Source organism: Schistocerca gregaria, chromosome X, assembly GCF_023897955.1.
Source record: "Schistocerca gregaria isolate iqSchGreg1 chromosome X, iqSchGreg1.2, whole genome shotgun sequence".
NCBI lineage: Eukaryota > Metazoa > Arthropoda > Insecta > Orthoptera > Acrididae > Schistocerca > Schistocerca gregaria.
Window position 1 is genome coordinate 419,316,668 of NC_064931.1, and position 144,179 is coordinate 419,460,846.

At 40.5% G+C, this 144,179-nt stretch overlaps 1 long non-coding RNA gene across 1 annotated transcript; it reads right to left on the reverse strand.

Moving 5' to 3' along the window:
* Nucleotides 1-1,129: 1,129 nt before the first annotated feature.
* On the reverse strand, nt 1,130-109,140 carry LOC126298621 (uncharacterized). The gene is made up of 3 exons (XR_007552631.1): nt 108,969-109,140; nt 91,172-91,260; nt 1,130-3,999 (listed from the first exon to the last, which is right to left on the reverse strand). It is a non-coding gene; the product is annotated as an uncharacterized LOC126298621 (long non-coding RNA).
* Between the last annotated feature and the right edge of the window lie 35,039 nt (nt 109,141-144,179).

Sequence of the window (144,179 nt, forward strand, 5' to 3'; positions counted from 1 at the left end):
TTGGTTTTATTTAGGATTCCAAAATACCATATTATTCCCCACTCTTTTTTCTACAAAAACATACTGCCTATCAAGGAGTGCATCCTTCACTGGGCCACTGCTGGCTGGATAAGGAAGAACAGTCCAATGAGGTTTTGTGAGCTCCTCTTGGGTGCACAGACTTGTGCAAAGCCTTGCATGCTATCCAAGCATGACTCACGGCCTGCTCTCACAGTTTCCCTTTTGGCAGTACTACTACTTGTACCTTCCAAACTTCACAGAATTTCTCCTGCATACCTTGTGGAACTAGCATTCATGGAGGAAAAGGTATAGTGGAGAAATTGGTTAGCTACAGCCTTGGGAATTGCTTCCAGGATGATATTTCAGTCTGCAATGGAGTGTGTGCCAATTTGGAACTTCCTGGCAGATTAAAACTGGGTTCTACAACAGGACTTGAACAGTGGACTTTTGTATTTCTAACGACTCTCACAGGCAGATAATTAATTTGAAGAACCTGAGAGGCTATGAAAAATATCTAGGGATTCCACCTTTCATGTCTGCCTGGTGCCTGGCAGGCAGAACTCTCTCTTCCACTTCTGCTAGCAAATCTTAAACTTCTGCTTTGACATGTTTTTAACTTTTACAATTTTTTTCCTATCCCTCTTCCTGCAGCTTTGCCCGCATATACATTTGAGACATATATTTAACACATCCCCTCCTACCCCTCTCTGTGTCTTCTTCTTCCGTCTGCCTGCCTGTCTGTCCACCTCATTGTCCCACCTTTATCCATCTGTGTATGCCCCCCCCCCCCTCTCTCTCTCTCTCTCTCTCTCTCTCTCTCTCTCTCTCTCTCTCTCTCTCTCTCCCCCCCCCCTTGTCCCCTCTCTCTAACCATGTTCCTCTCCTTCCCTCTGGCCACATCCTCCTTCCCCTTCCTCTTTCCATCTCTGCCTCCTCCTCTTCCACCTGCCCACCACCTCTCTACATCTCCCACCTGCTTCATTCAATTATTTGCCCCTGATGAATAGGGTGCCATGCAAAGCAGGTCAATAAAGCTGATCAATACTACAATATAACACACCTGTAATGCAGGTTAGATTACATGGCAAGGCTCACAAAACAGTTTCTTGCCCCTGACATGTACACTTACCTGCAAACCAGGTCGATTTGGCAGTCCGGTTCTGTTCCCACACAACAAATCTGTCTTGCAGTGCAGCCTATACATCATAGACAGGAAAAAAAAACACACATTTGAGTCCATATCTCCACTCCTATTTGAGCTAGGAGGTTATAAACCCCACACGTAGGTTAAACACACAACAGCAGCATGACCCAAGCTCAGGCATTTGAAAAATTTAAATATTTAATTATCAGGTCCGCCATATATGTAATTATCAGGTTGAGATATTAAATAAGCATAAGGGTGAACATCATTCTGTCTAGTTAATAATAAATCTTTTTTTACCATTTAAAGAAGCATCTACAGTGTTTTTCAATGGAATTGGGCATTTGCTACGGGAGGGAGGCGAGGGGTCAAACAAATTCACAATACTAATGCTTATTCCAACATCCCGGTCTTCAAGAGAGAGAACTATTGCAACAAATAGAAGATGCTCAAATGTTCTCAAACTTTACAGTAAGAGGGGACTTGTTACACAAAGCAACTTCCAGCACAGGAACCTAGCAATCTCTGTATGAGCTTATGAGCTCCCCATTCAATACAGTCAACAATCATGTGTAATCCAACACTATCCTACCTCTATACAATTCAATTTAGATGTATCTACCATTGCATACACTTCATTCAAAATAACTTACAAGTTAATCTGTTGTTGCTCAATATTGCCACAAGATTAGCAGTTAGCTTGGTATATACAGTGTTTCACTAAATGCCTCCTTAAGTTACGAAGCAATACGCAACGGAAATATTTCTTGTGGTAGGTCACCATAAGAAACGTTACACTGTCTGTGGAACTATGAGCATAGTTTATTGTGTTGTTATCCAAAGAATTACAGCAAAAAGATACAATTCTTTAAATGGAATAATAGTTGTTTCTATCATGCACTGGAACCAGTAACACCAGCAGTGTATAAATCAATTTAAATTGCATTCCTATCACTTTTAGTTTCAGGGGCAGATACCACACGCTGTACATAATACATGGCTGTGTTGTGGGTGATGGATGTTCTGGAGGTGAGAAGTTGATTTAAATGAGATGTTCAAATGTGTGTCCATGTTCCTGAATGCACAATGCAATTTGCCTTCTAAAGGATCTACGGACGAGATGTAACATCGCCAGTGTCACAGAGCAACATGCATCGTGTGCCATTTCAGATCATCTGGGGATGTGGGCTCAGTGACAAACACGATCCTTTAGATATCTGCACAAAAAGAAATCTAATGGTGTTAAATCGGGCAATCTTGCAGGCCATGAATGAGGACCATAGCATCCCAACCACCTTCCCGCAAACCTGCTGTTTAGTTCTTCCACAACAGTGTCCGCAGAATGGGCTGGGTGACCATCATGCTGCATCCACATATTGACTCTCGTGTGTAGACACACACGTTCAAGGAGACCACCCAAACTGTCGACTATAGGCGTGCAATATAATTCACCTGTCAGTGTACCTGGGAAGTAGTCTTGACCGATGATTTCATCCCCACGATTCCACAACATACGTTAATAGACCAACTACATTGACAGTCGACAGGTCGTACCCACCGAGGATTGTCTGTGGCCCAGTAGTGCATGTTACGGGGATTCACTGCACCATAATTTGTGAACGTGGACTCATTTGAGAACTAACACCTTACAAAGACTCCAGCATGAAATTACGCATGGCCCATTCACAGAATGTAACTCTTGTGTAGAAATCATTCCCATGCAGCTACTGGGTCAGTGACAGGCAGTACGGGTGAAACCTGTGGGCGTGTACTATACGACACACAGATGTGAGACTGACACCAGCGACTGCAGCAACGGCTAGTAAGCTGACATGTGGATTGTGGTGTACTGCAGCTAAAACCAACTCCATAAGAACGTAATGGCTGCCAGATCTCTTCACCTAGGATATCCCACAGCGTATGCTATGGCTGCTTCAGTGGCATCGTGTCGACACTCGCTGAGCATCAGCAACATGTAAACGTACTCATTGTTCGTGCATGCCATATTCATCTGATGCCAGTAACTGTGATATATTGATCCCCATTTGTTTGTGTGGCTCGAACTGTCAGGTACAGAGCTGTGTGCAGTGACACTTGGCAGTCTAACAGCACATCGAGGAAGCTTCTTGCTCCGTGACACTGGCGACATTACAACTCGGCCACACCATATCTAGAAGGTGCATTGCATAAGCGCAGTGTGTGTGGTATCTGTGCCTGAAACTTTGAAGGGTTGTAGCTACCAAATTAAAAGTGATAGGAATGTAATTTAAATTGATGTATATACAGCTGGTGTTACTGATTCCAGTGCATGATAGAAACAACTATCGTTCCATTTAAAAAATTGTATATTTTTGCTGTAACTCTTTGGACAATAACACAATAAACTATGTTCACAGCTCTGCAGACAGTGTAACATTTCTTACGGTGACCTACCGCAATAAATATTTCTACTGCCCATTACTTCGTAACATACAGAGGCAAACACATTTAGTGAAACACCCTGTATATATTTACAGCTGTATAGCATGTCAGTTTGCTGAGAGCAAATCATCTGTATTGGACACATCACACTGACTTTAACTTGAACATTCCATTCACATTCTAACTGCAAAGTGTAGCTGTAGCACAAAGATTTTACTAGTTTCAATCACTGTCACTTTCTGAATCACACTGGATCATTATTAAATTACTTATAGATCTCTGACATCCTCATATTCACAGCAGTGTTTCTTTGTGTTTAGTTACTGCATCCATAGTGAAACTGTTTTTACAGGTTATCTAATGCTTTGAGTTGCACTTCCTGTCAACTGTGGTGGATGTTACATAGATGATCATGTTTACTTGTCACCAGGCACCTGTAAGCAACAGAAACACAGACAGCTATAGTAACAATTTTATTAAGATGTTTCCAATATAACAGTGCAGCAAGAGTCAACTCAAGTGTTAGACACCACTTGTTTGCTTTGACCCATGACATATCTGTATTTCGTGATATCCTGTTGGTGTGGCATATTTGAATGTTGTTTGGTCTGCAGAGGGTGTGTTGGAGTGTGCGGTGGCACACACTAGTGTGGGATGTTCGTGTTTCTGAAATATTTGCGGGTGGCATTAGTGCCACTGGAGTCTCTGGCTGCTGTTAGTGATATTAATATTTGAACAGTTTATGGTTGTCTGTTATTGAAATATTTTGATATTGGCAGTTAAGGACAAAATATTCTTTTTCAGGTTTTTATTTATTAGTGTAGTATATTGTTTATGGGCAGAGAGTTAATTTTTTTTTTCCATTATGGATGTGACAACTAAGATCGCAAGCAGGTGTCGATATGGGGGCAATTTGTTAAGCATGATTAAATTTCTGTTTTGCTTCTGAATAATGGTACCACCCCAAACTGCGACTTCAAACTCCATGTGCAACTTTGAATTACAATGCAACAGCTCAGCAAACATTTCAAAATTATGTAGAATGCAAAATAAGTTACTGCAGATGTGTCTTTCTGCACCTACATCAATACCGATATTCCACAAGTCACTGTATGGTGCTTGACTACTAGTCATTTCCTTTGCTGTTCCACTTACAAATAGTGTGTGGGGAAAATGACTGCCTATATGCCTCCATATGAGCCCTCATTTTTTGTATACCTTATCTTCATGGTCTTTACAAGCAATGTTATGTTGGTGGGAGTAGAATAGTTTGGCAGTCAGTGCCAGTTTTCTATATGTTCTCAATAGTGTTTCTCGAAAAGAACATCTTCCCTTGAGGGATTTCTGTTTGAGTTCCTGAAGTCTCTCTATAACACTAGTGTTGTTTGAACCTACTGCTAACAAATCTAGCAGCCTGCCTCTGGATTGCTTTGATGTCTTCCTTCAATCCAATCTAGAATGGATCCCAAACACTCTAGCACTACTCAAGAATCTGTCACACCAGCATCCTATAAGCAGTCTCCTTTACAGGTAAACCACTCTTACCTAAAGTTCTTCCAATAAACTGAAGCTGACCATTTGCCTTCCCTACAACAGTTCTTACACGCTTGTTTCATTTCATATCGCTCTGCTACGTTATGCCCAGATATTTAAAGAAGTTGACCGTGTAAAGCTGGTCACAAGTAATAATGTACCTGACCATTGCAGGTTTGTTCTTTCTCCTCATCCCATTATCCTCGTTTTGCTTTTGTTGATGTTCATCTTATGTCCTCCTTTCAAGACACTGCCCATTCCGTTCAGCTGCTGTTCCAGGTCCTTTGCTCTCTGACAGAATTACAATGTCATCGGTGAACCTCAAAGGTTTCATTTCTTCCCCATGGATTTTAATTCCTATTCCAAATTTTTCTTTTGTTTCCTTTACCTATGAATTAGCAGTTTACAATTCCAGAGGGGTGGAAACTGCATCTTCATTGAAAAAAGGAGTACTGTAAAACTACTTTGTGTCTGTAACTCTTCTTGTGACTGACAGATTGCAGTGCTATGGAAATGGAAGGGGGGGGGGGGGGGGCTCCAATTCAGTTGGAAAGGGTGTCGAAATCGTTTTAGCCTTTCAGAAGGCAAGCTGGCCCATAGTTGTTGGAAATTGTATATGAAATTGCAGCTGTTACTGCGAGACAGAGTTGACATCCAAGCTGGTCGCACACATGCTCTATTGGGGGACAGATTTGGATATCTATCAGGGCAGGGGTGTACCTCACCATTACAGAAGCTTCCTAGGCACATGTGCCATGTGTGGATGAGCACTGTGTGTTGAAAAATGGCACTACCATACTGTTGTACCGGAGGTAACACATGAGGACGCAGGATGTTCATGATATGCTGTTGCACCATTAGCGTTCCTAAATCACTAACAGCTGTGACCTGCAGTCATACCTGATGGCTCCCCACACTATGATGCCTGCAATAATACTGCTGTGCCTCTTCAAAACATTTGAAAAATAGGACCTCTCCAAAGATTGATACTATACTTGCTAACAATAATCATTTGGGGTAGTGCAGAACCACTATTCATTGCTGAATACAATGCAATGCCTCTGTAGTTCATGCTCCCCAGTCATAGCACCACTCCAAATGCAATTGTTTGTGTTGTGATGTTAACAGCAACCTACGCATTGTGTAGCAATTTCCTAGTCCGGCTGTTGCACCAATGGTGCAGCATGGAACAGAAGGTTGCATGGAGTCCAGAGTGATCACTAAACATCTGACGCTGTTCATGCCCCTTATATACCCTACCAGACCTGGTAAAAAGACTGAACACAAACAACATTAATGCAGTTCTACCTGTCATGGAGAATTTACATACCTGACAATCGTGTGCAAGTGTAGGAAAAGTTCTATTGACATCTGACTACTTCTGGGTGCTCCACATTCTTTGTGTCAGCATATGTACATTAAAAAAGAAAAAGGCGACGAAACCTTATTCATTTGTAGGTACTTTAATACAGACTGTAAAAAAACGCAGAGTGCAAGAACTGAGATAATGAATCTGTTCATCTCTTACAATCTAGAAATCAAGTTGCATTACCAAACATGAGAAACTTCTTGCACAGAAGACCAACTTCAATTAAATAATACTTAATGTCCTTCAGCATCAATACAAATCAGAAACACATATACTTAAGGCAGAGGTAGAATACTACTACAGGCAAACCACAAGGTTCCACTTGTAAAGTAATTAGTCACAGAACAGCAAACCAACCACACCCAGAACTAGATCAACTAGATTTTACAGCGAAAAGGGAGTCGAAGCATTTATACACTATTCACAATGCGTATGTCGTACAAGCTTAACACCTCCTGAAGGACATGGCGGTGAAACTCATCTTTCAGCTTATCATCAGAGCAGAACCACCATTAACACAAAGGTTCCTTCAACTTTTGGAATAGGTGGTAGTCACCGAGTGCCATGTCTGGACTGTATGGCGGGTGGATGACAAAAGTTTTTGCATGAGACTGACGGTTTGACAGGCGAACTGTACGTGGGCGTTCTCATGGAGAATGCTTATGGCCTTGGTCAACATTCGTCTTCTCCAATTCTGAATTGCCCTTTTGAGTTTTTTCAGTGTTTCACAGTACCAATCACCATTCACTGTTGTCCCAGCAGACAGAATGTCAGCCAACAGTACCCACTTCTGATCCCTAAACACAGTTGCCATGACTTTACTGGGAGGCACTGTTTGTTTGAATTTTCATGGCTTGAGTGTAGAGGGATGCCACAAACCACATGACTATTGTTTCAGCTCAGGCATGAAGTGGAATGACCGCTTTTATCACATGTGACAATCGAGTCCAAGGAGCTGACCTTTTTGACTGCATTGCGTTGAAGAAATGCGGAGGAAGAATCAACTCACTGACATTGTGGTCTTCTGTCAGGGTATGCAGTATCCACCTTGCACACATCTTCAGATATTGCAATTTATCTGTTAAAAGCCTTTGGATGATGCTTCAGGAAATTCCAGGAACCAAAATTCAGTGAGCATCCAGAGTGATCCTCTGATCTTTGTGCTTGGTTTCTACAACCTTCACAACTGGCGCTTTGGAAACTGACACCCTACCGCTCTTGCAGTAGCTTGTTTTGCATTTTGCATATTGCATGTTTTTAAAATGTTTGTTGAGCTGGTGCACTGTAATTCAAAGCTGCAAATGGATTTTGCAGTGACAGGTGATAAGTTTCAACCAGTTTAATACTTTTTGCATTCAAAAATTGAATAACTGTTAACATCTCATCTGATAGTAGCATTCAATGAGAGCCCCCTTTTGAATGGCTATCAAGCCAAGACTGAGCTTCCAAGTAACATTCAAGTCAAGTGCACGTCTGTTTAGGAGTGAAAGAAACAGGACTCAAGAATGTCACCAACAACCGTATTAACAGTTTCACTATGTCCCCTAAAAATAGGAGACCTCACTTCTGGGGTTGTCCTTGTAGCTTTCCCACTTAAAAATAGAAATTTAAAAATAACCTACATAAGCAACTGAAACACTCTTAGTGTAAAAAGAGGTCATGTGCTTAGAAATGAGAGTCTACAGCATTTCTACAATGAGCAATAATGCCTGTCAACTGATCGATTTTTAGAAAGTATAATACATGACTGTGGAGCATAACAAAAAGTGCCACAATGTTGGAAACTGACAAACTCACAAGAAATTCACACAATAAAATCAAATAGATTTAAACATTATAAAATAAGAAAAAGAAAAAACAAAGAATATTAATAACACTTAGTCGAATGAAAATTCTTGAATTACCAGCAATACAATGGATCTTTTTAGCAATTTTTTAATGTAGCTGAGAAAAATTTAACTCATAAAAGTTATATGCATACAACACCAAATACAGAGTTGGTACATCAAACAACAGTTCTAATGGTGGTGGACATACAGGAAGTACAGCAAGAAATTTGTCTAATGCGCATAAAAGATACCACAAGAGACGGGTCACTGGCTACGCCATCATCGGTATACCATCCTTCATCCCTCGAGGTTCAATCAGCATGATAGCAGAGAATCTACCTAAGATAACTGTCAGAACCAGTTTACGACATAATGGCGGAATGTATTTGGTATTAGGAAATTCTGACAAGAATATGTTAGGGAGTGTAATGGAGTTGAATCAAGAGGCATAGGTTGTAGCTGGTAGATAGGTCTGTGGCATCGTAGTGCTCATGAAGCACAGTACCCTGGACGGGTCTCTTACGGACGAGACGTAGAGTTAGGATGTAAGTGATAGTTCTCTTGATATTAAGATCACAAATATGACTGTACTGGTTTTATCATGGACTTCTTTTTGTAAATAATTAATGTTAATCTCTTCTTACACAACTTATGTGTGTTTCACAATGTAGTGATAATACACTATTATGTAACATTTTTTTTTAGTTTTTTTTTAGTGGAAGAAAAGTTTGTAATACTTAAGGACCAGTACAGCACCTAATGTACAGAAGTACCACCAGTAACATGAAACAAACAAACCAGCAAACAAATTCTCAGGTAGCACTACCAAGAAAAAACAAATATTACAAATGCCATAGCTATCACTTCAATCCAGGTGGAATTTGGCACAATCTCATAGAATTTTATTTCAATTCCCACAACGAATGCAAATAAAATCACAACTTACGCAAATTTACATGCTCACACAGTCTGACAATGAAGTATCAATACCATCTCCTGAGGCTTAGTGGCTCCCACTAGGTCTTTGCCCTTACTGGTTAACTTTTCACTGTCACTTTACATTGCATCTGAAATTTGTACAGAGTACCATTTTCTTTGTATATCACAAAGATATATTTTTATTTGGTTATTATGTGGTACTTCTCAGAGGCCGAAAGCTAACAAGGGGCAGATGGTAGCAACCTTGAAAATCCCTGTTTGAACAAAGGAGAAAAAGAAAGGGCTATCATGGGTACCAACCTTTTAGAAACTATTTCTTTTTTACTTACCAATGAACATTAATTTTCAGATAGGAGAAATCCAACACTGGAAAAATGAAGGGTGGGGTCAAAAAATTCATGAGTAAATGCACAAACCTGGAAAGGGGCACTTGGAAAATTAAGCTCAACACAGAAAATGCTGGCACAGCCTCATGCACTAGGTAGTGGAACAACTGACCATGTATTGCATACCATTACATAAAGACAGCAAAAATACAAGAAATTGGCTGGCAAGTACATACCTTCAGGAAGTGAAATTTTAAATTCTTTAATTTTCGCATTTTAAAGTAGAAAATCTGTCTCCAATTGCCCTCACAACAGGTGGGTTTCCCGCAAGCTGAGGCCTAAGTGAGCTGTATATGAGGAAGGAATTAACATGTTTGAGAGGTGGAACATTTTTTCTGCTTTAAAATATTTTTAAATGTGTTTCTCAGCAGCAATTGGAATGCCACCCACTGAATGTAAGTACTGATAAGCCATCCTGCTTTGAATTTGACAGTTGACTCAAGTGAACTTTCCTTTTGATACTAAAAAATAATTATATAAAGACTGACTAACATATAAATTGCTACCTCACAATAACTACAACTCACTCATAGTGTGTTGGCTATACCACATCCCGTGCACTAGTAAATATTTATGCTGGAAGAACTAGAGCAGTGATATTCAACCTGCATACGCATACCACCAGGGGTACATGACGACTTCATAGGGGGTATGTAAAATTTAAAATATACATACTATGAGTATACTGTAATATGTTTCCTGAATTATCACAAATAATGAAAACTATTACAGCCAGAGGGATCTGAATTGTCTTCTATCCAAGAATCCATTTTACTTACTCTACTTGTATACCTAACAACAATGTTTTACAGCTGCACTAGCTAATGATTTATACTGTTTGTTTCAAAACACTGCCAACAATAAGAGTGGCTCCAAATGTACATTACTGACTGATTTACAATCTTTCCGTACCCGGTGTATTTTCATGACTTATCCTGGTAGAATTTTGCACAGAGCACAACTTAATCATAGGTAACACTTGGTTCAAAAATCATAAAAGAAGGCTGTATACATGGAAGAAGCCTGGAGATACTGGCAGGTTTCAGATAGATTTATATAATGGTACGACAGAGATTTAGGAAGCTGGTTTTAAATTGTAAGACATTTCCAGGGGCAGATGTGGACTCTGACCACAATCTGTTGATTATGACCTGTAGATTAAAACTGAAGAAACTGCAAAAAGGTGGGAATTTAAGGAGATGGAACCTGGATAAACTAAAAGAACCAGAGGTTGTACAGAGTTTCAAGGAGAGCATAAGGGAACATTTGACAGCAATGGGGGAAAGAAACACAGTAGAAGAAGAATGGGTAGCACTGAGGGATGAGGTAGTGAAGGCAGCAGAGGATCAAGTAGGTAAAAAGACGATGGCTAGTAGAAATCCTTGGGTAACAGAAGAAATATTGAATTTAATTGATGAAAGGAGAAAATATAAAAATGCAGTAAATGAAGCAGGCAAAAAGGAATACAAACGTCTCAAAAATGACATCGACAGGAAGTGCAAAATGGCTAAGCAGAGATGGCTAGAGGACAAATGTAAGGATGTAGAGGCTTATCTCACTAGAGGTAAGATAGATACTGCCTACAGGAAAATTAAGGAGACCTTTGGAGAAAAGAGGACCACTTGTATGAATATTAAGAGCTCAGATGGAAACCCAGTTCTAACTAAAGAAGGGAAAGCAGAAAGGTGGAAGGAGTATATAGAGGGTCTATACAAGGGCGATGTACTTGAGGACAATGTTATGGAAATGGAAGAGGATGAAGATGAAGATGAAGATGAAATGGGAGATACGATACTGCGTGAAGAGTTTGACAGAGCACTGAAAGACCTGAGTCGAAACAAGGCCCCTGGAGTAGACAACATTCCATTGGAACTACTGACGGCCTTGGGAGAGCTAGTCCTGACAAAACTCTACCATCTGGTGAGCAAGATGTATGAGACAGGTGAAATACCCTCAGACTTCAAGAAGAATATAATAATTCCAATCCCAAAGAAAGTAGGTGTTGACAGATGTGAAAATTACCGAACTATCAGTTTAATAAGTCACAGATGCAAATTAGTAATGCGAGTTCTTTACAGACGAATGGAAAAACTAGAAGAAGCCGACCTCGGGGAAGATCAGTTTGGATTCCGTAGAAATGTTGGAACACGTGAGGCAATACTGACCCTAAGACTTATCTTAGAAGCTAGATTAAGGAAGGGCAAACCTACGTTTCTAGCATTTGTAGACTTAGAGAAAGCTTTTGACAATGTTGACTGGAATACTCTCTTTCAAATTCTGAAGGTGGCAGGGGTAAAATACAGGGAGCGAAAGGCTATTTACAATTTGTACAGAAACCAGATGGCAGTTATAAGAGTCGAGGGACATGAAAGGGAAGCAGTGGTTGGGAAGGGAGTGAGACAGGGCTATAGTCTATCCCCGATGCTATTCAATCTGTATATTGAGCAAGCAGTGAAGGAAACAAAAGGAAAATTCTGAGTAGGTATTAAAGTCCATGCAGAAGAAATAAAAACTTTGAGGTTCGCCGATGACATCGTAATTCTGTCAGAGACAGCAAAGGACTTGGAAGAGCAGTTGAATGGAATGGACAGTGTCTTGAGAGGAGTGTATAAGATGAACATCAACAAAAGCAAAACGAGGATAATGGAATGTAGTAGAGTTAAGTCGGGTGATGCTGACGGAATTAGACTAGGAAATGAAACACTTAAAGTAGTAAAGGAGTTTTGCTATTTGGGGAGCAAAATAACTGACGATGGTCGAAGCAGAGAGGATATAAAATGTAGACTGGCAATGGCAAGGAAAGTGTATCTGAAGAAGAGAAGTTTGTTAACATCGAGTATAGATTTAAGTGTCAGGAAGTCATTTCTGAAAGTATTTGTATGGAGTGTAGCCATGTAAGGAAGTGAATCATGGACGATAAATAGTTTGGACAAGAAGAGAATAGAAGCTTTCGAAATGTGGTGCTACATGAGAATGCTGAAGATTAGATGGGTAGATCACATAACTAATGAGGAAGTATTGAATCGGATTGGGGAGAAGAGAAGTTTGTGGCATAACTTGACCAGAAGAAGGGATTGGTTGGTAGGACATGTTCTGAGGCATCAAGGGATCACCAATTTAGTATTGGAGGGCAGCGTGGAGGGTAAAAATCTTAGAGGGAGACCAAGAGATGACTACACTAAGCAGATTCAGAAGGATGTAGGCTGCAGTAGGTACTGGGAGATGAAGAAGCTTGCACAGGATAGAGTAGCATGGAGAGCTGCATCAAACCAGTTTCAGGACTGAAGACCACAACAACAACAACAACAACATGTGCAGGTTTGTTTTCTTTACTCACAGGCCTCACTTCTCATTATTTATATTTGTGAACTAACTTTCAGATTATCACTGCTGAATTTATTTTCTGCATTGTGGTATGGAACTATATGTTTTAACTTTCTTTGTAAGATGGATAAATTTGTTACAGGAGGAAAATATAAAATCAATTAAACAAGTAATAGTGGTGTTCAACGACCACCAGTAAAAAAACAATGTGTGTTCCACAAAAGGGCATCACTGAAAACAGTGTTAAAAGTTGAACCACCTATGAGCAAGTCCAAAAACCCAAGAAATGTGACAAACTTATGTTACAGTGAATCTTACATTAAATATGGATTTGTATCAAATATGTGTGTTTCACTACTTCCCCTCTGAATTATTTGCAACCAAACTCTGTCGAATAATTCTATAAACCCATCCCTACGTCACCAACATTTGGTAACCAGTCCCGCCTATCAAAAAATACAAGTCGATAACATTTTTCAGGTGCATAGCAAAAAATTACAATAAAATTTCAAATGTTATAAAAAATGACAAAGCTGGTACTGGAGAAATCTATGAGTTGGTGTTGCTAGTTGCAAAAAATACATCATCTTATATCGCAGTTGAATCTCTTCTTATTCCTGCTTCTTTGATTATAGCAGAAAAAGTTACACAAAAATTCCACTAAAGTAATTAATATAACTCCAAATTCTGACAACAGTAGGGCATAGAATTCATGATATGGCACAAGATATTGTTGATCAAATAGCAGAAAATAATAAACTGAACAAAAGATTTGCCATTCAAATCAATGAACAGGTGGCAGTGTCTGATGAAGCTGAACTACTTACACATGTTCGAAATTCTGGGATTAAAAAGGGTGCTATTGCTAATGAAATTCTAGGATATATACAATTACCAAAATACAACTCTGGAGAGGAAATTTTTAAATCTCTCTACAATCTTATAAGATTAAAATTAAGTTTGTCATGGGACTGGTGAGTAAGTTTGTCATGGGACTGGTGAGTAAGTTTGTCATGGGACTGGTGAGTAAGTTTGTCATGGGAGTGGTGAGTACGTTTGTCATGGGAGTGGTGAGTACGTTTGTCATGGGAGTGGTGAGTACGTTTGTCATGGGAGTGGTGAGTACGTTTGTCATGGGAGTGGTGAGTACGTTTGTCATGGGAGTGGTGAGTACGTTTGTCATGGGAGTGGTGAGTACGTTTGTCATGGGAGTGGTGAGTACGTTTGTCATGGGAGTGGTGAGTACGTTTGTCATGGGAGTGGTGAGTACGTTTGTCATGGGAGTGGTGAGTACGTTTGTCATGGGAGTGGTGAGTACGTTTGTCATGGGAGTGGTGAGTACGTTTGTCATGGGAGTGGTGAGTACGTTTGTCATGGGAGTGGTGAGTACGTTTGTCATGGGAGTGGTGAGTACGTTTGTCATGGGAGTGGTGAGTACGTTTGTCATGGGAGTGGTGAGTACGTTTGTCATGGGACTGGTGAGTACGTTTGTCATGGGACTGGTGAGTACGTTTGTCATGGGACTGGTGAGTACGTTTGTCATGGGACTGGTGAGTACGTTTGTCATGGGACTGGTGAGTACGTTTGTCATGGGACTGGTGAGTACGTTTGTCATGGGACTGGTGAGTACGTTTGTCATGGGACTGGTGAGTACGTTTGTCATGGGACTGGTGAGTACGTTTGTCATGGGACTGGTGAGTACGTTTGTCATGGGACTGGTGAGTACGTTTGTCATGGGACTGGTGAGTACGTTTGTCATGGGACTGGTGAGTACGTTTGTCATGGGACTGGTGAGTACGTTTGTCATGGGACTGGTGAGTACGTTTGTCATGGGACTGGTGAGTACGTTTGTCATGGGACTGGTGAGTACGTTTGTCATGGGACTGGTGAGTACGTTTGTCATGGGACTGGTGAGTACGTTTGTCATGGGACTGGTGAGTACGTTTGTCATGGGACTGGTGAGTACGTTTGTCATGGGACTGGTGAGTACGTTTGTCATGGGACTGGTGAGTACGTTTGTCATGGGACTGGTGAGTACGTTTGTCATGGGACTGGTGAGTACGTTTGTCATGGGACTGGTGAGTACGTTTGTCATGGGACTGGTGAGTACGTTTGTCATGGGACTGGTGAGTACGTTTGTCATGGGACTGGTGAGTACGTTTGTCATGGGACTGGTGAGTACGTTTGTCATGGGACTGGTGAGTACGTTTGTCATGGGACTGGTGAGTACGTTTGTCATGGGACTGGTGAGTACGTTTGTCATGGGACTGGTGAGTACGTTTGTCATGGGACTGGTGAGTACGTTTGTCATGGGACTGGTGAGTACGTTTGTCATGGGACTGGTGAGTACGTTTGTCATGGGACTGGTGAGTACGTTTGTCATGGGACTGGTGAGTACGTTTGTCATGGGACTGGTGAGTACGTTTGTCATGGGACTGGTGAGTACGTTTGTCATGGGACTGGTGAGTACGTTTGTCATGGGACTGGTGAGTACGTTTGTCATGGGACTGGTGAGTACGTTTGTCATGGGACTGGTGAGTACGTTTGTCATGGGACTGGTGAGTACGTTTGTCATGGGACTGGTGAGTACGTTTGTCATGGGACTGGTGAGTACGTTTGTCATGGGACTGGTGAGTACGTTTGTCATGGGACTGGTGAGTACGTTTGTCATGGGACTGGTGAGTACGTTTGTCATGGGACTGGTGAGTACGTTTGTCATGGGACTGGTGAGTACGTTTGTCATGGGACTGGTGAGTACGTTTGTCATGGGACTGGTGAGTACGTTTGTCATGGGACTGGTGAGTACGTTTGTCATGGGACTGGTGAGTACGTTTGTCATGGGACTGGTGAGTACGTTTGTCATGGGACTGGTGAGTACGTTTGTCATGGGACTGGTGAGTACGTTTGTCATGGGACTGGTGAGTACGTTTGTCATGGGACTGGTGAGTACGTTTGTCATGGGACTGGTGAGTACGTTTGTCATGGGACTGGTGAGTACGTTTGTCATGGGACTGGTGAGTACGTTTGTCATGGGACTGGTGAGTACGTTTGTCATGGGACTGGTGAGTACGTTTGTCATGGGACTGGTGAGTACGTTTGTCATGGGACTGGTGAGTACGTTTGTCATGGGACTGGTGAGTACGTTTGTCATGGGACTGGTGAGTACGTTTGTCATGGGACTGGTGAGTACGTTTGTCATGGGACTGGTGAGTACGTTTGTCATGGGACTGGTGAGTACGTTTGTCATGGGACTGGTGAGTACGTTTGTCATGGGACTGGTGAGTACGTTTGTCATGGGACTGGTGAGTACGTTTGTCATGGGACTGGTGAGTACGTTTGTCATGGGACTGGTGAGTACGTTTGTCATGGGACTGGTGAGTACGTTTGTCATGGGACTGGTGAGTACGTTTGTCATGGGACTGGTGAGTACGTTTGTCATGGGACTGGTGAGTACGTTTGTCATGGGACTGGTGAGTACGTTTGTCATGGGACTGGTGAGTAAGTTTGTCATGGGACTGGTGAGTAAGTTTGTCATGGGACTGGTGAGTAAGTTTGTCATGGGACTGGTGAGTAAGTTTGTCATGGGACTGGTGAGTAAGTTTGTCATGGGACTGGTGAGTAAGTTTGTCATGGGACTGGTGAGTAAGTTTGTCATGGGACTGGTGAGTAAGTTTGTCATGGGACTGGTGAGTAAGTTTGTCATGGGACTGGTGAGTAAGTTTGTCATGGGACTGGTGAGTAAGTTTGTCATGGGACTGGTGAGTAAGTTTGTCATGGGACTGGTGAGTAAGTTTGTCATGGGACTGGTGAGTAAGTTTGTCATGGGACTGGTGAGTAAGTTTGTCATGGGACTGGTGAGTAGGTTTGTCATGGGACTGGTGAGTAAGTTTGTCATGGGACTGGTGAGTAAGTTTGTCATGGGACTGGTGAGTAAGTTTGTCATGGGACTGGTGAGTAAGTTTGTCATGGGACTGGTGAGTAAGTTTGTCATGGGACTGGTGAGTAAGTTTGTCATGGGACTGGTGAGTAAGTTTGTCATGGGACTGGTGAGTAAGTTTGTCATGGGACTGGTGAGTAAGTTTGTCATGGGACTGGTGAGTAAGTTTGTCATGGGACTGGTGAGTAAGTTTGTCATGGGACTGGTGAGTAAGTTTGTCATGGGACTGGTGAGTAAGTTTGTCATGGGACTGGTGTTTCTTTTCAAAAGTGTGTGGAGTTAGGAGCTAAACAAAATTGTTTTTGCATGCCAAGGTACACTGTTTATCATGAGGGCACATACTGACTTGTCTTTCTGGACTTAAAAATGAGGTAAAATGATTCCTTACAAAATTGGAATCTGATATGATTAAACATTTTGAAAATGGAAAGCGGATTTCCCAGCGAGCTTATTTGCAGATATACAGGGTGCGTCAAAAAAATGTATACATGCTTTGAACTGTCATAGACAATTTATTTCCCATTCTACAAGGTTAAATGTCTGTGAGAAAGGAATGTTGTTTCTTCAACAGATGGCAGCAGTGGCAAGGAAGTAACTGCAACATGGCGGACATGTGTTTGAGCTTTTTAAGCATGGAAGCAGATAATTAAGTGATACTAGAAGTTTGAGAATGTAGCTGCGGTTCGAAGACAGTGGAGAAATGAGTATGGTACAGAACCACCTTCAAGGTTAACAATTACATGTCTATGAGACAAATTCGAAATTCATGGAATGGTGTGTGATGCGCATAAAGGTCGATCAGGACGACCTCGAACAGCTACAAGTGATGATTCCACAACTGCGGTCTTGGAACTGTTTCTGCATTCGCCTCAAAAATCTTCATGGCAAGCGGCACGTGAGAGTAATATAAGTGCTGGTAGTGTGCTACGCATTCTGAAGAAAGGCAAGTTTCCTGTGTACATTCCAAGGCTGGTGCAACAGCTAAGTGACGACAATCCAGATCGAAGGTTAGAATTTTGTTAATGGGTTCAGGAGATGGTGAGATGCGAACCGAGATTTATGGGTAGCATAATTTGGTCGAATGAAGCCCAATTCAAACTCAATGGAATTGTCGATAGGCAAAATTGTGTGTACTGGGCTCATGATAATCCTCACATATCAGTTTAAAAGGCTGTAAATTTGCCTGGTGTAAATGTGTGGTGTGGTTTGTCTGCAAGGGGACTCATTGGGCCTTTCTGCTTTGAAGGTATTGTTACTGGAGAAATGTACCTAACAATGCTTGCTTGGAGAAACGTACCTAACAATGCTTGCTTGGAGAAACATACCTAACAATGCTTAGTGGTGACTCATACTCAGAAATGTATTGATGCTGAAGGCCACCAGTTTGAACATTAGTCACATTTGCAAAGTACATTTATTTTTCTAATTGGACTTTAAGTTTTCCATTTAGAAATTTAACATAGTAGAACAGGAAATAAATTTTCTGTGACACTTCAAAGTGTGTATACATTTTTTTGGTGCACCCTGTATTCAACAAATTAAAAAAGCTCAACCTTCAACTCCGAGGTTTTGATTATATTTTTGAGGCTTATGAGAAAGTAAAGGGATTTTTATTTTGGATTGATTGTGTTAATAAAGAGGATATTGCAGTTGCTCCAACTGTGTTAGAAAACAGTGGGAAAATGACGTTAGGCTTGCTGATGGACTTTTGGAAACAGTGAAATGCCACCTAAAAAAACCTCATGTGTCAGTTTTTAAAATACTTTGCAGAAATTGAGAAATGCAATAAAACACAAGAATGGATTACAGATTCATTTTGTATCACCACCAATTCCCCCTATCTTCTTACAAAATTAAAAGAAAGTCTTTTGGAAATGTCCATTGACACTTTACTGAAAATAAAAATAGAAAAACATGTCACCATGTGATTTGTTGTCTAGTGCACACAAAAAGTAAACTGAACTCCACAACACTGCAATTAAACACCCACTTTTTACTAATTTTATAATCTATTTTAGATATAAAAAAAAGCACTCCGTCTTGAGGCCACAAGTGGCCCATCGGGACCATCCGACCGCCGTGTCATCCTCAACTGAGGATGCGGATAGAAGGGGTGTGTGGTCAGCACACTGCTCTCCCGGTCGTTATGATGGTTTTCTTTGACCGGAGACGCTACTATTCGGTTGATTAGCTCCTCAGTTGGCATCACGAGGCTGAGTGCACCCCGAAAAATGGCAACAGCGCAAGGCGGCCCGGATGGTCACCCATCCAAGTGCCCAGCATGCCCGACAGCGCTTAACATCTGTGATCTGACGGGAAGCGGTGTATCTACTGCGGCAAGGCCGTTGCCTATTTTAGATATGGTTATGTATAATTTGAAGTAAGGTTCACTCTTTGGACTCTGCCTAGGAGCAAAGACTAAAATGGAAAATTTTTTGGAAGAAATAACAATGGGCTACAGTATCCATCAAAAGCATAAGCACAGACATAGATGGCATCAGATCCGGGAAAAGTAGTAAAAATGGAAAGACTAACTATGTGTCCAGGTACACTTACTGCAGTATAGAATTTAATAACAGACAGGTTCTTGTTAATATGGGCAATTACCTCACCTGACTTGGAGTAGTGCTATAGAATACAGAATGAAAGTCACTACTGGTACTGGTTCTACCAGCCTCAATAACACATGAGTTAGTTAAGAACGGAATTTTTATTACAAAATTTTATGTGAAGTATTCAAAATTGTGTCGACACAACTTGTTATTTCTTTGTTCCATGAGAGAAAAAGCAGTAGCTTAGTGAAGAGCATCTTCAGAGCTGTAAGAATTCAAAACAAAAACCAACAGCACAGTTCCATCTCGTAGTCTGAGGCTACCCGTTTGAGCATTGGATCACCGAGTTCCTTCTGTGGGTTTTATATTTTAACAATAATAATAATAATAACAATGACGACAACAACAACAACAACAATAATAATATACTTTTGACATGTTAGCATTTATACATGAAATGTATATTGTGCACATGAATATGGTGTATGTGTTATGCCAATAAACTGTGATGAGAAAGTGTTTTTGTGAAATCTGGCAGTATCAATAATGTAACAACAAAAATAATCAATTATTGATAATATAAATGGACGTATAAAAAAATCTACTCACCAAGTGGTAGCAGGGGAAAACACACACACACACACACACACACACACACACACACACACACACACACACACACACGGGGGCAACACTTACAAGCTTTCGGAGCCAATGGCTCCTTCTTCTGGTGGAAGAGTTGAAGGGGAAGAGGGATGAAGGAAAAGGACTGGAGAGGTTTAGCGAAAGGAGTACAGATTAGAAAAGAAGCACAGGTCAGGGGAGACTTACGGGACAGGATGAGAAGGAAAGACAGACTGTTGGAGGTTTTCAAATCTCGTCTGGTGCAGTTCCAACAATCAATCTTTCCTTTTCATCCCATCCAGCAAATCTCTCCTGACCCAGAGTTCTGGGTAACTTCTAAACTGTACCCCTTTCCCTCAGCCTCTCCAGACCTTTTCTTTCAGCCCTCTTCCTTCCCCTTCAACTCTTCTGCCAGAAGGAGCCACTGACTCCGAAATCTTGTAAAACTTAAATCCTTTTGTGTGTGAGATTCCCTGCCACCGCTTGGTGAGTAGATTTTTTTATCAGTATCAATATTGTAATTTATAAAGTATTTTGAAAAGATAACATTAGAGGAATTTCTCAACAAATTGAACTATAGTTCAAGTTTAAATCTTGGTGATTGAAAATGTGTAAGATCTTTGGCAAGAGAAAAATCTGCAATCTAGTGACCAAATAGTAAAGGGTTATTTTGGGGAGAAGCAATTAAGTTTGTGGAAGGCAATTTTAAAGTTAAAAAAGGAACGATAAAGTGCAATAAATGTAACTAGATTCTTGGGAAGTAGATTCAGTTATAAATTTGACTTCTCGTTAAATTAACATTTTGGTTACAGAGGTCATAGGTGATAGGATTTAATGGCTATGAAATGGTGGTTATCTCTGATAAATTGGATTTATGGCAGTTCTTTTACGAAGAAGTAATTGCTATAAAGTGACAGTGAGGCGTAGCGCAGTATACCGATCCTGCCTTGGAGGCGGTTAAGTGGTGACGCGAGACTGGACGTGCACATAGTTTATGTATCAGCCAATAGAGGACTATATTGGATAGGGGGACTGTGATTTTAGTTTCGATTGTGCCCACTAGAGTATTTTTCATAACCTGTTCTAGTATTTTCATAAAGTGGTGTTATATCTTTTGTGTATGTAAAATGTTATAAATGTGTTTTAGCAGTATGCATGATGCACGAGTGTGGTTTAAGGTTAATATGAAGATAATTGTTTAATGAGTTATGTAGTGGGACTTAGTGTGGGAACATTTGGAAGCAGTATGGAAATGGGCAAAGGAGATTTTTGTAGAATAGATTTGTAAAGTAAGTTTATGGTAAAGGGAAAGTTCATTCAGGTATAAATAACAATAATAAACAACTTTATACATAAACAAAACTTCATCATATTAGATAATTACGTCGGTAAAAAGTGCAGTCGCTAGGTTTACTATTTTGAGATTGGTAATTGATGAAAAGTGCGGACTGACGCGGGAGAATGTTGTTTTGCTATTGGCTGTTGAGAAAACTGACCAATGGTAAAGTAATATTCTTTGCGTGCCTTTCTCTGCTGGTAGAGAAGACAGAGACTATTCTAGGGAAGAGTGGGAGCCTAGCCATGAAACAGTTCGGACGTGTGTAGTAGTAGCTCTGATGAAAACAATAAGTTACCCGATCTAGCAGTGTTTCATACATCAAAAGTGTGGGAAAGTAACAGCATAATTATTCCAATGTGTGTTTAGAAATTTTGGAATTTTTAAGTGAATTTTGTAACAAGAAAAGACATATATTCTGCATGGCAAATTGAGCAGGACGATGGCTAAAAACTGTGACTGCATTTGGTAACGACAGACTTAATATTCGGCAAGCATTCTCAATCAAAAACAATCAGTATTTTTGTAGCTATTACGTTTTCGGTAAATACAACACCATAAACTTGCTAACGTGAGTGAAATGGATTGTGAGTCACTGTGTTAAGACTAGCACGGGCTTGGCAGTGATACTTTTTCACCTAAGTTTCAGATAATATTAATCGAGGACAAAATTTCCAACCTTTCATTTCGTGTGAAAACTTTCTCCTGAAATGTAGATTAGTGACTTTAATTGCAGCCTGATTCATGTCTAAGTACAGTAGGTTTCACTCTGCTTTCCTACTGAGGATCTGATGAGACAATGTTCAAAGGTAGGTGCAGGTTCGTCGTAAAAGGGACGGAAAGAACTGCCCCACCGCAACAGTACTATCATTTATACAGAAATAGAGACAGTGAAATATGTTCAAAGATGTTGTATGCTGATAAAGTCAATGTGCAACAGAAAAGCACAATTAAAAGATTTTCTAAACTCTAACGAAGGGATAACATTGCATCTGAGAGATTTCAGTTGTTAACGAAGAGGCAAGCTATAACATATCTGTTGAAATGAAATTACATCTGTGAGGAAGCCACTTAGTTTTCATGCATGTTTAATGGACATGTCTCACTCAGTTTCGGTAAAGCAATGAACAAAATAGACTATTTAAAAGGATTTACTATTGAATTAAACATCAAGCAGTAACACATCTGAAGTTAGTGGAGACGAGACCACTGACGGTTGATATACTAACGGAAATCAACGGAGAATAAAGAATTATGAATGCAACAGATTTGAACATACAAGAGTTGTCTGGTAGTGTAATTGAATTTGTTTCCCAAGTTCAGGTCTGTGCAGACAGACATGAAGTTGCTAATATACATAGTAACTTCAGATACAGCAGGTGTATGACCTCATAAATGTATCTTGCAAGCAACAAGAAAAATAAGACAGATCAGCAACAAATTATTAAGTAACTAACAGAGTTACACTAACTGGTCAATGAATGTACCCCTGAATACTTGGTGACTCTCAAGGAGGACAAGCAGTGTGGGAAGGAATGAGATACTGGAATACAGTCATCTCTACAGAAAACTCCATCCAGAAGACTGAAGATATTTTGATGAGACAAGGAGCAAGAAATCTATGACGTCTGAAGAGAAGAAGGTGAAGATTGTGGAATAGGGGATTTTGTTTGTGCAGGTGGTGATCGAGACAGCCGATCAAGTGTGTTGAACCCCCTAACAGCTGCCTACAATGTACATTGGAGCTAGTGCAGTTTCCCCATGCAGCAGTTATGAGCTGTTGCACTCCCTCAAGTTCATGGTAGTTGCATCTAAATGCTGTCTCTCCACCACCATGGGTTCGTGACAGGGAACTCTGCAAGCTGCCTTTACCCACTGCGAGTTGCTGTACCACTTCACTTCACTAGTGCAGTCCTGTTATGTTCGGCATTGGCTAAAGTCGGCAAACTATATTCAGAGTGTTCACTATGGGAGAGTTCGGTTGTTGCTGACAACTGGTGTTTTGGTCTTTGAGGACAACGAAAGTTTTAAGGGAGACTGTAATTGCTATGTAACTAGACTATAGGAAACTGAATAGAATTGTAAGAGTGATATATCACCAGCTTTTGGTTCATAACAATGCAAATAAAATACTTCACATTTAATATATGAAAGAACAAACTAAAAACACAACTGAAAGTACCCTATTGTTACAGGTGATGACCAAAAAATCTGATGTTTGCTTAATAATTAATTGTATATTGTTTTGGAAAATGTGTGTTTCTTGGCAGATAACAATAGACCAGCTAATCTCTCATATTCACCATGGTTATGGCCACACTTTGGCATAAAAAGTGTGAGAGTTATATGAGTAAATATTACCACTGCAAAAACTTAGGAAGGTTAGTGAGGCAGAATTTTACACTGTTTATCATACGAGGGTGGTTTGAAAAGTTCTCAGAATGGAATAGATAAAAGTATTTACATCGCAAACTTTTTTTATTTTTGAATGTACTCACCTTGTAGATTAATGCACTTGGTCCAAAGATGTTACAGAGCCTTTATCCCATCTCAAAAATGAGTTTCCTCCAGGACTGCTAAATAGTTGTGAACTCCAGCTATCAACTCTTCATTTGAAGCGAATCTTTGTCCAGCAAGAAAAATTTTCCAGTTTTGGGAAGAGATAGAAGTCTGACAGAGCCGTATCAGGTGAATAAGGTGGGTGTGGCAAAACTTCGTATCTTAGCTCGTGTAATGTTGCCATGGTGACGGCACGTGTGCGGGCACACATTGTCTTGATGGAAGAGGACTTTCTTCCTTGCTAAACCTGGCCTTTTTTTTGCGAATCTTTTGTTGCAATTTGTCCAGGAGGTTAGCATAGCATTCTCCAGTAACTGTTTGCCCACCGGGGAGATAATCTACATCTACATCTACATCCATACTCCGCAAGCCACCTGACGGTGTGTGGCGGAGGGTACCCTGAGTACCTCTATCGGTTCTCCCTTCTATTCCAGTCTCGTATTGTACGTGGAAAGAAGGATTGTCGGTATGTTTCTGTGTGGGCTCTAATCTCTCTGATTTTATCCTCATGGTCTCTTCGCGAGATATACGTAGGAGGGAGCAATATACTGCTTGACTCTTCGGTGAAGGTATGTTCTCGAAACTTTAAGAAAATCCCGTACCGAGCTACTGAGCGTCTCTCCTGCAGAGTCTTCCACTGGAGTTTATCTATCATCTCCGTAACGCTTTCGCTATTACTAAATGATCCTGTAAGAAGGAGCGCTGCTCTCCGTTGGATCTTCTCTATCTCTTCTACCAACCCTACCTGGTATGGATCCCACACTGCTGAGCAGTATTCAAGCATTGGGCGAACAAGCGTACTGAAAAGAATCCCCTTCAAATCCCAGAAACTGATGCCATGACCTTTCCTGCTGAAGGAATTGTCTTTGCTTTCTCTGGTGGCATAGAATCGGCAAGTTTCCACTGCTTTGACTGTTGGTTTATCTCTGGGATATTGCGATGTGATCACAAACTGGCACAATAAATTTGTTCGTTTCTCCTAAAATGGGCAAAACATTGTTCTGATTCGTCCATTCTCATGTGTTTTTGATTCAGTGTCAAGAGTTGTGGCACCCATCTTGCAGATAATCTTTTCATTTCTAATTCTTCAGTTAAAATGTGATATACCCTTTCAGATGACATCTGGAAAGCATGAGCAATTTCACACACTTTCAATCAGCAATTTTCCGTGACCATTTCGGGCACTTTTGCAGTGATTTCTGGAGTAGTGACACATCTTGGCCGACTGCATGGATCATCATGTAAGCTCTCCTGACTAAATTTAAATTCATTTGTCCACTTGGCAACAGCTGAATAAGAAGGAGCCTAGCACCCCAGTGTATTCTTTAAATCAGCATGAATGTCTTTTGCTTCCATATTAAGTATTTAATCACTGCTCGAATCTTCATTTTTTTTTTCCACCTACACATATCACTATGCAGGAAGAACAACAGAGCCACGTCACCGCCACAGCTCTCTTCCAAGAGCACTGAGATGGTACGTGTTTACAGGCAACAGTCCAATGATTATCATGTGAACAACTCTTTGTGCTAGTGCTGACCTCTCATGGTGATTCTGAAAACTTTTGAAACCACCCTCGTATGGGATATGGGATTTATGTTCCAAGAGGAAAAGGTTGAGTTGAGTGCATGTTTGTGGTCAGTTAGCGCTGATCAAAGTAGGTTCATGACTGTAAGATGGCTACTTAGAGCCGATGACAGCAAACATAAATGTCATGTGAATATAAATATTAAGTAATGTTACACAAAACCAGAACCAAGTTTATAACAAAATTAGAACAGAGAGTACTATTGGCTACCACTAAAGAAATTGTACTGTGATGGATTGTGTTTGCAAATATTGAGAAAACACAAAGGATATTTTGTGTTAGCAGGAGCTGATTTTTTGTTTTTTTGTTTGTTTGGGTGAGAATGTACAGCTATTAGAAAGAGAAATGGTAGTAAGATTATGTTGGCAAAGAGTGTGTGTGTGGGGGTGGGGGGAGTAAGGTGTATGCTGTGTAGCGTATTCTGATTCATCCACAGGAATTTTAGATGAATTAAATGCTGTGTCACTAATAATATTGGTGTGCAATTAAGAAATAGTACTACTAGGCATACACCAAAAAGCTGTAAGTAGCAATCAGATCAAACACAGTGGGACATGCAGCTACACCTTTCAAAATCAGCTTGCTCTAGTTGTGTTCATCCCCCCCCCCCCCCCTCCCCCCATCACTAACACATTATAGATAATGTAGTTAGACATACTAACAACAGAGTTCGCTAATCCATTCAAGACGAGGCATGCTGTATTGTTAAAATTGAAACTGCCAAAGTAGTAGAGTTAAGTTGATTTTAAGTAAAGGTCTATAAAACTCATCAAAGTTAATTACAGATGTAATGACCTCTACTAACAGCCTGTAGTACTCAATGAGTATTTGAGGCCACTTCTAAAAAAAAAAAGGAATGTAATATCACGCAAATTCTCGGATTGGGACTATGGACAACAGAGAATATTCTAGTATGGTAGTTAACTAAAAGGTGGAATGTAACAGTCCTTCTTGTGTAAGTAAAGCAAAAACATAAAAAATCTCAGCTAAGATATAGTTTCTTGGAAGAATAGGTTTTATTTTATTTGATGCAAACTAATTGAAATTCAGTGTCCATAAAATTAATAACAAAGGAAGGATCTGACTGTATTGTAGCCACAATGACTGACAGTATTTCTGTTAATAAACTGGTAAAATCATATTTTCTAAGGACACAAGACCCTTAAAGTATGCTATATAAATGACTGAAGACATTCTTAAATAGTGAAAAAAGAGGAAAGACAATATTTGTACATTTAATAGTTAGTATTAATGTGAATTTACAAGACTGATACGATATTACGGCTAGCATTAGTAATATGAAACAAAAATGAAATGTATGAATGTGGGCTGTAACAAGTGGACGTTTGAACGTTACTTATAATGGTACTTGATGGAAATGAATATATTACAAAACTAGGTTTATGAGAAGGGTGAGAGATCAACTCCATTGAGAAGAGGCTCATGACCTAATAAGAATATAGTATCTGATAGAAAACAAAAACACTGCGCTGGGCAACCATAAGTGTTTCACATAGACTGGCGATTACGTATGGTGGTAGGTAGTTACAACTATTACATGTATCTTTACCAAGTGTGTATAAATGTTTATTGATCCCCCTAATCCACATGAAGTCAAATAACAGATACTATAGAAAAATTAGTGATTATTCTCCATAAAGTAATCGCGTAAAACGCCAGAATGAGGATGACAGTATTATCATTATCCCCACTGCAAGGGAAATGCAACAGCTGTTTTGAATGTGACTATCATAGTAAAATTAAGGACTTATTAGATCCTCATACGTACAGGAAACCGAGTAAAGGCCTCACTGACATTTCTTAGAGCAGTTACACAGTTGATAAAAAAAAGGTCCTCTATGGAACACAGCATTCAGAAGAGTCTGTTGAATTCAGTTGTGTTACCACTTCGACTATATGGGTTGCTGAGGGTGCACAAAGATGATGTTCCTCTAAGACCTCCAGTGAGTGTTTTTCGTTCACCTACCTATTCAATTGCCAAGTTCTTGACAATATTATTATGTCTGTATGTAGACTGTTCGGATTAATATATGAAGAATTCAGCACATTTTATCAGTGAATTAAATGGCATAGGGATTCAGCCAGATATTAGTTTTAATGTGGTATCACTATTTACTATGGTTCCACTCAATAAGGTGTTGCTACAGCTGTATTGGATTTTTCCTCCCGATATTGCTGAAGTGTTTAAATTTTGCCTCACAGCTACATATTTCAAATGGAGCAAAGAGTTCTACGAACAGACGGATGGCGTGGCTAAGGCGAGCCCCTTAGGCCCAGTTACAGTGAATTTTTTTATGGAAAAATTCAAGAAGCAGACACTGAAAACTGCCAACAAGAAACCGAATATTTGGTTCACTGAACATTTGGTTCCAGTATGTGAACGATACGTTTCATTTTGTGGAGGCACGGCAGAAAGGAACTAGATTGTTTTCACAAACATTAACAGGATCAATCCGAAGATTCGGTTTACCTCGAAGTAAGAGGCAGGCAGAAGATTAAAGTTTCTTAATGTGCTAGTTTTCAAGAAAGAGGATGGCAGCTTATGACTACATGGTTTACCATAAACCAATGCACACAGACCGCTATCTACACTGGGATTCAAACCAACACCACACCAGAAATGAGGCATCATAAAAATATTGACAAATAGAGGAAAGAACAGCTGCAAACCACAGCTTCTTGACACAGAATTAAAAATATCATCAATGCATTGCTGAGGAACGGTTATTCATCCACTTAGGTAAAAAGAACATTGAGACCACTGCACAAGTGCATGTGAAATTGAAATTTTTCCTGTCTTTCATTAAGAACATTATTGACTGCATTGGAAAAATCTTTGAAAACCGGAACATCGTAATCTACAAACCCACCTGGAACAAAAAGAATGGTCATAAAAAACTGGAAGAGCCCAAGGGCAATTATAGAAGGGAGACTCATCAATCAGCTGTTGCGGAATGTGCTTTGCAGTCAGGAGACCACCACATTCATTTTAAGGACTCGTGTACTGGCAGCCACAAGCAGACAGCATGACATGCTATACAGAATGGCCATAGAGATTATGAAACATACCATGAATTTCAACAAGGAGGAGAATGTGAAACTGAATGACATCTTCATTCTGGTGCTGAAGATGACGTGTACCAGTCTTCCACCACTGGGTTATAACAACAGCAGATGACGGCAATCAACAAAGACCAATTGCGCTTGGACATTCAAAACACATGACGTCATGCCACTGAGTGGAGGCATGCCAAAATGGAATTTTGCTGCAGTCAGTAGCGAACCAGAGTGTGAATTGGACACTAAAAGAAGCTTGATCCCCAATGAAAATTTCATCTACAGATGGGGACAAAATGTTGGATTTCATTGTGAAATACATTGAACCATGGAATAATAGCCTAGAGCATTTTATTAAATATGACATATCCAACTATCAAAGTTTACATTTTACTATTGTTTGCACGAAAATTGAGATGATCAAACACATTTCAAGATACTGTGTTAGTTAAGGCCAGTGTATAACAGAAAAGGCAATTTAATGATTTTACAAACTTTACTAAAGGAATAACATTTTGTCTCAGAGACAGTAACTGTCAATGAAGAGGCACACTGTAACATATCCTGCGAAGTGAAATTACACCTGCGGTTACGCCAGTCTTCTAGTAAGTTTAATGGACACATATCAGTTAGTTACAGTAAATCAATGGACAAAATAGACTATTTAAAAAGACTTACTGTACCAATTAAATACCAGTAGCATATTGAAAGTTATTTGACAAGAGATCTCTGCTCATTGAAATAGCAATGAGAATTAACGGAGAAAGAAGAATACTGAATTGTGACAGATTTTAACATAAAAGAGTTATCTGGTACTGAAATTGAATTCATTTCCCACAATCAGATTTGGGCAGATTGAAGCTGCTAATAAAACACAATTACTTCAGATACTACAGGAATATGACCTCACGTAAATATAGCTTACAAACAACTCAAAAAATACAAAAGAAAGATCAGCTATAAATTATCACCTGACTAACACCCTCTCATCATGTGGGTCTTCAGTTTCCTTTAAACTCCCTTAAATGATCTGCTATGGACTGTAGTAGGGCTTCATACAGAGGATATGGATGACGTCTCTGGACTTTTGTCTTCTTGATGTGGGGTCATAATCCTCAGCTTCCTATGTTACACCAACCACATAATGAAGGATGTGATATGGCCCAAAACAGTGCTTTAGTAACTATTTCAGTAGTCCCACTTTCTGCACAGGTGTAAAAGTTAATATCAAGTCACCCGGGCTGTATCTCATGGGCTGGTGCTTGGCATTACATTGCTCTCATTCTTTCTCGGGGTGTCCAGGGTCTATATGTGAGCCCACTGCCTTGCTTCCTCAGTCCTTGTGATGAGGTATTTCATGCAGACCCCCTGAGTATAATCTGGCTGGAAGGGGAACAGTGTATTCATTGGTGTTTCTGCCTTGCAACTGCTGAGCAGAAAGAACAGCATGAAGTCCTCATTGTTTTGCATCACCGTGCTGCATGTGAATGTCATGATGGGTAGTATCATAGCCCAACCTCTCTCTTTGACATCAGTATACATCGAGAACATTTCTGTCCAACATCTTATTAAACAGATCGTTGAGGCAATTATCTGAGGATGGTTGGCAGTTTTCATCCTGTGGGTGACGTTGAAAGGTGAAGTTGCAACTGATGCTTTTCTAACTGAAAAATCTTTCCACAAGCAGAGATCGTAACATGGAGTGCTCCATACCTTAAAAATGATGCCTTGTTCATGGCCCAAATAACTGCAAGGCCCTTCTCCTCAATAGTAGAGCAGTTCATCTCTAACTTTGAGAGTACTTTCGATGCATGAGAACCCTCCTGAATTTGCACTAGAATTGTGCTTATTCAAACTCGCTAGAGTGTGTGTGTGTGAAGTTCCATCTCGGCATTCTTGTCATACAATGCTAGGACTGGAGATGATGATAGCAGCTCTTTAAGGATAAGGAAAGATCCTTCTTGCACCTAGCATTTCCCTGCAGTTCTTCTTGCAGAAGATGTGTCTTGCTACCCAAGTCCTTTATGAATTGCTAGTGGTATGAACCCATTCTGAGAAAACTTCTCTTATCACAAGTGCACTGACGAGTTGAAAAATCTGCGACTACTCTTAATTTCTCTTTATGAGGATATAATCCATCGTCATTTGCTAGATGTCCTAAGATATTCCATTTGTTGAGCACTAAAGGGGCACTTTTTTGGATTCGTGCAGAGGCATGCAATTTGAACACACTCCAACACAATTGCCAGGTGCATTAGATATTCTCCACATTACACAGTCGTAAGAGCATAGCTTTTAACTCAGAAAGGCCATTACAAGTTAGGAACGCAGTATTTCCCCAGTCAGCCTTGTCAACCTTGATTTTCCATAGTCTCTCTGCATGTCCATAGTTGGGAAATAACTTGGTCTTTTCAGGCAATTTAGGGTGTCAATCAAAGTGCGGCAATGGACACCTTTCTTTCTTCATGATTTTGTTCAGCCATCGACAGTTGACACAGAAATGTCACGTGCTGTCCTCCTCCTTCACAAGAACCACAGGAGAGAACCAAAGAGAGACTGAACATTCAGTGATGTCATCTTGCAGCACTTTCCCCAATAGCTCCCAGATTATCCATCATTCAGCCAGTGTGAATATAGTGTTTTACCACAGGCTACTTGGTCTGTCTTTTCTCCACTCTAGATTTGAAAACACCCAAAAATTGACACTGATAGCTACTACTCATCAGTGTTGTTTCTGGGTCACGCAAGATCCTGTTGGCGGTTCGATAGCAGTTTCCTCCCCTGCATTGGCTGTATCAACAGTGGAGCACAATTCTTTGTTAGTGACAGAAAACTGTTCTTCCTGAACAGGTCAGCTGTCCCTACGCACCTTCAGCGATGAGTTGTGGCTGTACCGGGTAATTACTGAGCCAAAGTTACTTCACCACCTACAAGGCTTATTACCTTCACTGACGTACATTTCTTTTGTGCTCCTGAGTAGCTTTTTGCAATCAAGGAAAGCTTCACAGGTCAACTGAGCATCTCGACTGATGACTAAGCCAATCTCAATAATGGCAGGGCAACAATTGCAAATAATCACATATAGTAATCTTTGATATGTGTGATCATTGGAACAGCTTCATCAGTCTGTAACTCTGATCTTCCACAGTCTATAACAGCTTCTGATGCCTGCAAGAACTCCCACCTGATAATATCACCATGACTATATTCCGTTAAAATGACAAATTCAAATGACTGTTTTGTTTTTCATAGCTATTCTTGAAATACATGTTCCTGTTAGCTGGAGGTATTTCGCACTTGTGACTTTCAGCACAACTGCTTTCATATCGCAGAAAAGCATTTGACATACTGGAACAGAAAGTATGAGGTGACTAACACTAAGACAGGTTGGCCATCAATGACAACACCAATCAGATTTGATGTCTTGGTGATTGTAGTCCATGGAGGAGGATGAGATCAGTGTTTAACGTCTTGTCGGCAACAAGGTCATTAGAAAAGGAGCACAAGCTCATAGTGCGGAAGTATTGTAAAGGACAGCGGCCGTACCCTTTTGAAGTAACCACCCCAGCATTTGCCTACAGCGATTTAGAGAAACAACAAAAAATCTAAATCAAGAAGGCCTGATGCAGGTTTGAACCATCGTCTTCCAGAATGCAAGTCCAATGCACTACTCTACTTGGTCTGTAGTCCATGGAGGATTTGCATCTACGGTAGCCTCACCTACATAGATGGTTACCTCACTTACTGTACCTGAAGCCATCAGCATGGAGAGTGGCTGGTATTACTGCAGGTCAATTGGGAACAGCTAAAGCATGTTGGGGAGTGACCTCACCCAGGACATAATAATAGGGTTATCATGATGAGCAGTTGACTGGCATGAACAGAACAGCTTTGACTGTTGATGTCTAGCAGCACAGTAGTCATCAGAAACTATTTTGCTTTCTCTGCAGTAGTGTACAATGTGTCTAGGACTTTCATAGTGGAAACATACTGGCATGTTGTCCTTTGTCCTACAAATGTCCATTTTTTTAGGGAGCATAACACTTGACATATGGGCTGGTTGTACCTGTGTGTGTTGGGTGCTAGGTGGTTGGTTGATAGCTGTGGCTTAACTTTGAGTAGGTCGCGAGACCATTCTTCCTGGTGCACTTGGCTGGCAGCAGAGATTGGTGCTAAGCATTGATGTACCTTTCCTTCAACATTCTCTATTGCCTTCTGACGTATCGGCTCAACATTCACGGCTTACTCAATCAGACAGTTCTGGTTGCCAGTAAAGTACTATACCTCTTTTCTCACTATTTGGTGTGTATGAGAGGATGTCATGGTCTTCCACAATTGCCATAGGAACCAATTTTGGGAGTCAGTTACACTTCTTTCATCTGACTTTTTTGTTGTATTACCTCAATGTGCTTACCTCACTTGACGAATTCCTCAGTCGTGATATCCTTTACCAGAAGAGATTGGTAACTGCCTTCAGTAACTCCCTTCTCAAGTGCAAGATTTTGTCAGCTTCTGTGACATTTGGATTCACAATGTGGCACAGAGCCAAAACGTTCTTTATGTAGGACTGTGCTTTATCAGCATGGTGTTGGGCCTGATTCTTCAGTTGTTCTACTGCTAAGTGGAGTGGCTGATGATTCTCAACAAATGTTTTCTTCAGTTCCGTCTGGAATTTGTCCTAGCTATTGAGCTTCTCTTTGTTGTTCTCTAACAACTGCTGGGCTCAGAGTACACATAAGCCCAACATGTTGTCATTCCACCTATTGTATTTGACAACTCATTCAAATCCTTTCTGCCATTTCCTTGGGTCCTGGCCAGCAAACCTGGAGGACACTGATGGATGCCTGAAGTGTAGATGAATGATTGCTAGTTTGCAATCCATTGGTCTCCTGAACATACAGAACTTGGGAGTGGTGAACTGCTTGTATTTCGGTACCTGTCCATATAAGTGACAGTTTTTATGTTGCCAAATTGGAGTCACAATGATGCAAATGTTTTGAAGTACCCCATCTCACAGTGTCACAATACAACCACACTGGAGCCCAAATCCGAAAGCAGGATCATCAATGAAATACAGCACTTAACATTAATGGTCCATTTATTATGGACACCAATATACAGTCAGAATATAACTAACCACATGGACAAGAAGTGCAACTATTTGTACAAATAACAAATATTCCATAATACTTGTATTTATACATGTCAGGTCAGAACTGTAGAACACTAGGACAAAAAAGAAGTCAAGAGCGACTACATGTTAAGCCCAGTCAATGGAAGGAAAGACAGCTAGAAACAGGGACTTGGGGAGAGGTCTATAAAATACACTAGAGAGACAAGGGAGGTCCTGAACTAAAGATTAAAAGTCCTTGGCCATATTGCTGCAACAGATAAAAAGTAAAATGCAGTCAAAAGCCCACCCATTGTTCACTAAAATGACCAATAACTCAGACAGCAAACATAATGAGAATGTAAGTGGTTAAAAAAAAGGGCTTTCCATCAAGAAATGGCGAACTGTCAAAGGCTGAGGTCAAAGATTCATTACATGGGTTGACATTCATTACATGGGTTGACAAAGTGACAAGACCATCAACTGCAGAACGGCACACTCAAAATCCAAATTGTGCAGTGGTTAGTAAATTGCGAGACTCTACCCACCATATGAGCCAGGCATGCATCAAATGTTCCATCACCTTGCAAACACAGCTTGTTTTGTTTTAGGGCACAAAAACAACTGTGGTCGTATGCACCCAAGTCAAAATGATAAAACATGAAGACAGAGAGGACTTGAAAATCAACTACACATCAGTCCCAATTGATATAAGAGAAGACAACTAAAAACAGGGACGCGGAGAAAGGCCTACAAAAGACACCATACAGAAATGGATATCCAAAACTAAAAATTAAGTGGCCTTCGCCATATTGCTTTGACAGGTAAAAAGTAAAACGCCATCTACAACCCGCGCATCATTTGCCAAAATGGCCGATAACTCAGACTGCAAACCCAAATGGGAACGTAAACGATTAAAAAATGGGTATTCCATCAGGAAGTGGCAGACAGTTAAAATTTGGGCACAATGTGTACAAAGAGGTGAAGGAGTGCCACTTATCAAATGACAATGACTAAAAAGGCAGTGCCCAATATGTAACCTAGTTAAAATGACCTCCTCCCAGTGGGAGGGGAGGTCTTCCAAGCCGCTGAGAGAGGCTTAGTAATCTGCAGCTTACTCCCATGAAGCAATGACCAATGGCAATGCCAAAGGGATACTACTTCCTGACAGATGGCAACACAGAGGTAATTGAAGGGAATAGAGTAACTAGTGGGCTGAGGTATGAGGACTGGAGCCTTGGCAGCTGTGTCAGCAACCTAGTTTCCTGGCAGACTGACATGACCACGAATCCACATCAACATCACAAGTGGCTCCACAAAGAGTGAGCAAGTGACAGTTTTCCTGGACGCGTTGCATAAAGGATGGGCAGTGTACAGCACACACAGACTTTGAAGGGCACTGAGAGAGTCTGAGAAGGGGACACAACTGAAAACTCTGTGTCACGGGATGTTCTCCATGGCCTGATATAGGGTACACAGCTTGGCTGCAAATACTGAGCAGTGTGCCAGTAGCCAATATCTAATATTGAAAGACGTGGGCACCAATAACAAACGCACACCTGACACCACTGTCAGTCTGAGAGACATCAGCGTACACGAAAGTACTATTGCAAAGTTCCATGCAAAGGTGGTGAAACTGAAGGCAATAGAGCGAGGCTGGAGTAGTGTCCTTACGAAGCAAATGAAGACCAAGCTTAACATGGGCCACTTGATGAAGCCAAGATGGTGAATGGTTCACACCCATTGGGCAAGTTGCAGGTAGTGTGAAGATAACAGGACGTAACAGAGAACAGGAATGCGCCCCATACTGGTGATCAAAGGAATCATCGAAGGAGGCGGCATAGGATGGGTGGCCACGCATGGCAGACAAACGATACGCATACCTGCTGAGGGGAAAGTCACGGCAGTAGGACAGTGGTAGTTCAGCAGCTTCAGCATACAGACTCTCAACCGGGCTAGTGTAAAAGGCACTAGTGGCCAAACGGATGCCACAATGGTGGATAGTGTCGAGAGGGCATAAGAGGGACGGACATGCACATGCATTAACAAAGCACCCATGGTAGAGTTTCGAACAGCCAAGGGACCGGTACAAACAGAGGAGGGTGGTTCGATCTGCACGCCAGCAAGTACCATTGAGGACACTGAGGGTCCACGTACAGCAGGCTGCCAGGTAAGACACAAGGGAGGACCAAGAGAGTTTCCTATCGAGCATGAGCCTCAGCAATTTTGTAGTTTCAGTGAATGAAAGAGCAACAGGCCCAAGATGTAAAGATGATGGGAGAAGACCATTGTGCTGCCAGGAATTCCTACAGATGGTTTTGTCAGTGGAAAAACTAAAGCCATTGTTGATGCTCCAGGAGTTAAGATGATCAAGACATCGCTGAAGACACCACTCAGCGAGAGAGGTCCAAGGAGTACTGCAATAGATGGCAAAATCATCAACAAAAAATGCAGCTGGGAATTCCTGGTGGTAGACAGGCCATTATAGGGTTAATGACAATAGCAAAGAGGACAACACTTGAGGCACACCATTTTCCTGGATAGAGGTGTCTCACAAGGCAGCAACCACGCACACCTTGTAAACTCCGTCTTTTAAAAATTCCTGAAGGAAACAGGGCAGGCTGCTACAGAAATCCCATGTGTAAAGAGAATGGAGGATACCAGTTTTCAAACAGGTGTCATAGGCCTTCCCCAAATTGAAAAACACAGCCACATTCTGGGGTTACCGCAGAAAAACATTCATGACATGAGTGGACAAAGTATCGAGATGGTCAACTGCAGAATAGTATGCTCCAAATCCACACTTTGCAGTTGTTAGTAAATTGCGAGACTCGAACCACCATACCAGCCGGGCATTAATCATACGTTCCATCACCTTGCAAATGCAGCTGGTGAGAGAGATGGGGTGGTAGCTAGAAGGAAGGTTTTTATCCTTACTGGGCTTAGGTATGGGTATGCGGTGGCTTCATGCCAGAAAATGTGCCCTCCACCCAGATGCGGTTATACATATTACGCAGAATGTGCTTGCCCGCAAGAGAAAGATGCTGCAACATATGAATGTGGTCAGCGTCCGGGCCCTGTGGCAAAGGATCAGGATGAACCGAGGATAATCTAGCTCTCTCATAGTAAAGGCGGCATTGTAGCACTCACAGGTCTCAGAAGAGAAGAATATCACCCGAGCTTCCTTCGCTTGTTTCCAGTGGAGGAAGGCAGGGCGATAGTGGGAAGAGCTCACAAAATTTCTGCAAAATGGCGGCCCAAGGTGTTGGAGATAGCAATAGGGTCCATGATGACATCGTCTACTACTGTCAGGACGGAAACTGGAGACTGGATCTTGTTCACAGAGAGCCATAAGGGGCCGGCCCACACGACAGAGGAAGAGGTGGAACTGTTAAAAGAACTGGTGAGGGAAATCCATCTAGCTTTTTTTCTATCCCATAGAATGTGACGACACTTTGCATGCATCTGTTAATAATAAATGCAGTTTGCCATTGTAGGATATCAGTTGAAAATCCAGAGAGCACGTATCCGCATGCAAATTACTTCGCAGCAAGCCTCAGTCTACCAAAGGACAGGGACATGGCGTGGTGAAGAGGAAGTGCGAGGAAAGGAACGTTCTTCAGAAGTAAAGGTAATGTTTGTGAGATATTCCACCTGATCATTACAACTGGGGAAATCTTGTTCTTTGAAGGCTGCCAGGGAGGGGTAAAGCCATCAGTCAGCCTTAGTAAGCTGCCATTTTGGTGTACATGCAGGTGGAGTAGGAGTCAGGAAACTGATAGCACTTGGGAAACGGTCGCTCGAGTAGGTGTCAGAAAGAACGGACCCCTCAAGATGGTGGGCAAGCTGGGCAGGGCAGAAGGATAGGTCCAAATGGGAATAGGCGAGCGAGGAGTTGGAAAGAAATGTGGGTGCTCCAGTGTCAAGACAGAAAAGGTTACAATGATTAAGGTCAGCCAACAGGGCACCTCTCTGACAGGTTCTGGGAGAGCCCCAAAGGAGATGATGCACATTAATGTCACCGAGTAGCAGAAATCGCGGAGGTAGTTACCCTATAAGCTGAAGGGAGTCTTCCCTGGTGACACTGAATTACAGAGGGACATAAATGATACAGAGAGAAACTCAGGTGTGGTAGGGAAAGGCAAACTACAACGGCTTGAAGGTGGGTAGTGAGGGAGATGAACTGTCAATGAACATCATCTCGTATGAGCAGTATGATGCGCCCCATGAGATGGAATGCCAACCTCAGGGGTGTGAGGTAATGGGCGAGTAGTCATGCACAAAAAATATTCCAAGTTCGGAGGAAGCGGTGGCCGCACGGGCCACTTGGCGGGTGCGGGCCACTTGGCGGGTGCAGGCCACTTGGCAGGCCGACCACATGGTGCCAGACGCTGGCCGAAGCAAGAGGGGTCCAGCTGGGGAATTCCATGATAACACTATGTTGATGAAGGAGACACGCTGAGAGTCCCCAAGATGGTGGACTTTGTGAAACCTTAATGACAGACACTTCACAGTTCGTATAGAAATTAATAGTAGCCAGATGAATAGTGATACCTCAAAAAGAAACATGTACATTACTATTATTTGCACAACAATTCTGATGGTGTAATCAGATTTTCAATATCTTTATTACTTTAAAGTTTAGTATCTGATGGTAAATTGTACAAGTAACACCCAGCAATGAATTTCCAAAATATAAATGCTTCATCAAATTTCGTTGATTGACATGTCTTTAGAAAGCTATTAGCGTGGACTTAAATTGGTATGAATTACAGGCATGTAACTTAAACAGTTCATGAGTTATTGGAGGTCAAAGTGGCCAATTACTATCAATCGCATTAGGCCACAAGTAATTCACAGTTACACAAGAAAACGCTAGCAGCATGCTTATAAATATACTTATTCATCTATGTCTTTGTTTATATACGATATATACTATTCGTGGTTAAATATTTACTGTGTTTTAGAAAGCACAGAGACATTAGGCTACGGGCTTGCCTTTTGTTCTATTGCTTTGATATATGTTTATTTAATTTGTTTATGTATCTAACGATGTGTGTTAGAGCACGTTTATAGTACAGCCATAGAAATATTTATTTAATTTCAAGTTACTTAAATGTAACTCCAGTATTTCGTATGTTTCATTATGTTTGTTAGTGAGCGTTGGCTTGAAAACAGGGTGGGAGCGCTCTAGCCAATCACAGCGATGGTCTCCGGGGAGGAAACGAGATAGTTATGAGCAGTGCAGCAATTCGATGGAGGACAGCACACAACACGGGAAGTACTGGGACAGTAGGGGGCGACAGATGCACAGTCATGAGAGAAACTTGGCATGTGGAGTGGTTTGCGCATGGTCGCGAGAGATAGAAATACTTCGGGGTGCAGACTTGTGAACTTGTGAGATTTCCGAGGTTTCTACAGTGAAGACGTAGTGTGCATTTGGAAGTGAATATCTCGCGAGCTATGTGGTTGTTCATAACTAATTATATGCAGTAGGAATCTACAGTTTCTCCGTTATTCAACTTTTATTTAATTGCTAGACCATCAACACCAATAAGTCTTTAGCAGAAATATACCACATTCTCGAAAGTACTTCTACTATCGTGCTCATCATTTAAAGTCGTTAAGATAGTACTTGCAGATTTTATTTAATTGAAATCTTTCATTTATAAATTTATGTGTTACTTTCATAATTCGCAATTTCTGAGTGATAGAAACCTTTGACCATTCGATTCATCTGTGTATTATTATTGTATACTGTAGACTCAGCAGTATTTGGCCTGTAATGTGGCAACTGCGTATCCCTGCCCCTAGACAACAAAACCAGCGAAAACTTTTAATATCGCAACTCTGAGTCGGAGGATGCGTAGTTCTTTTGGAAAGCCCGCAGGGGAAAGGTCAAAATTAATTGGGACGAAATGTTCAAGCTCAAAGTGGTCATGAGGATGCCATTTTGTTTCCTAAAGGCAGTGTTTACTGTGACACTGCAATACTAAAAGCAGCAGTAAATCCTCTTTGTGGGACCGAAGGCCGTGCATGTTCCATTGGAAGAGTGTCATGATGAAATGAATGGGGTGCCACCTCAGCAGCTGCCAAGTGGCAGCCTGCGAAGACTCGCTGCTACAGGGCACAGAAGCACGAGGATCCTGCTCCATGAGGTCCACAGAAGCACTGGATTGCTTGTGCTCTCAGTCTGTGGAGTTCAACACAGAAAAAAACAGTTGGTGGTGCACACAAGTGACATGGAGGCCAGCCCGGCTAACGTATCATGTGGCAACACCATCGAACTGTATCTGCAAGTCAGTGAAGGAGAAGACCGTTTGCCTTTGTTGGACTTCTTCGAGCCTTTCCAGTTAGTAGAGGAAGACTCAGGAGTTCTTTGGCTGGAGGGATGTAGGAAGTCTTCACAGGAGTACTCCTTCCATCCTATCCAGCCTACTGGTTGTGTAGCTGGTAGCTTTGCCCCTTGAGGCAAGAGTTTGATGCCTTGTTGCACAGCTGGCTGGAGGGATGCCAATGTTACCTTGACAGTGGGCGATTTCACAACCTCAGAGCTGAATTTGAGGTCGTATGTCTGCATGGCCACCTCCTTTATCAAGCAAAAGGTATGAAGAACAGACCTATAAGTGCCAGATGGTAGATTGCAAGGTTTGTGACTAGCCAATAACTTGAGAGCAACTGGGTGAAGCAGTTGTTCTTTGACCCGGATCTCCTGGACAGCCTGCTCATCAAGATACATGGGACAATCCTGAGAGGCGGTGCCATTGCAGTTGATACAGCAGGGAAAAGGAGGTGGACAAACGCCCTCATGCACATCCCTACCACAGGTTACGCATTTGAATGGGTGTCATCAAGACACACTAGCATGGTTGAAACGACAATCGTAGCAGCGCAGTGAATTGGGTTCGGAATGTATAGGCGGACTGTGATTTTCATAGCCTGCTTTGATCTTGGACGGAAGCACCACTCTATTAAAGGTGAGAAAAAAAAGGGTGGATGGACACTGAGGAGGAATCTACCTTTCTCATTACCCAATGGACGGCAATGACATCCTGATCAGAGAGGTAAGATTGGATTTCAGCTTTGGTTAGACGGTCAAGCAGCCAAGTGTAAATAACACCACAGGAAGAATTTAGAGTTCTATGGGCCTCGACACAAACATGATAGCTGTGGAGAAGTGAGGCGGCAAGCAGTTGTTGTGCTTGAGAATCAGAAGTAGTCTCCAAAAGCAAAGTGTCATTCCGTAAACAAGAACAGGATTTTACACGGCCGGCAATGGCATAAAGATCTTTCTGAATAATGAATGTGTTTACCATTGCAAAGGACTGTCTGTCTGCAGTACATGAAACCACAAGGAACCATGGTGCAGCTGGAATGGTTTTTGAATCATTAGCCTCATTTTGCTTACGTTTTGTAGATGTTGATTGTGAAGATGATGGAATCACTGTGAGAAAATCCCCCATGCTTGCCAGTGTCTCCAATTGTGCACTCCTTGCAATTGGAGGCCCCTTTCACATGGGGGCGCAAACACCTTACGTGATTGTTCAAAACCTCAGGTCACACCTGCCTAACACCTGACAGAGGGACCAACCAGCAATTTGGGAAGGCAGCAGCTCAGGCAATCATCCCTCCTTGGGCCTGGCGTGTACCAGGGGTATGTGCAAACCCTACCTGTCGACCCAGTGCTGCGAATTACATGTTACCCAGTCACCTGTTATATGACAGGTGTGTGGGCTGGCCATCATGAGCGCACAGAGAGGAAGAAAAAAAGAGGAACCTCAAATGCCACAGCAGAGGAACAAGAGGAGAAGGGAAACAAACACAGGAAAAGGAAACAAGAAACAGTGGTGAAACTGTTCTTATGGGAGTGACAGACAATGCAGAACATTCCCAACAACACCCCAGACATGTTCCCCAAGGGAGGGGAAAAAGAACAACAAGAGGACAGACATGCAGCACGGAAGAGAAAAAGATGCTGCAAAGGCTGAGGCCCCATGGTAGCCAAGCATGAACCCACCAAGGGGTGGTGAGCCCCTGGGCGGGCAAACACAGCTTGTGAGAGAAATGGGGCTGCAGCTAGAAGGAAGGTGTTTGTCCTTACCAAGCTTAGGTATGGGTATGACACTGGTTCCACGCCAACATCTGGGAAATGTGCACACTGCCCTGATGCGATTGCACGTATGAAGGAAAAAGTGCTTGTTGCAAGAGAAAGGTTCTGCAACATGTGAATGTGAACATCATCCAGCCCTGTGGCGGAAGATCAGGATGAAGTGAGAGCATGATCTACCTCCCTCATTGTAAAGGCAGCATTGTAGCACTCACGATTCTGAGAAGTGAGGGGTATCGCCCAAGCCGCCTCCACTCGTTTCTGATGGAGGGACATAAACGGAAGAAAGGGAAAAGGTGAAGCGAGGAACGAGAACACGGACTGCAACAGCTTGAAGTCAGGATAGTCAGGGAGAAGGATTGACTATGAAAGTCAAACCGGATCAGCAGCATGACTCCCCCACAAGATGGAATGCCGTTCTCGGGGAAGGTCAAAGCGGATCAGAAAGAAATGCGAGAGGTAAGGACACAATTTTGTTTCCTGGACACAGAGATCATGTGGACGCTGTGATTCTAAGTGCAGCCTAAGTCCTCTTTGTTGAATCCAATTCCGTGAACAATTCATTGGAGGAGAGTCATAGTGAGAAAAAATAAAGGGGTGTCACCTCAGCAACTGCCGAATGCCAGCCGTCGAAGACACTTGGCTACAGGGCGCAAATGCTGGAGGTTCCTGATCCATGAGATCTACAGAAATGTCTGTATTCTCCCTCAGTCAGTCTGCAGAGTCCAGGGCAGGAAAACAGTTGGTGGTGCGCACTGGTGACACAGTGGTCGGCCGGGTGAGGGTATCGTGTGATAACACCATTGAGGAGGATTGAGTCGGTGAAGGAGAAAATTGTTTGCCTTCTTTTGATTTCTTGGAGCCTTTACAGGTTGGAGATGACGGTTCAGATGTTTGCTGGCTGAGAGGACATAAAAAGTCTTTGTGGGACTAGTCCTCCTCTCTTTTCCGGCCTGGCGGTTGCGTAGCAGATGACCTCAACCTGTGAGGCAAAAGTTTGGTGGCTTTATGCACAGCTGGAGGAGGAGGAGGAGATGCTACCATGACACTAGATGATTTTACAACTGCAGTGCGTGTCTGTGTGGGCATGCCCTTTGTGGAGCAAGTTGTAGCAAGAACTGTAATTGCTGGATAGTAAAAATCAAGGTTTCCGGCTAGCCAACAACTTCTGAGGGACACGGCAAAGCACTTTTTCCTTCACCTGGATCTCCTGGACGGCCCACTCATCAAGATACATGGGACAATCTTAGGAGGAGGCCGCATGGTCACCACTGCAATTGATACAGTGGGAAGGAGGAGGTAGACAGTCCCCCTCATGAGCACCACTATCGCATGTTACAAGTTTGGCTGGATGTCAACAGGACATTCAAGTGCGGTTGTATCAGTGACACTGGTGGCAGCGCATCAGGTTTGGAATGTACGACTGGACTGTGATAACTTCATAACCTACTTTTTTGGAAGCACTACTCTATCATACATGAAAAAAAAGAGTGTGTGTGCGCAGTAAAGATGGAGCTGCCTTTTTCATCACCCGATGGATTGCAATGATGTCCTGATAAGAGAGGTACATCTGGATTTCTGCCTTGGGACAGACCATCAAGGAGCCCAGTGTAAATAACACCTCGCGAAGAATTCAGTGTTCGATGGCTTCGACACAAACAGGGTAGTGGGGAGGAGCAAAGCTACAAGCAGTAGTTGTGCTTGAGAACCAGAAGTAGTCTGCAAAAGCAAAGTGCCTTTGCATGAGCAAGAGCAGGATTTCACAGGGCCAGCATTGCACCAACACCAATAAATGGATTTACTGTAGCAAAGGACTGACCGTCTTCAGTACATGAAACCACAAGGAATGGTAGGATGGTCTTCGAATTGTTAGCCTTACTCCGTTTATGTTTAGTAGATGTAGACTGTGAAGACTGTATGCTGCACAGCACATGGAAATAATGACAATTTATTCCAAGCAAATAAGGAGGAAATTGTCTCACCATAGCAAAAAAGCTGATTCAGTCAGTCATAATTTACTGTTCATCATCTCTATTTACTTAGTATTTCAAAAATTCATGACTGTTCTTAATGGCCCATGGGACAGCACATTGTTGCACAGCATGTGCAATATAAGCTTCCTTGCCAGCTTAACAGACATTTTGGTGCTTTGTACCTCCATATGAATTAGAATCAGATTCAGACTCCTGTGCAGATAAAGGAAGCCACATTGAATTAAATTATGAATTCATTTTTCTTTCTCTGTGGAGAAAGCACTGCAGCAGTAACAGCGATCATTCCTTGAACATGCCTCATACGTTCTGGACATTAGTTTGTAAACAACTTAATTTCAGAAACTAAATGTGCCTACATACACTCCTGGAAATGGAAAAAAGAACACATTGACACCGGTGTGTCAGACCCACCATACTTGCTCCGGACACTGCGAGAGGGCTGTACAAGCAATGATCACACGCACGGCACAGCGGACACACCAGGAACCGCAGTGTTGGCAGTCGAATGGCGCTAGCTGCGCAGCATTTGTGCACCGCCGCCGTCAGTGTCAGCCAGTTTGCCGTCGCATACGGAGCTCCATCGCAGTCTTTAACACTGGTAGCATGCCGCGACAGCGTGGACGTGAACCGTATGTGCAGTTGACGGACTTTGAGCGAGGGCGTATAGTGGACATGCGGGAGGCCGTGTGGACGTACCGCCGAATTGCTCAACACGTGGGGCGTGAGGTCTCCACAGTACATCGATGTTGTCGCAAGTGGTCGGCGGAAGGTGCACGTGCCCGTCGACCTGGGACCGGACCGCACGGATGCACGCCAAGACCGTAGGATCCTACGCAGTGCCGTAGGGGACCGCACCGCCACTTCCCAGCAAATTAGGGATGCTGTTGCTCCTGGGGTATCGGCGAGGACCATTCGCAACCGTCTCCATGAAGCTGGGCTACGGTCCCGCACACCATTAGGCCGTCTTCCGCTCACGCCCCAACATCGTGCAGCCCGGCTCCAGTGGTGTAGCGACAGGCGTGAATGGAGGGACGAATGGAGACGTGTCGTCTTCAGCAATGAGAGTCGCTTCTGCCTTGGTGCCAATGATGGTCGCATGCGTGTTTGGCGCCGTGCAGGTGAGCGCCACAATCAGGACTGCATACGACCGAAGCACACACGGCCAACACCCGGCATCATGGTGTGGGGAGCGATCTCCTACACTGGCCGTACACCTCTGGTGATCGTCGAGGGGACACTGAATAGTGCACGGTACATCCAAACCGTCATCGAACCCATCGTTCTACCATTCCTAGACCGGCAAGGGAACTTGCTGTTCCAACAGGACAATGCACGTCCGCATGTATCCCGTGCCACCCAACGTGCTCTAGAAGGTGTAAGTCAACTACCCTGGCCAGCAAGATCTCCGGATCTGTCCCCCATTGAGCATGTTTGGGACTGGATGAAGCGTCGTCTCACGCGGTCTGCACGTCCAGCACGAACGCTGGTCCAACTGAGGCGCCAGGTGGAAATGGCATGGCAAGCCGTTCCACAGGACTACATCCAGCATCTCTACGATCGTCTCCATGGGAGAATAGCAGCCTGCATTGCTGCAAAAGGTGGATATACACTGTACTAGTGCCGACATTGTGCATGCTCTGTTGCCTGTGTCTATGTGCCTATGGTTCTGTCAGTGTGATCATGTGATGTATCTGACCCCAGGAATGTGTCAATAAAGTTTCCCCTTCCTGGGACAATGAATTCACGGTGTTCTTATTTCAATTTCCAGGAGTGTATATTAATCTTGAAGACTTGATCAGGGAGAACCACAATGCAGGCAAGTTGTTCTTGCTTAAAACTAGCATTGTAGCCTACAATACAATGACAATCTTCAATTAATATATTCTGGAGCAAGCATGATGGATCATAGGTAGAGCTTCGGTCTATGGAGTCAATGACTGACAATGCAGCCACTAATTGTCATATGATTTAACAGTTCCTGTTAAATTCACAAACAATTTTAGGTAATGTATAAATTATTTCTGGCAGCATTGAAAATCTCTCTGTTTTATATGTACAGTATAGGTGCACACTGCATGGCATCCATTGTGGTGTAGCACTCAATGACTGGTTGGGCATGCGAAGGTCTCAATTTTTCATCTCTGCTGCCTATAATTATTTATCATTTGCAATTTCTGGAAGGCTCTGAGAATTTATTTGTGGAATAATGAACTTCACAAGAAAACTCTATGTATGTAATAATAGGAACACACTTTTGAGGCACGTATTAAAGATCTGTCTGTACTTTTGTGTGGTCAATAAATCTGTGTTCATTTTGAAATGTTACTTCTTGTTAATGACTCTGCAGTTATAAACAGTACACATTTCCAACTTCCATGTGAAATGCTTTTGTGGTGATGATGGGTATCTTGGACAGTGACATCCCCATGGCTCCTCTATGACTACACAGAAGCTGCCACCTTCATGAGCAGGAACCTGAGTTCCAACAGTAAATTCTTTAAATTCCTCCTCCCATCAAAACTGTCAAGATACCAATGCAAACAACAGTGTAGATGTGTCAATGCATATCACACATTCAGCAGTATTTATGGGACACATCTGTCACTAAACACAACATTTTAGATGACCTAATGTGTTTTACCAACGTGTACTTTTACTTGGCTAGTACAGCACAGCAGTAGTTTGAGAACAAGAAAGAAATGCTTAAGACCAGGAACAAAAATTCAGGCTGAAATTCAGTAAACAGCTAATAGCATGTCCCTATAACAGCTAACAGCATGGCCATATGGCAAAAGAACAACTGAAGAACAAAGCCCAATGCCATGAGGAGACGATACAGTCATACATACAGTACAACCTGAAGGCTAAATATGGCAAAAGCCAACGGTGTTTCATCGTAACAAAAGGTGTGGCAATTGAGCATTTCTTTCGATCGATGTTATCACAAGACAGCTTCAGGCGGTGCCAGCACACTGATGCTATACACCAGAAAATAATGCACCAAAAGATATTCGAAAAACTTCCAAATGTTATACTGATGACAACAGTGGAAAACTATCATCACAACCTCACACTGGGGTAGGGGGGTTGGGGAGAGGTGGTGGAGGGGGAAGCTACACTGCTCAATAAATAAGCACAAGCTGGAAAATAATTTTAATCAATGTTAGGCTTCCCAAATAGCAATATTGGAAGATTTTGATGTATGTTAATGATGAGTTCAGTCTGACAGACACAGCAGTTGTGACTTTTGAATTTGGCCAGTATTTGTTAATAATTCGACAAGAGGTTCATCAATCATTGGCATAAATGTCTACAAGATACACCAACACTAAAGAATAGATGTTGAGTCCCTGGACATGTGACACGTACTTCAGGCAACATCCAAGGTTCTTAATGACACAGGTACAGTTGGCTCCCCTGCCACACAGAAAACAGATAGATGACATGCTGACATTTTCACCGTGGACCCTCTGTGCACATGTTACTCTACTCTAAGAAATGAAGAAGTATGTTCAGCAACTATAACACAGCAAGATTCCTACCAACAGTGCAGTTCTGTGCATACTACACAGCTGTAGATGACTACATCCAACCTACAGTTCAACACACATAGCAGAAATGTGAATGTTGCTCTCCAAAATGCCACTGTCATTCCCCATTGCCATACAGAGGTTCCAGCCACTTCCTCAGTAACCAAATCAGGAATACTAAGTGAGGTGACTACCTATGGAAGTCAGGCTCCCATAGACAGATGTCCTCCATGGACAGCAGTTGCCAACATGTCAGCAAACCACATCAATGTCACTGTCAACGACTAACATGTTCAGGCACTAGCTGATTCTGCATCATAATTTTCTATATCATATAAATATTGTCTTTGCAAAAGGAAGATTATGATTGTAGATTCAAAGGCCACGGTGCTGAATGTTGCCAATGAAAAATGTACCCAGCCGGCAGGCACTTGTATTGGATAAAATCTGAGTTTTCAGCCAGTGGCAATGCCAATGAAATTCCTGAGCTTTCGATGACTAGCTCTGCTATCGTCATCAGGAGTAAAACTACTGACTGCCAGGACTGGCACTATTTCCCGCTTATATACCTAGTTTTAGTCCTGCAAAGATCATGAAGCTAACCATCGAAAGCTTGAGAATTTCATTGGAACTGACGTGGCTTGGAAAACAAAAAGATCTTATCCAGTCATGCCACCACAAAAGACTCTGAGGACATAGATATTTGTATTATAAGAATAACTATCAATAACAGAATATAGTTCTTCAAATTTGCCAATTTAATAGAATGCATAGATAATTGTGTCACTTGATGGGTCTTCTTTCAGGCATTGCATGCAGTCATAGACTGAGGGAGACTTGAGATCCAAAATGACGGAGCTACTCCAAACTAGTTTAGTTAACAATTGCTCTGGGCCTTTTACTACCAGTGAACACACTTACCCTACTGTCACTCATAACACAACTTTAAATCAACAGTCTGGATGTTTAATTAAATTGTGAAGCTTTAGTCGAGTTCAAAATGATACTCAACCTCACATAAGAAATCTGTGAGCCTGTGATGATCATAAATATCGCAAGCTGAAAAGGAGAGATCTGGATCACCAATCACCATTAACAGTTGAAAGTCTTCCCTTAGAGGATGTGCTTAGGGACGATCAAACCAGTCCAGAAAGATCAGCTAAATGCCCCAGATGGACAATATGCCATGTCGCAATTACTAACTACCGATTAGCTGTTCTACAGCAATTTTAGGTTGCAGGTAAGTCAGGAGAGCAGACAAGGCAGGGGGGTTGGACAACAAGATGGAAACACCATGAGAAATGCATGCCTGCAAATAAACATCAATGCTACCCAAGATTGCAGGTTGAAGTGTTACTTCTGACCATGAATGGCACCTGTGCAATGTCCTTAATATGATGCCAGTGTCACTCATGGTCAGAATAGCATTTTTCACGGTTGCAAGTGCATTATATCGGAGATAAGTGACAAATTGTTGGTGCTCACATGATGGGTGCTCCCATAACCAAGGTAGCCAAAGTGTTTCGTGCTTCAAGAGGCAGAGTATCGAAGGTCTATACAGCATAGAGGGAAGTGGAAAAACATTCTCCTAAGTCACAATGCGGATGAAAGTGTGTGTGTTGAGTGATAGTGATAGTGGTCATTGAAGAAGATTCTGACAAAAAATAATAGGACAACAGCTGCAGAAGTCACAGCAGAACTGAATATCACACTTCCAAACCCTATCAGGACCAAAACAATACAAAGCAAACTCCAACACAGCATCTTCTTTGTTCCCCAAAGGAGATGCTGTGCTCCAAGATGACAGCCCCTGTTCACAACTTGCATTGTCCAGTACTGTTTCTGTCATCACATGAAGGTATTGTCTGATCTGCTCTGGCTACCACAGGCACTAATACTATTGGGCCTTTGTGGTCTACTTTGGAGAGAGAAGTGAGTAATCACTTTCCAAGTCCCTCATTGTTGCTTGAACTTGCCATTTTTTCATAAGAAGAATAGTATAAGATTCCTTTGAAAACCATACTGGATCTGTATTTATTCATTCAGAGATGACTGGGAGTTGTTCTGAATGCCAACAGTTTTCCTACACCACATTAGGTGTGGTAATGTGTACTGGTGTGATTCTGGTGTTTCCATATTTTTGTCCACCCTCTGTATATTGTGTCTCCATATGAAAAATGAATAATTAAAAATGAAGTGAAGAATATGCAACAAAACAACAACACTCAGCTGTCTCTGTGGTCCTTTTTAACAATACAGATGGTACATTGCTGCACTGATTAGTGGCATCTGAACAATGTCACTAAAAAGAGATATATAGCCATGACCACAAACTGATGGCACCCTGGTTTATCTAGACGCAGTGAAGTGAGTCTCCATTAAGAATATGAAGACTAGCTACTGGTGGACCATGTTTGACAAGGCAGATCAAGGAAAGCCTGCTTTCATAGTACCTGATAGCCTCAAAGTCAAAAATTATGATGTGCTGCTGTGTGTCCATGACATAGGTCTTCACGTGAATCCAATAATGTGCCTCTTTCTTGCCCAGGAAATTAAAATCTTGGGGCACTTAGTCGAAGGAAATGGATACCGCCATGATCCATAAAAAATTCGAATCATAACAGATTTTTTTAACTTCTCAGTACATCTGTGATGGGTGAGGCTTCATGAAAACTTGGTAATACTATAAACATTTCTAAAATGATTCCAGTACAACGCACAACAGCTTTTAGCACTAATGCAGGGAGCTGCCAAATTTTCTTAGGACAAGGAGCAAGAAAGATCTTTCTGTATTCGTAAGGAGACAATGACGCTATTGGCCTTGTACTTTAATACTTGAATGCCCAGGCAGAACTACCATGCACGCTGATTCTGGAGATAATGGAACACGCAGTTTTAGTGCAAATCAAGACTTCATTGAATGAGTAATTGCTTACCATTCTAGAGTACTCTCCCCAAGTCTGAAAAGAATTACTCTAGGACTGAAAATGAGTACCTTGCACTTGTATGTGCCATCTGTAAGTTCCAAATATTTATATGACATATCATTCACCACTGTGACTGATCATCACTCTCTATGCTGGCTGTCAAGCCTGAAGGCTCCATAAGGTTGATTGACCACACAGGTACTGAAGCTTCAGGGTAGTACACAAAAATTGACCGAAACAAGATTTCCAACTGTCTATTGTAGACTCCATTAGAATATGATGATGATGGTGATATCCTAGTCACCACTACACTAATGATCACTGTAGGTGAACAGAGGGGGATATAGCATTACCGAAGACCAAACGGGCCTTAGGTAAGCAAGAAGCAGTCGAAAAGAGAATTGAGACAAATAGATGGAACATTGTTTTAACTGTGTAAAAGAAACAGAGTCCCAAGGGGACAGAAATGCTTGCCTGTCATCCTAGTTCATTTACAGTCTGCCATAACGAAGTATTTTCATGACACTACAACTTCATCATCAGTTTATTACAGCAAGTGCCGGATTCCATGATTTATCAAGATTGAAACCACTGTCTCAATTAATTAATTAATTAATTAATTAATTAACTCACAAAGACGTCGTCACAGTGCAGCTCACAATGATATATCGATATGCCAACAAAGATCAACTGCGGAGTCATAGATACAACTCGCGCATTATGCACGTCTCTGCCGCCAACCAACGTCTCTGGCGCATTTGCATCTGTGGCCACATGCGCAGTCGCTTGGCAAACGAGTATAAAGGGACGAAGCGAGCACTGGAGCGGCAGTCTTGCGGCTCACTCTGAAGATGGCTGAACGTTATACAGCCGAGATATTAGAAGAAGAAGAAGAAGAAGAAGAAGAAGAAGAAGAAGAAGAACAAGAAGAAGGAGATTTCGTGCGGCTGCACACACGAAACTTAATGGAACAGTCTTTGCGCCACCAAAACCTAAAGATGCACATTACGAGTTCGTTTTTCCTACTCATCCACATTAACTTACATTCTTCTGCATTTCAGGTTGGCTGCAATTCATCACACCAACTAGAAATTGTATCTTCCTACAGTAACTCAACTTCGACACCACCCCGTAAACACAGCGAACAACTGCAGATTTCTGCCCACCTTGTCAACTATCACTGTTACCGTGAATTAAATCGAAATGATGAGACATAGGTCAGCTGGCACATTGTCACTTTTAGCCCTAGCAGATGGCAATAATACATTTATGCTCTCTAGGAAACAAGGCATTCAAGCCATTATAATAGAACTCCATCCTGAATTGCTAATAACAGTGGCTTAAGACAATAATTATTATTAGTGAGTGCATGTAATGAAAATAGACAACAACAATAATATTTACACAGTGGTAAATTTTGGCAACCATGTAATTATTGCTGCCAATACCTGCATCAGCACGGGCTTTTATCTACAAAGTAAATATTACTGCAGAACTCTGTATCCATGCATAGTGTGAATTATGTATATATCACCTTGAGATACCGGGACTAAATGTAACATCTGTAAAGCTTAAGACAATCCTACACTGCTTCTATAGTTTTCTACATGTAGTTGCAGTTTTGTGAAAGCCTCTAACAGAAGATTTTTTGGGGTAAATCTAACTGTATCAAGACAACTGGCTAAAGCAAAATGGAAGTAGTGTATTCGTCGTAGCAGTTAAGAAACTCAGATTCTCCAAGACAGAAGTTGAAGCTACATGCAAGATTGTTTTGACAAGTATCAGTCACATGCTTCAGTATTACTTCAGAGCCCATGTCACCACTGTCCTGAACATTGCCCCACTGTCAACTGACAAAGAACTATTGCCATTAACATTAAATACATGTGAGACTACTTACTACAAGCAAGACATAGTAATCACTATAGTTCTATAGACATTGTGTCAAATTATTTGTGTGGTAACTTTCTGTATGACTCCTGCCAGCTGAACATGAACATACAGTTTATCTGTAATTGCCAAGCTCGTCACACAATTTTTAGGTACACGACACAGAAGTATTCTTCTTCATTACATTACTTCACTCTATACAGGGTGGAGAAAAATTGTCATTAAATTTTAACCCTGGATAGCTGATGCCAGAGGGCACCAAAATTATTAATGTTGTGTAGGTCAACACAACACACCATTTTTAAACTATGGAAACTCAATGCCAAGCGCTCTGATTGGCCATGGGATTGCCTGTTGCTGTTCGTTGGTTGACGGGCAGCGCTATGGCTGTTGGTTCACACATACAAACATACCTCGCCCCGTCATGGCCCCAACATGATATGCGCATGTGTCGAATAGGTCTAGCTGTTTGTCTCCACCTCACATCAGAGTCATTCACAGGTAAGCTTTGCTTCAGAGCACACACGTCACCTGTGATCCAGTTATACAGTGAACATGGCAGCACAGCCTTCGTTTGAAGAACAACGAGGAACAGTTTTTGTTTATGGACTAGCCAACGGTAATGCACATGAAGTTCGATGGTTGTATGAGGAACGATACCCAGCAAGATGCCACCCACACCCCCAAACGTTTACAGCCATTCACTGGTGACTTGGTGAAACAGGCTTGTTAACGGGATATCATCGTGATGCTGGGAGACCTTGAACATGATGAGATGCTGCATTTGAAGGGACTGTTCTCGAGTGCTTCGAGGAAGCACCTGCGACAAGTACTTGAGCAGTTGGACATGACATGGGAGTCACTCATCAGTTAGTCTTGGAGGTTTTGAGGGATGACGGCCTGCATCCATTTAGTTTCCACCCTGTCAAAGACCTAAATCCTGTGGTGTACTACAAACATATGCTAGCATTTTGTCAGTGGTTTCTGCATTGTGTTGAACGAGATCCCGACTTCTGCACCATTGTGTTGTTTTCCAACGAGTGCACCTTCGATCGGGGAGGCCTTTACAACACTTGAAACGTTCACTACTGAGCAAGGGGAAATCCTCATGGCACATATGTCCACAGATACCAGGAACAATTTTCGCTCAACATTTGGGCAGGCATTGTGGGTGATCATTTGATTGGGTCAGTCCGTCTACCTCCTCGACTTCTGGAACAAATTACCTTCACTTTTTGCAAGAAAAGGCCTGCTGGAAGACGTTCCCCTGGACATACAGCTATGCATGTGGTTGCAGCATGATGGGGTGCCTGCACATAACGGTCATGCTATGCACAGATATTTAAATGAACTCTTCAATGGCTAGGTAATTGGCAGAGGTGCTCGTAGAACATGGCCCCCCATGATCACCAGACCTCACGCCACTGAACTTTTTCCTGTGGGGATTCTTCAAGGTTCTAGTTCACCCACCCGGATACGAACCACCTAGAAACGAAGAGGTATTAATGGATCGCATTCAACATGTCACCAATCACATCAGGGCAATGACAGGAGTCTTTGAAAGAGTTCGGCAAAACACCGTTTGATGTTACCAAGCTCGTGTCACGTCAAGAGGGTCACCAGTTCAAGCACCTGCTTTAAGTAAACAGTGTCCTAGCTACAAAAAAAGGCCCTTTTCAGGGTCGACACAATTTATAAAAGACTTTCTGTATGCAAACTAACAGCTGTTGATGGGTTTGTCCCTGGTAAATCTCATGATGAAACTACAATGATGGATGTGTCGAGACTCTGGCAGGTTAGTCCCCAGGCCCCCAGAATGGAAGGCTGGGATACTGCCTCCGAATGTGCGGGCCACCTTGGATACATCGCAATCTCTGGCAGGCAAAGTATTTGCAGTCATGCATTGTCCAGAGCATCCAGCAACAGGGCACCCCACGGCCAACCTGAGCATGTGGTGCCAAGTTTCCATAGTTTAAAAATTGTGCATTGTTGGCTTACACATTATCAGTAATCTTGGTTGCTACCCTGGCATCAGCTATCCAGGGTTAAAATTTTATGACAATTTTTCTTCGCCCTGTATAAAATTCTAAAAATATAATTCTGCTTTACAGCAACATACCAATAACACCATCATTTCTGTTTACAGTGCTTCACATGAGCCATCAGTGGCTGGGGAGCAGTGTTCACACAGGTCTGTTCATGTTTGACACCAACTATGACTGTGTGACTCCTTATCCTTTCATGGCTAACATGTTGTTGATGTGGCAACTAGCATCAACTTATGAGAGGGAGGTCAGGAAACTATGCAACACGGCTACTGTTAAAACCACTTTTTGGCTAGTGGCAAACATCAAAAGTGCACCCACAGATCTTTAGGTAAAGGGCAAAAATACGAAAGGAAATAACATTATGATTTAATGGCATGTCAACGAACAGGTCATTAAGAATTGGACAAAAGCTCAGAGGATAGAGTAGGAAATCGACTGTTGCCTTTTCAAAGGATGGTTCCAGGATTCTCTTTGAAATATTTAGGGAAGCACAGGAACTCTAAACTAGGATGACTAATGACCAAACCATGAGAGGTTGCCAGAAAAAAAAGGTCACTCGAGTATGAATATTATCTGTAAGGCTTAACTTAGGTAGAGGCATACAGGGCAAGTACCATTTGTCAGTCCAATAAGAGATCATACGCACTGAGAAACTGCTGATTTCATGCGTTCATGGTCAGTAATTGTCAGTTGGAGATAAAAAGGGATGCAGTTATGTCCCATCTGAAAGCAAACAGTCCCAAATGCCGCGTACAGAAAAAAAAGCACACCAGTAAACCAACTCACAGTCTCCTTTCCCTACCATCACCATTCCCACCTCTATAGCCTAACATCTATCTGTACTTTCTTCAACTGTCGTTGTTGTTGTTGTTGTTGTTGTTGTTGTTGTTGTTGTTGTTGTCTTCAGTCCAAAGACTGGTTTCACACAGCTCTCCATGCTACTCTATACTGTGCATGCCTCTTCATCTCTGAATAACTACATCCTTCTGAATCTTCTTTGTGTATTCATCTCTTTGTCTCCCTCTATGATTTTTAACATCCATGCTGCTCTCCAATACTAAATTGGTGATCCCTTGGTGTCTCAGAACGTATCCTAGCAACAGATCCCTTCTTCTAGTCACACTGTGCCACAGATTTCTCTTCCCCCCCAATTCTATTCAGTAGCTGCTCATTAGTTACACCATCTACCCATATAATCTTCAGCAGACTTCTGTAGCACCACATTTTAAATGCTTCTATTCTCTTCTTGTCTAAACTGATTCTTGTCCATGTTTCACTTCCATACATGGCTACTCTCCATACAAATACTTTCAGAAAAACTTCCGGACACTTAAATCTATACTTGATGTTAAAAATTCTCTTCTTCAGAAACCCTTTCCTTGATATTTCCATGGTCTAGATTTTATATCTTCTCTGCTTTGACCATCATCAATTATTTTGCTTCCTAAACAGCAAAACTTATCTACTACTTTTAAGAATCTCATTTACTAATCCAATTCCTTCAGCATGGCCTGATTTAATACAACTACATTCCATTATCCTAGTTTTGCTTTTGTTGATGTTCATGTTATATCCTCCTTTCAAGTCACTGTCCATTCTGTTCAACTGTTCTTCCAAGTCCTTTCCTGTCTCTGACAAAAGTACAATGTCATCGCCAAACCTCGGAGTTTTTATTCCTTCTCCATGGATTTTAATTCCTACTCCAAATTTTACTTTTCTTTCCTTAACTGTTTGCTCAATATACAGATAGAATAACATTGGTGATATGCTACAACCCTCTCACACTCCCTTCTCCACCACTGCTTCCCTTTCATGCCCCTCGACTCTTATACCTGCCATCTGGTTTCTGTATAAATTGTAAATAGCCTTTCACTCCCTGTATTTTACCCCTGCCACCTTCAGAATTTGAAAGAGTATTCCAGTCAATTTTGTTGAAAGCTTGCTCCAAGTCTACAAATGGTATAAACATAGGTCAGTCTTTCCTTGACCTATCTTGTAAGTTAAGTTGTAGGGTCAAGTACTGCTTTGCATGTTCCCACATTTCTACGGAATAAAAAATAATCTTCCCCGAGGTCACATTCTACCAGTTTTTCCTTTTATTTCTAAAGAATTTGTGTTAGTATTTTGCAACTGTGACTTATTATACTGATAGTTCAGTAATTTTCACACCTCGCAGCATCTGCTTTCTTTGGGATTGGAATTATTATACTCTTCTTGAAGTATGAGGGTATTTTGCCTGTCTCAAACATCTGGCTCACCACATGGAAGACTTTTGCCATGGCTTCTCTCCCAAGGTTTCCAGTAGTTCCAACAGAATGTTGTGTACTCCGGGGTCCTTGTTTCAAACTTATGTCATTCAGTGCTCCATCAAATTCTTCATGCAGTATCACATCTCCCATGTCATCTTCATCTACCACCTCTTCTGTTTCCATAATACTGCCCTCACATACATCAGCCTTGTACAGACCCTCAATATACTCCTTCCACCTTCCTCCTTTCCTTTCTTTGCTAAGGACTGGTTTTCCATCTGAGCTCTTTACATTCACACAGGTGATTCTCTTTCTCCAAAGGTTTCTTTAATTATCCTGTACCCTTTACCCCTGAATGAAATTTTCACTCTGCAGTAGATTGTGCACCGATATGAAACTTCCTGGAAGATTAAAGGGCAGTGCACTTTCTTGCAAAAGGCAAAGGTCTCGAGTTTGAGACTTGGTACAGCACACAGTTATCTTACCCCTAGCGCTATACACTTCTGAATCTTTACATTTGCCCTCTAGCCATTCCCACTTAACCATTTTGCACTTCCTCTCGATCTCATTTTTGAGACATTTGTATTCCTTTTCACCTGCTTCATCTACTGCAGTTTTATATTTTGTCCTATCATCAATTAAATTCAACATCTCTTTTATTACCCAAGGATTTCTACTAGCAGTCACCCTTTTATCTAACTTCGCACCTGCTGCCTTCACTGTTTCATCTCTCAGAGCTACCCATTTTTCTTCTACTGTATTCTTTCCCCTGTTCGTGTCAATTGCTCCCGAATTCTCACTCTGGAACTCTCTAGGACCTCTGGTTCTTTCGGTTTACCTAGGTCCCACCTCCTTAAATTCCTATCTTTTTGCAGTTTCTTCAGTTTTAATCTATAGTTCATAACCAATAAATAGCAGTCAGAGTCCACATCTGTCCCTGTGAATGTCTTACAATGTAAAACCTGGTTCATAAATCTCTGTTTTACGATTATATAATTGATCTGAAACCTTCTGTTGTCTCCTGCTCTCTTCCATGTATACAGCTTAAACCAAGTTTTAGCTATCATTAAGTTATGCTCTGTGCAAAAGTCTACCAGGCAGCTTACCCTTTCATTCCTTACCCCCAGTTCACATTCATCTACTACTTTTCCTTCTTTTTGTTTACCTACTTTTGAATTCCATTTCCCATGACTTAAATTTTTGTCTCCCCTAACTGTCTGAATAATTTCTTTTATTTCATCATATATTTCTTCTATCTCTTTAGTATCTGCAGAGCTAGTTGGCATGTACACTTTTACTGCTGTGGTAGGCGTGGGCTTCATGTCTATCTTTGCTACAGTAACGCGTTCTATGTGCTTTTTGTAGTAACTTATCCATGCTCCTATTCTTTTTATTCATTATTAAACCTACTCCTGCATTAATCCTATTTGATTTTGTATTTTAACGCTGCATTCACCTGAACAGAAGTCTTGTTCCTCCTGCCACCGAACTTCAATAATTCCCGCTATATCTAACTTTAAACTATCCATTTCTCTTTTTAAATTTTCTAGCCTACCTGCCTGATTAAGGGGTCGGGCATACCACACTCTGATCTGTAGAATGCCAGTTTTGTTTCTCCTGATGACGACTTCCTCCTGAGTAGGTTCTGGCCAGAGATATGCTTGGGGATTTTTTTTTTTTTTTTACCTTTGGATTATTTTACTGAAGAGAACGCAATCATCATTTAACTGTACAGTAAAGCTGCATGCCTTGGAGAAAAACTGTGGTTGTAGTCTCACCTTGCTTTCAGCCATTCACAATACCAGTGCAGCAATGCTGATATGGTCGATGTTACAAGGCCAGCTCTTTCAATCATCCTGACTGTTGCTCCTGCAACTACGGAAAAGGCTTCTGCCACTTTTCAGGAACCACACATTTGTATGGCCTCTCAACAGATATACCTCCATTGTGGTTGAAATTATGGTATGGCTATCTGTATCACTGAGACATGCAAGCCTCCCCACCTACAGCAAGGTCCAGGTTTTTTTTTTTTTTTTTTTTTTTTTTTTTTTTTTTTTTTTTTTTGGGGGGGGGGGGGTGGCTTCGACTACAGACACACACAAAAAATGAAGCCACTCATTTGCCACAAAATTGATGAGCAAAAATCCCATTTCACCTCTGATCTGAGTGTGAGTTTATAACCAAGTATGCCATGGCCCATGTGTGGTTACGACATGTAAAACTGGAGACAGACGTGGGATTCAGGACTTGATACTATATTTAGTATGTAGTAAGGTGCCTTAGAGTATGGAAAATTGGAATTTCCTTTAGGAGAACTAGCAAGTCCTGTCTTACGATGAACTGGCTTGAACTTTCATGGTAGAGCAGGTACAGTGCACAGGATGTGCAACCCATTTTAGTGTACAGCAGGAGAGAAGCAGGAAAGAAAAAATAAAAGAAGAAGTCACCATCTTGTATCAAAGAATTACAAGACTGCAGTGAGCAGCAAGCAGCAGTAAAAAACACATGGTGTCTTCACAGTAGTTACAAAACTGAGGTCGGGTCCACCGACTTCTAAATCCATGGCCAGGTGTTCTGATCACACCAAATTCCAATCTTACACCTGCACGTGACACCAAAACAGCTCCACTAGCTGACTGAAAAATGCAGTAAGTGGATCACAACAGAGTATGTATACAAGGTCAACAACAGCAAGAAACGAGGGACAAAAAAAGCTAATATGAATCTGGAAGGTAGTGATATGCTGGCTCAGTATATAGTCTCATCTGATGCATTTAAGTCAATCCTGAGAGTTTTTGATGGAAATAAAAATGAACTTCTGGAATTCTTGGGGAACTGTAACCCAGCATTCAAACTAATGCCAATCCATAATCATAGTGTGTTGTTAAAATTTATTAAAACTAGAATTATGGGTGCAACTCTAAGTAAATTACTCTTACACAATTTGACAGCAACTTGCGGAGATTTGAGAGGAATTTTACAGGGGAACTAAGAGTCAAAATGGACTTTGTACCATGCATGTTTATTATTCTTTACTAGGCAGAACGAGGTTGAAAGTATGGCTGAATGGGAGAGCCATGTTCACACAGTGCAGCACCAATTTTGAGAAGCTGTCCTGAGAGTGACCAGGAACAGACAACCTGGGTAACCATGCTCTAACTGAGAAGCTGGCAAGAGCAGTATTCAAATACAGAATTGGAGATGCAATGGTTAAAGCAGCTGTGAGAGCACAAGGAGAGAATTTAACATCAGCACAGGCAGAGGATCTAGCATTAACAGCAGAAGCTACCATTGCCTTTCATAAAGAGAAGTTTGGTGGATCCTGCTGCCAGGGAAATTATTGTTTTTTATGTAAGAGAGGAGGTCATCAAGCAAGATTGGCATTATGAAGAAACACACCAGGAAAACAGACACCAGGCAGCCAAGTCATACGAGAGCAGAGAAGCAGCCATCCCATCTTCTGTCACCACTGAGAAGGATAGAGGAAACTATATGCAGAGGCCATCACAGGAAACTGGAAGCATGTGACTGAGAATGTGTCATCGATGCAATCTTCAAGGGCATCCAAAGCCATGATCTGTGCTTGTTACATTAGTAAGGACCAGGGACTTTTACTTTGACAGTGTGATATAGATGCCAAGCTGGCAAATAAGAAGATTTAGAAACTGGCAAATGAAAGAACAGAATAAGTATGCAGCTGACATGTGCCACACAGTTGTACTGAATGTGATTTCATAAATATAAGATGCACATAGGAAAGCATGGGAATTGCATATTTCATTGCAGATCAGGTGAGGGTGATAAATGAATCAGCATTGAAGAGTACAATGGGCAGTAACACTGACAATAGGATAGAAGTTAAAGGGATCACTAAGGAAGTAATACAGACACATGGACTCATGACGTTAACACTGAGGATGCAAACAAGGTAATAGAGACACACAGAGCTATCATGTAAATGCTGATGACAGATGAAGATGTCATCAGTGTCATACAGGGGAGGGCGAGTTAGACATCAGAGACTTCTGCAAGAGTTTAAGAGTAATCACAGATTACACAATCAAGATACAAGGTCACAGATTAGTACTGCAAAGGAAATTGTTCACATGAATCACTTAAAGAAGACAGGACTTTGATTATTGAATACTGTATTGTGTATTTTACCTGCCTGGAGATATATCAACATACGATGAGACAGTGAAGAACAAAATTAAGTTGAAATCAGAGGTGCAAGAAAAAATGATAAATATCTGGTTGTATAAACTATGAGAGGTCCAAAAGGAAGCCCTCTGAAATGAAATGGATGCGATGATAGGGAAGATAATATTATGCTGAGCACAAGTGGGTGGAATTTTCTGTTATTGATGATCCCAAAGACAGACAGACATTTCAGGTAAACAAAAGTTAAGAACTGTTGCAGACTACCAGATACTAAATGACATCTGTATTAACACTGTATTTCCACTAACCCATATTGATGAGATTTTAGATAGCTTAGGAAAAGCCACATACTTCATACCTTAAGAATGTGCAAGGGTATACCACCCGCTACAGCTGAATGAGGATGATAAGAGAGGAAGCAGCATTCTCCACTACATAAGGACATTGTGAAATACAAAAGATTACCAATGGAAATAACCGAGAGTGCAGACACTTTTCTGAGACTGGTGAACACAGTACTACCAGATTTCATGTACACAAGATTGTCGTATATTTTGATGATGTGGTCATGTCTGGAGCTACTTTAGAAGAGCATAAATAATATCAGATTTGGAGAAGTGTTTGAGAGGTTCTTACTGCACAATTTAAAATTACAGGTTGACAAGTATGAGTTCCTATGGAAAATAGTAACTTACTTACCTCACATAATTATGACAGGATTAAAACCTAACCCACAGAAGATGAGTGCAATAAAAGAGTATCGAAGACCCAGTAACAAGAAGTAGTTGAAGAGCTTTCTACGGAACGTGTCATTTTATCATTGTTTCATCAAGGACTTCAATCATATAGTAAAGCTGTCAAACGAATTACTGAAGAAAGAAGTAAACTATGAGTGGTCAACTTAGCTAGAACGAGCTCTCCATGAACTAAAGGAGAAAATAGTTAGCCTCCTGATCTTACTGTAACCCAATTTTAAGAATTTTTTTAATTATAACAGACACTAGCAAGGCATCAAACTGTGCCTTACTGAGTCAAAGAGACTTTAGAAAGGATTTACCTTTGTGTCCAGAATGTTCAAGTGTGCCACAGAGAGGATGTATTACAATCAAGCGAGAGCTCCTAGCCACAGTGTGGGCAGTAAAACAGTACCAACGTTATGTGTATGGAAGAAAATTTGCTCTATGTACTGATCAAAAACCCTTGAAATGACTGGTGCATAAACTGATCTGTCATCAAGATGAATGAAATTCAGGATTAAACTGGGAGAATATGACTGTGATAATATACAAAAGGGGATCACCCAACACAGTAGCAGATGGATTGTCAGGCTTACAAGGAGAACCAGCTGCAGTCATTAGGAATGTGGAAGAGATTGAGAGAGGAAGAATAAAGCCCAATTCACACTGTCTGACATGTCACTTGAATGCAAGTCATGTGATCTTAACTCTCGCAGTTGTCATTACTGTTTTTGGTGGGACTTGGAGTCGTTGCAAGATGATTATTTTGCAAGATGATTCTTAACTGATTTTATGTGTGAAATGAACATATAAAACACGTTAACTTATGTACGTTGATAATGGAGTCCACATTTGTACGTAAATGAAATTTAGTGGACTCAGATAGTTTGCAGCTTGTAGGGGTGGCTTGTATATTAGAGAAGAAAGACGGAAGTGCAACATGATGTGAAAAAGTTTGGGTCCAAACAATGTCATTACATGGTAAACACTATGATCTCAATGAAGAATCTGCATTTTATAAATATTTTTCAAATTTGGGCACCAATTTTATCAGTTGTTATGTCAAACTGCAACCAAAATTACGAAAAGGAACACATTGATATGAGCTGCCATTACACCCTATGAGAAATTGGTTCGTTTAGGGCTAAGTTCAGTTGCCACTACAGTGCACATTTTTGTGTGACAATCATATCTCCCTCTATACTTTTTTCTTCAAGATTTATGTATATCCTTTACATCTTGTATTTGGCTTTTACTACTTCAAGTAATAGGTTGATTAGTGAAATTGCATGAATGACAACTGATGCTTACAAAACTTTTTCTCACTCAATCCTGAGAGCTACTTAACAATGAATAAATCTTCCACAGAGAAATATTTAAGAAAACAACTCTAATGTATCATTTGATGCATACTTCACAAATAAGCATGTTGCCATTGTTGCAATGTGTAAAGGTTTCAGTCCATTTCTTTATCAAACCTTACAAAAGCCTGACAACATACAAATAAATTCCACTTACTAATAAACCTGATTCTACACAAAGTGCCTTTTGAACTTCAAGTTGCAGCCATACTGCAATCCATTTCATTACAAAACATTAAATATTGTACTGGCATGTACAAAAATGCAACCCAGGAAATAGCAAATAATTTAGTTGGTTGGGGAAGGAGACCAGACAGCGTGGTCATCGGTCTCATCAGATTAGGGAAGGATGGGGAAGGAAGTTGGCCGTGCCCTTTCACAGGAACCATCCCGGCATTTACCTGTAGGATTTAGGGAAATCACGGAAAACCTAAAGCAGGATGGCCGGACGCGGGATTGAACCGTCGTCCTCCCGAATGCGAGTCCAGTGTCTAACCACTGCGCCACCTCACTCGGTAGCAAGTAATTTGGTACGACCATGTCATACAATTCACATTGCTACCTCACTGCTTCAATTTATCTTCTGTCATTCAGTATGAACTTATAAATTTTAACAAAAGAAATAACAAAATTAAACAATTGGTAACATATAACAAAAGTAATGACTTCGAGTAACCACTGACATCAACCATGAAAAACATGACGAAACCAAGTATGGAGATGAGTGCATGGCTGTGTGCTGGGAGGAAATGAGCTTCGAGGTCACATGATCAACAATGGTTGATGACGTCAGCATCCAAACTTTCTTCCTCAAAAACTTTGACAGTGATGTGATGACCAGAGTGGATGCTGTGATTTGAAATCCACCTCAGAATGTTTTGATAAGACATGACATTACAGCCCATGTGAACTGGCCTTAAAGTGACCAGTACGGAGTGATTACCGAAGAGGAAAAATGAGCCATCCTTAAGAAATTTCACGATTTGCAAATTGGTGGATACCATGGAATCAGCCAGGCATACAACTGTCTTAAAGGGTACAGAACATGAAGTTTGAAGAAAGATATAGTGGAGTGCATTTGAAGTTGCGAGAGAAGTGTGAAAAACTAGATTATGCACAATAAGGTAAAGAACACTTATTGCTGTCTGAAATACCTAACCAGGTATCTGCTCATTGTGATATAGACATAGTAGGAGTCCTTCAGATAACAGAGAAAGGGAACAGATACATCTTAACATTTCTGGATGCCCTCACAAAATTTGTGGTAGCAGAGATTATGGTACAACATGATGGTGCCAATAGTGCACCTCTTAGTACACAGAATAATTTGCAATTAGGTATAACATCACTACTACTGAGTGACCCAGAATCAATAATGTCCTAAGTAACATCTTAAAGAGAAGTTTGTCATTTACAAGGGGTGAGGGTCAAAAAGTTTCTAGCCTAACAAATGAAAAAATGACACAAATTTCATAATACCAATTTATTTTTCAATATAATACCTGCGTACACTAATACATTTGTGGGAACACTCAGATAACTTCTGAAAACCATTCAAATATAAGGTCTTCCTTCAATTTCGAGTCCTACGAAGCATTCACACCATCAATCACGGGATCATCATTGTCAAATCATCATGCTTTGATTTCTTTTTTTTAAGTTTGGGAAAAGAAAAAAGTCTGATAGAGCCCAATCTGGAGCCTATGGTGGATAACATAACTCGAACCCACAGTTGTGCAGAATTTCCACTGTTGCGAGGGCTTTGTGTGCTGGTGCATTGTCCTGATCCAGAAGAACTCTGCGCGCCACTTTTCCACATCTTTCTTTCTGTACTACTTCTCTCAAGTGGTGCAGGAGGTAGGGGGGTAGGGGGGGAGGGCGCAATAGTATGATGCATTGATAGTTAGCCCTCTTGCAAGTAATCCACCAAAATTATTCCTTATGCATCCCAGAAGACTGACGTCACCACCTTACTGGCTGATTTTTGCATCCAGAATTTATTTTTTGGGGTAGGGGATGAAGGCTTTTTCCATTGTTATGACCTGTTTCGCCTCAGGACCAACATTGTGAACCCTTGTTTCATCCATTGTCACATACCTTGCAAGAAAGCTGTCTTCATCTGCTTCAAATTAGTGGACGATTTCTTCACAACACTGCTCACGCTCCCGTCTCTGATCTGTATTCAAGTCTTTCCGCCCCACCAAGATGAAACTTTCCGCATTCCCAAAATATGCACAACAATGTCATGAGCACGCTGATGGGAGATTCCAAATGTGGTTGCAATGTGCTGTAATGTTGTTCAATGATCCTGCCAAATCATATCGTGAATTGCAGTCATTGTTTCATCAGTGGCAATGGTGACAGGCCTTCTGCTCCTTGGTGCATCTTACACATTTATTCTTCCAAAGTCAGACAATTTTTCACTGATGCATAAAATGGAGCAGTGTCCTTAAGTGTATTCCACATGTCCTCTGCAATTTCCTTCAGCATGATTCCCTTCAACTGAAGATATTCAATCACAGCACACTTCTCAATTCACCTGATATTCACCATTTTGCTTACACTACAGTATACAACACATCCTAGCAGCAAAAGTAACAAAGCTGGAGCTGAGAAATCTGACTTGCATACCCACAAAGGATCACCATAAAAGTAGATGATGGTGTTTGTGCGAGACATTACAGTGCCTATATTGGGGTAGAAACTTTTCAACTACCCCTCAGATTAAAGATTAAATCGTCTCAATCACATGCATACCGTCTGCAAACAAATGGAGCATTCGAAAGACTGCATTGAACATTAACAGAATATCTACTCTGTTATGTTGGAACAAAACAGGAAAACTGGGATGAATGGTTGCATTTTGTCACTTTTGTATATAACGCCACACCGCATTCATCAACTGGGTTCACCCTATTTGAATTATTTTTTTGGAGAATATGCAACGTACCTCGGATCGCAAGTTAATGTGTGATAATAATTATTGCAGTAAGCTTCTTTGCAGTACTGCTTGCCGTATTGGAGCCATTGGCTGTGAAGGAGACAGCAAGTTGTGTCTTAGCGATGAGTTATTCGCACCTGCCACTAAAGCTAGCCATGAGATACGGTACCTGCATCGCTGCAAGCGACTGTATTTTCATGCCACCTATGAACCTACATAAACTATATTAAATATTATTCAATCATTTGCAAAATCCGTACACTATCTTTTGTTATTCAGGAGAAGCTTGTATAAAAATTTCAACCCTTTAACTGTCATACTTACAGAGATACAAAACATCACTTAAAAAGGCAAAACCTGACATGTAGGGAATTAAATTCAGTTAAGTATTACAACAGTTTACCTTTTGTTTTAATTTGAAAACATAACCAGAACCCTCAAAAGGGTAGAATTATTTAATTTAGGTTTTAATTTAAAAACTAACTACTTTTCATTTTCGTAATATAATAATCAGATAAAATTATTATTTGTGTCTTACGTTGTTGTGGGAATAAATGAAAGTAAATGTGTGTGTGAGAAACATACGTTAAATTTCAAGATTAATTTTATGTAATGCATTATGCAATCATAGCATGGGAAAGATGTTTGACCCACATTGCTGATGACATATGTCTAAGTGTACTTGCTTTTGTAAGGAGTGTGGGCTTTCAAAAAATATAATATGAAATGATGGTGGCCCTCAAACACGTACCCACTGCCTCAGAGCTGAAATATTAAAAGTTTTGGCTGGTTTTGTTGTCTAGGTGCTCGGATACATAGTTGCCATATTACACAACTAATACTGCTGAGTCTGCAGTATACGATAAGAATACAAACATGAATCAAATGGTCAAAGGTTTCTATCACTCGGTAATTGCGAATTATGAATGCAACATATAAATTTATAAATTAAAGATTGCAATTAAATAAAATCTGCAGGTACTATTTTAACAACTTTAAATGGTGATTGTGATAGTAGAAATAGTAGAAGTACCTAGAAGACTGCCCTTTTTTACTGTAAAACACTTATTGGTGTCAATGTTCCAGCAACTAAATAAAATATAAGTTGACTAACAGGGAAACAACAGATTCCTACTTCACATAATTAGTTATGAATAACAACACAGCTCGCGAGACATTCACATTTAAATGCACACTACATCTTCACTGTAGAAGCCACGGAAATCTCACAAGTGCACAAGTTGGCACTATAAAGTATTTATATCTGGTGCGACCATGCACAAACCGCTCCACACTCTCCAAGACTCTGCCGCAACCTAACGTCCGTCGCACCGTCACATCCAGCACTTTCCATGTCCTGTCCCGTCCTCTCCAGAACTGCTGCACTGCTCGTAACTACCTTGTGTCTTCCCCGGAGATAATTTCTGTGATTGGCTAGAGCGCTCCCACCCTGTCTTCAAGCCAACGGCCACTCACAAACATAATGAAACATACAAAATACTGGAGTTACATTTAAGTAACTTGAAATTAAATAAATATTCCTATGGCTGGACCATAAACACGCTCTAACACACATTATTAGATACGTGCACAAATTAAATAAACATATATCAAAGAAACGGAACAAAAGGTAGGCCAGTAGCCTAATGTCTCTGTGCTTTCTAAGACACAGTACATATTTAACCAATTTCTTCATGATTAGTATATATAGGATACAAACATAGACACAGATGAGTAAGTATATTTGTAAGCATGTTGCTACTGTTTTTTCGTGTAGCTGTGGAGAACTTATGGCCTGATGTGATTGTTAGTAATCGGCCACTTTGACCTCTTATAACTCCTGTACTATTCAAGTTACATGCCTGTAATTTATACCAATTTAGGTTTACACTAATAGCTTTCTAAAGACATGTCAATCAATGAAATTGGATTAAGTGTTTACATTTTTGAAATTCGTTGCTGGGTGTTCCTTGTCTAATTTAGTCATATACTTAACTTTAAACTAATAAAGATATTGAAAATCTGATAACACCATCAGAATCATCATGAAAATAATGGTATTGTACATGTTTCTTTTTGAGGTATCATGATTCCTCTGGCTACTATTAATTTCTATACGAACTGTGAAATGTCTGCCATTAAGATTTCACAAAGTCCATTATCTTTGGCACTCCTAGCATAGAAATCTCCTCCATTGACACAAAGCACTGTCCTCGTCAGTGTCAACATGGAACTCCCAGCCACGCGACCGCTGGACTCCTCTTACTTCGGCCAACGTCTGGCACCACATGTTCGGCCTGCCGAGCAGCCCGCGCCCGCGAAGAGTCCTGTGCAGCAACCCCAAATCCAAACATATAATATTTTCAGGGTGCCACAACTCGCCTGTTACCTCACAGGAAGCAGCCAGAATATTAGTATAAAGTAAAATCAATTCCTAAATTTATTTCAAGATTACTTTTATTTTTGTTTGTTTTATTAAATCTTATATTAGTGTTTGCATGTTGGAACGATGTAAATGCATCTGCGAGTAGTGATTGGCGCAGGCCAGTTATGGCGCGAGAATGGTCTCAAACAATTCTTCTGATTGGCCAGCCAAAATGGTCGGCCAATCAGAGTTAAGCAGTACCCACACACTGCTAGATAGATATGCTGTGGAAGAAACAGCATCTGGGGAGTTGCTAATTAGCTACTGGACGTGCAGGTCATGTTGAACGTTTCAGTCTGCATTATGTGTGAAATGAAGTATTAACTGGTTTCCCGCGTCGAGATTTTGTTGCCTGCAAAGGATCGAGAGTGAAACTCACTATTAGTAGCAGAACTGTAACTGTGAAATCGTGTAATTAACCGGGTCGGACTTATGTATATTTCTTGCTGCTTTGCATATGATCTGGGTAGCATGAACTGTTAACTGAGAACAGTGGTCTTGTTAGTTAAGTACATTTGGACTTGATGGCAGATTTTTTCATTTGAGCTAAAGGAAATAAAAAGACTTGTATCAGAATTTTGACATTTTAGTAAAAGAATGAAGCAACCGTCTTCCGTCCGAAATTTATTACAAGATATTTACAGGATAGCTGGCTACTAGAGTTATGCAAACTTTGCTACGTAACTATCGGCGACGTTTTCATCAATGTGGCTTTTACGCTGTCTGAACAGTACATACATATGAAGAGAACAGAGATGGGGAGCTGTTGCCATACTGAGGAAGGTGGAACATTTGCAGTGAACAGTACGACGAATGAGCCAACAACTTTATTATAACCCGCCTTGTCACAATTGGTGCATTGGCCGGAAAAAACAAGACAACGTCTGCAACTGCTGAACTTCGAGAGGCGGCATTCTACAGTAGCAGCCAGGTGGATGGAGCAGTTGGCCAGCAGTTGGCTGGCACGTCAACTGGATCGATGGAAGCAGGGCCTAATGTATGGACCCACTGTTTCATCTCACTGTACAGTCAGCTGGACGAGGCAAAAGATAAGTAGTGTTCCACTAAGAGTTTTTGTTGTGTGTGTCAAGAAACTTTGCAAAATGGCTGAAAATGATTAGGAGACAATAGATGAGAAACTGAAGTTAGATTTAGGTAATGTAAATTATGAAAATGACTCCATGATTGGTAATTTCAGTTTTGATATATCACAAACAGAGGACAGTGGTTTACCTGAGTCAAGGTCGTCTAACTATGAAGTAGATAATGAACTGAGCACGGTGGAAGCCGATGCTAAATACATACCTGTAACTGTAAAAGAAAGAGCAGGAACAAGTATCAGTGGCTTGTGAACCAAGAGATAGTGTTTCAGATATTTTAGTAAATATTCTAAAGAACATGAATCAGATGAATATTAATTTGAAGGAAATAGCTAGTGAAATTAAAACATCATTAAGTTCCAATGTTGACACTAAAATTGATACATTGAGTACTGATATGGAAACCAAAATGAATAAATTAGGTATTGATATGGGTACCAAAATGAATAAAATGGGTTCAGATATAAAAACTTCCTTAAGTTCTGAAATAAATGAGTTACATACTGAAGTTGATCAGGGGTTTACTAACTTGTCAATAGAAATGGAAGCCAGGATGGAAGATAAAATTTCGAATTTCAGGGATATTTTGGAAAAATTATATGACTTTGTTCAGTAAAAATGTGAAATTAATCAGATAAAACAAGAATGTAACCAGGCTCTTGTAATAGCAAAGGATGAATTGACTGTTCAGATTAAGCAAGTTGCTGAGGTTAGCAAAGAATTAGAAGAGCAAGTAAATTCAGAACTAAATGAAGTTCATGTACAGGTTCAGAATATAGAAAAACACTTTGCATTAGAAAGTCAAGCTAAAGATGGAAAGGATGTGTGTGCTAAGTTTGGTATGCAAGTGGCTAGTAACATTACTAACACAGAAACTAATACCAGCACTTCGTGCCTGTGTGCATGAGCAATTGGGTGAGCATGATGGTAGACTAACGCCAGTAGAGCAAAACGTTAACAACCATAGTGGCTGTGTAGTAACTAATGGTGTAGTAGAATCATCTGAAATAGCTTATGTAACACATCGCCAATTTTTGAGATTTGAGTCTAGTAAAAATGTTCATCTAAAGGAATTTTGAAGTGATTTTGAGGGTTCTTTGCCTAAATCTTGGAATGATAAACAAAAGGTAGGATTCATTATTTCAAATTTTATGGGAGAGGCAAAAATTTGGGGAAGCTTAGCCTCAGATAAATATGACTGATTAGTGGAGTTCAAACAGACTTTTTTCGATGAGTATTGGGGAAAAAGAAAACAAATGGATGTTTTGAATAAATTCTGGTCAGGGGAGAAGTATGATCCTAATAAGGAAAGTGATAAAATATTTGTACAAAAGTGGGTTACGACTTTGTCATAATTGAATTCTAAAGAGGAAATGGAGCAAATAATTATGGGAATCGAAAACAAGATGCCACTGTATTGGAGGAACAAAATAATTTCTGCACTTAGGGATGATGTTGACCAGTTTGTTCACTATTTGGAAAGAGTTGACAACCTTTCTAAAGAGGAAGAGAGTCCTAGGAGAGATTATAGGCCTCCCACTAGACTCAGAGCTGAAGTTAATGTAAACAGGATCGGTGTGCAGCGAGCGAGCAATTATTGAGGTAGAGGTCGAGGGAGAGGAGGTGCTGTTTTGAGCCGGTTCAACAACCGAGCTCGGTACTTTGACTGCCGTCAGCTGTAGTCTGGTGACATGTAACAGATAGGCGCACCCCGCTCGCTGACAGGAATGTCAGATGCAATGACAGTCTACAGGAGGGAAACAAATAACAGTCTGTAATAACGCTAGCATTTGCAGACTGAAACAGTACAAATTAAACCCACTAGTGACACCCTTTGTAAAGAAGGTACCTAATAAACAGCTTTGGGGTAGCCTGATAGAAAACAGTAGGGCACAAGAGTGACACTGTAATGAAGTTTGTTTATTGAGGAAATAAAGTAGCATCTGGTGAAATAAACATTGAAAATAGAGATCGCAGGAACCATGGCAGTGAGGAACCTGGTATAGAAAGTGAAGACTTAGATCAGGAGGTGGGGGTGAATCAGCACTGCAAAACAGATGATAGGCTTATCAGAGATGGTGGAAGTAGCATTATTATCGGGGATACAGTTGTGGAAGTACCCAAGGAATGGTACAGTAGAGCAGAGGCGGTTGTGAATAGGCTGAATCGAGTAATTTCAGAGAGTGAGGAAGAGGGGTCAGAAGAAGAGGAAGAAGTAAATGATTTTGAAAATTCTGCAACACCTTGGAGAGGGTTGCAGAACTAGAGGTTATTAAAGAGAGTGAGAAGCTAGAGAAATATTTTGATTTATCAACAGTGGACAGGACAGTTAAAGCTGCCACTACTGACAAAGTGAAAGAGGACCCAGTTAAGGTATGTGTACATTTAAGAGAAGGGGTAGGTTTTGACAGGTGTGAACTAGTGCACGATTTACTAGATGAACCCGAGTCTGTAGTCAGAAAAGAATATATTGGACAACCTATAATGGAAGTGGTAGTGTTTAAAGAAAAGGTTCCTTGTTTTATAGATAGTGGTTTTGAGGTGTGTGCAGTGTCACAAAATTTGTAAATGCTCTACCTGAAAGTAAAGTAGTAGTAATCATGCCAGTGACTGGATTAAACGTTATTGTGGCTACGGCAAAAAATAAAAAGGTAGTTAGACAAAAGATTATGGTACCGATCACCTTAGGTGGGGTGCAAATGGAACAAAACTTTTTGATCATTTATGGATTAAGTGTGGAAATGTTAGCAGGGGCCAGTTTCTTGACTAAATACAAAGGGTGGATTAAGTTTGGAACTAATGATGCGATGATTAGGATAAATGGAAAACTTGTAACTATTCCTTTAGTGGGCAAAAGACGTTGTGAAGACAATGAACAAAGCAATACTTCGATACGAGATTGTAAGACCACAGAGTTGATCGAGGGTTATAATGAATATGGTAAAAGTAAGGAAGCAGGTCCTTCTGAGAAAAGGGTAACACGCTATGTCAATGATTTGAGGATGAAAAACATACAAAAGGATGAGGCGGCCTCAGAGGGTGTTGCAACCTATGCAATGCTATTTCATTTTCCTTTCATGTTGTCAATCTTCCTCTTCTGACATTCTGAGCTGAATCTATCATCTTTAATTTTCTTTGCTATCAGTGTAAATAGTGTACCCAATATAGTACAGAGTAGAGAGGCAGGAGAAAACTAGTGTTTCGGTAAAGAATTAAAACACTAACCAGAATGAATGAGGAGTGGAAATGGGAGAAAAAGAATCCAGTAATATTATGCGACAGATGATTAGTTTTTCAGAAATCTGTGACCTGTAAAGATGTTGTAAGAAATGTGTTCAAGGCAAGAGAGAATTGCCTACTAGATAAGTAAATGAAGTTGTACAAAAGTGTGTTGTAGAGCCATAGAGGAGGGCTTAAGTGGATTCTAGTAATTTTAATAATGTGTATTTTCTTTGAATTTTGGTATGTGAGATATAATGAAGAGCTAGTGTAAAAGGTGTATTTACAGAGCCACAGAAGTTGACAGGAGTCATGTTCAAATGTTTCTATAGAGTATGCATCCTTTGCGTATAATAGTATGTAGGATGTGCTTCAGAGCTACTGAAGATGGCTAGAATAATTTTCAGTAATTTTACAAAATTGTTCTCTCTTTTTGTAAGGTGTCTACGAAGGTGTTGCAGAGCTGCAGAGAGAGGTCAGACTGAATTTCAGGGTGTTTAATGATTTTGTATTCTCTTATATGATGTGTAATGATGTTTAGCAGAGCAACTGGAGATGGCAGAAATTTATTTTCGATGTATTTAATGATGATGTATTTCTTTATGAATATAATAGCTTATTTTATGTAAAGTTATGGAGCTTAATCAGTAACTGTAGAAGAATTTTTTTGCTGAGAGAATAAGTTCAGAGAAAGAATATTTGTGGATTTTTTTTATCAGCAATATTTGTAACAGTAGCTTGCTTAATGATTAAAAGGAATTTGGAAAAATAATTTAGTGGTAGTACTAATTTTGGGAAACAGTGAATTTACTTTTTACTGAGAGGATTAATATGAAAATGTACCTACAGGAAAGTTTGGAACAATTTTGAAAAAAAAAATTCTTTGGAAGGGTTTTACTTTTGAATTTGAGAAAAGATTTAAAAAAGTGTTTACTATGATAAATGTATGTGTTAGGTTATGAAGTAAATACTAAAATTGACACTGTATTTTGCAGGTATGAAAAAAAAAATTAGAACAAATCCAATATGAGACTGTGACTAACTTTATGTGAGACAGAGCTGAACGCTGTATCCCAGTGACGAGCCATGATGTGAGCCATATGTAAGTGTTGGATAGAAGTGATCCGAACCCATTTTATGCATCAGAGACAGTTGTCACAACCCCAACATGTTGTCAGAGAAATGTTAGGTAGAAAGATGACCCCTATATTGAAGAGAATTTTTTGTTAGAGTTCATGAACACCATGTGGAGCGAATTGAAAAAAAAAGTAATATTGTAGGAAATATTGAGGTAGGAAAGGACACCCTCCACAGTGCCGAAATTGTATTTGTACTGAATTTTTTGGATGCTGATAAAGTGGAGTATTAATTAATTGTTTTTGCTTAAAGTCAATTGGAAAGATATAGAGCTGTTTGTTCTGAGAAAATTGCAATTTCAAGAAGAGTTCAACGTAAATATTTTGCTATTTCAGTTTTGGGGAAAAAATTCAGGAATATAATTTTGTGAGAAAAATGTGATTTTCGAAAAAGATGAAAATTTTTTAAAAATAATTTGAATGAATGCCGTCAAGTCCTAGCCCTTGACATTTAATGTAGTTGTGTATAATGTTGTAACATAACTTTAGATATTTCGTTTATTTGAGAAAGACTTCAGTTAAAAACAGACTTTAGTAAGAACAATTTAGAATTGACAGTGTCAGTGTAGTTAACGAAATCATTACTAAAAAACTCATTCGCAATAAGAACCATAAAATATGTTCAGGAGAAATTTTAGGTTCTTAGAGGGTTTGTGATGTCACAAGTTAATGCTCAATAACAATTATTGCAGTAAGCTACAGTGGAGTACCACTTGCAGTATTGGAGCCATTGGCTGTGAAGGATACAGCAAGTTGTATCTTAGCGATGAGTCATTTGCCCCTGTCGCTAATGCCAGCCGTGAGATATAGTACCCATGTCACTTTGGGCAACTGAATATTCATGCCACCTATAAACCTAAATAAACTATATTTAATATTATTCAATCATTTTCAAAACAGTACATTACCTTTTGTTATTCAGGAGAAGACTGTAAAACCCTGGAACTATCATAGTATCAGAGATAGAAAAAAATTACTTAAAAAGTAAAAAACTGACACTTATGGAATTAAATTTAGTTATAAACTATAACAGTTTACCTTTTGTTATCATTTGAAAATATAATCAGAACTCTCAATGGGCAGAATTATTTAATTTAGATTTTAATTTAAAAACTAACTACTCTTCATTTTCATAAAATCAAAATTAGATAAAATTATTATTTGTGTCTTATGTTATTGTGGGAATAAATGAGAGTAAAAGTGAGACTCTATGAGAAACGCAAGTTAAATTTCATGATTAATTTTATGTAATGCATTACGCAATCATAGCATGGGAAAGATGTTTGTACCCACATCATTGATGATGTATGTCTAAGTGTATTTGCTTTTGTAAGGAGGCAGCCAGAATATCGATATAAAGTAAAATTGATTTCTAAATTTATTTCAAGATTAATTTTCTTTTCAGTGGCTTTATTAAATGTTATATTAAGTGTTTGCATGTTGGAATGACATAAATGCATCTGTGAATAGCGACTGGCACAGGCCAGTTTTGGTGTGAGAATGATCTCAAACAATTCTTCTGACTGGCCAGCCAAAATGATCAGCCAATCAGAGATAAGCAGTTCCTGTGCACTGCTAGATATATATGATGTGGAAGAAGCAGCATCTGGGGAGTTGCTAATCAGCTATTGGGTGTGCAGGTCATGTTGAACGTTTCAGTCTGCATTATGTGTAAAATGAAGAAGTAATTGGTTTCCTGCGCCCAGATTGCGTAGCCATGAAAGCAGTTGCATTTGCAGACAGATTGGTGAAAGTTGGAAGTTTTGGAACTGTTTTGTTGGAAAAATAACCACATGTGAACTTTTGGCCTGTGCATAAATTCCGCATGGCATGTTTCGTATTCATATAGGGAATATTTGGCGAGCAGTTTCTGTTGAAGGAATCCACTGAAAAGGATCGAGAGTGAAACTCACTATTAGTAGTAGAACTGTAACTGTGAAATCACGTAATTATTCAGGTTGGACTTATGTATATTTCTGGCTGCTTTGTGTGTGATCTGGATTGGTTGTAAACTGCGAACAGTGGTCTTGTTAGTTAAGTACATTTGGACTTGATGGCAGGTTTTTTTCATTTGAGCTAAAGGAAATAAAAATACTTGTATTAGAATTCTGACATTTTACTAAAGGAATGAAGCAACCATCTTCCACCTGAAATTTATTATAAGATATTTACAGGATAGCTGGGTACTAGAATTACGCGGACTTTGCTAAGTAAGCATCGGTGACGTTTTCATCAATGCTGCTTTTACGCCGTCTGAGCAGTACATACATATGCAGAGAACAGGGATGGGGAGCTGTCATTGTACTGAGGTAGGTGGAACATTAGCAGTGAACAGTACAACGAACAAGCAAACAATATTTTATAACCCGCCCCGCTGCAAGTGCGATCTGGCAAAAATACAGTACAGCTACAAGATTAGATAAAGGAACTAAAGGAATGGATGAGCCAGTGGCCTTAAGCTGCAAGGAGTTTTAATAAGCAATGTAGAGAGAAGGATGAGTAATACTACGATCACACAACCCCAACAAATTCTAGGTGGGAGACAAGGTAAGAACTCATGGACCAAAGGCAGTACTCCAATTAATGACGAAGTAGTTTGCAACAGTACATGTGAACAGTTTAAAGGATTTCCGCCAACTTTACACATCTGTTCTGAAATGTTCATGAGAAAGTATAGGCTAAATTCTATTTGAACACTGACTAAAGAGGGATTAACATATAGTAATTGTAAAAGTGTAGGTGAGCAAGACACTGATCAGTCCTTAGGTACAGGCCAGCACCCAGTCACTTTGGCTCTATTAGCCTCACCCTGGTAGCAGCAGCAGGCAGAAGGGACAGGACAGCATGTGCATGAATCCGAAAATAATTTAGGGTTTCATAAACGAATATCAGTAACTTAGAGATATGATTGGAAAAACTCATTTCTATCTATATGTTAGCAACCACCACCCATTGCAACTAAGAGTGACGATTAGGCATCTCAGCTGCAGAATCCAGTGCTGAAAGTGTATAAAGGAGAAATGTTAGGTGTGTGTGTGTGTGTGTGTGTGTGTGTGTGTGTGTGTGTGTGTGTGTGTGTTTTGTGATCCAGCTCATGAGAAAATCTTACACAAAGTGCATCCCTAACACAAAATTATTCCTCACCCCAGTGTTTAGTCATCAGACACAAAGGTCCACAGATAAAGGATGGAGAAGGTGTGATTACTTATTGTACATATTTGTGTTACACAGATGTATTAAGTGTGTCAATTGAAAATCTATGTGGTGTATATTCATATGCAAAAAGAAAAGAGAAACTCATGTATCCGTGTATGCATGTGTACATGTTGTTGTTGTTGTTGTTGTCTTCAGTCCTGAGACTGGTTTGATGCAGCTCTCCATGCTACTCTATCCTCTGCAAGCTGCTTCATCTCCCAGTACCTACTACAACCTACATCCTTCTGAATCTGCTTAGTGTACTCATCTCTCGGTCTCCCTCTACGATTTTTACCCTCCACACTGCCCTCCAATGCTAAATTTGTGATCCCTTGATGCCTCAAAACATGTCCTACCAACCGATCCCTTCTTCTAGTCAAGTTGTGCCACAAACTTCTCTTCTCGCCAATCCTTTTCAATACCTCCTCATTAGTTACGTGATCTATCCACCTTATCTTCAGTATTCTTCTGTAGCACCACATTTTGAAAGCTTCTATTCTCTTCTTGTCCAAACTAGTTATCGTCCATGTTTCACTTCCATACATGGCTACACTCCAAACAAATATTTTCAGAAATGACTTCCTGACACTTAAATCTATATTCGATGTTAACAAATTTCTCTTCTTCAGAAACGCTTTCCTTGCCATTGCCAGTCTACATTTTATATCCTCTCTACTTCGACCATCATCAGTTATTTTACTTCCTAAATAGCAAAACTCCTTTACTACTTTAAGTGTCTCATTTCCTAATCTAATTCCCTCAGCATCACCCGATTTAATTTGACTACATTCCATTATCCTCGTTTTGCTTTTGTTGATGTTCATCTTATATCCTCCTTTCAAGACACTGTCCATTCCGTTCAACTGCTCTTCCAAGTCCTTTGCTGTCTCTGACAGAATTACAATGTCATCGGCGAACCTCAAAGTTTTTACTTCGTCTCCATGAATTTTAATACCTACTCCAAATTTTTCTTTTGTTTCCTTTACTGCTTGCTCAATATACAGATTGAATAACATCGGGGAGAGGCTACAACCCTGTCTCACTCCTTTCCCAACCACTGCTTCCCTTTCATGTCCCTCGACTCTTATGACTGCCATCTGGTTTCTGTACAAATTGTAAATAGCCTTTCGCTCCCTGTATTTTACCCCTGCCACCTTCAGAATTTGAAAGAGAGTATTCCAGTCAACATTGTCAAAAGCTTTCTCTAAGTCTACAAATGCTAGAAACATAGGTTTGCCCTTCCTTAATCTAGCTTCTAAGATAAGTCTTAGGGTCAGTATTGCCTCACGTGTTCCAACATTTTGACGGAATCCAAACTGATCCTCCCCGAGGTCCGCATCTACCAGTTTTTCCATTCGTCTGTAAAGAATTCGCGTTAGTATTTTGCAGCTGTGACTTATTAAACTGATAGTTCGGTAATTTTCACATCTGTCAGCACCTGCTTTCTTTGGCATTGGAATTATTATATTCTTCTTGAAGTCTGAGGGTATTTCGCCTGTCTCATACATCTTGCTCACCAGCTGGTAGAGTTTTGTCATGACTGGCTCTCCCAAGGCCGTCAGTAGTTCTAATGGAATGTTGTCTACTCCGGGGGCCTTGTTTCGACTCAGGTCTTTCAGTGCTCTGTCAAACTCTTCACGCAGTATCGTATCTCCCATTTTGTCTTCATCTACATCCTCTTCTATTTCCATAATATTGTCCTCAAGTACATCACCCTTGTATAAACCTTCTATATACTCCTTCCACCTTTCTGCCTTCCCTTCTTTGCTTAGAACTGGGTTGCCATCTGAGCTCTTGATATTCATACACGTGGTTCTCTTCTCTCCAAAGGTCTCTTTAATTTTCCTGTAGGCAGTATCTATCTTACCCCTAGTGAGATAAGCTTCTACATCCTTACATTTGTCCTCTAGCCATCCCTGTTTAGCCATTTTGCACTTCCTGTCGATCTCATTTTTGAGACGTTTGTATTCCTTTTTGCCTGCTTCATTTACTACATTTTTATATTTTCTCCTTTCATCAATTAAATTCAATATTTCTTCTGTTACCCAAGGATTTCTAGCAGCCCTCGTCTTTTTACCTACTTTATCCTCTGCTGCCCTCACTACTTCATCCCTCAGAGCTAACCATTCTTCTTCTACTGTATTTCTTTCCCCTATTCCTGTCAATTGTTCCCTTATGCTCTCCCTGAAACTCTGTACAACCTCTGGTTCTTTCAGTTTATCCAGGTCCCATCTCCTTAATTTCCCACATTTTTGCAGTTTCTTCAGTTTTAATCTACAGGTCATAACCAATAGATTGTGGTCAGAGTCCACATCTGCCCCTGGAAATGTCTTACAACTTAAAACCTGGTTCCTAAATCTCTGTCTTACCATTATATAATCTATCTGATACCTTTTAGTATCTCCAGGGTTCTTCCACGTATACAACCTCCTTTCATGATTCTTAAACCAAGTGTTACCTATGATTAAGTTGTGCTCTGTACAAAATTCTACTAGGCGGCTTCCTCTTTCATTTCTTAGCCCCAATCCATATTCCCCTACTATGTTTCCTTCTCTCCCTTTTCCTACACTCGAATTCCAGTCACCCATTACTATTAAATTTTCGTCTCCCTTCACTATCTGAATAATTTCTTTTATTTCATCGTACATTTCTTCAATTTGTTCGTCATCTGCAGAGCTAGTTGGCATATAAATTTGTACTACTGTAGTAGGTGTGGGCTTCGTATCTATCTTGGCCACAATAATGCGTTCACTATGCTGTTTGTAGTAGCTTACCCGCATTCCTATTTTCCTATTCATTATTAAACATACTCCTGCATTACCCCTATTTGATTTTGTGTTTATAACCCTGTAGTCACCTGACCAGAAGTCTTGTTCCTCCTGCCACCGAACTTCACTAATTCCCACTATATCTAACTTTAACCTATCCATTTCCCTTTTTAAATTTTCTAACCTACCTGCCCGATTAAGGGATCTGACATTCCACACTCCGATCCGTAGAACGCCAGTTTTCTTTCTCCTGATAACGACATCCTCCTGAGTAGTCCCCGCCCGGAGATCCGAATGGGGGACTATTTTACCTCCGGAATATTTTACCCAAGAGGATGCCATCATCATTTAATCATACAGTAAAGCTGCATGTCCTCGGGAAAAATTACGGCTGTAGTTTCCCCTTGCTTTCAGCCGTTCGCAGTACCAGCACAGCAAGGCCGTTTTGGTTAATGTTGCAAGGCCAGATCAGTCAATCATCCAGACTGTTGCCCCTTCAACTACTGAAAAGGCTGCTGCCCCTCTTCAGGAACCACACGTTTGTCTGGCCTCTCAACAGATACCCCTCCGTTGTGGTTGCACCTACGGTACGGCCATCTGTATCGCTGAGGCACGCAAGCCTCCCCACCAACGGCAAGGTCCATGGTTCATGGGGGGGGGGGGGGGGGGGGGGGGGCCATGTGTACATATCAATGTAAAAATGTAAAAAAAAATAAGAGTCTAAGACCTGAGGACAAATCTTCCCCTGACAAGGGCGGTGTAATGACTAAATCATGAAAAGTTGCCACAGAAAATCATTTAAGATAATTAGCTGCAAGCCTTGTAATTTAAGTAGAGGCATACAGTGCGAGCCAATTTTGTCAGTCCATATAGAATGAGTAACTGCTGATTTCACACTCACTGATTGTGAACTGCAGATAAAAAGCAATGCAGTTATGCCACATCTACAAGCAAACAGCCTCAAACGGTGTATACAGAAGCCCGCAAATGACAAGCAAGGCAGAGTTCAAGAATTCCACTGATAGCTGCCTCAGATGAAGGAGCCTGCAGCGGATACTACGTAAGTAAGCATTAAATTCTATTACTCTTGCACACTAAGGAATTTCAAAGTACCTCTGGACTAGGGTTATTGGCTTCCATCATACAGCTATGCCTGTATGTCACTTGCATTATGACGAGTAACTGAACCTAAGAGTTTGATTAGAGCAATAGAATCTGGCACTTCTTTTTTCTGTGGTCTATAATATCCAACGTTACTTTGTATAGCTGAATCTTAGGAAAGTTACAGGCCAGAATGACCTACTGTTCTGGTACTTTATTGAAGAATCTAGTAAGGTCCATCTATGTTTTTACAAACTAGTGTGTGTGTTATTCCACATATTCAATGTTAACATGTCAAAAGCAATAAAAAGCACATCATTACACCATCCCAGAGTATCATTTGACTACCAACAGCATATCTACTTCCTCAGCCTAACATCTCAGTCTTCCTGTACCATCTCAAACCACAGAGACCTGAAGAAACTCAGTTTGACTGCAATGTCATTTCACTCCTGCATGCAGCTGCTCATGTACCAAAGAACTGATTACCAAAACTCCTTCTTTACCTCTGATCTACACTTGAGCTTTTAAGTACGTATGTTGCAACCCATGTTGGGTTACAAGATAAACATACTATTTACCAACAAAAATCACCTAACAGCCGTATGTTTTGAGGATTTATTTTATTTAGACAACCAGTTTTGGCATCTGATTAATGCCATCTTCAAGTCCCTATGCACTCCTTGTACAGGCATCAAATATATCAATACTTGCAAAACTGGAGCCATCAATATCTGGATTCTATGAATTTTTTTTTAATTAATTTACTTAGAAAACTTGTGGTAAAGTCTTTGAAGTAAATGCTCCAAAAATGAATTCACAGAAATCAGATACTGATGGCTCCAGTTACAGTGTATACATGGAATGCATAGGGGCTCACGATGATATTAATGAGATGCTGAATCTGGCTATCTAAATAAAATAACTTTTCAAAACATACGGCTGTTTGGCAATTTTCCTTGGTAAATATCTGACTAGCCACTGTCCCGTCCACAATGGATCAGCAGAGATTGATTAAGAGGAGGTTAGAGTCTAGGGCTTAGCTCCTGTATCATCTCACTTGGTGGGAAATACCTGAGTAGCTGCAAACTGTATCACAAAAATTGGAGTAAAAAAACTAACACCAAGAGTTTACTTTACTGCAGGTGTTTGATATTCCATTATAAAGATTGCTGATGATGGAGCAGTTGGTCAAGTGGTTGAAAGGAATAATTCAGACCTGCTATGCTCTCAATGAGTCTATCATTTGTATGGAGTAAAATGAAAGTGCACCTGCAAGATAAACATATTAAAAATGAGTTAAAAGACTGAGAAGAATCAAAGAGTATACTTGTTAGGATAAAGATTTTCTGTGAGAATGCCTGAGTGATTGTCACAAATTGAGCTAAGGAAGCCCAGACGTTAAGATCACAGTAGGAATTTAACATAGAATGTTTAACAAACTCCAGTATCAAAATCAAGAGTACATACATTGCACTCCTTTCACTATGATGTACAATAAATGGAAGGAAAGGAAAGAAGATTGGGATTAAAAATCCTGTTGACAATAATGTCATAAGAGAAAGAGCACAAGGATGTGGGGCAAAACCCACCATGATCTTTTCAAAGGAAACACTCAGGGATTTGCCTTAACTTTCGGAAACCATAGAAAAACTAACTCTGGACAATCAGATGGGGGTTTGAAATAGTGTCCTCCCAAATGTGAATGTAATACCTGTTGGAAAATCACTGTACATACGTATGTCACCTTTTACTCAGAACAAACATTAATAATTAGTGCTCTGCAAGAGATGAATGGAAACACTAACAGCATCTAAAAAAAGTGTAAATTATCCAATAAAATCAGTAACAAGTTTCTGAGTCTCACATGGAGTTATCTGACATACAATGATTTCCCCAGATCCTCAAATGTGAGGAAATAGCAATTGGTAATGGCCACATACCCCTAAATTGTGTCCAGCATACAGTACACACTCCTGGTAATTTAGTCTAGCAACTTTTCTTCTTTCTTCACATCCAGATACCACAGTAATATTTCACACCAATGTCATTGCAAAGATAAGTTGGTATATACGACCTCTAGCACTTTTGTTATGAGTAATATCCACTGCAAAAACAGGAGAGCACCCATTGGAAAGTCATGCCAGTATCGTGCTCTATACACCCCAGTAAAATTTAGGCAGAGCTTCATTCTGAACTGAATCAACTCTAAAACTTCTGGGTCTTATGGACATTTGCCTTTAAGTTTCTCAGATGTGCAAGATAATATATATATTTACAAATTTTTACTCATAAAAATTATCAAATTCTGAAAACTTAGAACACTATCCCTCATCTGGAGTACATGTTAGTCAAAAACTAGATGTGAACCAAGCAGTTTTTTTTTTTCATAAACTTATTTTTACTACTGTGCCAATGCCACAGTCTTCCTAAAGCAGTTACCATCAATGAAGTACAGTGAAGGAAGAATCTATATATGTGAACAGTAGTTTCCTGACTGGAAGTTCAGGTATTTAAAGATAAATGTCCACACAAAGAGTGCTATGCAGACCTGTAACTGATATATCTCCAATAGCACAGATTTAACATTAAAAATATATTTCCAAAGGATGTGAGGCTGTGAGTTCCCATACATTAATCAGTACATCACAACCAACAGTGACTAGTAATTACAAAGATAAGATACTTGTTTACAACATTAGAAACACTATTCATCCTATTTATTAAAATAGCTAACATTTCTAATTTTTACACTCTGAAGGTGAGATTACAAGACAAATTTCAGTATATAAGCAGTTAAATTATGTAGCTGCATTAACTGTACCATCAACTATAGTTACAAAAGTTTTCGTAACAGAAGTTAGAAATATGATAAAATCGTAAGGTCCACTTGGAAATGAGCACAGAATTTTGATCTTTCTGAATAACGAGTTCCTCCTCTGGCAGATAAAAGGTTATGGGAATATTGGTGCACCAATTATTCCGTCTACATGAAATTTGAGGAAATCAAGGAAAACCTCAAATCTGCATGGTTGCATGGCACTCTGAGCTCTATTCCTCTGAAACAGAAGTCCAAAGCTTTCAGTACTGTGTTACCTTACTTGGCAGACAGTGAAAACATGAAGTGGTTTATGGAGATGTACAGGACATAAGGTTAAGAGGTATTTGAATAGTTCTTTTACACTTTGGATCCGAAAGAATGCATTCTTAAATTTAGGTGCCTGAGACATTTAGTGGTCACATTCCAGTACATCTGGAAAGTATACTAGCGTACTTATATGTACTTGTTTGGATAAATATTTTTCTCTGGGCATGTCTGAGGGACTTTATGTTGCAACTTAAGCTAAAGGTTTTCTTCCATTCTTCAGTTTTTACGGTTCTGTATTCAATTTGCTGTTTTCCATTAAATGACAGTAGCTATGTTGAGATAATACCTATAAATCAGTATGTTAAATACAAGAAAAGTCAGAGTTGCTGGAATACAGTAAAGTTATCAAAGGCAATGATGGAAAGTTGTGAGTTCTCAGCATCAGTTAATACATCACAACCATCCAAAACAGAAAAATTGTAGGGTAGAACAGACCAATGGCAATTGTCATCCTCTTCCCAGTTCTAGAAGTGTTCAATGAAATAAACTTATAATTTTGAATCTGCAGCCACCGACAAACATTCCATAATCATCAACATTACAGCAGAAACTGGGACACTGCTGTACCAATGAGAGATCAAACTGAAATATGTTTGTGTTAGCACACATAAAACTTTTGCCTGCACTTCATTAATGAAAAATTTTAACACATTATAGTACATGCAAAAGCATGGTTTAGCAAAAATTAAATTACAATCAGATCATAAATAACAGCAATTAAAATATTTTTATAATAATAATAATAATCCTGTATAGTGGAGTACCACACATTTTCCTCATACTCCACCTATATGGACTAAAAATGGACTCTATTCTTAATCTATACAACCAACATATGAACACGATACACTGAATTATGACTGCACAGTGCTTATCTGAACTAGTCATAACTCATTTTTAAACAAACATATGCCTGAATTTTGCTTTCACTCAATATAGTTTCACTGTTTCTTTCTATGAGCTATCTTTTCTACATGTTGTACTGCTTACAGACTGTATTCAAGCAATGCAACAAACTAGAAATGCTGTCTTCATTTAAATGTTACAGACTTCATGCAGCCACACTGTAAGTTAAAAACTGATTTTTCCTTTCTACTGGGTGTCCTGGTAATACATAAAATGGCTATCACTTTAATGAAAACTATACGTGTATAGCCATAAACTGGATTATCTATGAATTTTCAAAGCTGTAAAACTTGGCAGTGAATTTAATAATTTTTCACATGCATACCAGTACTCAATTACAAAGACTTGTGTGGGCATCATAAGCATGATTATTACTTACACCTTATAGTTCAAAGTCGTCTCCAGCTGACAGAGCCGAAATCTAAAATTAGATACTTTCAGCCACACAGTCATTCATCACCCTGTAAAATCTTATTACACTAGTTGAGGTATGGTTATCTAGAAATGACAGTAAACGGGCTAAATTATTCCACTGCACTTATTCTCTCACTTTGACCTGTGAGAACGTTTTACACACTAACTAAAATAATGCATACAATTTGTTTTCATTCTTTGCTGCTCACTCCTGCTCCTACAAACTTAAAAATCCTGTTTTTCATTAAGAGTCTAACAGTTTTTAGAAATTACTGCAAACCATTCTTCTTTTGTGATCGTAGAATTTTTATTTTCTCATTACTGTTTTCAAGTCGCCTAGTGACACATCATCAGACGGTGCAGTCCTAAGTGATTATTGTTTGAACAATCATTAATAACTGTACTATCTGATGATGAGGCACTAGAAGATTTGCTATCGAATCGACTTAATGCCAGATCGTCACATTGGCTGCTCTTCTCTATGAAACGGTTACACTTATCGTCTAAAAAGCTATGTCGCGTGCTGCGGTATGCGGGGACACTAAAACCACCACAGTAAAACACAGAAGAAGCTTCTAAGTTGATGTAATAGCCAGAAAGAAGCAGTACAATTCAAGTTTTAGTTATCGATTATTGACTTTTTAGCCAGCTTTTGTGCCTTGGACATGAGCTAGGACCTTACGATTTTGCATGAAGGGAGGTCTAGCAGCCACATTGCACGGGTGAAAGTGAAAAGTGTTCATATGTAGTACAAACGTGAGAAATCCGCATGTTTTCGTCATTTGCTATCGAAGCGACTTAATGCCAGATCGGCACATTGGCCGCTCTTCTCTATGAGACGGTTACACTTATCGCCTGCAGAGCTATGTCGCGTGCTGCAGTATGCGGAGACACTAAAAGCACCATAGAAGAACACAGAAGAAGCTACTTAAAAAAAAAAAAACAACCTCCAACCTCCGCCACACACTGTCAGGTGACTTGCGGAGTATGGATGTAGATGTAGAAAAAAAAGCTTGAAATCAGCAATGGGAAAATAAAATTCTACCATTATGAAAAGCAACTGGTTGAAACCACTTCTGAAAATCTTTATTCATCAAAGTTGCAGTGTTTCACCTCTCCACAATATATATGTTTTATTTATGTCTGTTCTTTTTACAGAAACGTTTTCTTCTTCTTCAAAGGGTTGTTATATCTTAGTGTTTCCCAGCAGTGTTATTCATCATCCATTTGGCCATTTTCTACTTTCCCCAATGGACTTCATGATATTCACTGAACTATTCTATAACTTATAGCTTTGTTACACAAGTTTTCATTCCCTGTCTGAAGCATTCTCATGATCCCTTATTCCATCAATAAATGTTTTACTCTAATTCCCTGCAGATTTTTAAACACCTGTAAGTTAATATCAGTTTTTGTTTGAACAAGAAACAAGGACTGATGCTCCAACTTAATTTTTGCAAATGTATTCCTACACTACAAAAATCCACAACTTTACCAGAACTGAAAATTCAGATAAATATATTTCTCCCAACGAGAAACCAGTTAGTTGAGACAGTCACTGCAGGATGTTTGGCTTTGTTGACGGAGCCACAACCTCACCTCTGCTTGCACCAAGTCAGGATGACATAGTAGTAAGCATCCATAGCATAATTTTTGCAAATGTATTCCTACACTACAAAAATCCACAACTTTACCAGAACTGAAAATTCAGATAAATATATTTCTCCCAACGAGAAACCAGTTAGTTGAGACAGTCACTGCAGAATGTTTGGCTTTGTTGACGGAGCCACAACCTCACCTCTGCTTGCACCAAGTCAGGATGACATAGTAGTAAGCATCCATAGCAGAGAACAAACTGAAAAATTTGAAAGCAAATAAATCACCAGGTTGAGATGGGGCCCCAATCCAGTTTTACAAGGAGTGCTCTACAACACAGGCCCCTTCCCTGGCTTGCACTTATTGTGAATCCCTTGCCCAACATATAGTACCATGTGACTGGGAAAAAAGCACACATGACTCCAGTATGTAAGAAGTGTAAAAGAACAGACCTGCAAAGTTACATACAAATACCCTTAACTTTAGTTTGCTGCAGAACCCTTTAACATATTCTCTGTTCGAATATAATAAACTTTCTTGAGACTGAGAATGTTACGTCCATGAATCAGCATGGTTTTAGAAATTATTGCTTATGCAAAACTCAGCTTGTCCTTCCCATGGAATCATGGATGAAGGGCAATGGGCAGATTCCATATTTATAGATTTCCCGAAAGCATTTGACACTGAGCCCCATTGCATACTGTTAATTAAGTTATGAGCATATGCATTAAGTTCACAGATATATGAGTGGCTCGAAGACTTCTGAAGTAACAGAAACCAGTATGTTGTCCTCCACAGCAAATGTTCATCAGAGACAAGTGTATTGTCAGGAGCGCTTCAGGGTAGTGTGATAAGAATGATGTTGTGCTCTATGTACATAAATGATTTGGCAGACAAGGTGGGCAGCAATCTGGGATTGTTTGCTGATGATGCTGTAGCGTACGGTAAGTTGTCGAAGTTGAGTGTCTGTAGGGAGATACAAGATAACTTACATAAAATTTCTAGTTGGTGTGATGAATGGCAGTTAGCTCTAAATGTGAAAAATTTAATTTCATGCAAATGAGTAGGAACAATGAACATGTAATTTCCAGTTACAGTATTCCTAGTGTCCTGCTTGACATAGTCAAGTCACTTAAGTATCTGGACGTAACATTGCAAAGTGATATGAAATGGAACTAGCATGTGACAACTATTGTAGGTAAGGCACATTGTTTACTTCCGTTAATTGGGAGAATTTTAGGAAAGAGTAGTTCACCTGTAAAGGAGACCACATATAGGACACTGATGCAACCTATTCTTGAGTACTGCTGATGTATTTAGGATCCGTACCTGGTTGGATTAAAGGAAGACATCAAAATAATTCAGAGACAGACTGCTTGATTTGTCACCAGTAGGTTCGAAAAACACATAGGTGTTACAGAGATGCTTTGGGAGCTCAAACAGGAATCCCTGGAGTGAAGGTGACATTCTTTTCGAGAAACACTATTGGGAAAATTTACAAAACCAGCCAGCGTTTGAAGCTGACTGCTGAATGATTCTACTGCCACCAACTTACATTGCGCATTAAGGATCACAAACATAAGATTTGAGAAACTGGGCCTCATATGGAGACATACAGACAATCTTTTTCCCCTCATTCTATTTGCGAGTATAATAGGAAAGGAAATGTCTAGTAGTGGTACTGGCAAGTCAATTCTGAGAAAACAATTCTTCTGATCCTACTACATGCAATTAATGCAAAATGTTATTGCTCATTTTAGAGCATGCCGATACATTAGTCCACACTTAGCAATAATATAAAACTGCTAGCTCGTCAATATATCTGCACCCAAGACTGGAAAGCTGCACTCGTCACACAAATACCTAAAAAAGGAAATAGGAGTAATCCAATGAATTACAGACCCATATCACGAACGTCAATTTGCAGTAGGATTTTGGAACATATATTACGTTCAAACATTATGAATTACCTTGAACAATATGATTTATTGACAAATAGCCAATGTAGATTCTGAAAACATTGTTCTTGTTAAATAATTGGCTCATTATTCAATATGACGCCATATTTTTAGATTTCCAGAAAGCTTTTGACATCTTACCTCACAAGCAACTTCTAATCATATTGTGTGTCTATGGGCTATCATCTCAGTTGTGCAACTGGATTTCTGATTTTCAGTCAAAAAGGTTACAGTTCATTTTCTGTCAAAAAGGTTACAGTTCATAGTAACTGAGGGAAAGTCATAAGAAGTAATATCTGGTGTTCTCCAAAGAAGTGTAAAGGCCCTCTGCTGTTCCTGATCTACAGAAATGATTCAGGACAAGCCTGTTCACTGATCTGCTCATACGAGCGGGCTTGCGCTCAATCCTCAGCAGTGACCAACTGTCCAGCTCACAGGGGAAGAATATGGGAGAGCAGAGGGAATTGGAACAAGGCAGCATGGCACAAGGAACTGTTGTCAACAAGTCTATTCTATGATGCTAGCAGTTCTACAGAGATTTAATACTTAATGGTGCCTTGTTAATGTCTACCATGGCAAATTTATTTCCTAAGACTGTTGCACTGATGAAAAATGACAATGAAATAAAACTTAAATTTCTTTCAATTGCTGAGGCAAGGAACATGCAGCAGCTACATATGAAACATGATATTTGTTGTGAATGATGTAGCCTTATGATGAATATCATTTTAGGAAAAAGTTCAAAACATCGACTTATAGTTCATAACAGTTTTATTCACATTTTAAACAAAGAAACACTTCATCTCAATGAATATTACTTATTTCACTTTCACTAAAGCATCAATGTTTGGTACCACTTTCTGAGCACTGATAATTCAATCAATGTTTAGTGCCACATTCTGATCACCGCTAATTCAAAGATAAGCTTTTAAACAGAGGTCAGTCAGTGAGCTTCTGTGGGTAGATTCCATTCTCTTTATTGGGGGGAAAACTGTTCGCACAAATATGCAGGTCCAAACATCAACATTATTGTAGTTGCAAACCTCTGAAGTTGTGAAAATTTATGCCACAGAAATTTTTTTATGCAAGCCCACAAGACTTATTTTATTATGAAACTTATCACTCAATTGGCCTGTCACATTGCAGGTCTACAAGTTCTAACTGCAACTAGCCGTCCTGCACTGATGTACTGTAAATTGATACCAGTGTGTCTAACCTTTGTTTTGAAGTTTCTAAACTGGCCACAATTCTGCTTTTCATCAAGCTGCTCTGCAATTATGTATATTCTGTGTATATTCACTTGCATTTAAAACAATGGCAAACTTAACATATTATCATTCCTCTGAAGACAGTGCACTGAACTTCCCCTGCACTACATAATGACATCTGACAGCCACATTTTAGCATGAGTGCTCATTACTCAGGTGATGAGATAGCTGTCTAGCTGCCCCCTGAATGGGACTGATTAAGGAGACAATCCAAGCAGCTCTCTTTAATTCTTGGCATATGACACTATCAGTTACCATTCTGTCACCTTATCTGATGATCAAAACCAATTGAAAATTTATTCAGACAAGATATCCGAATTGTGAAAAAAATCGGCAGTTAACCACAAATAATGAAAAGTGTGAAGTCTTCAACACGCACACTAAAAATAAACCAGTAACTTTTGGTTAGAAGATAATCACAAAAATATAAAGACTGTCAATTCATGAAATACCTACAGATAGCAATTAGGAACAACTTAAATTGGAATGATCTCACAGATAATGATGTGGAGAAGGTGAATGGAAGACTGCAGTTTATTGGCAGAAAACGTGGAAGATGCAACAAATCCACTGATGATACTGCCTACACTACGATTGTCTATCCTCTGTTATAGTATTGCTGTGTGGTACCTTACCTAATGGATAGGATTGACAGAGGACATCAAAAAGTTCAATGATTGGCAGATCATTTTGTACTATTATGAAATAGGGGGAGGAGAGAGCAATACATACAATACACGAACTGGGGTGGCAATCATAAAAAAAAGGCATTTTTCACTGTGGCAGTGTCTTCTCAAGAAATTTCAGCTACCAACTTTCTCCTCAGAGTGCAAAAATATTGGTTGGCACCCACCTATATAGGAAGAAATGAGCATCAATTAGAATAAATCGGAGCTTGCATAGTAAGATTTAAGTGTTCGTTTCTCCCACGTGCTGTTTGAGAGTGGAACACTACAGAAATAGATTGAAAGTGGTTCAATGAACCCTCTGCAGGCACTTAATTGCGAATTGCAGAGTCATCATGCAGATGTAGGTGTAGGTGCAGGTGAAGACTGTGAAACACAGTAATGCATTTTAAATGTTAATATGATTAACTGGACTATTAAATAATAAACAATATTCACAGTGTGACCTCACAACTACACTTCACTTGTCAAACTGCACATAAAATCCTACCAGACCAACTCACCAATAAGAGAAAAATAAATGTAATGTTTTAAGTAGCTAACAATGTAATGAAAGGTTAAAAAAATTAATATTCACCTTCATAACAACCAAGAGGATAACACCCAATTACAGTCACATCAGATGAAGTCAAGTCGTTTCCGTGTCATTTCACTGAAGTGTTATAGCTGTGGTAAAAAAACAAAAATAAAAAAAAATTGCTTGACTTCTTCTGAATAAAGTTTTACTACTGGGTGATAAGATGCGTGTCTCCATGTGCCATTATTTCTATTAGCAACAATGTTTGTAATTTCTAATGTTAAAATTTGTTCATCTATAAATATAGTATAATGTAGTTTCATTACATGGTATATAACTACATAATAACCAGCAGTTATGAACAGCAGCCAACTTCTGTGTCAGTATTATGTTTGCTGAGAAATTCTTTCTAGACAATGATCACAAACTTTCTATGACAACTGAGTTATTTCACATCAGCATGGAAAGAACATCTACACTCATACCCTATGCACAACAGTGAACAATTTGGACTTGTCAGTTTGACCACAGGGAACTTTAAACTTCTTTATTCAAGCTGGGTTACCACCTGATATTAGTAATGAATGTATCTCATAATATGTTGGGAGCCTGTCATGAGCAAATGTCACGTAAAAGGGCCTCCACACATTCCACATTTATTGACAACACTAGTTTGTCAAACCTTCAATATATTGAACTCATCAGTAATATTAGCAAAAATTGTCAGCTGACAATATGGTCTTACAATGTTAAGATGTCTAACACCCAAAAGAGAGAGAGTGCTGCAGTTACATTAGCTATAGCTTGCACACAACAGAAGACAGTGGAAAAAAGGAAATGTGTCTGAGAACGGTTGGAAAAAAAAGGAGCGGTTTGTCTCATGTTACATTACTAACCAATCAAAAACACGGACTCTGAACCCGAAAGATTTCATAAAAAATATTTTCCTATGAGTCCTGTAGCGTACAAGTAATTAATATTGTTACTGGATAAAATAGAGGCACAAAATATGTTAATGGGAGAGGGAATCAAAGTTGACAAGAGATTAGGAATAACTTTGACACTTCTGGTGACAGGAAGAATTCTCGAAGTTTAGTTCTGTATATCAGCAATCACAATTAGTAAAATTCTATGTAAACCTGTGGAGCAGATATATCTGCCTGGCAAGAATATGTTCTAGAAATTAATGTAATACTTTCTTTTACATTTTATAATAATTTGTTGAAACTGACAAATATTTTGGAGCCCTCCTACTAGGCGTTGCAGGTATATGTTGTACCTACTTTTCGCAGCAGAATTTTTTTCCCCAAACTCATGTAATTCACCAATCCATACCAGATTTTCAAAATCATAAGGTAAGCAATGCCACATAGAATCTTCTGTTGACCATCCTGAAATGTTACATACGATTACCCTCACATTGGTCTATTAAAACTGTTTTGTGCTACAAGACTGCTTGAAAAATTGAATCTGAGGTACGATATGCAAAAAAGCTAACTGAAAACAAACAGAGTACACTAATGGCACATGGCTCATCCATGAAGCTCTGTCAATATATGAAAGGAGAATATTGTCAAACTGTCAACACATGATGTTATACATCAATGTAATGACAATAGTGAATATTTTGAGTGTCATCAAACTGTTCATTAATATTTCTAGTATTGACAATATGTAAATACATGCTCTCAGACTGATAGTTTGACGATGATATTGTACACGTAAGGGCCCCTTAATAGGCCACAAACAGTCCCTGCTTCTAAAAGTGAAGAGTTATTGTAAGACTGTTAGTGGAGTGAAAGTCCTAATTTTCCCCTTCAGTAAGTCATTTTTAGGATAATTATGATGAAATATTTTGCCATTTTCTGTAGAGTGCCTTTCAAAATTGTCTGCAAGAATTTCCATTCGATATAGCTGACACATGATACCATCTTACCTTTGCATGGCTTTTTCCTCCAAAATGCTTCCACACAGCTGTGACTTCTGAAATGTTGGAATGTGTGAACACACTTCACTGAGGTGATCAAATGATCACAATCAAACACCTCATTGCACAATTGGACGTCTTTGGTGATAGTGCTGACACACTTGTCCACCAATTGGGATACCCAAAGTTGTGTGCCCGCTGGCTTCCTCACCACCTAACAGAAGACCATACAGAGCAACATAGGACAATCTGTGCAGAATGTGTGTTACAAGAATTATTGTGACAATTTTTTTGTCAAACAATATGGTTGGTTGGGTGGATTGGAGACGGGACAAAACTACATGGTCATCAGTCCTTCCGACCTTGGTATAACTAAAACCGATAAAACCTCACACTATAAGAGGGAAATACAATGGCCGTAAAATTACAAACTATTGACAGAGAAGGAAGGCAGAAGAAGAGAGGAGGGAAAGAAAGTGACTAATGACAGGGACATGAAAGAAGCAGCGCAGGTGGACAAGATAGACACTCAAGATAAAACAGAACCCATAAGGAAAGGAGTGGGAAGGCAGAGGGCAGAGTGAACCACCAAGCCCACTCGAAGCCAGTCCAATCGGGGTGAAGGGGGCAGCAAGACGGCCTGCCATCCCCTCCACCCACCGATAAGGTAGAATCTCCCACCCTTAAATAAAGCGATAAAAACCTCCACCACAAAGAAACTGTAAAACGAGATCATCCACTGAGGCATTGTCAGCTAACGCCAGGGGCAGCGAGTCAAGAAAGCTAAGAGTCCGTCACAGGGCAGTTAAGTTGGGACAGTCCAGAAAGAGGTGGACAACAGTCAACATTGATCCAGAACAACAGAGAAGGGGTCCTCACAACGGAGGAGATAACTGTGAACCAGCCAAGTATGGCCGATCCAGAGCTGGCAAAGGATGACAGAGGCCTTATGAGAGGCTCATAAGGAAAATCGCCACAGTTGTAGAATCCTTGATCGCCCTGAGCTTGTTCAGCGAAGAAAGAGTGTACCATTCTGCATTCCAAAATCCCAAAACCTGATGATGTAATGCCAAATAAAGGTCTATTTCTGGAATGCCAATAGCAAGAGATGGCCTGTTAGTAGCTACTTTAGCCAGTCGATCGGCAAGTTCATTGCCAGGGATCCCAATGTGGTCTGGGGTCCACATGTAAACCACTGAGCATCAACGTTGATCAAGGACGGAAAGGGATTCATAGATAGCTATGACCAACGGGTGGTGAAGGAAGCTTGCAAACTGCTCAATGAGTCGCTAGAGATAGTGAACGACAGTCCTGAGCAGAAACAGACATGGTCCAGCGTGTGCAAGATGGCTACCAATTCTGCAGTAAAAACACTGCAGCCATCTGGCAAGGAACAAAGTTCCGTGTGTCTTGCATAGGTGTAAGCAAACCAGTGTGACCAGCAACCATGGAGCCATCAATATAAATCACTTCTGAACCCTGGAATGAGCAGAGGAGACAGTAGAATTGGAGGTGAAGGGCCTCTGGAAGGACAGAATCCTTTGAACTGATGGAGAGATCAAGACAGAGCTGTGGCCGAGACGCACACCACAGAGGGGTACGTGCGCGAGTGGAGAAAAGTAGCAGTAAAGGGAAGTACTGGAGCTCAGGAAAGAGCGACTGAATGCGGACAGCCATGGTAAGCCCACATCGAGGCCGCCGCCGCAGGAGGTCGATCTCTGTGTCTGGATAAAGGAGTGCATAATTAGGGTACTTGGGGTGCAGCGAATGCAGAGTATGTAAGACATCAGCTGTTGGCGCAAAACTCGCAGCGATGGAATCCCCACCTCTGCGAGAAGGCTAATCAAGAGGCTAGTCTGGAAGGTACCAGTCGCAAGTCGTACCCCACAATGGTTGATGGGGTCTAGTACCTGCAATGTCGAAGGTGACGCAGAACCATAGACAGGACTCCCATATTCTAAGCAAGACTGGACCAGCACTTCGTACAATCGCAGTAGAATAGAGCAGTCTGCTCCCCAGGTGGTATCGCACAGACACCTGACGTAACCACCACGTCCTCTTCAGCTGACGAAGAGGAGGGAGCCATGTCAACCAGGCATCAAAGACCAGACCCAAGAAGAGATGGATGTCCACCAGCTCGAGGGATTGGCCATCGATGAACAGGTATGAATGGGGATGGACTGTACAGCAATGGCAGAAATGAATAACACACAACTTGACCACCGAAAACCAAGGGAGAGAGCCCAAGATCGCGCCCCCGGTAGATTGCCCCCTGTGGATGGCATTCTGCAGTGCCCATGATGGAGGAAGCAACATAAATACAAAAATCATCAGTATACAAAGAGGAGGACACTGTCGGCCCAGCAGCTGCCACCAGTCCATTAATGGCTAAGAGAAAGAGAGGGACGCTCAGCATGGAAACCCTGTGGAACTCCATTTTCTTGCCGATGCGAAGTGCTGTAGGAGGAACCAACTTGGACCTGGAAAGAGCAACAAGAAAGAAATTTATGGATAAAAACAGGCAGAACACCACAAAGCCCCATTTGTGGTGAGTATGTGGTGGCACCAGGTGGTGTCATTGACTGTATGCAGGTCAAAGGAGACTGCAATGAGGTGTTGCCAATGGGCAAAAGCCGACCAGGTAGCAGACTCCAGGTGGACCAAGTTATCCACCATAGAGCAACCACAGCAAAAACCACCTTGAGTTGATGACATAAGGTCATGGGATTCAAGGATCCAGAACAGCCGCCGACTCACCCGGTGTTCAAGGAGCTTGCAGAGGGTGTTGGTAAGGCTAACTGGACGGGAGCTATCCAACTGAAGATGCAGTTTTGCAGGCTTCAACATTGGAATAACAATGCTATCCTGCCACCGGATAGGAAATAAACCCTCACTCCACAGACTCTTGAAAAGTGTCAGTATACGATGGTGGCCAGCCACCAATAAGTGTTGGAGCATTTGGTTATGAATCCGATGCGGTCCGGTCCGGTCCAGGAGCCATGTCGGGACAAAGGGGCGAGGGCGCTGGTGAATTCCGACTCACTAAATGGGGCATTATAAGGCTCCAAGCAGCAAGGAACAAAAGACAAAGGCAGTCATTCCGAGCACTCTTTCAGGAGGAGTCGATGCAGAGGCTTGGGCAAAGTGTTGAGTGAAATGCTCTGCAACAAAGTCCCATTGGGTAAGGAAAACACCACACACAGAAATTCCAGCAATGACAGTGGGAGGACAATGGCCAAAAATTCGCCCGAGTTTCACCCAGACTTGGGAAGAGGGGGTGCGCGGTCCTACGGCAGCCACATACTGTTACAAGCAAATCCGTTTCTGAAATTTGATGAGATAATGGGCCCAGGCACAGAATCATTTAAAAGACCAGAAGGAGAGCAGTAGAAAGATGCCGCTTGAAGTGTTGAAGAGCACGGCGGCAGTCTTTTATGGCCACAGCAATTTCTGGAGTCCACCAAGGGACCATCTTCCAACGGGGGGAACCCAAGGAAAAAAGGATGGCTGAAACAGCTGCAGAAAGAATGGCGGCAGTCAAAGTCTGTATAGACTCATCAATACTGCTGTGTGGTAGTACAGGGGGGAAGATAGCAGAGGAGAAGGCACCCCAAACAGCTTTAGAGAAGGCCCACCTAGGAGGGTGATGGAGCGAGATACACTGAAGGAAGGTCAAAACAATCGGGTAATGATCACTCCCACATAAGTCATCGTGGACACCCCACTGAATGGAGGGAAGAAGGCCGGGACTGCAGATGGAGAGGTCAATGGCAGAGAAACTGCCCTGTGCAAAACTAAAGTGTGTGGGAGCACCGGTGTTTAGTAGATAGAGGTCAAGTCCTGCCACAACAGCTTCAACTGTCCTCCCCAGGGCAGCAGTCGTGTGACTGCCCCAAAGAGGGTTGTGGGCATTAAAAACCCCTAGAAGCACGAAGGGAGAAAGAAGTTGTTCAATAAGGGTGGTTAGGGCAAGGGATGTGGGCAGCCTGTCAGGCAGGAGGTAGGGACTGCAGATTATGATTGGAGTGAGCAGATGGACCCTGACAGCAATTGCTTCCAGAGTGGTTTGGAGGGGAATCCATTTACTACCAATGACCTTACGAGCCAAGGTGCAAACACCACCAGAAGCCCGCAAGGGACCAATTCGGTTCTGACAGAGAGTGGAACCCACACACAATGGGTGAGTAAGAATTGATAAAATGGGTCTCCTGGAGAATAATGCAAGCAGCAGAGTGGGAGGAAAGAAGGGGCTGCAACTCCAGGAGGTGACACAAATTCATTACAATTCCAATGGAGGATTCTCAAGCTGGAGTCCAAATGGGAAGTGGATGGGCAGGAGCCAGTCACGCCACCGAATCGCCATCCATCACCGATAAGGATGGGGAAATGTCCATACAGGTGGGGTCAGACTATTGGTTCATTGGCTAGAGGAAGAGAAGGTAGCATCTCAGGGGGTACCGCAGGGGCCTTGCCCTTGTTCTTGTGTTTCTGCTTCTTCTCTTGTGAAGGAAGAGAAGGGCAGACTGCAGCAAGGTCAGGCACAGAATTACACCTGACAATCAGCGGCTGCCAAAGAAGGGGAGTGCTTCTCTGGTGGGGGAGGGGGAGCAGCACCTGAAGGGGTGGGTATGGGTATTGATAGGGAGGTAGAAGGAGAGTGGGAAGGTGTGGGGTGAATGGGGCGGGGCTGGGAAGAGGAAGGGGTAGCAGGGGGAAGGGACATAACTGAAGCAAAAGTAGAAATTATAGTCACGGGATGGAGCCGACCATACTTTTGACAACCCTCAGTGTACGTCGATCTAAGGTCTGGTACGCTTGAATCCATCCTTCTTTCACATACACTGGGCATGCTGGTGAGTGTGGAGGATGCTGTGCACTACATTTTACACACACTGGCTGGAGAGCACAGGCACTCCCCTCATGAAGGGGGCACCCACATTCATCGCAGAGGGAATCATGGGTGCAGCAAGAAGACGTGTCGAAAGCGTAAGCATTTAAAGCAATTCATGGTGGTGGAATGTAAGGTTTTTCATCACACCGATACACCATCACCTTGACTTTCTCTGGGAGGGTATCTCCCTCAAAGGCCAGAATAAAGGCATCTGTATTGGTGCAATTGGTTTTAGGGCCTTGTACATGGCAGAAAAATCAAACTCCTCGCCCCTCGAGGTTTGCACGGAGCTCCTCATCAGTTTGGAGAAAAAGATACCAGTGGAAAATTATGCCCTGCATCGAGTTCAAAAATTGGTGGGCAGCAACAGAGACTGGGATGTCACCGAAATGGTCACAAGCACGCAGGGCTTCAGATTGGGCAGCAGAACATGTCTTTATGAGCAAGGAACCGGACTGCATTTTACTCAAGGATTCCACTTCGCCATACTTATCTTCAATTGTCTCCACAAAAAACAAAGGCTTGGTCGTGGAAAAACTTTCACCATCTATCCTGGTACAAACCAGGTACCGAGGGAAAGGTTTCAACTGAAGCCAGCAAGCTTGACCATCTTCTCAGGGGGTGGCCAGGGAGGGGAAGGTCGAAGGATCAGAAGGAATGTCATGTCGTCTACCAAACTTAGAGACGGCCACAAAATGGCCAAGATGTTGATGCTTTTGTCGCTTCATGTGCAAGGCATCAACCCTAGCACCATCCACTCTGACCAGGGGCTCGCCCTGTGGGCGCCATCCAGCCACAGCAAAGGGCTCTCTGGCACAGTGACCATTGCCGGGAGTTCTGATGCCCCAAAGTGATGAGCATCGACTCCTTGGCATACACAAGGCATTAACAGCTCAGGTACTAGCAGTGTGATCCCTGTGTTGTCAGGGGGCTCAGCCAAGTGGGCACTTAACAGCCCCACCACACAGTCTGGCTGGTGACCTAGCAGGAAGGGGGCCAGGGTGCAAGGCAAAAAGGGAGGGGAGGGGGAGAGGAACCTGCACCATGGAAACTAGTTTGAAAGTTCATCCCAAAATGGCTCACACTATATGGAAAACATTGGAAATGAAGTTCAAACCCCAAGGGGAGCAAAAATGCTGAAAAGGAGATGGAAACAGCCAACCAAACAATAGCACATACCAAAAGCAAGTAGAGTGGCACCACACCACCTCTCCCCATAAGAAAAAGTTCAAAGCCACACCCTCAACCGGTCAAGTCATGGCAACAGCCTTCTGGGACTAGGAAGGCATTATTCTGTTTGACATCTTCTCTCAGATCTCAAAAGTGGTTATCATCAGTTAGAAGCAGCACTTGAGGATAGGTCATGGACAACATTTACCATGCCATGCAGACGTTATAAGTATCAGAAGACACCATCTGGTTTTAAAAAATGCACCTGCTGCTTTTCAGCACTTATTACATGGGTTTTAAGAAGGTTAAAGCCTAAGACCCGTATAGTCTATTTGGATTAGTCTTGTCTCACAGAAGCAATTCAAAATATTCCAGTACCATGGATGACCAAACGGATATAGTCTGTCAGTTTGTGCAGCTACTATATAAATTCATTAAGGATTTCACAAAAATAGCCAAACCTTTGAACAGATTATTCTGAAAGGGCATAAAGTTTCAGTGGACAAAGGACTAACAGCTAGCAGTTGAGGAACTGAAGGAGGCATTTATTTCGAATCTTGTGTTGCTTTTTCCAAATTTTAAAGAGAGTTCATCCTCACTTCCAATGCTTCTAATGAGGCAATTGGCTGTATCTTGGGTCAGATATTTATGGATGGGAACACCCAGTAATGTATGCTTCAAGGCAAAGTAAGCTGGACCATAATTATTCAACAACTGAAAAGGAAATGTTAGCAGTCATATACGGTATTTGCATATGTCTGGTGTTACTTGTATAGCAGGAGACTAAGTTGTGCCAGATCACATGTAACTGAAATGGTTGCTTGGTCTAAATGACCCATCTAGTCTCAACATGTTGGGCTCTCTAGCTTAGCGAGTTTGATGATGAGGTTGTCCATAAGCAAGGCAGAAAACACACAAATGTGGACACAGTAAGTCTTACAGTAGCCATGTTGAGGATATTAGGCAAGAGTGTGTTAGAATGACAACAAGCACAAGCAGAGGATAAAGTTTGTTAGTCTTTTAAGTCACAGCTGCATTTTTATCATACACAAGGATTTTTTGGGCAAGGTCATGAAATGTGGACCACATGTTGTGATCCTAGCAGTTTTTCAAAAGGAAGTGTTAAAAAAAGCGCATGACCATGTGTTGTCGGGTCATGGTGGCCAACGAGCAATAGATAGGTGTGTCGCAGAATAGTTTTGATAGAGCAATAGGTAGCGCGACATGAAGCAATATGTGAGACTGTGTACTGTGCACACAGAAAATCCCTCTGCACAGGTTACCAGAGGCATCGAAGGCAATTCAGATGCTTAGCTCAACATTTGCGGATCATATAACTGAACACCTGGATGGAATAACTACATGCTTGTGGTCATAGACCATTTGCCATGCTTTCTGGTAATGATAGTAGTTCCACACCAAGATGCCAATACTGTGGCCCAAGCATTAGTTAAAAGTTGGATACCAATGTTTGGAGATTGCGATACCTTAGTCATGGATGAAGGTACAAACATAGTTGCAGAACTTATGAAAAAGCTATGCTATGTGTTGCATATTCGGAAGTTACAAACTAGCTTGTCAACCCTCAAACCAATGACAGGATGGATTATGTCCATAACACTATTTTTAAAATGATAACCTTTTACGTGAACACTAGACATGACAAATGGGTACCGATCTTCCACATGTTGTTTGCGTGTACAACTCAGAAATTCATATGGGAACAGGCACATCACCCCTTGAGGTAGTGGATGGGACGATGAAGCTGTCCGCTTGGACCAAATTATGAATCTGTGAAGCAGTTTGGGAGAAGAATATGAGAGGTGTAGAGAAATGTACAAAAGGCAAACACAAAGGCTCTGAAATGTCAGGAACAGCCGAATAGGTGCCTGGCAGACTACAACAGCATCTTGTAGGGCATTGGGTATCTGTCACTAATCCCAATAGACCAAAGGGAAAGGTGAAGAATTTCTGATCAAATATCACGGACCATATCAGGTCACGGAGATCCCTTCACCACATAACGTAAAGGTACAGGTTCCTAATAAAATTTCTGTTGTGCATGTCAATCAGGTGAAACCATTTGAGGGTATCATGGATGTGGTAACACAATTATCTGCAACTGACCTGGTATGAAAATGTGCAGTAGGGAGAATGAAGGAACATCTAATGGTTAGACAGTTCAAGGCACAAGACATGCCTTATGCTCTGAAGCCATAATTTAAAAAAGTTCAAATGTCTCTGAGCACTATGGGACTTAACATCTTAGGTCATCAGTTCCCTAGAACTTAGAACTACTTAAACCTAACTAACCTAAGGACATCACACACATTGTTTTTAATAAATGAAAAGCACCAGTTTTTGTTTTGTTTTTGATTCTAGTTTATATCTGTCATTAGCTAATCATTTTGGAAGGAGGGAGGTGATGGACAGCTTCTTTCCTCAGGTAGTGACTTGCAGCAGGAGGTACTGTTTATTTCGGATATTAGGGAAGCTCATGTTGTTATGCCAGAAGCACATCTGGAGAACTGCACTCAAGGGATTATTGTTGACAGTCTAGATATACTGACAAAGAGTGATATGTAAACATTTGAAGTGAATATGTTTTTATGGAAAATGAATGAGACAAGCTATGAAAAAGAAATCTTGCCCACACGGGCTTACTTTTAGAAGGTTGGGAGGCACTGGCTGTACTTTTTCTTCTCGCTGAAAACTGTGTTGGAAAATTGCCATAAAAAAGGGAAACCTGATGTGTTGTGAGAGTTAGAGTTACAAAGTATTATTATTATTATTATTATTATTATTATTATTATTATTATTATTATTATTATTAACGGTACAGCTAGTGAGTTAGGCAGGAAGAATTTCCGCCTTCCAACTACACTCCCTGGTACAACTCATGACACTGACGTGGAATACATTGCATTGGCCGGAAGAGTCACTAATGCTTGAGGCTATTACCCACTCAGAATTTAACTTACGTTAATCCCACCTTCAACCCTGAACTTATGCAGTGATTAGATAAATTTCTCGAATCACAGCAGGGGAAAATTTCAATGGAGCAGACGTTACAACATGCTCAAAATTTTCAGAAAACTTGTTGGCACAAGAGTATATCAATAAGCATTTCACCTACCAGTTGTGGTTTGTTTCTACTAGACAATTGCATATTTTGTTTCTGTAATAAATACAGACATACACAGGCTGCAGCTCCACTAACGCAACACTTAGCAGTTGAGTGGTTAGCTGGCATAAGCACTGGAAACAGCAGTACAAGCATTAGATTAAGGATTGCATTGTAGTAAGGTCTTTGAGACTGCACTTTACAAGTAGACTCACATCAGTAGTGACTAAGGGAGAAATCTATGTGGGACAGCTCACAGTTGGAACTGCTGCCCCCCCCCCCCCCCCCCCTCTGGTCAAGAGTAACTATAATTAAAGACTTGTCTTGGATGATTCAAGATGAATCTTTAGAAAGTGGAGAGGCATGCTGCACACCCTGAAAAAGTTCAGCACACAAACTGTAAATGTTATTTAAGCGTTTCCAGCCACAGCATGGCAGTAGAGGCCAGCTCAGGCGATGTACTAATCAAGTAAGGCACTTGGCAGTATTGTTCAGCAAATGCCGCAACACAGTGTGACCAAGAGTGAAGCAATATTTCGTCACTCTGAGAATTTGTATGCTGCCTAGAAACTTAAGAGTCACAAATTTACCTGTGCCTAGCACCCCTTGCTCGAAGCAGAATGAGCTAGGTAAAGCTAACAGGACAAAGTAATATGTAGCAAACTTACTTATCTCCCTCCTGTAGGACTACATCAGCAGTGAAACTAGAAGGGCATAAATAATTGAGCTTAATGGTTCAAAGCATTCAGTCATGCCACCTTTCTGTTTGCATCTTGAACTGGAGAGAATGACGTTCTTTTGAGTTTCAGATAAACCATGTCAACCCTTGGTGATGGAAATTGGTTGGCAACCTGTCCACTAATTAACACGTTGAGTTATGGCATGGCTGTGGGACTTGGGGCAAGTTTCACTGATGCAGAAAGCCGGGGTCCAGCCAGCTTCCACCCTCTGGGTGACTTCCGCTGAAGGACTGCAAGGTGATTACAATGCAACTTGGGGACATGAGCCCTCACAGCCTCCTAGATGTCATCGGCCACTGTTCTGATCTAATATGGGGTGGGGTAACTGGGAAGGGAGTTGCTGCTCAGCACCAAGACATCTAGCTATCACATCCAAGTACAAGACACAGGGATAACAAATATGCATGGGGGTACTTAGCCGATGCAACACTGGAAGGCATGGGTGGCTGTGCTCGTATTTGCCTGCTGGCTTACAATGGGCACCATGGCAGCTGCCACCATAACCTGGGACAACGGACATTGTCAGTGTGATTGGGGAATCAGCACATTCCTTAATCAGCTGTATTTGCAAGTGCACAGTGTGGCCTTGAAGTAGGCTGGAGTGATGTATAATGCTGCTTTAATAAACATCTTTCAATGCTATCACAGTTTTGCTGTATGTCCTGGCATCTTCCTCAACATTTCTCTCTCCCATCCTGATGCATACCAACCTGAAATACGCAAGGTCATTACAAAGCAGTATATGTCCCTACACTACTTATTGCACTTTTTATTAACTGCCTCTTCTCCTGGATCACCACAATACTAGTACGTCCTGGAAGTGCACCCACACATCTGTTTTAAGTTTACAATTATAAGCAGAATTCTTGTCAAATCATACAAAATAACTATAACTGAAGTGTGAATCGAAATTTCAAATGTAACATAGATGCTCACAACAGTACCTACACCTGAATTAAGCAGGCTCTATTATACTTCACAATGTGAAAACACTTCCTTGATGTGGAATGGGTCTCTTAAGTGGTGGGAAGAATGAAATGGGTATCAGAAGAAACTTTCATGACAGAGTGTCTCATTTTCTATCATTTTAGTCATTTATATGGTGTTAAACCAGATAGACACATAAACTGTGGACACTGACACTTTACATGGTTGTATTGAAGGTGGAACCACATCAGTAAGGAACCTGTGGAGAAGCCAAGCTATCTCTTCAAGAAGGGCAGACATATTTTTATTATTTGTACGTATAACAGCTGAAAGCAAGGGTAAACTAGAAGATGCAGCTCTGGTGTATGGTTTAACCACAGTAGCATTCTCTTAGGCAAAATAATCTGTAAGTAAAATAGTCCTTTACTCAGAACTTCAAGCAGGGACAACTCAAAAGGATGGTGCCACCAGGTAGAAGAAAACTGGTGTTTTACATGTGAGACCATGAAATATCAGATTCCTTAGTCAAGTAGGCAATGAAAACTGCCTGCTTGCTCCCCTCCCCTCTCCCCCCATCCACAAATCCATGCAACACACACCACTGAACAACGCCCCATTCATGTTCCATAAGAAAAAGGTCCTTGTACTGAAGTCATTAGGTGATAGCTCAAATTACAATGGAGCAAAATCTAAATGTCCCCGCAAAAGAGAGCACTTTCTCTGACTGAGGTCATCTGTTCCAGTATGTCTCACTGGCTACTTACCAGAGCACTAAGTGAGCATTAACATTTATGGTTGTCTTCTAAGGTGATGAAAGGCTGACAAAGTCAGCTCAGAAAATGGAAAGTTAATATCTGTAAAAATATATATGCTTTCAGTAAAATTTTTCTTTGAGTTGGCAGTACATAATCTCCACGAGACAGCTCTACCCCCTAGTAAACTGCTCCATTCAGAAGACACTCTGCAGTACATAAGGTATTCTAACATTCACCACAATTAATGCTGTAACAGGTTGAGAGACATCACACTGACATAGATGCTTGGCCACATTACAGGTCATTCTGTCACCTGAACCTACATTTCATATTTACATTCATTGGCTTTGCCAACTCACAACCAAACTGTTGTCTTCCAACCTAACCTAAGCTCAGGCTATGCTACAGGTCTATCAAAATTGAGTATTTTATGGAAATTACTTGAGATCAGACTGTCAGAAAACTAAAATTTACATAATTTAGACAGATCCCATAACAACAGCTGAAACATAAAATACGCCAAACTGCTATATACATCAATAACATAAATGCCAAGATGCAGCAAAACTCTAAAATTAGTAAAGAGCCGTCCATTAAACATGAACAATTCATACCAGTCCGATACCAACACAACATTACACATTTCACAATAAATCATTAGCAATATTTCACCACACAAATTTCTACACATATCAATAACAGAACACCAATATGCTGCAAAAGCAAAAACTGAAGAAATGGCCATCCACAAAATGCAAATCATTCATATGCATCCAACACCACAAGTAAAATTATGCATTTTATACTAATTAAATCTAGATGTCCGAGGTAAATGAAGATTTTGAGGTTTTTATTGCATGTGGCTTTTTTAAGACTTAAGTTCATAGTATAAACTATTGTACGTGCATGTTTCACAGAAAAGAAACTCAGCAATATGATACTATCGTTTGCAAGCAGAACCCAGCACTAAACAATGGTATGTGATTATATGAAAGTTGACCAGAATGTAGTTCTCCATGCTCCTTATCGTAATAACTGTTACAATATTTTACCTCTCAGTGATATATTACTTTCTTATTGTCATATGTGTTGCTGATCAATTGAAAATAGATCTGCTGTAGGTTTTGACGTTTGGAGCAACATTTTATGACAGACTCTAAGAACAAAATGGATTCTATTAGTGGGAGAAGTAAAAGGATCATGGAACTGGCACTAAATTTAGTACTGGTAAGCATATGTACAAGTATTTGAAGTATGGCAAATTGCCTTTTGGCTTCTGTCTCGGGTTCTTCGGCCAATGTTTGTTTCATAATTTTTCTAACATTTTGTTAGCAAGAGTTGCTAGCATTGTCAGAGTTTCACTCTTCATTGCTGGTGGTGGAAGGTGAAGCTTTGACAATGCTGGCCACTAACAATGGTGAAACATAAGAAAAATCATCAAAAATTGCTCAAAGAACCCTGGACAGAAGCTAACAGACAATTTTTCAACAAGTGGCCACAATAGGGTTAACAATTTTGTACTTCAAGTACTTGAAGAACTAATGTCCTATCCTACAATCTCAATCCACCTTCAACCAAGAACTTTCAGTCAGTATGCGATAGCTATTACTGATTGTAAGATATTACTCGTTATAATGGAAAGTAACAAAGCTCTTAATGCACATTCCATGATTTAGAAAACATGGACTTGGATGCTTTACTACCAGTTGACAGTGCTAAAATGACAAGCTCTCTTGAAGCCTAAAACAACTACAGCAGCAGATCATTCTTCTGACAAGAATCACAGGCTGTTGTAATATATAGAACTCACACAATTGGAATGTTTCTCATACGATCAAAGGGGCACCTCTATTACTCATAGTGTGTCATTTGCACCCAGAAAAAGTCGTCATGTTTTGCATAATAATGTGTTTTTGCTTATTTACCTAGGAAGCGAATGGGCTACATGTTGCGACATTACCTTACGGTAAGTTTACAGATGGAATCAATATGTTGCTAATGAATGGAGAATTCCAGGTGCACGCTATTTCCAATTATTGTTTCTTTTTGGTTGGCCCCACAATACACGCTAACTTAGGTTTCAAGGAACCTGCCAATGATAACTGTGATGACTGATGAGTTGAAGGTGAAACTACAAGACTGATATAACAGATGAAGAAGCAATCCAAATTAAATCAGAGTATGATGCCCACTAGTCAGAAGCAGATATAAGATAGAAAAACAAATCTTCAATAAAAATCTGTCAAAAGAACCTGGATTGAAAACAAAGATTGCCATGTTCAATCTTCAAAAATGTTTGCCGAGACCATGCTTCACTAATTCCACTGTGCTCTATCTAAGAAAGCTCTACACACACAATTTGATAATCATAGAGGCCTCTGATCAAAAGCTTATAGTTGCATGTGGAATTAAACAGTTGCAGGTTGTGGACTGAAAGAAGTGTTATTCTGTTTGCTGAAGTTGTCCTCACCTAACCCGCCTGAATCTCAAAATGAAGTACTTACAATATGGTCTGAACTGTGGAGGTCAGAACTGTAACTTCCCCGTGACTGTGCACAACTTTTGGATTACAGGGTGTGTTTAACTCAAATTGATTAACCTAAAGTCTTATTGCAGGGATACACTCATATGGAGGTATATGGTGTAAATTGCTATTTGTGAACGAACCAAAAGCAAAGTGAGCTCAAATACCGTAATTCTGACACTCTGGGATTGGCAACATGTTATTCACCAATGTCGCTTCAAAAAACTGACCAACGTGTACAACATACAAATCACATACTTCAAGGACTTTTCATGTCTGGGACTAACACCACCTTAAGTTACATGGACAACCAAAAATTTACCATCAAATATAGTTTTGGTTACTCAAGTTGTGCACTACGAGTGCAAGCAGAGAGGTCACATTCTGTGTTCTATAAAGCAGGACATCATCTATAAAGTTTGGAAGGCAGGAGAAAAGATACTCGCAGAAGTAAAGCTGTGAGGACGGGGCGCGAGTCATGCTCAGATGGTGAGCACTTGCCCGCGAAAGACAAAGGTCTCGAGTTGGAGTCTCGGTCCGGCACACAGTTTTCATCTGCCAGGAAGTTTCATATCAGCGCACACTCCGCTGCAGAGTGAAAATCTCATTCTGGAAACATCTGACCGCACATTTCAAGAGACTGACATGCAATGGTGAACAAGAGGGGTAGTATAGCCAGTACAACTTCCTACTACATGGAATACTGTCAGACCCAATGCTGCACTGTGTGCCAAGAACGATGAACTGGATTTCGGTTTAGTGATGTGTGCCCAATAATTATCATAATAGTTACGTATTGGAATCCTGCCCCAGTGAAATCTTTGTTTTGGTGACAAGGTTTGGTGTCAAGGTTTTGTTCGATGGTGACAGTTTGGTTCCAAGTTGTCAAAGCCAACGAATTTGAAAGCGGAAACTCTGTTTGTGGTAACAAATTGAGTGGTAGTGAAACCTAATGTTTATGCCATGCAAGGTGGGCTCAATATGTAACTTTCACAAATACTCAGGCATTTGCATTATCTAATAGAGGTTTTCTGAATGTACCTTGAAGTTTCAGTTTTTATGACAAAAAGTAAGTAAAATATGGAGCTGATGTAAACATTATGCAATGCTACTAATCGGTGTCTCAACAACAAAGATTTCAGGGTAGGCCAAGAGGGTGGGGGTGGGGGGTGCATTCACACTCCAGCTTACTACAGCTAAAATACACATAATATCCTTAAGTTTCAAATATGGTAACTGCTCTGAAGCGATCAGATGCAACTTTAAAATTTATTTGTAATTTGAGTCCTGGGAGAAAAAAATGTATGTAACTGAGGGACCGTCCTTCGAGCAAATTCGGAAGAAATATCTTGCACCTACAACAAATACTTAAAATTATTAATACTTTCATAAAATACGGTACGTATGTTAACCTGGAAAGAAAAATTATCATGTTGCAATTTCTTGACATAATGGCAGAGTCATTACAAACTACAAACTTTTATCTTACATGCGATTTCGCTCGTCAACACACAATAACCAATTTACACTGCTAACTACCGGCAGGAAGCACAAATGGTTATTTCTGCAGTTACATTTCATTTTGTATACAACAAGCAATGTTACTAACATATTCAATTTGGCGTTAGGACACTACCTGCACTCTCAGAGAAAGGTTTATGGACTTGCATTAACAAGTCAATAATACGAATCGTTATATGAAACACTGCTGTTGATCTCTTATTCTTCATACTAATGTGTTTATTTCGCATTTATATGGTTCTATAACTATTAGAATCACAAGACTTACGTTCTCTTACCGTGTTACAATAGTATATCCTCCAAGTACTCAAGAAACGACAGCACTGCGCATTTATTTCATATGATGATTTCTATTTTCTGAAGCATTCTGCGAAGCGCAATTACAGAAATGCATATACACTTCAACAACCTTTCGTATATGCCTGTACCTCTGTAGGTAAACATTGCAGAGATTATAGCTCTACGGCCGAAGTTTACCTTACCGAAAGCGCCAACGTAGTTTTATCTGTGGGTACAGAAAAGGTTTGGTTGTCACATCCTTTTTTGTCAAGAAGAAATGGTGGGCCATTTATCCTTTGGTTATAAAAATTAATCAGTTCAATAATGTAAAAACTCACGTGAGCACCTATACAAACAAGCAAAGTTACTGATATATTTAGGTCGATTCATATCAGACATTCACTTCACTTCACATCAAATCCAAGATGCACGCACACTGGATGTCGTGTCCCGTCAGTTCGTTTACAGTAGTGAATTAAGTTATCAGTCATCATCAGAATGAGAAGAAATTACATGTGGTGTCCCACAAGGATCCATCTTAGAGCCATTGCTTTTTCTTGTGTACATTAATGATCTCTCATCAGTTACACTGCCAGAAGCAGAGTTCGTTTTGTTTGCAGATGACACAAGTATTGCAATAAATAGTGTGTCGAGTGTAGTTCTAGAAAGATCTGCTAACGATATTTTCATGGATATTAATAAATGGTTTAAAGCCAATTCTCTGACATTAAACTTCGAAAAGACTCACTATATGCAATTCAGAATCTGTAAGAGCTTTCCACCCAGCATATGCATAAAGTTGGCTGAAACCACATGTAAACAGTAATGAAATCCTAAACTCAGATTGGAATGTATACTGCAGAGACAGGTTGGACAGTGAAGGGAGAGGCGTGTTTATAGCGATAAGAAGTGTAATAGTATCGAAGGAAATTGACGGAGATTCGAATTGTGAAATGATTTGGGTGAAGGTCACGGTTAAAGCAGGCTCAGACATGGTAATTGGATGTCTCTATAAGCCCCTGGGCTCAGCAGCTGTTGTGGCTCAGCACCTGAAGAATAATTTGGAAAACATTTTGAGTAGATTTCCCCACCATATTATAGTTCTGGATGGAGATTTTAATTTGCCGGATATAGACTGGGAGACTCAAACGTTCATAACGGGTGGCAGGGACAAAGAATCCAGTGAAATATTTTTAAGTGCTTTATCTGAAAACTACCTTGAGCAGTTAAACACAGAACCGACTCGTGGCGAAAACATATTAGACCTTCTGGTGACAAACAGACCCGAACTATTTGAATCAGTTAATGCAGAACAGGGAATCAGCGATCATAAAGCGGTTACTGCATCGATGATTTCAGCCGTAAATAGAAATATTAAAAAAAGGTAGGAAGATTTTTCTGTTTAGCAAAAGTGACAAAAAGCAGATTACAGAGTACCTGACGGCTCAACACAAAAGTTTTGTCTCAAGTACAGATAGTGTTGAGGATCAGTGGACAAAGTTCAAAACCATCGTATAATATGCGTTAGATGAGTATGTGCCAAGCAAGATCGTAAGAGATGGGAAAGAGCCACCATGGTACAACAACCGAGTTAGAAAACTGCTGCGGAAGCAAAGGGAACTTCACAGCAAACATAAACATAGCCAAAGCCTTGCGGACAAACAAAAATTACATGAAGCGAAATGTAGTGTGAGGAGGGCTATGCGAGAGGCTTTCAATGAATTCGAAAGTAAAGTTCTATGTACTGACTTGGCAGAAAATCCTAAGAAATTTTGGTCCTATGTCAAAGCGGTAGGTGGATCAAAACAAAATGTCCAGACACTCTGTGACCAAAATGGTACTGAAACAGAGGATGACAGACTAAAGGCCGAAATACTAAATGTCTTCTTCCAAAGCTGTTTCACAGAGGAAGACTGCACTATGCTTCCTTCTCTAGATGGCCGCACAGTTGACAAAATGGTAGATATCGAAATAGACGACAGAGGGATAGAAAAACAATTAAAATCGCTCAAAAGAGGAAAGGCTGCTGGTCCTGATGGGATACCAGTTCGATTTTACACAGAGTACGCGAAGGAACTTGCCCCCCTTCTTGCAGCGGTGTACCGTAGGTCGCTAGAAGAGCGAAGCGTTCCGAAGGATTGGAAAAGGGCACAAGTCATCGCCGTTTTCAAGAAGGGACGGCGAACAGATGTGCAGAACCATAGACCTATATCTCTAACGTAGATCAGTTGTAGAATTTTGGAACACGTATTATGTTCGAGTATAATGTCTTTTCTGGAGACTAGAAATCTACACTGTAGGAATCAGCATGGGTTTCGAAAAAGACGGTCGTGTGAAACCCAGCTCGCACTATTCGTCCACGAGACTCAGAGGGCCTTAGACACGGGTTCACAGGTAGATGCCGTGTTTCTTAACTTCCGCAAGGCGTTTGACACAGTTCCCCAAAGTCGTTTAATGAAAAAAGTAAGAGCATACGGACTATCAGATCAATTGTGTGATTGGATTGAGGAGTTCCTAGATAACAGATCACAGCATGTCATTCTCAATGGAGAGAAGTCTTCCGAAGTAAGAGTGATTTCAGGTGTGCCACAGGGGAGTGTCATAGGACCGTTGCTATTCACAATATACATAAATGACCTGGTGGATGACATCGGAAGTTCACTGAGGCTTTTTGCAGATGATGCTGTGGTGTATCGAGAGGTTGCAACAATGGAAAATTGTACTGAAATGCAGGAGGATCTGCATCGAATTGATGCATGGTGCATGGAATGGCAATTGAATCTCAATGTAGACAAGTGTAATGTGATGCGAATTCATAGAAAGATAGGTCCCTTATCATTTAGCTACAAAATAGCAGGTCAGCAACTGGAAGCAGTTAATTCCATAAATTATCTGGGAGTACGCATTAGGAGTGATTTAAAATGGAATGATCATATAAAGTTGATCGTCGGTAAAGCAGATGCCAGACTGAGATTCATTGGAAGAATCCTAAGGAAATGCAATCCGACAACAAAGGAAGTAGGTTTCAGTACGCTTGTTCGCCCACTGCTTGAATACTGCTCAGCAGTGTGGGATCCGCACCAGATAGGGTTGATAGAAGAGATAGAGAAGATCCAACGGAGAGCAGCGCGCTTCGTTACAGGATCATTTAGTAATCCCGAAAGCGTTACGGAGATGATAGATAAACTCCAGTGGAAGACTCTGCAGGAGAGACGCTCAGTAGCTCGGTACGGGCTTTTGTTAAAGCTCCGAGAACATACCTTCACCGAAGAGTCAAGCAGTATATTGCTCCCTCCTACGTATATCTCGCGAAGAGACCATGAGGATAAAATTAGAGATATTAGAGCCCACACAGATGCATACCGACAATCCTTCTTTCCACGTACAATACGAGACTGGAATAGAAGGGAGAACCGATAGAGGTACTCAGGGTATCCTCTGCCACACACCGTCAGGTGGCTTGCGGAGTATGGATGTAGATGTAGATGTAGAAAGTACGAAGAAGAGCAGATAGAAGAGGTTGACAGTCTTAAATTCCTGGGATTACAACTTGATAATAAATTCAGTTGGGATCAGCACACCACAGAACTGCAGAAACGCCTTAACAAATCTGTATTTGCAATTCGAGTGTTAGCAGACATAGGCGACATAAAAGTGAAAAAGCTTGCATACTTTGCCTACTTTCATTCCATAATGTCATATGGTATAATATTTTGGGGTAACTCTTCAAATCAAACAAAAGTTTTCAGAGTCCAAAAGCGTGTAATACGTATTATTTGTGGAGTAAACTCGTGGACGTCTTGTAGAAACCTCTTCAAAGAACTGGGTATACTAACTACTGCGTCTCAGTATATTTACTCCTTAATGAAATTTGTCCTAAATAATATATCTCTTTTTCCAACAAACAGCTTAGTTCATACATACAACACCAGGAACAAAAATGATCTGCACAAGGACTTAAAAGCACTTACTTTAGTTCAAAAAGGGGTCCACTACTCAGGAACATTCATCTTCAATAATTTGCAAGCAAACATAAAAAATTTAGTTACAAATAGAGATCAGATTAAAAGGAACCTGAAAGACTTACTAGTGGCCAACTCCTTCTACTCCATTGACGAATTTTTTAATAGAAACAAATGATGTGTTGTATATATTTATACTATTAGTATTGTTATTTCAGCTTAAAAAAATAAAAAATAAAAAAGGTGACATGTTCCACATCCACGAGGATCTCCTCAACACGGATCTATGGAACGAAAAGTAATCTAATCTAATCTAAAATCGGTCAGCATGGCTCCGACAACGGTCGTCAGAGGCCGTCGCCAAAGGGCACACGAGAACATCGGCCGACCGCTTGGTCACAGTGCGTCTGATCTTATTAGTCAGTTTTTGATGGGTCGAAGAGATTAGATTAGAATTTATTTTATGTATGAAGGAGGTTATATTTTAACGTTTAAGGACGGGATACAACGAAGTCTCTGTGCTTGACGATAAGTGATGCAGTGCGGCTTTTACTATTATAAGATGCATGTAAATGAACCTTGTCTGTCTCGAAACGAACATGGCGACTACTGTACACCACAGGCTAACATTACGTTAGACTGTGTTGTACACTGTATCTTCAATTATTGGAAATACCAGTTACGTTTTACGAATATACGAGATGTAAGGAAAAACACCATGCAACAAAAGTTAAAAACGCTTTTGCCCTGTGACGCCACTTTCCTTCTCTCACCAGCGACTAGCGTCAGAAAGGATCACCACCTTAGAAACTAACAGGCCCTAATTGATGTACTTTCTATTTATATACGAAAATATGTAGTATCAGGGATCACTGCACTATTGATCTCTCCAAAACACGTTGTTCAGAGTGTGGTTTATTACGCTATAGTGGCAGGATGTGCGACTTCCGTCTGTAAAGTTTTTGCCAATGAGATCATGAGCATATGCTAATGGTTAATTTACGTGGTGAAAATTGAAATCTCTATTAGCTCTCTAAACACTTACCCAGTGGATCTGAAAAAGGAAGTAACAGTATTTTTCGTAGCAGTATTATTACAGGTTGAGTGTTGCTTTTAATAAAGAAATAAATATTTAGTGTCTTTTAGTACAGTTTAACAGCTTCAAAATTCAGTTTGTAAAAAATTAAAAAATTCGTAGGACAGGTGCAACAGTGAAAACATTAGATTTTAAGTTAGTATTTAGTGCATTGTAAATAAAGCTAACGTATCACACAAAAACTTTGGAACTGTACTTTTTAGAACGTGGTACAGGCCTAATTATTAGAAATATGTAATCTACATATGTCAAATATCTAATTTTCAGTTCTGGTTTTACTTGATCCAGAACTGCATCTTTAATGGGAGAACTGGATTTTTTTAATAGACCAAGAATCATGAGCCTACTTGAAATCAGTTTTGATGAATTTATTTGATGCTGTGCAGGCATATGCCAAATAATCTTGGATGACTGTAATTCAGTATACATCACGTGAGAAAGACAAACATAACATATAGTGTAAGCCGCTCTGAACACCCAAGGCACTAAAAAGTAAAAACGCATATGTACACCACATTTGGAAAGCACTTCATGTAACAGAATCACCACCCTACTGCCATAAAAACGACAGTGAGCAGGTCGCACCAGTGTTTAAGAAGGGTAGTAGGAGTAATCCATCGAACTACAGACCTGTATCATTAACGTCGGTTTGCAGTAGGGTTTTGGAGCACATACTGTATTCAAACATTATGAATCACCTCGGAGGGAACGATCTATTGATACATAATCAGCTTGTGCAACACAGCTAGCTCTTTAATCGCATGAAGTAATGGCCGCTATTGAAAGGGGATCTCAAGTTGATTCCGTATTTCTAGATTTCTGGAAAGCTTTTGACACCGTACCTCACAAGGGACTTCTAATCAAGCTGTGGGCCTATGGGGTATCGTCTCAGTTGTGTGACTGGATTCGTGATTTCCTGTCAGGAAGGTCGTAGTAATAGATGGCAAATCATCGAGTAAAACTGAAGTGATGTCAGGTGTTCCCCAGGGAAACGTTCTGGGACCTCTGCTGTTCCTGATCTATATAAATGACCTGAGTGACAATCTCAGGTTGCTCGCAGATGATGCTGTAATTTACCATCTAGTAAGGTCATCCGAAGACCAGTATCAGTTGCAAAGTGATTTAGAAAAGATTGCTGTATGGTGTGGCAGGTGCAGTTGACGCTAAATAACGAAAAGTGTGAGATGTTCCACATGAGTTCCGAAAGAAATCCGTTGGAATTCGATTACTCGATAAATAGTACAATTCTCAAGGCTGTCAATTCAACTAAGTACCTGGGTGTTAAAATTACGAACAACTTCAGTTAGAAAGACCACATAGAGAATATTGTGGGGAAAGCGAGCTAAAGGTTGCGTTTCATTGGCAGGACACTTAGAAGATGCAACAAGTCCATTAAAGAGACAGCTTACACTACACTCGTTCGTCCTCTGTTAGAATATTGCTGCGTGGTGTGGGATCCTTACCAGGTGGGATTTATGGAGGACATCAAAAGGGTGCAAAAAATGGCAGCTCGTTTTATATTATCACATAATAGGGGAGAGTGTATGGCAGATATGATACACGAGTTGGGATGGAAGTCATTACAGCATAGACGTTTTTCGTCGCGGCGAGACCTTTTTACGAAATTTCAGTCACCAACTTTCTCTTCGGAATGCGAAAATATTTTGTTGAGCCAAACCTACATAGGTAGGAATGATCTCCAAAATAAAATAAGAGAAATCAGAGCTCGAACAGAAAGGTTTAGGTGTTAGTTTTTCCCGCACCCTGTTCGGGAGTGGAATGGTAGAGAGACAGTATGATTGTGGTTCGATGAACCCTCTGCCAAGCACTGAAATGTGAATTGCAGAGTAATAATGTAGATGTAAATGTAATAATAATTTGTAGAAATCTGATGTCCACCTACCACAACCCAGGAAGATCCACTACAGTAACTTTAAGTAAATGATAAGTCCCACTTGTCACTTAAATTATTTTTTCAGGTTATAATCCCACACCTAGGAAGGTTTTCCTATTTCACAAAGAACATGGTGAATACTATACACTCTGTCCTTAGTTATTGGAATAACCAGACAAGTTATACATATATATGCGATGACTAGAGGAACGTTCTACTACCCACTCAAGATAATTCGTGGTGACCTTGCAGTGCAAGTTATAAATACCCTGTTTCGCTTTATGTATTTAAAGTTGTGCTGGCGTACATCAATTAACCTACAGTGACTGTCATTCAACACATGAGTGAAAGACAAGCATGAAATGTAGCATACGGTACTCTCAAAACCTAAAGCACTTAAAACTGGAAATACATACCGTACACCACATTTGCAAACCACTTGATATTAAGATTCACTAACCTAATGGCATAAAACGCCAGTAAGAAGTAATAATAACTTGTAAACAACTAATGACAACCCACCACCAAAAAGATCGAGTACATTAGCTATAAGCATATAAGATATGCCACACTCTTGACTTGAACAAATTAATTTTTGCGGCTATAATCTGTGCCTAAAATTTCCAATAAGGATTTTGCCTATTTGAGATTTCGAATAAATCTACGATTTCATTCCATAGATTCCGAACTATGTCCCCATTAGGATATTTTCATCCTCAGAATGCCACAAATTCAATGTTTCTTGGACTAAACTTTTCAGTTTCTCACGCTCTATATTTCGTGTGAAACAACATCGGTTAATTTGACAGAAGAAAACAAAATGATTTGAATATCATCGATTGTAGTCGGAAGTCTGTACGTTCGGGCGATAGGATCGGCTAAAGTGTGACCATGCACATAGTGATTTGAAAAGTTCGGCCGTCTCCAGTAGATGTCGGTCATCGGCGGCATCCACCGATATCGGAGCCACTGTGACCGCAGCCTTAGCCCAGAGATATGGATGTGTCGTTGACAGCAGAAATATACAAACTGGAAATGCCATTCACTGTAACATGTGAAGTATCTTCATGATCTCTGCATACGCGGGAATAGAGTTCATAAAACCATTGCCCATTACCATCGGGATGGGTTAAACCATAAACCATATGTGGTTTATGGACTAAACTGTGATTTTCCAATGTCAGTGATTTCTGTGAATGCTACTTTTCGGTAGCCACGGTTCAGCGATTTGATGCAGTTCAGAGTCGCAGTTAACGAATTCACAACTTGTATCCCTCTGCACACCACTAATGCTGTTTCTGCGATTTTTGCTACTTCTGCGATTTACGCTATTTCAGTGACTTCTGCGCTTTCTTTGACTTCTGCGATCTCTGCGGTTTACGCGATATCTGCGAATGTTACTCTGTCATTAGTCGTAAGTAATAAGTGAACTGTGTCAAAACAATCAACAAATATGTTCTCGCCTGCATAAACGATTACTTGTCAGGACATAAGGTTAATACTTCAGTAACCCAACTGACAAAAAGTTACGTGAAATGGTATTATTACTATTTCCAAGGATTCTTCCTCAGTTGTCACATGATATACAAAAGATACGCTTGCCCACAGACAAAATTTCATATCAACAAACAGTCAGCAATATGTTTTACTTATGCCCTTCCTTTGGCCTTAATTTTTAATTGATAGAACAAATGGGAAAATACTGATAACGTCAAATAGAGAATCATAACACAAATTAACGCAGAGCAACCATAAGAGTTCATGCTTAGAAAACAGACTGTAACCACGTTGTTATGTTAGCAGGTATCTGAACCACATTTTCAGTCACTCGATATAGCAATAGTTCATAATATCATTGACAGCAGAAGTGGAGAATTTGCCACGGAGTCTTTACACCATCTTCATCAGAAGTAAGGTCAGTTTCTAAGTTTGTGAATAAACATTATGACATACTTTACACAAAGTAGGAAACCTGCCTTACTCGACAGCTTTCATTACTGGAAATACTAGCAGTTGTATAATGTGAATTTTATTGCAGGTAATTAGAAGCCATGTAGTAATTTAATAATCTTTGTGACTTTCCAGGTGAAGTTCCCATTTCGATTACTGGCTGTTCTATGTACCTCTCCACATTTAGAAGAGATAATTGTGAAGATTAAGAAGGCTCTTGAAGAACTCACAGCCTGAAAGAGCCACAATTGTTAACATAAGTGTGCAAAATGAGGATGGGTACAGTGTGTGATTGAAGTCATTATATGATTTGAAAGGGATAATGAATAAGTGTGAACTAAACTGTGAGAAAATAACGAAAATTCCATTGCCACCTTGTTTAAGTCATCCCATATCCCAAAATTTTCTGTTGCATGTTTAACAATAAAGACTTGCTAGAGCGTGATATTGAAACATCCATCACTTCTGCCTTGTAATGTTGGTTGTGATTGCAGACTCAACTGTATCATAGCTCAAGGTCTAGGTTATGATGGAAGGTTGCATGGTTCAAGGTGTATGATGTGCAAGTCAAAACAGTGGAAAGTACTGATTTTACTGTTAGAAGTTGATAGTAGGAATAGTATTAGTGCGATACTTGAAAATGCACACAAAAGCTTAACTGCATATTGTACTCCCGGAAAAAATATCTGTGATGTAAATATACACTCCTGGAAATTGAAATAAGAACACCGTGAATTCATTGTCCCAGGAAGGGGAAACTTTACTGAGACATTCCTGGGGTCAGATACATCACATGATCACACTGACAGAACCACAGGCACATAGACACAGTCAACAGAGCATGCACAATGTCGGCACTAGTACAGTGTATATCCACCTTTTGCAGCAATGCAGGCTGCTATTCTCCCATGGAGACGATCGTAGAGATGCTGCATGTAGTCCTGTGGAGCGGCCTGCCATGCCATTTCCACCTAGCACCTCAGTTGGACCAGCGTTCGTGCTGGACGTGCAGACCGCGTGAGACGACGCTACATCCAGTCCCAAACATACTCAATGGGGGACAGATCCGGAGATCTTGCTGGCCAGGGTAGTTGACTTACACCTTCTAGAGCACGTTGGGTGAACAGCAAGTTCCCTTGCCGGTCTAGGAATGGTAGAACGATGGGTTCGATGACTATTCAGTGTCCCCTCGACGATCACCAGAGGTGTACGGCCAGTGTAGGAGATCGCTCCCCACACCATGATGCTGGGTGTTGGCCCTGTGTGCGTCGGTCGTATGCAGTCCTGATTGTGGCGCTCACCTGCACGGCGCCAAACACGCATACGACCATCATTGGCACCAAGGCAGAAGCGACTCTCATCGCTGAAGACGACACGTCTCCATTCGTCCCTCCATTCACGCCTGTCGCGACACCACTGGAGGCGGGCTGCACGATGTTGGGGCGTGAGCGGAAGACGGCCTAACGGTGTGTGGGACCGTAGCCCAGTTTCATGGAGACGGTTGCGAATGGTCCTCGCCGATACCCCAGGAGCAACAGTGTCCCTAATTTGCTGGGAAATGGCGGTGCGGTCCCCTACGGCACTGCGTAGGATCCTACGGTCTTGGCGTGCATCCGTGCGTCGCTGCGGTCCGGTCCCAGGTCGACGGGCACGTGCACCTTCCGCCGACCACTGGCGACAACATCGATGTACTGTGGAGACCTCACGCCCCACGTGTTGAGCACTTCGGCGGTACGTCCACCCGGCCTCCCGCATGCCCACTATACACCCTCGCTCAAAGTCCGTCAACTGCGCATACAGTTCACGTCCACGCTGTCGCGGCATGCTACCAGTGTTAAAGACTGCGATGGAGCTCCATATGCCACGGCAAACTGGCTGACACTGACGGCGGCGGTGCACAAATGCTGCGCAGCTAGCGCCATTCGACGGCCAACACCGCGGTTCCTGGTGTGTCCGCTGTGCCGTGCGTGTGATCATTGCTTGTACAGCCCTCTCGCAGTGTCCGGAGCAAGTATGGTGGGTCTGACACACCGGTGTCAATGTGTTCTTTTTTCCATTTCCAGGAGTGTAGTTGTTAAACATTTCATAAAAGTTAACATAGTAGATTCCAGATTGCATTTTTAGTAGTTTATTCACTAAATGTGTACAATACGCATCAAAATTCTCATAAGAGCCTTATCCATTATCTGTTTTCTGAAATTACCCTGCAGTTTTCACTTGTATAATGAAAAGTGTGTCTAAATCTGTCACGAAAATTCCAGGCTACAGTATAGGTCTACCTATTAGCACAAGCCTTTTTCGTCATTCACATTCGTTGGCTGCATCAATTCTCAATTGAGTATAAAATTTTTCTAGCTTCTTCGTTCATTTCTTCAACCATAAGTCTGTAATACATCCATATTGTGAGACACAAGGTTCTTAGGATGAAGTATGTACGTAAGTCAACAGATGGTACACGGTATCGTATGTTAATTGCCCTTTTTAGTTGTTGCTTGCGATTACTACTGGCGACTTATCACAGAAATGACTGACAACAGGTTCACAGAAAGAAGTACGAAATTTGGCAAACAGATGACACACCACATTGAATGTTAAATGCTACTTGTGACTCCTAGTTGAGATTGAAATCGCCTTCAGATTCTGTAAAGTTGTTATTGTGATATCTATGACTTCTCAAACACTGTGATTTGTAACAGATACACGATTTCTTACTCACCCTCAATTCTACCAGCCTTTCCACTCTGAGAAAAAGCGGCATCACATGAAGTACTCACATTCACCACCAGGGCGCTGGAACCGTGCGGTAGTTTATCTAAGTGGCAGTACAAGCACGTAATTACATCTGTTACGGTGGGATTACTTTTCTATTGATCAGCTTGTATCTAAGTATTCCACACTTTCAGAACGTTCAGTTCATTTGTCTCCAATGTTTCCAAGATAACTGGAATAACAATTTTGCAGATTAGTTGGCCTAATCTCTTAGCATGACCCAAAGTGTTACTTAAGTCGCACTGTGAAACCTTTGAAGTGTTCAAATCATTGTGAACTGATGTACCTAAAATTGTGCAAGCCTGAGTGCTGTTAAATTTGGCAGCAAATGAAATAATATACAATATTTGCTATCCAAACCAATAATCGTGAAGGATAGAAGAAAACATTTCACTAACCCAGGCACAGATCTGGGGACTGGGGGAGGGAGGGGGGCGGAGCAAACCAGGGAATCTACCCTTGGAGGCAATTTCAGGGCCGCCTAATTCATATTATTGAAGAAAAAATCTTGTTTCACAAAATGCCTAGCATCCAGTGCACATTGGTTTATCGATTATTCATATGATTTTGGAACACATCACTGTTGCTTTTTGAACATTTTTAAACACTTTCTAAATTGATTTCTGAACGAATTACAAACTAATTTTTGAATGTGTGCTTAGTGTAACGGATGTGTCTGACAGGGAAATACCTGTCGGTCAAGAAAGAAACAGCTTTCCTGCAGACAAAAGGGGATGGGCCAATAGGAACTGAACCAAATAAAGGCGAATGGGTGAACATCAATCACCGTTTGTTTATATGGTTGACTGGGTGTGCAAATGATCAGCTTTGTTATAATTATTAGCGAAATCCATAGATTCAGACACTCAGAGTGGAAATAAATGTCTAACAGGAACAACAGATAAGAAAAATTACATATTTTCTTCTCGCTGTATCCAGGAAAATGTTGACAGAAAATTTTTGCCTCCTACCAAGGGCGAGTTGTACAGTGCCTGGTTCGAAGGCACTGAAGTTCTATTCTCTGAATACCGCGAAAAACGCGTTGTAGGAACACGTAATAATGCCTAACTGGAGAATAAATGTGAAATAACTAAACTGTTGATTCTGGTGGGGTTAGTTAAGTTAACTGGAGAATAAGTTTTGACAATGACAGGAATAGTTACACAATTAGTGATAGTAAGATTGTTTGCTAGAATGAGGAAGGAGAAGAAACGGCGACATATCGTAAATTATATGGAAGAGTATGATGATTCCAAGTTAATATGAAGATTTCTAATACTACTGCTTTTTGATCTCATGAATGAGAAACTGCAGCATATGAACGAAATGTGAAAATATTTGCTAACATAAAACTTTTTTCTTGTATTAGGCCTAACAGGCATTTGATATTGGGACTTCATCAATTATATTCTGTTGTGTTATTTATGAATATGAGGTAGATAAAAAATGACCATTTGTGCCAAAATAGTGTTTGTTACAATTGCTGCAATATTAAAAAGGCCTGTTTCGTTTTATCTAATAGATAGTGCGTAATGACACAAGTATATGTCATACAGTGTAGGAACTGTTCCAGTCCATTTCGTAGAAGTTATTTAATTATCCTCTGTCATAACTTAAAAAATACGATCAGTAGTATGTCAGTTGTAAAAACCTTATAAAGCGAACAGTGGGATGACAGAGCGCTGAGGGTGCATATGTCATCTATTTCGTTTTACCTAGAAGACAGTGTGTAATGACCCAAGTATATCTCACTCAACATTTCACTCTTACTTTACATAAAAGTGTTTCAAGCTTAAAATAGATTTATTCTGTACTGATGAAAGTGTCTTTTGCTGTGATAATTAAAGTAATACATATGTATGTTACATATTGTCCATATGCAGTGTGTGTCGCTATTTCAAAGTGGTTATGACTTATATTGTGTGTTCTCCTCCCCTTTTGTTTGCTTGACAAGTTACTATATCGGCCCCAATTATTCAAAATTAAAGATGTGTGCTAAGAGCTTAGATCTGCAGTGCTTAGAGTGATTAGTGAAATCAACACTGAGGTCTTACTGCATGCAACTGTCACTCATTATAATTACGAGCCTGACCGCCAACCATAGTCATTTATAGTCGAAAAATGATCTATATAAGGATAGAACTGGGTGGGGCATCGCACGTGGCTTCCTGTCGACTGGTCTTTCTTACATGGAGATCGCTTTTAGTGAACGTGTAGGCGAGTTTTACAAAGATTTTGCAAAAGTTAGGAAACAGATTTCAAAATTCTGGAGAGATTCTGTGTAAGAACAGTGTGTAGGGAGTTTTCACAAATTAATTTGAAGTTAGTAAATGTGAGTGTGAACATTTTGAAAATTAATTGCTTATGTTGGCTAAGTAATATTACAAAGTTTTTTAAGGTGATGGACAAGCAGCCACTAGGAGAGGAGCATAGACTATTAGGAGATGTAGACAAAATCGATGCCATTGAAGGGAATGCAACATTATAGTGACAATCCAGGAAGTACAGTGGTCTGAATTTATAACAGTGAAGCAAGAGCTGATAGATGTCAACCAGGGAGGTTCAGAGGATTCAATTATGTATCTGCTTTCGAAAATAAAGCAGGAAAAATAGATTCAGATCAAAAAGGGATAGACAAGGCAATTATATATCCTACTGAAGTAGGAACAATAATAATGGGACTAGGTCTGAACACAATGAATAAGGATAATCCAGCAATGAGGATGTTGCAGTCAATGTCATCATAAATTCAGACACAATTTAGTCAGACAACACAGAAGCAAAATCAGTCTATACAAACTATAGATGCGAAAATTAGTCAAACTATGTAAACTGTATATGTGAAATTTAGTCAACAAAGATGTTAATACAGGCAATGGATACTAAACAAAATCAAACCATGTGAGAGGTAAATCAATTACAACAGTCACTGACAACTCATATAAATCAATCAATAGAGACATTGGAAACTAAACACAAACAGGCCATGCAAACACTAACAGATAAGGTTACAAAACAGGAAGTTAGACGAAAAGACAGGTTTAATTTACAAGTCATTAAAAGAGGAACTGGAGGAAGAGGTAACGGAGTTTGTAGACCAGAAAGTATATGAAGAAATAACAAAACAGGTGAAGGTAGTTAACGAAAGGATAGATAATTGTGAGGGAAGTGTAGACAACATAGAAACTACTGTCCAGGAAATACAAACTCAAACTGATATTAAAATTAAGGGCTTTGGAGAACTGTAGCAGAGAGATTAAATGAAACTGTTACCAAAATAAATACTGAAGTAGATAATAAAAATAAATCATTAGTAGAAAAGGTTACGTTAGAGAAAAGAAGTGTGTTAGCATCTCTTATTACATTTGGAGGGGCATGCCACAATCAGAACTGAAGTAGAAAAGATTGACCCAAAAGGTAAAATTTATCCAGTGACATTCATGAAGTCATGTAGAAAGTTGTTCCTTAAAGAACTCCCAGAAAAATAGAGAGTAATAATAGCTGAATATAGACTCATTGGTGATGATAGTAACTGGGCAGTTAAAGCTACAGAAGAACGTGAAACCCTGGAGGAAATTTTTCATGAATCTGAGGAAGAATTGTGGTCAAGTAATAAACAAAGTGAAGTTTATCAGGTATTTGTAGATACACCACCGTATAGAAGCCAGGGAAGTAAAAGTGTGAGAGAGTATTGTGAAGGTTTATGTAGAAAGGTTGAACATGTTAAGGGACTGAAAATGGAGGAACATTTATTAGATGTGTTACATAGGAAGGTGCCTTGGAGCGTACAGGGTTATGTCAGTTTGGGCTACTGTGATAGAGCAACATTCTTAAGGAGAATAGATGAACTTGATGTATGGAATAGGGCTAATGAAAACAGATTTTATTATAATAATCAAAACAGATCCCACAATACCGGAAATTCAGAAAGAAGGGGAAGAGCAGTGGACACCACGAAAAGAGTATGTAGGAAGGAAAAGAAATAAGGCCCCAGATAAGAGTTATGATTTAGTTCAGCGGAAGTCAACTGAATCAGATGTTAGGGAAAACTAGATACCTCCAGAAGAATATGAATTAGACAGAAGGAAGAAACCGCCTCATAAGACTAATAAAGTAGTTCACAGTATTTTTACCAAATGGACTAATGAAGTGATAGAACAAGATTTATTAAGGGAAGGGGAAGTAGAGACGTCAACCAAAGTAGGACAACCAATTACACTGTTCGACATGGGTTCTATTTCTGATATTAAAGTATGTGCTTCTAGACCATTTTACCATGGGAAATTGAAATACATAAACAAAATATCGTTGTCAGGGATACTTTTATGTAATATGTATATATATGTAAATGCACAATTCATGGCAAACACAAAGACGTTATAGAGAAATACGGGTGTGTTGCCGCATCCAGTAGTGATAGAACATGATAATTTCTTGTGCATCAGCAGGTGGGAAGAATCAGACATCATTAGGTTATCCCCCGCCACACCTATGTCATTAAGACCACCTGAAACATCTCATTAACTCGAACGGCGACAGCCGGAAGCTGCCTCGGCAGTAAAGCTACACGCCTCCTAGGGGCAGGTGCATCGAGTTTACAACAGTGGTGTTAGCCGCAATTTGTGTCAATCTTAACGAGTGGTTGTTTTGGCAGACAAGTAAATGTCTCCCATATTTCCGAGCACGGTTGAATTTTTTAGTTCCTGTGTGTAAACTGATTGAGCCTGGTGCTGAATGTAAAACGACTGCTTGTTTTTACACATCAGCGTTCCTCTAGTTCTCTACTATTAATTTAATACAGGTGTATTACCAAAGTGGTATTTTTAAATTTGAAGAAATGCCACGTCGTCGTGGATGTCGATATAAGCCAGACAACTTCTGCTACATCTGTGGGAAGTTTACTTTTTCCAGAAGTAGGAAGAAAATTTCTTCAGTCATAAAGAAAGCATACAAACATTACTTTGGAGTAGAGGTAAGAGACCAAGATAAAGAATGGGCACCACATTTCTGTTGTGCTACATGTTACTGCAAACTAATTCAGTGGTGGAAAGGTAAAGAGAATGTGGCGTTGTTTGCTGTTCCCATGGTGTGGAGGGAGCCTAAGGACCATGTTACTGATTGTTATTTCTGTCTAACAAACATTCAGGGTTTTACAAACAAAAAGTCGAAGAGGCACATTGTTTACCCAGATCTGCCTTCAGCAAGAATGCCAGTGCAGCATTCCGACAACCTTCCAGTACCTTCAAGAGTTCGAGGTCACATTCCGAGTGACAGTGAAATAAGTAACACTGAAGAAATCACAGATGATGATTCTTTATATCACTGCACAAGTGAGTCATCGCCACATTTGTTAACACACGCAGATTTAAATGATTTAGTGCATGATATAGGACTAAGTAAACAAAAGGCGCAGCTGCTTGGTTCAAGATTACAAGAGTATAATATATTGCACCAAAGTACTTAAATCAGTGTGTTCAGGAACAGGGAACATGCCTTTATTTCTTATTTTTCAACTGACGAAGCACTGACATTTTGCAATGACGTTACTGGCCTGATGCAAGTGCTGAACTTCACTTATATTTCACAGGAGTGGAGACTTTTCATAGATGCATCGAAAACAAGTCTAAAGGGTGTTATGCTCCATAACGGAAATAAAATACCCTCTGTTCCAGTAGCTTACGCTAGTTTGACAAAAGAGAATTACGAATTCGTACAAAGGATGCTAAATTCATTAAAATACAATGAACACAAATGGAAAATATGTGCAGATTTCAAGGTAAATGCTATGGTACTGGGAATGCAACAAGGCTACACAAAGTATGCCTGTTTCCTTTGTGAGTGGGCTAGTCGAGACCAAAATTCTCACTACGTGAAAAAGAAGTAGCCTAGGCGAAGATGGAAAGTTGGCGAAAAGAATGTACAACGTGAAAGTCTGGTAGCTCCTGAATATATACTACTTCCACCGCTTCACATAAAACTTGGCCTGATGAAACAATTTGTGAAGGCCATGGATCCAACAGGCTGTGGGTTTGCATATATAGCTACCAAATTTCCCTGTCTTTCAGCTGCAAAAATAAAGGAAGGTGTATTTGTGGATCAACAAATCAGGGAGCTGCAGAAAGATGCAAATTTTGAAGCATGTTTAACTTATAAAGAAAAACCCACATGAGGTTGTTTCAAGAAGGTGTCAGAAAACTTCCTCGGAAGAAGAAGAGCTACTAACTACAAAGCAATGGTGAAGGATATGATCAAAGAATATCAGGATTTGGGGTGCAATATGTCTTTGAAGGTATAAATGATGGACTCTCATCTGGAATACTTCACAGAGAGTTGTAGTGAGGTATCGTATGAACATGGGGAAAGATTCCATAAAGGCATTTCTACCATAGAAAGGGGCTATGAAGGGAAGTGGGTACCTTCTATGTTAGCAGATTATTGCTGTAATATCATTCGAGAGAAGAAAGATTCACAATACAAGAGAAAAAGTGATGTGCATTGCAAGGCAGTGGCTCATTGTTTGTCAATTTTCTGTAATTTCTCATGTCATATAAATGACCAACCATGCAACCTGTATTACCAAATGATGTGTCAGAATTAGTTGCTTTGGATTTCTTTGGTCCATTACCAAGAACGACAGGAGGTTTCTATTACATTTCAGTAGCAGAGGATGTGTTCTCTAAATGTATCAGATGGAAAGATAATCAAGGACTATTTTATACAAGTAGGCAAACCTAAAGCCATTTTAACGGATAATGGATCACATTTTATCTATGAGAAATGGAAAAGTAGTATAGAAGATCAGGGAGTAGAGTTAAAATACATAGCAGCTTACATGCAGCAAGTTATCCAGTCAAACTTTGAATGTGAGAAATAGGTAGGCTGATAAACATAGCACTTGGGGAAATACGTGTCTGATATGGAGAATGTGTTAAACAATTTAGGTCATGAGAGTACTGAGTTTACTCTCACTGAAATTATGAAGGGCATGAGAGAGCCAAATATCACTGAGGAGAAGTACTATTTCCAACTAGGAAGGACATGGGTATGGACGAAAACAAGAAGTTGGTTAGAGAAAATTTAGGAAAGCAATGGTTGAAGGTAAGGATAGGCATGATTGACAGGGTAGATTGATTAAAATACAAATAGGAGACCTGCTTTTGTTGAAATCACATGAGAAATCTGAAGAAATTACTGCTGAGACTTCTAAAATGTTCAACATACACAAAGAACTCTTTGAGGTGGTGAATATACTGCACTCCAACACATATTATTTGGTATTTCCCAAATCAAGAAAGAAGTATGGACTGAGGAATACTGTGGACTCTAAATTGCTCAAGAGAAGAGAAAAAGAGTAATTCAAAGTAATAAAGAGTAGTGTAAAATATATACAAATATACACAAGTGTGAGAAAAATAGGACTTTCGTAAAACATAATATATCTAATATTATTAACACTATAGTAATTATAAACCGTGAGATAGATGTACGGCAGTCTAATGATGAACACTAACTAAATGTTGGATAAAATATATTTTAAGTTGATTCATTGAGGAATATATGTGGAGCAGATTTAAGTAAAGGAAGTACTAGGTAGATAATAAGGTTAGATTGATTAGTTTGATGCTGTGGTGGTATTTATTATAGAAATAAAGATGTTTGTAGTAAATATTTTGAGTTACTCAATAGTACTGATAAAGACGTAAAAGCAATTCAACACAACATTTTCGTAGCTTCAGACTCCTAAAATAAGATTTAAAGGTGCATATGGTTTAGGTTACTGCAATATTATGAAACTTTACTATGTACTAGGGGAATTCTCAGTAGGAGGTGTGTGTATAAAGAGACTCAGTGAGTGAAATGTTTGGTAAAAAACGTTTATAAAGACACTGAATGAGTGACATGTTTGGTAAAAAGAAGTTTAAACACTAGTTGTAATGATGTAAGTAATATGATGGATATGCTGTGAAGTAATATTGTCTCAGAATAGTTATTTATGTAAATAGGAAAGTGATCTTTAATGTAATATTTAGTGTATAAAACTGTCAGATGAAATTTGTTTTCTTGAAAATGACGACCTTAAAATCAGACCACTGCATAAATAATTACTCAACCACATGATGGGACAATTACACACTGGTCTATAGCATTCCATATTGTGTTGTTGTTAGACAACCTATGATGAAATGGACAGGCATGTGTAATGACACAAGTATATGTCGCACAATGTGGGAATTGTTCCATTTCATTTCGTAGAAATTGTTTTGTTATTCCCTGTCATAACTTAAAAAATACGAGCAGTAGCAGGGCAGTTGTAAAAACCTATATAAAGCAAGCAGTGAGGTGACAGAGCGCTGAGGGTGCATATGCCATCTAACAGTAGGAGGGTAAATGTTGCCACCAGCCTGACAAGTATGCAACCAATAATCTTTAACTCTGTTTAAATGTGTAACTGGAAATAATGTTTTTATGTTTTAATATTTATATACTGTTAAGCAGATATTAGTTTTAAAAGTATTATGGACCTTTGTAGTTAAAACTGTAACGAGTCATGGCTTTAGGCTTAAATTAAAATCTAAAGGGACTTCCCCACAGAAGGGTAAGGCGGAAGAAATGTTGAAACAGAAAGTTTAAGAATAGTTCTCTCTGTGAGTCAGAAGTGTTGTGATGTACATGTGGTGTGATGCCCACGTACAGTATTGTGTGGTGATTAAGATGAGCAAAATCATTGTTAAATGGACTCAGGTGGATGGGAAATTATTGCTACACAAAATTTTACAGCATTAAGCAACTACTTGTCAACAAAGCAGAAATAGCAATGTTATTACGAGGACCAGTGGGAAGTTATTGTTTGCAGTGAAGGAGGCAGGCATTACGTAGCAGTATTACCCACTGTATTGGCCAAATATTACGATAGGAATTACGACTTGGAAGCCACTGTGTAGAAGCTGCTAAATCATCCATCAGTAGCAAAATCTCGTCAGAGGCTACAATACGTTGCTCAACACTACAAAAGGAATGAAGTAGGGTATTTATTTCTATGGCGAAGTTCAGTATATTTTGTTTTTCATAGTGACAAACATATTGTAGAAGTCATGACTCGTCGTCCTCTTGTAGAAGTTAAGTAATACGAGTTTAAGCGTTTAAAAGCAACAAGCTTTATCACAGTCTCATAATTTTAGTAGATGCTTAGTGTGCCCTTTCCACATAATGTGATATTTAATCAGTAACATTTTCAGATCATGAGCTGGTTAGACATAGTCATATATAAAATGCTTAAAATCATTATTGCCATATTAAGCAAAGCATCAGACTATGTACAAAGTACCAGCTATTTTATTACATTGACTAGCATAATAAAAGCAGTTGCAGATGAAGAGAATAAAATGTATTGTGCACATTTCCATCATTACAAAAAAGATTATTACTGTGGCGTTCAGAAGATACGATTTTACTGATTCATGGCATGTGACAAACCAAATCTATGTTTCAACAAAAGTGCAGGGAAATATTTCTGTTACATTGCATTGGAGGAGTATCAGTTCAAAAATTCTTCACGTTGACTATTATCAGGAAACATCAGTGTGAAAAGTCAGTTTCAGTCAGCAATCAATTCTGTGTAAAGATAATGTTGAAGAAAGATCTTTATTAGGTACAAAAATTACAAATAACACCACTACAGTAAGCAGGATCATTTTACTCAACATTTCAGTGTTATTTTACGTAAAAAGTGTCTCAAGTCTAAAATAGATTTATTCTGTACTGATGAAAGTGTATTTTGATGCAATAACTAAAGTAATACATGTGTACGATCAATATTGTTCATATGCAGTGTGCATCGCTATTTCAAAGTGGTTACTACTTATATTGTGTGTTCTCCTCCCCCTTGTTTGCTTGTCAAGTTACTATATAGGTTCCAGTTATTCAAAATTAAAGATTGTGTGCTAAGAGCTTAGCTCTGCAGCGCTTAGAGCGATCAGTGAAATCAACACCAGGTGTTACTGCACGCGAGTGTCCACCCATTATAATTACGAGTCCGATCGCCAACCACAGTCATTTATAGTCGAGAATTACTCCATATAACCTGGATGAGGTGTCGCAAGTGAGAAAATAGGCCTAATGAAATCGAGAAAACGCACCAGTCTTGGATACTATTCGTATTTACAGCTTTTTCAGTGTTAGACAACGGCATTTTGATTTTGCATGTAGCAAAACGTTTGACGAACTTCGATGATATAATAGATTCTTTCGTAGAAAGGAAAGCATGCCATGTAAACCTGTAGCAAGATTAGAGAGAAAATGTTGGGACCTCAGGGTTGAAGAAATGTGTATTGTCTGTCTTGTCTCTTGTCTTTATTGGTTTTACGTTTCCTGTATTTAATTTTATGTCACACAAAGGAGAAAGTTATTGGCTAATAGGCAATAAAGAGTGCAAATTTTCTGAAGAGTTTTGATTCTCCCAGTCACAAATAATCCCACCCAGTATTAATTGTGAGCTTTTTTAAGGGACATAGGATGTCAGACTGGCCGACTGGGAGTGAGAGAGGCAATTTCCACTGTCCTTAATATGGATTTCATGGCTTCCATTAAAAAATGTACACATGTGAATTCCACAGGGCAAAATACAGTCACCTGCGATAGAAGAATGCTGTGTGAATAGGCATGGCACTGCACTTTGGCACACTTAATACCAACAAACATGCCTTACAATTCCTAGAACATATATGTTTTATATACCAAATTCTTTAGAAAGATGTACACTACAAACTAAAGATATCTTTGAATCTTTTTTTTAACTTTGACATCTTTTCTCAAGAGTGGAAAGGGGGGGGGGAGATGGTGGCTATCAAGTTTTTACCCCAGTTCGGAAATATTGTAGACCCAGGGCTGCATCTACCATGTTAAAAAATGTTCATTAATGGAGAACTACATTTTTCTTGGTAAATTAGGCTACAACTCGATTTGCAGGCAGCTCGTAACTTCTTTCACAGCAAAACCACAGAGAAAAGCTAGCAATGCAATTTTAATAGGTACTATCTCCAGATCTGTAACAGAATAAAGTCATTATATTTACTTTATAATGACAATGGGCCTCATTAAGTTTCTGCAGAATTGTTGTCACTGTTTCTGGGATCTTAGGAGCCACTACCGATGAAACTGATTGAGATGACTTGTCACAGATAATGATCAGAATGATTTCCTTGTGATGAAGGAATTCCTTTCTTCAAAATTCTGCTAAAGACAAGTACTACAGCTCTTGAACTCAGCACATCACTGTATCCTGAGGTTCTCCTCAAAGTGCTACAGAACATTTCTACAAAATCGCTGTTAAATACTCTTGTTAGGACGAAATGAAAGTCCAACGACAATAATTATCGAACACACAGTACTGTATATCATATAGTTAACCAAAATGACTCTGTAAGTCTCATCGCAGAGGAAAACCACTTTGCAGCCAATAAAGGCTGTCATCATTTGTGTTGAAAAAATGGATCTTCTCTGGACAAAATTTAACGTTGTTGTAACTGTTGATATCATTGATGCTGAACCGTTTCTGAATAAATTTCGTGAAAAATACGGTCGCTCTGCAGTCTTGCAACAAATGAGCTTTTGGATGTCCAGAACGTGTTTAGAGATATTTCAGAGCTGTTGTGACAGGTGCTTCACATTCATTTTTCTGTGTTGTTAGACCTTATGTGTTTTCATGACAAAAAACGGACATGTTTTACTATTTGATTTGCTAGCACCTCATAGAAGTTTTTCATGTGACACTTATTTCATCTTCTCCATCAAACATGGTCTTCTCCAGAAAAAGTTTCTTAATTTTTAAAAAATGTAGCATTGATGAAATACAAAAAATATTGGTCGGTTCGAATCATTTGGATGAGTAATTTCTGGCTTCAAATTCTTACCATTGAAAAGGCGTGTCATCATATTTACATTGGTCTTATGATTGTCTCTAACTAGACATACTATAAGAAACCTGCATTTCTCGAAATCTCTGGTAACAGATAGTGTCAAATTATGTTGTTCCTGCCGGAGATTCGTTTGGAGAAGAAGTACTGTACTCAGTGCATAAACGAGCTATCATGAAACATGGAAAACGTTTGGTGAGAATTTCACATTCGCTCACATTCTTGTCGTTCTCAACTTCAAATGTATTATCGCTAATATTCTGATAGGTTTCGTTAACTGTTGTCGTTTTATGACCAAATAAAGTGTCTAGCTTTCTGTCATATTGCAGTCGTTGTTTTATTGAAATTTCATCCACTATCAAGGAACAAAATCTTTCAGCTTCATTCAAACGTTTAGCTTCTAAGGTTAATCTCTCTTTTACAAAGGTCGCTCCTGTTTCGCGTGAGTGTTACCTAAATAGTGGAATGGTGTACTCATAGAACGCAACTGCAAGATATTTTTCTAGCATACCTGTATGTTTCGGGTGATCCTCATTCCCATGCTATACTATGTTTTATAGTATCTTCTGTCCATATGTCTTGAAATTTCCTATGTGCGCATGAAAAAAGTAAGATATTGCATCTGCTGTTTTTATTATATGTGGCAAAGCTTTGCGATAGTTGATGTTAAAAGACTCCAACTCATGTGTGGTTTAATTGAGTTTCTTTCCAAGACGTAAAAGTTTAACCTGCGCTCTGCACAGTTTCAGTCACTATTTATTTTGCTCTGGTTTGATCATCTTTTCGTCTAAAATGTCACACTGGACGTGAATGGAAGAACGGCAATTATTATTGCCGTGATATTCGTGCAGGGAGACACCTGAAGTAATGTTTTGATCACGGTTTTCCTCAGTGCTTTCATATTTCCGTCATTCTTCTTGTATGTCACAGTCAATGAATTTTTGGTAATAGACCCACGTTATTGTTTGAATTGTCCGACTTTATAAGCTGGATAAAAAGGGAAAACCGAGGGAACAACAGCGCCCTGCAATTTCTTTTATTTTTTAGTCCAGGTCGACAGTCTGATTCTCGGAAATGAAGGCTGCGAACCACCTAAGATCTAATGTTTAAATTGGGTGTGAAACCTGTTCTTGATACTGCTTTAAGCCATTGTTCTCTGAGGTCGCTTTGCCTGGGAAATTTCTGAAATGAAATCCCTTTCTCTTTGCCACTTAGGCTCATGTATAAAGGCATATAGCAATACCCCATTGTAGTCGGTGAAGTGAAATCTATAACGAGACGTTACTGTGGCAATATAACGTATGGCAAGATCGTTAGAAATAACTTATTTGAGCAGATGTGACGATGGAGTGGCAAATTAGATTTATGCAAACTCTGTAGTGGTTTTTACAATGAAATGAATCCACTGTAATTCCTTTGTCTAAAAAAAAAAAAGACGCTGAGCACTATGGGACTTAACAGCTATGGTCATCAGTCCCCTAGAACTTAGAACTACTTAAACCTTACTAACCTAAGGACATCACACAACACCCAGTCATCACGAGACAGAGAAAATCCCAGATCCCGTCGGGAATCGAACCCGGGAACCCGGGCATGGGAAACGAGAACGCTACCGCACGACCACGTGCTTGCCTACCATGCAACGGGCCCGGGTTCGATTCCCAGCCGGTTAGGAGATTTTTCTCAACTCGGGGGCTGCGTGTTGTGTTCATTTTGTCACCATCGACGCACAAGTCGCCCAATGTTGCGTCGCCTGAAATAAGACTTGCATCCAGCAGCCGAACTTCCAGGACAGGTTCATTTCATTTCACTGTTGTTTTTATTATTTGTACAGCGAAGGTTTACCGCAAGCTGCACCGAGCAAGGTGGCGCAGTGGTAGCACACTGGACTCGCATTCGAGAGGGCGACGGTTCAATCCCGCGTCCGACCATCCTGATTTAGGTTTTCCGTGATTTTCCTAAATCGCTCCAGGCAAATGCTGGGATGGTTCCTTTGAAAGGGCACGGCCGACTTCCATCCCCATCCATCCCTCCTGATTTAGGTTTTCCGTGATTTCCCTAAATCGCTCCAGGCAAATGCTGGGATGGTTCCTTTGAAAGGGCACGGCCGACTTCCTTCCCCATCCTTCCCTAATCCGATGAGACCGATGACCTCGCTGTTTGGTCTCTTCCCCCAAACAACCCCCAACCCCAACCCCAACCCCGCATGCTGCTAGAGCCACATCGGCCTTTGTGGTGTCTCCGAAATGTTCAAAGATCATTTTAAGGTCACATGCTGTATCGAAGAGGAAAAAAGCTATCTATCGACTTTTGCGATCGTTTGGGTCACAACACGCGTGGCGAACATAATGTTCAAAACAATAGCATTCACCTCAAGTTGAGAGACCTGGAGGTTACGCTTTCGTAACTGCAAGGTGCGTTAACCTCGAACTTAACATCGTTTATAAATATTTAAGTTCTGCTTTACATAGAGTGGTCTGTGGATCAGGAAAGACTAAAGTACTGGGAAGATTTTACTCCGAACCGCATTGAAAAAATTGTATTAACTATTTTCCTAATACTTCATATATCTCTAAAGAGAGACGACTTTCTGATTTACAAGCAAAAAAATCTGAAGCTAGCCTGCATTGAATCCAATAACGTATATATTCAACAGATTTCAATAGTTATATGAATGCGTGGTGTCTGTTATTTCGAACATGTCCGAAAGAACAGACACCATGCGAAATCCGCAGTTGTAATACATATTATGTAGACTGAAGGTGGGGAAGGAGAAAGGAAAGGAAATGATATCAGGTGCATCGGTACTTCATGCAGGATTAGCCGCGACGAGTGAAAATGTGTGCTGAACCAGGACTCCCGGGATCTAATGCTTACTAGGCAGTTGCATTAACCACTTCGCCATCTAGATCCAGTGTTTATCGCAAATCCGCGGACTATCTGGGCACACTCTTCGGCCGACTCACACTCAAACCTAGTGCTATATATCTTCAGTCCCCATCCATGTCCTCCATGCTCGCCAGTTTTATGTTCCCGCTGGAGGTCGAACGACATGGGAGTCAGCAGGGAAGCGTGCCGAGATAGTGTGCGCGTTTGTGATGACTACTATGTCGGAGTTGCGCAGAGGTTAACACAACTACCTAGTAAGCAGGAGATCCTTGGTTCGAGTCCTGATCCAGTGCACACATTCTTCACTCATCGCCGCTGATTGTGCATAATGTCCCAATGGTCCCAATGTAGCTGATGTCATTGGTTCCTTCAGTTTTCTTTCCTTTCTCCTCCCTCAATGTTCAATTTATATAATAGTGTTATATGAGGTACCTCAATAAAATAAACTTATTTTTAGAAACTCTGGAAACTAATTTCAGGTGTTGATCTCTAATTAGAAAGGGTGGGTAGCCATTCCAACAGATGAGTGAAAGCAGTACCTTAGTCATCTTATGTGCAATGAATCATTGCTGTTTAAATACACCAACACATTGAGTATCTCGAAAACGATCACCATTGGTGAAATTTCTTGTAGTAAAATGACGAAAAGCGTTATATTGGTGCTTAACGATGAAGTATAATTAAACGCATTTGTTCGGAAAAGAAGTGTCTTGAAATAACCAGCTCATAAATTGTTTGTTATACAGAGTGTTAAAAAGTTTCGAATACTTTGAGATATGGTAGTACTTATCCAAACTAGAAAACTAAGTCCAACAAACATGGGTCTGGAAATTAACACATTCTTAGATTAGTGCAGTAAACATGGGCCTGGAAATACATAGTTTCTGAGCTAAACACGTTTTCACAGGAGGTGTTCAACGTGGCGTCCATTAGTGACAATGCACCTCTCTGCCCTCCGGCGTAAGGAACGACGCATCCTTTGAAGTATACCAGGTTGTTTTTGTACCTGCTGGCACACACTGAAGACGTGACCCTCTGGTGTCCGCACATTGCTGACTGGCATGGCGTAGACCAATTCCTTCAAGTGTCCCCATAACCAAAAGTCTAGGGGGTTGAGGATCGAGATCTGGGGGACTATAAGGCCAAGGTGTGCCCCTCCCCCCCCCCCCCCCCCCACCCCCCACCCCACCCCACCCCGAGCAATCCAGCGGTCCTCAAATATCTGCGTCAGATGTCCGCGTACATTGTGACGAAAGAGTGCTAGTGCTCCATCATGTACGGAACACATTTGTATTCGTTGCTGCAACGACACAGCCTCCAGCAAAGTGGGCAGTACATTAATGAGAGAGTCGTGCCACAATTAATCTTTGTGGTAGCACTTTTTGCCCTATTAATCTATTGCCAAGTACGCCTGTCCATATGTTGATTGGTAATCGGTGTTGATGCCCTCTTTCCTGAACTGCTTGGGGGTTTACATACGCCCATTCATTCCGCTTATGGAAATTCATACCACCATCTCTTGTGAACCCAACCATATCGGTAAATAAAATCTTGGATGTGAACTGTGGGTCTGCGACACACTTCTGCAACAGCCATTGACAGAACTGCCGTCTGCCACGGTGATCCTGTGCTTTTAGGGCCTGAACGCGCTTGTTCATGAAGTACCTTCAAGATAAGAGAGTGAGACACGTGTTCTGCTGCTGCTAATCGTCACACACTGGTATTTTCCACCGAACGTAGCACACGCTCCTCCATGTCAGGTGTGCGGACTGTGTGGGGCCTTCCACTGTCAGTTTTCGGAGGTGCAATCCGCCATTCACTTGTCGAGTAGTAGGATTCCATTGGTAACAAGTAGTGGAAGAGAGAAAATGTAAATGTACTACACCATTTGCACATACAAACAGCTAAATAGCAGAAAACACGTAAGTGGATCTGAATTTGGAACATCATGATATGTACAGAGGATTGACAGTACTGTAAAATAAGGCACAGAAACAAACTGAAATCGGATGTAGTCCACAAAACGACTCGAACCACACCCCTGAATGTAGACCACCTAATGTTAGATATAGTACTGTGGGTAAGACATCATAATACCCTATCGACACATTTGACGGAGCACCAATGCAAAGACTGTGCTAACATCTGCTACCAAGCATCACGGAGCCCTTCCTATAAACACGTGTTTGTCTCGGAAACTATTATTTCCAGGACCCATATTTATTGGAGTTCTTTTTCTTGTTTCGATGAGTACTATTACCTCTTAAAGTATTAGACATTTTTTGAACACCCTTCATACTTCACAGATGCTGAGACTAAGTTACCTTTTAATTCTGTTGCAAATGAAATGTGTTAGTCTGTTCTGTGCTTTTTATTGTAAATGATAGTTTGCCTTACCATATGATCAATGTGCGAATATTTATGCGGAGTTGCGTGTTACATGCTTAATTTTTAAATTATTTACAGTTATAATTCACAACTCACACCTGATAGGGAGAGAGAGAGAGAGAGAGAGAGAGAGAGAGAGAGAGAGCGCAATTTGCACACAATGTCAAATGTTCCAGAAAGAACATATTTCCTTATTGCAGAGCGCAGCGGACAAGAATGAATTGTTTTACAAATCTCCACTGTGTCACTGCCCTGAAACAGCGTCTTATACAGGGTGTTACAAAAAGGTAGGACCAAACTTTCAGGAAACATTCCTCACACACAAAGAAAGAAAATACGTTATGTGGACATGTGTCCGGAAACGCTTACTTTCCATGTTAGAGCTCATTTTACTACTTCTCTTCAAATCACATTAATCATGGAACGGAAACACACAGCAACAGAACGTACCAGCGTGACTTCAAACACTTTTTTAGAGGAAATGTTCAAAATGTCATCCGTTAGCGAGGATACATGCATCCACCCTCCGTCGCATGGAATCCCTGATGCACTGATGCAGCCCTGGAGAATGGCGTATTGTATCACAGCCGTCCACAATACGAGCACAAAGAGTCTACATTTGGTACCGGGGTTGCGTAGACAAGAGCTTTCAAATGCCCCCATAAATGAAAGTCAAGAGGGTTGAGGTCAGGAGAGGGTGGAGGCCATGGAGTTGGTCCGCCTCTACCAATCCATTGGTCACCGAATCTGTTGTTGAGAAGCGTACGAACACTTCGACTGAAATGTGCAGGAACTCCATCGTGCATGAACCACATGTTGTGTCATACTTGTAAAGGCACATGTTCTAGCAGCACAGGTAGAGTACCCCATATGAAGTCATGATAACGTGCTCCATTGAGCGTAGGTGGAAGAACATGGGGCCCAATCAAGACATCACCAACAATGCCTGCCCAAACGTTCACAGAAAATCTGTGTTGATGACGTGATTGCACAATTGCGTGCGCATTCTCGTCAGCCCACACATGTTGATTGTGAAAATTTACAGTTTGATCACGTTGGAATGAAGCCTCATCCGTAAAGAGAACATTTGCACTGGAATGAGGATTGACACATTGTTGGATGAACCATTCGCAGAAGTGTACCCGTGGAGGCCAATCAGCTGCTGATAGTGCCTACACACGCTGTACATGGTACGATAACAACCGGTTCTCCTGTAACACTCTCCATACAGTGACATGGTCAATGTTACCTCGTACAGCAGCAACTTCTCTGACGCTGATATTAGGGTTATCGTCAACTGCACGAAGAATTGCCTCGGCCATTGCAGGTGTCCTCGTCGTTCTGGGTCTTCCCCAGTCGCGAGTCATAGGCTGGAATGTTCCGTGCTCCCTAAGATGCCGATCAATTGCTTCCATACATAAAATGGGCATCTGCCAACTCCGCATTTGTAAACATTGCACTGACTGCAAAACCACGTTCGTGATGAACACTAACCTATTAATGCTACGTACTGATGTGCTTGATGCTAGTACTGTAGAGCAATGAGTCGCATGTCAACGCAAGCACCGAAGTCAACATTACCTTCCTTCAATTGGGCCAACTGGCGGTGAATCGAGGAAGTACAGTACACCATGACGAAACTAAAATGAGCTCTAAAATGGTAATTAAGCGTTTCCGGACACATGTCCCCATTAACATCTTTTCTTTATTTGTGTGTGAGGAATGTTTCCTGAAAGTTTGGCCGTACCTTTTTGTAACACTCTGTATAACACGCAAGATACGATAGGAAATTACGGAATGTAATTTGGTTCTTCCCAGACACCGAGCTTCTATTGTTAAGGAAAGTCGATAGCAATTCCTGTGATCTTCGATAAGTGAGTGTTACGTCATGTTTGGACAAAGTTTTGTGAACTGTATATTACCCTAGAGAGTATAAATATCTATGGGGTGAGCAACCACCGGACGCGCAGAACGATAATTCTGTCCCCAACATCTTCTGCAACTCAAGTCACGTGATTCTGGGACGATGCATTTTATTCTGTATAGCGCTTAGCGAATTTTGAGGGTTATTACTTCGCTGCTACAGACAGATCACTTTCAAGAGTACCGCGAAACTTTGCATTTGCGTTTACAGGCATATTAACAATTTGATACCAGGGATTGGCTTAAGGATTTGAAGAACGATGGTGTTACTCGATATTTGTCAACATATAAAGGGCCTCATATCAACATGACATTTACAATTATCTTTTACATACGTCTTCTTACATACGTAGGAACGAAAGTACTGCACTATGGACGGTACTAAAACTGATAAGTGCAAAAACTTATACGAAACAAGACTAATACGTGTAATATTCAAGTTTCGGTATTACCACAAACTGTAGACAAGCAGCGTCGTCCGAAAATCACGTGGCTAGCCCGGTTTGATGTTAAGAACATGCGCAGTAGGCCATGCTCACACCGTAGACATTCATACTTATGGGTTACTCCAAGGATATACTCCGCCCGAACGTGCCCCAGAAAGTCAAGGGTACCGACCGCCCGCCGTATCATTCTCAACCAGTAGGCATCACTGGATGCGGACATGGAGGGGTATGTGGTGAGCAGAACGTTCTCCTGGCCGTTGTGTTTTCGTAACCGCAGCCGCTACTTTTCAGTCAAGTAGCTTCTCAATTCGTCTCACAAGGGCTGAGTGCACCCTACTTGCCAACAGCTCTCGGTAGACCTGGACGGTGGACCATCCAGGTACCAGTTAAGCCCTAGAGCTCTTATCTTCGGTGATTTGACGGGCACGGGTGTTACCATCGCGGCAAGGCCGTTGTCCCAAGGATACAGGGTTGGACTAAATTGTGACTTCCCGTGGTGTCTGTGAATGCTACTTTTAGGTAACTTCGATTTTAGTTGTGGTTTGTCACAGTTTAGAATCGCAGCTTACGAACTGACGACTTGTACCTCTCCACAACGTTAAAATGCTATTACTGGGATTTTTAACCATTGGTGTTACACTGTGATTAGTCGCATGTGGCAACTAACAGGCACCGACAAATATATCCGGTAACTGGTATTTTTGACTAGGTGAACTTGTGTCAATGCAATGGAAGTAGTATGTTCTAGCCTGTATTTCAACAGTGTTAATCGAAGTCAGTATGTGATTTAAAAGGGATAGTAAATAAAACTGATATACGCTCATACGCAACACAATAATGGAAATATCACTCTCCCATTGTTACAGTCATCCTATTCCCCTAAATTTTTTGCCTAGTAGTTACTGATAAAGACTTCGTTTTGTGTTTTAAAGCTGATGATATGCAAGTGAAAAGAGTGGGAAGTACAGATCTTCAAGTTAAAAGTTGATATCGGGAATAGTTGAAGTTCAGTACTTGAATACACACATGGAATTTTACCTGTGTTTTGCAGTGCTGAAGAAAATACCGATCTTCCGTATACACTACTGTGAAACATTTGGTAAAAGTTTTGTAGCGACCTCCCCCTCCCCTGCATTTTTGTGGTTTGTGTGCGATATTTGTGTGTAATACGCAACAAAATACTCATCGGAGCCTTGTACATTAACTAATATACGTTTTCTGAACTTACTTTGCAATTTTCGATTTTATGATGAAAAGTGCGTTAAGTGTGTTTAAATATGGCGTGAATGTGAACATTAGCCTAGAGTGCAGGTAAATCTGTTTTCACAGTCTGCATATGGCACTCACATTCTTTGGTTTCACCGAATCGCAACCGAATTATCATCTTTCAGCCTAACATAGATCGTGGTCTACGCTACAAAACCAAGATTACGGAGGTGGTGTGGGGAGTTACATTGCACTCTAGCCAAACACATCAATGCTGATGCCAAGTAAAAAATCTCAGAGCAAATTAGCTCCTTAGTTCATTTCTTGAGCATGAGATACGATGTTGATACGGCGTTGAATGTTAAATGCTACTCGGTTGCTACTTGCTGCTTATGATTTTTACTTGTGACTGAAATCTCAGTCAGATACTGTAAAGTTATTGTCGTGAAAACTGTGATTTCCCGCTCACTGTGATAAGTAACAGATACGTTATTTTTTTCCTATCACTACTATACTCTATTCGTCGTAAGAACGATCCAGATGTAAACAAACACACGCGCTGCGGTTGGCGAATGGTCGTAGCATACATTCATGGATTTTGTTACACCATTGGAAATAGATCCTACTTATGTATTAGACATTTTGTGTTATGCTACCGCTACTGAGTCTTTAAGGCATTCTAATGGATTAACAGACATCTAGGGTTTTGCTGATCAGTATGCTAAATGCTTACGTCATGTATTTCTTATTTCAACTCTCAGTGTACAGTCGATTCCTCTGAACAGTTCTGAGAACGACGTTGTGGCTACTTCTGATTGGTACATGTGAGTTTGGTTTGTAAATACTCTCTCAACTTCTCCTTTGAACACAAAATGCCGAAAAGCCTAAGTTTTCACCTTATTTTTTCTTTTGATGAAATTGAGAAACATGGTATAGTATCATTATAATAAAACTATTCCTAAATCTACACAGGTTGGTAGCATAGCGGATTTAGTAACTGAATTGTATACGCAACGTTGTGGGTTCGATTTCACATTAAGTAAATTTTGTAATGTTTATCGAAATGACATCATGAGTTGTACACTTAAGAGAAAATGGAATGTTCAGAGGAAAACCAGTCTTTGTATGTGACAATGCACTTCTTACCATTCCTCAGTTTGTAGACAGTGATCTTCCTGTATAGGAACGTTGAGTTGTACATGTCATTCTGAAGAATCATTCGGATGGTAGGAGGGTGTAAGTAACCTCTCACTGTGAATACTGAAGAAAATGGCTTCTCAACAATCACGTGGGTAGTCATTGTGGTGCTTCCCACTCATCCTTGTTTCCCAGGTGTGGTGAAAATGACTGAATCTGCATCATGTTCTTTGGTGAAACATAGATGAGGAACACCGTTAAAAAGCGGTGATAAACTGATAGTTCTCAGTATTTTTGAGAACTTATCGGAAAAACATCCATCACTACTGGTAAAGGAATTTGCAGCAATGACATCCGAGTTTACCGGTGTTTCTGTGACAGCGGTAACTTGTGCATATAAAGTAAGACGCAAGACAAGTAAGCTGTCAACTCCAGGAAAAACAAGAAAACGTCAATCGTGTGTTTTAGGAAAATGTGATGATTTCGTTAAAAATGAAAAATGTTGTGCGGTCAAAGGTGCAGGCTTTTTTTTTTTTTTCAGGAACGAAGCTCCTGCAGTAAACAAGGTATTTCAAACGGTAAATAATGACGATGACTTGCCTACTTTTAAACGAATAACATTTTATAAACTGATAAAATATAATGGTTTTCAGTTCGAAAGTAGGAAAAGGACTAGTGCAATTACAGACAGGGAGGATATTGCTTTTTGGAGGAGGCGTTATCTCCGGCAGATACAATAGTTCCGACACGAGAAACGGAAGATTTATTACCTTGACGAAACAGGGGTTAACGCAAGACAGAAAAAGTGTGAACTGATGAGAGACAAGCTTTTGTTGCAGGTCTGTCGCAGGAGTTAAAAAATCCGACGGGAAAAGGAAAAAGGCTATTATAGCGCATATTGGAAGCAGCTGTTGTGTTGTGAAAAGTGCTGAATTGATTTTTTAACCAAAGAGACTGGAGATCTTCGCGAAAACATGAATGGCGAAGTGTTCCTAAAATGGTCCTAAGATATTCTACCCAAATTAGATCCCATTAGTGTTATAATTATGGACAACGCTTCGCATCATAGTGTTAAGATTGAGCGTAGGCCCAAAAAATCTTGGAGGAATTTACTGAGTGTAAAAGGAGCACATGTCCATCCTACTGCGATTGAGCTTGAATTATTAAAACAGGTTGAAGCTTACGTTCTAGATCATCACATTATTGATGAAACGAGTCAGTCTGCAGGTCACATTGCCATTAGGTTACCAACGTACCACTGCAATCTGAATCCCACAAAACTTATTTGGAACCAAATTAAAGGATATTTCGTAAAAAATAATACGACATTTAAGCTACCAGACGTGCTTAATGCACGAAACTCTGTCGTACTTCACTGTTGATCGCTGGTGGGAAGCAGAACAACACGCAGTAAAAGAAGAAGACAAAATGTGACACTTGCGTGGTTTCATAGATTATGTTAATGATCGGCTACTTAGAAATGCTGAAGATGGCAGTTCTATTGGTGACATGTCCTCTTCATATTCATATTCATAGATGGAAGGAGCTCAGAGGTCACCACATGACTGATCTGAGTAATATCTTAATAGGCTTCAGTATTTACAGCGACATCACCGCAATACACTCTTAAAATCATAT